The sequence below is a fragment of the Monomorium pharaonis genome, chromosome 2, assembly GCF_013373865.1.
Source record: "Monomorium pharaonis isolate MP-MQ-018 chromosome 2, ASM1337386v2, whole genome shotgun sequence".
Taxonomy (NCBI): Eukaryota; Metazoa; Arthropoda; class Insecta; order Hymenoptera; family Formicidae; genus Monomorium; species Monomorium pharaonis.
In genome coordinates, this window is record NC_050468.1 from 29,615,585 (window position 1) to 29,724,991 (window position 109,407).

At 35.9% G+C, this 109,407-nt stretch overlaps 4 protein-coding genes and 1 non-coding gene across 11 annotated transcripts; 4 read left to right on the plus strand and 1 right to left on the minus strand.

Annotated features, from left to right (window-relative positions):
• Positions 1 to 2,509: 2,509 nt before the first annotated feature.
• LOC105838506 (deubiquitinase OTUD6B) lies at positions 2,510 to 6,404 on the plus strand. The gene is made up of 4 exons (XM_012684119.3): positions 2,510 to 2,961; positions 3,098 to 3,506; positions 3,840 to 4,059; positions 4,345 to 6,404. Exons 1-4 carry the CDS (start codon positions 2,892 to 2,894, stop codon positions 4,528 to 4,530), a joined length of 885 nt encoding a protein of 294 aa, XP_012539573.1. The 5' UTR covers positions 2,510 to 2,891; the 3' UTR covers positions 4,531 to 6,404.
• Positions 6,405 to 6,456: 52 nt separating this feature from the next.
• Positions 6,457 to 10,265, minus strand: LOC105838505 (lysine--tRNA ligase). Of its 2 annotated transcripts, none has more exons than XM_012684118.3 (8): positions 10,137 to 10,265; positions 9,504 to 9,648; positions 8,792 to 9,241; positions 7,983 to 8,228; positions 7,468 to 7,890; positions 7,089 to 7,282; positions 6,812 to 6,974; positions 6,457 to 6,657 (listed from the first exon to the last, which is right to left on the minus strand). In XM_012684118.3, the coding sequence occupies exons 1-8, from the start codon at positions 10,169 to 10,171 to the stop codon at positions 6,559 to 6,561; spliced, it is 1,755 nt and encodes a 584-aa protein (XP_012539572.1). In that variant the 5' UTR covers positions 10,172 to 10,265; the 3' UTR covers positions 6,457 to 6,558. The 2 variants fall into 2 exon arrangements, with proteins under 2 accessions (XP_012539572.1, XP_012539571.1); XM_012684117.3 differs by lacking the exon at positions 10,137 to 10,265 and adding an exon at positions 9,723 to 10,087.
• A 3,108-nt stretch (positions 10,266 to 13,373) lies between these two features.
• Positions 13,374 to 40,203, plus strand: LOC105832671 (dynein assembly factor 6, axonemal). Of its 2 annotated transcripts, XM_036282989.1 has the most exons (6): positions 13,374 to 15,456; positions 16,863 to 17,068; positions 18,520 to 18,647; positions 18,854 to 19,052; positions 35,039 to 35,152; positions 39,242 to 40,203. In XM_036282989.1, exons 1-4 carry the CDS (start codon positions 15,159 to 15,161, stop codon positions 18,981 to 18,983), a joined length of 762 nt encoding a protein of 253 aa, XP_036138882.1. In that variant the 5' UTR covers positions 13,374 to 15,158; the 3' UTR covers positions 18,984 to 19,052; positions 35,039 to 35,152; positions 39,242 to 40,203. The 2 variants fall into 2 exon arrangements, with proteins under 2 accessions (XP_036138882.1, XP_012529273.2); XM_012673819.3 differs by lacking the exon at positions 39,242 to 40,203 and having other exon boundaries at positions 35,039 to 38,763.
• On the plus strand, positions 24,715 to 24,787 carry Trnat-ugu. The gene has a single exon. It is a non-coding gene; the product is annotated as a tRNA-Thr (tRNA).
• Positions 40,204 to 47,879: 7,676 nt separating the features above from the next.
• On the plus strand, positions 47,880 to 109,203 carry LOC105832672 (cysteine-rich secretory protein 1). Of its 5 annotated transcripts, none has more exons than XM_036282469.1 (7): positions 54,678 to 54,739; positions 55,752 to 56,506; positions 91,757 to 91,854; positions 93,503 to 93,639; positions 100,777 to 100,922; positions 101,466 to 101,672; positions 106,512 to 109,203. In XM_036282469.1, exons 3-7 carry the CDS (start codon positions 91,773 to 91,775, stop codon positions 106,768 to 106,770), a joined length of 831 nt encoding a protein of 276 aa, XP_036138362.1. In that variant the 5' UTR covers positions 54,678 to 54,739; positions 55,752 to 56,506; positions 91,757 to 91,772; the 3' UTR covers positions 106,771 to 109,203. The 5 variants fall into 5 exon arrangements, with proteins under 5 accessions (XP_012529279.1, XP_036138362.1, XP_012529276.1 ...); XM_012673822.3 differs by having other exon boundaries at positions 54,730 to 54,833; XM_012673821.3 differs by lacking the exon at positions 54,678 to 54,739 and adding an exon at positions 54,751 to 55,172.
• The last annotated feature ends 204 nt before the right edge of the window (positions 109,204 to 109,407 follow it).

Below are 109,407 nucleotides of genomic sequence, written 5' to 3' on the forward strand. Positions count from 1 at the left end.
TCAATAGTTAGGTGAGAAATATTGGAATTAAGTTTTAAATTTTATAAATGTATATATATATATATATATATATATATATTTAAAATGTTGTTTTGAAACTGACTTTTGTCGCTCTCGGGACACCCTGTAGAACGGAATCAAGCGCGACGAGGGTGACGGAGATTAATTTGTTGTCATCGTGTGTCTCTCGATGGTCCGTCGTATTAATCTCCCGATCCTGATACAAGGAAGCATTACGTATTGCTCAAACTGCTATACTAGCTGTGGTGCTTGCATTATGCAAGTTAACATTATCATTAATATTGACTGTTTGTATTGTTGTAATATGGCATGAGAATATAGTTCTATATATATATATATATATATTATACAGATGTCTATACATATATAAATATTAAATGAGAAAAAATATGTATACATATATACAAGTTGCAAACTTGAAGATATATATACATGAATGCATATATACATTTATGTACGTGTTTGCGTGTATGTGTACGTAATATGTATATATGCATTCCTGCGTGGTGTCCGCAAAGTCCTGCGTCGGGAAAGAGAAACTTTATTTCGATTCAGCTGTTGCGCTTTTCGGAAAAATTTGACATCGTTGACGTTAAAGAGATCTTCCGAAGTTCTGATCCCAAATTACATGAAATTACACCTGTTATCGTGGTCGACGACGAGAATCGCTCGGAAACGAAGAGGAAAGACATCGAAGTGAGATCAATTTAAAGATTGTTCGCGTCGTAGGTGTTTTTTTCTAATGTTACAACAATTGCGACTAACAATAAGATTGCTTACTGATAATCAAGATTAATTATTTTATTAATTAGAGCTATAAGAGATACTGAATAATTAGCTTGTAATCGAATCAATCGCTTAAGATTAAGGCTAACCGATTACAAATAGATGTGCTGTAAAGTTAACAATAAGATTTTTCATAATCATTAAAACTGGATGTATAAATTAAAAAAAAAACTAATCAGCCATGGTTAAGGATGATCTAGCAACGCGTAGTATAGTGTCTTTAATTATTATTGCTGGTTTTATGGACAAAGCGAACGTTTTTAGAATTTGGCGAAAGCAAGGATAAAGACTAATTGAATCGGTTATGCAAAGCTGAATTCTAAAAGCAGCCTCTGTGAGACGCACGATCTGGTGGACACTCCGTAGATACATAAGCGCGACTGGAAGAGATATTTTACTTATATACTATGAGATGGACGATCAACACATATTGTACTGAACGGTAATGTAATGAGAGTTATATTTTTATTAGTAAACATAACGTAAAGTGATGTATTGTAATAAACTAACTGAAGAAATCATTGTTTTGTATTACGCGCTCTCGCTCTAGTGTGTAACAATTGTTTTATATATTACATATATGTATATAATGTTGACTATCACGGTTCGACTCGGCTTCCTCCCTATCCCATCCCGAAGTCGAACCCGCCGCAGCGAGACACCCGATTCTTTTCCTAGTTAAGGAAGATAATGGAGATGACGCTTAGCGGACAAAACTGTATTCCACTTCCTTCATTGGACATTAATAAATGATAAAGCTATTATTCTCGTTCTCTCTTTTTTTTTTAATTATTGTTAACGCATCGCACGTAAACCTTGTAATTCTGCTTTTTTTCACAAATATATCATTATAATATGTTACAAAGTGTATTCAAAAGATTTTCGAAAATATTAAATTATTACACGTGTTTCAATGAAGAATTAAAAAAAATTAAATTTAAAAGATTTTGCAATGATATATGTTTATAAACCTGTTTATAATCGCGGCAATTCAATTTTTCGCTTTTCCAGAAATACACGGAAATGCTAGTATTCTTTTTGAAAGTATTATTTTTTATTTTTTTTACTTTTACTTTTTTAAAATATTTCTTTATTTACTATACTTTAATATTTTATTATTTAAAATAATTTAATTTTTAAAAAATACAGCATTCAAATTTAAGATTAATACTTTTCAAAATGCAAAACTTTTAAAACTTAATTTAATCTTAATATAACTTTTAACTAAGTTTCATATTTGTTTAGATGTTTCTATATATAATCATATGTAACTGAAAGTGTGATTACATACAGATAAAATATTATTTTCTCATTCAAATATTATTATATATGATCGTATAATATAACATATGATCATATTACATTTACTTATATATAATTACATATAATCATGTTATATATAATCATATTATGTTTAAATATACATGTTTTTTGTTTATAAAATTTAAAATAAATTAAATTTTACAAGTCATTAAAAAAAATTGTTTTAGTAAAATTAAAAAATTTTTTAATATAAATCTTAGAATTTTTCAGAATTTTATAATTTTTGAGAAAAAAAGTTTAAATTTTTTAAACGACTCTTATATAGAATATTGCAGAATTTACATAATGTACAAAATTCTGAAAGATGTAGATTTTTTCAGTATTTCTTTAACTCTAATAAAAATTATGAAAAAAATTTCAATTTTAACTTAATTTAGTTAAATATATAAATATATATACATATAAAGTTACCTAACTGCACAGATTGCATGATACACTTGCTGCGGATTCGCCAAATCCAATGCGTCATTCGTTAATGACGTCAGTCATCCCCTGCAGGATCGATGACGTATAACGGCAAACCATTGGTCAACACGCGTTGATTTTTATCACGTGGCACGTTCCCTCTTCGCTGCTGCTTGTCTCCTAGCAAATGACGAAGCGCGAAATCCAGCTTCCCTTTCCGTTTTCTGTAACATACGTATGTGCGGCTCGTGCTGGCTCGTGCGGGCGTGTTAAGTGTGCTTTGCTTTCGCGGGCAGAACTTTGCTGAACTTTGCTCACGATACACTAAGCTACGTAGAGGTTATATTTAAATTAGAATGGCAGAGGCGGCGTTAACGGAGGAAGAATTGACACAGAAGCACAAGAAGGAACGGAAGGAACTGCAAGGTATTTAGATTGGAAGCTGAACCTTTCTTCATCTTTGTTTATCAATTGACTTATTTTTGTAACTTTCTTCGATTTTTGAGGTTAAAGGTTATGTTTCGCGCAACGTGAGTACGTAATGTTCCTTCCTTGATTGTAGCGCAAATACAGACTCTGAAGAAGTCCATTTGCAAAGGTGACAAGAAGAAGAAGAAGGAGATTACAGAAGAGATAGGCCGCTTAGAGGAGAACTTGGAGAAACGCCAAGTGGAGGAATTGAATACATGGAGACTGGCTCATGTTACACTAAATGACAAGCAGACGGAGTCCGCGGAAGCGAGCGAAGAAATTGATAGAGACAACTGCTCGGAGCAATCGATGCACAGGGTTTCCAAAGCACAGAAGAGGCGGGAGAAGAAAGCAATCGCAGAGAAGGAGCGCAATCAGAGGATCATTGAACAGGAGGCCCTTAACGTCTTTGGCAAGAGGAATGTCGAGATAGAAGCCATAAAGAAGATACTTTCTGAGCGCGAGTTAATGATCTACGAAATTCCTAGCGATGGCCACTGGTAAAAATAATAAAATATATATTTATATTATTTATGATTTGAGAAATTGGTTTGTTCAAACATATTAACCATTTGTTATGATACCATAACTAAAAAATTGTTAATCTTTAAGTTATCTATCAAAAAGAAGAAAACTAATGAGAATTCAATTCACTGAATGAAGTTAACACTTTTATTTCATTCTACAATCAGTAGATAGAATCATTATATCAAAACTGCACTAAAAATAATGATATTACAAAATTTTAATGATTTAAAACATTTTAACTGGAGAATTTTGTTTATTATGTTGTAGCAAATGAGTGATATATGAGAGCTTAAATTTGTTTCTAGTTTATATAATGCCGTGGCACATCAGCTTAAGATAAACGGAGAGACGCCTCTTAGCCTGCATGATCTCAGAACAAAGACTGCTGACTATTTAAGAGAAAATATGAACGACTTCTTGCCGTTTCTCTCCAACCCTGATTCTGATGATTTATTGACCCCTGAGGAGTATGAAAAGTATTGCAATGACGTGGGTGAGACAAGTGCTTGGGGCGGCGCTGTTGAGGTAAATATATGCTGAAACTTCATAAATTACAATCTACAGTGACTATAGCAGAATGTGATTGATTTATAATCTTAAAATAATGTTTTGACTTTAATTGTCTTTAATGCACAATAACTATTTTGTGTCTCTTATACTAAAGAGCGACTGTTTTTTTACATAAAACTTGAAATAGTTATTGTGCATTACTAAAGACGAAACTTTAAAGCCTATAACATTGTAAGTCAGTTTATTATTTCCTCTGTGATCTATAAATTGTTAATACATAATTGTTTTTTTAAATTATAGCTGCAGGTACTATCACGTATACTGAAATGCCCAATCGAAGTTATACAAGCTGTAGGGGCTCCATATATCGTTGGAGACGAATACAGTAACGGCAAGAAGGTGACGCTTACTTATCATCGTCATATGTACGAGTTAGGCGCTCATTACAATTCTGTTACGAAGTATGTCCAGGATGAAGAAAGCTGATAAAGGTCTGCTTTAGGACTTTATTTTTATTTCGTTATAGCAGTCTTCAACTTTTATTATTGATCGATAAATTAATCAATTAATGTGATGAATTAAGCATGTTTTGATTTACGAAACATGTTTTTGCCCACTAAATAAAACTAATTTATTTTATGTGGAAAATTTAATATAAATTTTAATAGTATAAAATATTTTTATCAATAAATATACAGAAAAATATTGAAAAAGCTGCCAGCAGAATATTTAATCTTCCTATGAGAGAATTGCATTTCTAAACTTTACATTATTGTGATGATTATTAACGATAAAATGTTTATAAGTAAAATTCTTCAAATGTGTGTATAGTGACTGTTAAAGTACTAAATATAAAATGCATGTAATTAATTTTTCTATAAATTATGTATATTATATATTACAGTAATGTCTATTTACACCCATGTAGATTAATTTTGAGGTCAGCTTATTCTTTATCTTTCTAATTTTTAGAACTAAAAAAAGATAAAAAGCAAATTAAGCTGAGATCAAAGTTAATCTGCACATTGGTGAAAATAGATGAATGTGTAATGAAAATATAACAAAATATATTATTGGTCTGATGTAATCTTAATGGTCACACACATTTTAGGAATTCTTTTTTACAATCATTAGTTAGTTAAAAAAAAAAATACATATCAATGAACCATCAGTAAAACGTATTTGCCTGGTTATTTCAAATAGTTTACTGACTTACATTTTGACTGTGCATATTTAGAGCTAAACATGACTGAAAGTTCCATATAAATTCTACTGAATTAATAAATTTTCTGTAGATCCATAGAATACATTTTTATCGTATATTTAACAAATTACATCCTAAAAAGTTTTATATACTATCTTAGTATGTCTTATCATATCAGAACTTGAGATTTAACACTGAAACAGTTCTTAGCATATTATTGTGTGAGCTTATATTAAATGGGCTTCAAATAGTCATATTTAGCGCTAGACGTGCGATGGTAATGTGGGCCGTAGGGACGTTTAGAAATATTTACTAAAATATTTTACTGCAAACTATAAATATCTCGGCGAGTTAATGTGAGCTTATGATGAAGCTCTTGTGTTATTACGGAGAGAGATTAAATTTATATAGAATTATATTTATTTTCCAAATAGATATCAGACAATATAAACATGCTGCCAGCAAATATGCAAATACTTATTAAGATTCGATGTTCTTTGGCTTGTTCCAAAGATTGAAGTATATGTTACTCTCTTATTGCGCATACTATTTCGTGTTCATTAATAGTCACGTTTGGAAATATCAAGCGGCTATCAAATGTATATCTATAAGAAATGTTCGAGATTGCGTTTCAAAACTATACACGGAACAGTTTAATAAATTAGCGATGTGATTTGATTTGAAATGAGAAAGGATAAAACTGTAAAAGTGTAAAAGATAGACTGTTTTTATCATTTCATTCATTTCAACTCGTGAGAATCAACTTTAGTCCTTAATTTTTCAAACAGACTCTCGAATTATGTAGCTTAATACTTTGTATCTTGGAGCGACATTGAGTCAAGTATTTTGGAGTCTTTAAATACAGAATGTTCCTTACTTGCAAAAATTTATGTAGTCTTCTAACATTGTTTCTCGATTAACTTCACAGATTTTTTATGTAATTTTAATATTTTGAATTATTTATGATTTCGATCGTATAATAAAATGAGAAAGAATATAAATGATTTATAATTGTTATGTTAGAACACGTTAAGGGATACTATAATATATACAATGACATTGTTCCCATGTTTTTGCAATTTTTGTAAATGTATATATTTGGTCGTATATAATGGATGTGTTGTAGTTGGGTATTAAATAAATATGATACATATGAGAAACATCGTTTATATAATTTAATTTAGTTTTAATTTAATATAATAAAAAAACTTTTTTTACAAGATATTAATTATTCAAAGTAATCTTTATACTTTAAAAATTTTGAAATGTTTTCCAAATTATCAGTTTTATAAATTTTTGTTTAAATAACTTCATTTTTCTGCACTATCGTTTGACGCTTTGTCATCTTCAGTCATTTCCCTGTTTTTATTTGGATCATCCGGCTTCATTTGAGGGAAGAACAATACTTCCTATAAAAATAAAAAAACATTTTCTTAAAAATATTTCTAACCTTACATATTTTTTCATATATTTAATTATGAAATTAATGTAAATTAACTTTATAGAATTTTAATTTTGTCTTTCAAATACTTTAGAAAATAAGTATTTGATTTATATACTCACTTTAATATTATTAGAATCGGTGAGGAACATTGTTAATCGGTCAATACCCATTCCCCACCCGGCTGTTGGCGGTAAACCGTACTCCAAAGCTGTGCAGAAGTTCTCATCAACTAATTGTGCTTCCTCATCACCGGCTGCTTTATCCTTTGCTTGTTGTTCGAATCTATGTGGATTTTTTAAATGTTAAAATTTGTAAAATGTAAAATTGAATAAGTCAATAGATGATCTTAATCTCACAAAGCGTATTATAATATTAAAGACCCAAACTTTTATGTACCTTTCTCTTTGAACGACCGGATCGTTCAGTTCAGTGTAGGCATTACAAATTTCCTTTTTCATAACGAATAACTCGAATCGTTCAGTAAGGCCTTTCTGGGATCGGTGCCATTTCGCTAATGGAGACATTACTTGTGGATGATCAATGATGTAGGTGGGATTAATACATGTCTCCTCGATGAACTCTCCAACGAGCTATTCCGCAAAATATATTCTGATTTAGAGTAGTTGATATATAATTAAATTTAAACATTTTATATATATTTCAATATATTTTTCTTTTTCTTTTATTATATACGTACAGAATGTTAAAATCATTCGACTTAAAAATGTCAAGTTCACGAAGTCGTTAGTGTTTTTAAGTTTGATTTACATCTTACCTTGTCCAGCAATCTCGCCGATGTTCTTGGAGGAGGACACTCGATCTCGTGCTTCTCACAAAGATCGCTAAGGAACTTATTTGCCGTTGCCGTGTTGAGCTGATCGGCATCAGGCAGTTTGACTTGCAAAACCTCCTCCAACGTTTTTATCATCGATATACGCTTGAAAGGCGGCGTGAAATCGATTTCATATGCCTTGCCCTCTGGTCCATCCGGATGATACTGTATCTTGTAAGTCCCGTATATGGTTTTTACCATGCCGGACACCATAGTCTCCGTGAGTTCCATTAGGTCATTGTAATCAGCATATGCCATGTAGAATTCACAAGTAGTAAACTCAGGATTATGAGTCATGTCGATGCCCTCGTTCCTGAACTGCCTGCCAATTTCATATACTCTATCGATGCCACCAACGACCAACATCTATTAAATAATTACATTACCGTTATGCTTCATTTTATTTCTTCTATTCTAGAAATATATTTATTTTATATACTTGAAAAATAATCTGATACCTTATGATACAATTCCGGAGCAATTCTCATGTACAAGTCCATGTCGAGTTCATTGTGGTGTGTAATGAAAGGTTTGGCGATCGCACCTCCAGCGATCATATTCATCATAGGAGTCTCGACTTCCAGGAAGCCCATATCATCAAGGAACTTGCGCATGTAAGCGATTATCTTCGCGCGTATTTGAAAAATTTGTCGAACCTTATCGTTTAATATGAGATCCAGATACCGCTGACGGAATCTCGTTTCCTGATTGTGTAATAAAGCGTAACTTGCATATATATATTTGTGTAATATTTTCATAATATTGCATGTTGTATTAAATTTTGGAATTATAGAAAGAGCAAGAAATCGAACTAGTAAAATATCTCGAAAACAAGACACTTGAAAAAAGATTTATACAAAAGTTGTATGGTCTGGAAAGAGCCAAATAATGGTAAAATTAATTTTCGAAAAAAAAAATCGATTTTTTAATGTTACATGAAAATTATCGCCATTTGTTCCATCCAAAAAATAAAATATTTTTTATATAATAATTTCTGCATATAAAAGTATTGAGACCGAGTTGAAAAATCAATTTAGTATGTTTATGAAATATTTTATTTATTCTTTATTCTGGCACATTTCAATATTATATTCACTATTAATATTTTAACAACTCTATTCTAATACTTTTGTATTGAGAAAAATTAAAAGATTCGTAATGTCTTATTTTCGAAATTTTATTGATCCAATACTTTTTGCTCATCTTGTATAAATGATTCTAACATCCTTTTGATCAAGAATCTCATTTTTGTATGTCTATTTCTTACCTTGTCTTTCAGACCAAAGTAGAGATGTGGCAGCATGTGCAAACATGGGCTCAGAAGGGAAACAGAGCGTGGTATGATCGAGAATTCGCCCTTTTTACTTTTCGCAGGTTTGCCGATAACGCCTATGATGTCGCCTCTCTTAATTTTTGTGGTATCCTCCACAAATTTTTCCTCACTCTCGTACAATCTCGCGTTGGCCATCACTTGTATCTTGACACCTTCCCCCCGAAGATCATAGAAGATCAGTTTAGCACCAGATTCTCGGATAGAGTGGACACGTCCAGCGACACTGTGCGTCTCATTCTCAAGCGTTTCACCATCTTTCACGATATCTCTAAATCTCTCGATGAAGTCCTCAAGGGAGATTGATACATGAAACTTGTGTGGGTAAGGATTGTCATTGATAGCCTTCTGCTGACTAACCCAATTCGACCGAATCTTATAATATTCCTGTAAATACATGTAATAAATTTCATGATATATCTTCCTGAAATTGGTTAAGAGATTTAAAAGATTAATTCTATATTAGATAATAAATTGTATTCAAAAGAATATTAAGGTATTATTGAAAACTGAGCTGTCGAATTGTATAAAATGGAAAAAAAGTAATTGATTGTCCATGAAATCAAAGAATTCTCATTTCTTGCAAAACAAATTCATCTTAATATGTACTCCATACACATTTTTTAATTTACTACACTCCGAAATTTACATTTGGACTAATTTCTTCCTCCTTGACATTCTTCTTCTCAGAAGCCTTCGGTTGAGCCGCCGCTGCCGCCGCGAGCGTCCTGGCCTCCTCCTTCTCGGCCTTCTCCCTGGCCTTTTGCTCGGCCTTGAGACGCCTCTTCAGCTCACTGCAATCAGGATATCGTCTCAGCTCGTGTCTCAGGCGCGAGCGCTATTGTCATTGAATGGTCCATCTACGCACTTCGTGGCAAACCGACGCGGAGGTGTCTGACGCAACTTCGTCCCGTCGCTCGCCAGCCAGGTTCGCACTACCGGTCGCGCGATAATCGCGCGGGCACCGGTTAACGTACCGAGCATGATCGGCCGCGCCAAATTTATGACCTTCTCGAGATTAGACTTTACCCATGTGACGCGCTCGGCGCTTAGATCTATGAGATATCGCTATCTACAATGAAGTGTGGGACATTTAAGAGCGCGTGGCGCCGGACCGCACATCGAACCTTTCCCCCTTCTAGGTTATGTTATCATCCACGAGGGGGAAAAATCGCGCGCCGCGAGCGACCGGGACGACTGAGCGAAAAGCGTCACGACGAACCGGACGAGTGGACGTTCCGCGGATACGATCGTCTCGTCCGATGTCACGCGCTTTACTTACTTTTTCGACAGCTTCTCGCTCACCACGTCCACCATGTTGGCTAATCGTCGCCAAAGAGAGAACCGGAGCACACGGTTGCCAATTTAGAGTCGCAACAACCATCCCCTCCACAGCAAGATTCCTCTCTCCGCCCTCTCCGGGGGGGGATCAGAGTTCTTAATTCTTGGTAGAGGGGATTTTGCTAGGAAAGGGGGGTGGTTGCTGTAGTCTGTGATGCGATTTCAAGCCCGGGCACGCTCACGCACACATCGCACTCCCCCTATCTGTGAGGCACGCGCGCTCGGCTGCGATCGGCGTGAGCTGTCGCGCACTCGGCTACGTTCGCGGCTGAGTTCGTCCCTTTCTCCTCTGCCTCTTCCCCCATCTAACGTTTTCTGACTTCGAGCTCCGAGGCGATCGCCGGCGTCTAATGCTTTTTCAGAATATGTTTATCGCGCGGGCGCCGCCGGCTCTCGTGATTATTATGATCGGCGCATAATTGTAAAAATAAATATGTACAATTTAATCAATATTTCCTTGTTATTTCATGTAAATTGAATTTATAAATAAAATGTTATTAAATATATCTTATGGTTAATTAAATTAATTATTTAATTATTTAATTAAGTAACGTGCGAAGATTTAAAAAACCTTTTTCTTCGGTAATTTTACAAACTTCGATAACTTCACAAAATTAATATTGGATAAGTTAATATATTTTTTTAACTAAATCAAGTTAAAGCTAATAGCATATAAAATTAATTTTTTTAAATTAAAAGTTGCGAAATAAACGAAAAACTGACTTAGTTGAAAGTTAAGTTAAATCAACTCAAGTTAAATTTAAACTTAATTTTGCAAAACGTTATTTATATTTATTTTAAATTAGAAAGTCATAGTTTGTTTAAACTAGATTATCAAAACGATTATAATTAGATTAGATCATAAAATATATTCAACAGTCAATATTACAAAGTAAGCGAAAAAAAGAATCAATTAACACCGTGAAAAATAAGTAACAATAAGCAATAGGACATAACAAACAATAAGCAATAGGAAATTCATTCTTTGCCAGAGACGTGGATAGAATCGAGGCTTATAAATATCAATTTTATTTCTAAAAGTAGTAGCTCTTAAATTTTTTAAAATAAGAAAAAATATGTATGAAATAAATGTGTACAAAAAAGCTGTGTTGTGTTTCTATAGACATTTTTTATATAAACACATAACTAAATGTGACAGAGACCCATTTCTGATATCACTAAAATAAAGCAAGTAATAAGTAAAGAAAAGACTTTTGCTCGAACAATTCGAATATGATAAAAAACTTGACAATCGCGCATGCATTAATAATTATAATTTTTATAATTTCTAGTTTGCTTTTTTGTGCGACGCTTAATAATAATAAAATACGTTTTAAATCATGTTCCTTTAGTTTTTTGTCAATGTCCTTTTTCTTATAAAATGTAGAAAATTGTTAAATAGTTATATTTTATAAATATTTTACTAAATAGTAAAAGTTAATAATAAAGTTAAAAAGCTAATGACTTTTAACTTTATTAATTGTAAATTTTAATTTTTAATTTTAACTAAATATTTTTGAAATACATAAACTTGTTAATTTTTTCCCAAGTTTTAAAAATTTATTTATGTAAAAGAAAAAATTATGAGAGAAAAAATACTTTAACTTAATTCAGTTAAAAAAATATATTAACTTACCTAATATTAATTTTGTGAACCCAGGAAAAAATGTTTCATATAAAAACATATAAATATATATAAAATATGTCCATATATATTTATATTAGCTTCCTTTCTTTTGTAAAATTTCTGTTTGATATAAAAAAATAATAGTCATACTGAAAAGATAGAAACTAATTAAAAAATAATTTTCGCATTGCTTCTTCTAAGAAAGTTAAGTATAAAAAATTTCCGAAATATATATGATTATATATAGACAATTTTTTATACATAGCTTTTTTAAAAGAAGCAATGCAAAAATTATTTTTTTAATTAGTTTCTATCTTTTCAGTATGACTATTATCTTTTTATACCAAACAGAAATTTTACAAAAGAAAGGAAACTGATATAAACATATATAGACATCTTTTATATAAGTACATATATTTATATATGTTTTTATATGAAACATTTTTTCCCGAGAAGTTATCGAAGTTTGTAAAATTACCGAAAAAAAAGGTTTTTTAAATCTTCGCACGTTACTTAATTAAATAATTAAATAATTAATTTAATTAACCATAAGATATATTTAACATTTTATTTGTAAATTCAATTTACATGGAATAACAAGGAAATATTGATTAAATTGTTCATATTTATTTTACAATTATGTGCCGATCATAATAATCGCGAGAGCCGGCGGCGCCCGCGCGATAAACATATTCTGAAAAAGCATTAGACGCCGGCGATCGCCTCGGAGCTCGAAGTCAGAAAACGTTAGATGGGGGAAGAGGCAGAGGAGAAAGGGACGAACTTAGCCGCGAACGTAGCCGAGTGCGCGACGGCTCACGCCGATCGCAGCCGAGCGCGCGTGCCTCACGGATAGGGGGAGTGCGATGTGTGCGTGAGCGTGCCCGGGCTTGAAATCGCATCACAGGCTGTAGTCTCCAATTGGCAACTTTGCTCGTTTGAGAACGGACGTTCCGAGACTTTTGCGAGTTTTTTTTTTTCGCGGTACTATCGCAATTCCGAAAACACTATCGCCATCCATATTTGCATATAGAACTATGAGCTACGTAATCTGTTTTACGATACTGCTGATAAAATCGTGTTTCGCAAAATGGATGTGGTTTGCGTCTGTACTAAGAACCGAGCATTTATGCGTAAAATATGATAATTTACATCAAGCATGTACAATGTAAACATTGTAAACTAAGCAAACTATGATTTACGTTTCATTTGTGTAAGCAATAATAAATGAATCATAGAAGATTCAAATTTCATCAGAAATAATGCAAATTATATTATTTTTATTTTTTAATCTTAAATTTGTTATATATATTTTTATTTAATCATTATACTCTTTGAAGTCAGATATATCAATGATTTTATAACTTAATTACTTTTTCTGTATTGTGTTATACAATATCCTCTTAAAAATTTAAAAGATATTTTTTGTTTATGTGGAGGAAGGGGAAGCTTTAATTTCTTTATATTAAACTTTTATTTAGCTTTATCAATTATTAATTCTTTTAATTCGTTGTGTTATATTAATTTTTTATAATTAATATTTTTATTTTTTAGTTTACTTATTTTTATAGAAATTTAAATTGTAATTAACATATAAAATTTTATTTTTTATAAAAGTTTTCAAAGAAAACCTACGTTTTACGTTTCTTATGTATCATAAAGTTTTAATATTGCCAATGATTATCGTAATGCAGCCTAAAATATGTCAAGATATTTTCCACTAGAGATGTGCGAATTAAGGTTTTCTAATTCGAATCGAATCGAATCGAATTTGCAAAAAAAATTCGAATCGAATTGAATCGAATTAACAAAAATATCGTCGAATCGAATCGAATCGAATCACCCATATTTCGAATTCGAATCGAATCAACGCATAGGAATCCTGCAAGCCAGGAATGTGACATAAGCATTTGAAACATCGAATAGGTGAATCAAAATTAACGAAGTCTGAAATCTCGTAACGACGCAAAGGCGCTGGATGCACGATAGAATTTAACGGGTTTTAAGTCTTCTTACGCGGTTTTTTTATTCGAATTCGAATTGCAGTAATTCGACGTTATCGAATCTTTCGAATTCGAACTATGTTGATTTGGATTCGAATCGAATCGAATATCGTCAGATTGGATTCGATTTGATTCGAATTCGAATAATTTGCACATTTCTATTTTCCACGTATTATAAAATATAAAAATAAAACATAATGCACGTAGTTTTCAATCTGGCATATCAATTACTGTCTGCATAATATTTGTATACTGAAGAGATGCGCGAATCTATAATATAAAGATAGTAGAAAATTAAAGTAATGATAAAAGTAACATTTGAATTCGTTATCATTACTGTAAAAATGATGTTACCATTATCGTTAGAGACAGAAAAAAAATAACGATAATGGTAACGGTAACGTTACAAATAACGCGTTACTTCCAAATCCTACTGGAATATCACAATATGTGCGGTGCGGGATTGTATTCAGAAACAAGAGAGATATCATTTTATCTTTGTTTTTCATCGAATGTTAAACAAGAATAAAACGATAGCACTCAGATGATGTTTCTGAAAATACGGACTAGCGGTATACGTGTACGTTCAGCGGGCAGCTAATTTTGCGATTACAGGAAAGAGGCCGGGATGATCGTTATCAGGATTTCTCTCTGCTACCAGAAAGGATAGTCGCCGATATCGTTTGATTGGTCAGACTACACGTGACTGCACGCGAGACAATTTCGGATTCCTCGATTGTGTGTCCCGTGAAGTCCCGTTGCCAGCGATCAAGCGCTGGATCGGAACGGAATTTCCGCAGGAAGTTGCATTTTTCGAATTGCCGTCACGCGTGCGATCGACGCAGACAGATCTTTAAACGAGATTAAAGACGAATTAAAAGCCGATCGATATATATATAAAGAATATATATTTTATAAATACAAGATCGTGACTATATATTTTGTATATAATATATTATATATAGTCACAACTTGTATTTATCACACAACTTGTATATAAAATCGTTTCAAATTTGATTTCTATCAACAGCTGATAAAAATAACGTCCCATCAAAATCGTACTCTTCAAATGATTTTAAATATAATTGATCGAATGCCGTTTTAAAGAAGATGTTGTTTCTCACATTGGAAATAGATTCTTACATGCAATAAAAATTATTAAATTGAATAGAAAAAATCATCAACGTACAGCCGCGGTAACGTTCGACAATTTTTATTTCCGTCTCCTATACTGACAACGCAATCGAAATTGTTCTCCGTTCGAGGGGAAACGCCTAGCTGTTGCACAATATTCAATATAACAGATAAATAATAGTTTCGCGCCGCGCGCGCTATGTCAAGCATCGAATTTTTCTCGACCGAAGTTAATTTCGAATCGGGCCGCCTTATCGAACGGATTCGAAGCCGCGAGTTCGTCGTCATAGCGACGTCAATTTGTTGTTGCGGAACAGTGCGTTTGCAGCGAGATGATATCGGGGCTGCTGTCTCTCTCTCTCACGAGTGTATTATATTCGCGATGGACGGCCACTTCCATCCGGGGGATTTGGAGGCGCTGCAAAAATTAATCTGCCCGCCGAAGGACGACTCCGACGTCGAGGATGATCTACCGCAGGCGGGCGCGAGGAAGTTGGGTGAGTCTGCGCTTACGACTGATTAATTATGGATACACGCCCGTACGTACACACGCCGGCAAATTTGTTGCTGTTAGAACAAATTCGGCGCCGGTTCTCTTCCGCCCCCTTACCCTCCCGCGCGCCAACTAATTTTCCCCGTGTAATTTCGAGCCCGGCGATACCGCGAAAATTGAAAATCTCTCGTCGTATCGGTATACGTTTAATTCGGCTATGTTTAATTGTACTATGCGGGATATTATTTGGCCGCAGAACGCAATTAATTGGAAAAACAAAACCAATAGCTTCGTACGCGCAAGCGCGCGGATTATTTTGTATTATTATTATTATTATTCTTATTATATTCCTTTTATTCGCGTTTACGAATGTCTGAAACTCGTGGCGGAGGAGTTAAGGAGGTATGTACGTGTCAAAGGACTAGATAAAAATATAAACATTTTATACACCTCTGTTATTACGTTTGCGTATCCGTGTAAAATTTGAGAACAATTCTTTGATCGGTTTATTTAATTTTTCGTTTGCCCTCTTATGTAAAATCGCGTTTAGTATTGATTTGCAAATTTGATAAGAAGTATTACAAATTAAATTAAGTTTTCCACATATCCTAATAAAATTCTAATAAATATTGCGAAAGGTTACTTGAATTTACTTACTCGTTTGAAAGTTATTTACCTAAAACTGGAAAAAGTATAATCATTCTTTGCCAAATTATTCATTGTTTTCCTCTTTGTAATTGATTTCAGAGTCAAAATTTAAACATTCCTAGGCAACATTTTTTAAATCGTTGATCAGAGGGAAAAAGAATAAATCTAAAAAACTCGAAAACTTTTCGCTTTATTAGGCCGAAAAGATTCTTAAAAGGAGAACGAAACAACGATAAAGAGAACAAAAGTTTTTTTTCCATCGTTCCCATCTCGAGTAGACATTTTATGCAGATAGCGCAGGATTGCATCCTCTTCTCCTCTCGTTGAATCGTTGTAGTAAATTGTGAACTGGACGTAACATACGCGATGAGTTTTATATATGCATATTTCGATTTTCCCTTCGCAAACCGGTATAATATTATCGACGTAACGCTTTATAAACGATTCGACGCAACGGCGAGCGAAGCAACCCGCTGCAAGTTATATTCGCATTGTCAATCATTAATTCTAATAGGAATCTCGCGTAATCCTCAGTTCGCAGTCGTAACGCGCAACGTGCGTTAATTATAAATCATCGTTACACATCCGTTTTTAAATTACCGTTAATCAGCTTTACGCGCGGCCTCCGGGTGGTGCTCGATGTTATCACGCGTCTATTCTCGGGACAACGTAACGTTATTAGTCATTAGTCGGGCGGGGGAGGAGGGAGGGGAGGGGTGTAGGACAAATTGACAGATCGCAAATAAAATATTTGCCATGAAGGACCGGGTGACATCGGCGCGTCGAGCGAACCCTCGTCCCAGGATCGCGTGGGACCACATGCGCCCCTCCAGGGCGCGGGTGATGATATTTGGCATCCTTCGGAGGCGGTCGACACCCGGGGCTCGCAGGATCACGACCCCAGAAAGATGCCCGAATACGAGATGAAGTTCAAGCAGGCAGTGACGGCGGAGGACGTTTACTTGGGAGTAAGTTTCTTTTCCTTTTGCAACGAAGGGATTTGGTACACGATATCGAGCGTTTCGTACACGGCGTAGTTCGTAAAATATTCTTATCCTAGATTTAATACGGTAAATCATCACAGATTTTATAAATTCTAGACACATACATGAATATCAGTCTCGTGCTAAGAAAAGCGATTAATCAATTTCTGATTTTCTTCTTGTAACTAACATTTTCTCTGCAGAGAATATTTTCTTTATAATAGTCTTAAAATATACTCATTATTCATGTAAAATAAGTAACGCTTATTTAAAGACGTTTTGGTTCTGCAATATCAGAGGTTATCGAAATTAAAAAACTTTTAGCTCCTTAGGTTTATATTTTCTTTGACAAAAAAAAGGACAAAAAATGTTGATTGTAAATATCCGAATTTTAAAACTAGCTAAAAAAGAAAAAAAAACAATGAAAAATGTGGTATATAATGGCTTATGCAGCAAAAATGACCCTGCAATTTTAGATAAATAGCTTTCAACCGAGTAAGTGGATCTAAATGAACTTTTGCATGAATATATTAGATTTTTATTACTATATGAAAAAATTTGATTTAATTCGTAATGCTACTTTGTCATAAAATATTTAAACAAATACAGCCCAATTTTATAGATACATTAGGAGTAAAAAAATTAAATTTAAAACATTTTAAAAATTAATTTAAAAAATTTAATTAATAAAAAAGTTATATTCAAATTTTCCTTAATTATTTTTGTAAATATGTTGTAAATTTTGAAACAATTATAAAAAATTTTTAATTAAAAAAATTAAATATATTTAATATTTAGATAATTAAAAAATAACAAAGAATTAATTAAAATTTTTAATTAATAAAAGAATTATACTCAAATTTTATATAATTATTCTTGTGAGTATATCTTGACAATTATTGAGAAAATATTCTTTGTTAAAGATATTTATTAGTTACTCACTAGAAGAAAAAAAAGTGAATTAATAATCGTTTTTGGCAGCATTTTTTGTAAAATTCGAGATTATTTAATACATAAAAATAAGTTGAATAAAATAAATAGATTTGTACTTTTTTTTGGAGAGATACAAAGATCGTATTTTAATTCGTATTCGAAATCCACGACTATATAAAGGAACGTAAAGAATTTAAAAAAAAAAAAAAAAGATGTTAATTTAATTGAAGAGAAGTGAAAGTAGGTTTCCGAACTGCGCTTTAAAGATGAAAATGTATGCAACTTTCCGAGAAAAGTAGAATCGCCATCGGGAAAAAAATATCGCGCCGTAAAGCACAACGGGGCACGAGATAACGCGAATCGCGTTCGCCGCGTTCGGAGAATCTCTCGATTCTTCACCCCCGGGCGACCTCGGCGCGGAAACGCCGCGAAAGAATTCATTTTCGCTCGACGCGCCACGTGAATGAATCGCGGCCTTGAAGAACGGACGAATTGTTATTTAGATTGGCTTTAAGACGCCGTGCACGGCGTCCTGCGAGTGGCTGTCGCTGCTGGTGAAATTGCCCGGGGAAACGCGGGAGGAAGTGGAACTCTCCGTGGAATCCGAGGCGATCGACGTGCGCAGCCCAAGGTGAGGCGACCCATGACCGGGAATTTATCGGTGTGACCCGCGTGACAGAAGGAGAGCGAAGCTTGCCTGCCCAACACACCGTCGGAGTCCCGCGTGTGCGCTTGACTCCGTGCGGCGGCCGAGCGGGCGCGCGTTCTCCTCTCTTTGACAATTTTACGAGGCCGTAAATCTGCCCGACGCGTAAAACCAGTTGCGATTCCGCCCAGATATCGGCTACACCTACCGACGCCGCACCCGGTGGATCCCAACGCGTCCTCCGCCAAGTGGCACGGCGACACCGCCACCCTCGAGGTCACCCTGAGACTCGCGCGCGAGCTGGATAACGTAAACTTCTGAGCTTCCGGATCGATGTGTGATCGTCGCTTTGCGAATCGCCGGTACCCGACCCTATCGAGGCAACCCATGGTAAGTGTTTCAGCGAGCTTTCATGGCTCTCAATGCCGTCCGATTGGGGACAACATCTCTTCTTTTATGTCGCGATGATGGATTCTGCTTTAACGAGCCCGGTATGAAGATATAAATCTCCTTAATTGTGTGGATTGGCAGGTAATTTCTCCCGCAATCTTTAAGGTTCCCTAACAATAAGTGCAAATATGTATTGCAATTGATTCTGAAATTAAACTGTCATAAATAAATCAAATTAAATTTGTCTCGATTTTCGACGAAGATCACGTGTTAAATTCACTTTTACTTGTTGACATTTTAATTTAATTTTAATTCTGCAAGAGATCTTTATTTTCAATTGTCTCCGATTTATTAATCAGATCGATCAGTTTTGTTATATTATAATTAAAAGCTATTTATGTCACAACTGAGAAATATTTATCCGAGAAATGTTTATACAAAATAATCTGTTATTAAAACGCGTCAAAATAAGGACATCTTATATATAACTTCCATGGATCGCAACAAAGTATTTTTAATAAAGTTGATATGACATTTACCTGGCAGTGTTCCACTGCGATCGCATTTACGATTCATAATAAATAGTTAAATACGCGATTTAAAGAACGAGCATGTGGTCTGTAAATAATTCTCGAAATACCTTATATTTAGGTTTTGATATATTTGTCTGAGAAATATTGCTCTGATTATTCTAAACATAAAAATAATATGAGATATTTTATACGAAAAGATTTGTTATTAAAACGCGTTAGAATGACATGAGATATTTTTTTTATTATGTATAGATGTCCTATTTTGTTTTTAACATTCAAATAGATCGAAAAATGTGAAATAAAAAGACAAAGTTGTCTGAAGGAAAACAAATGATGATAGTGAAGACAAATGGTGATAAAATTAATTTAAAAAAATTATATTTTTCATATAAAGGTCATCGACATTTCTTAAAATGGAATTACATGATTTTTCTTATTCGACATGATTACTCTGATTATTCTGAACATAAAAATAATACGAGATATTTTATACTTTATTCTGATACATTTAAATATAAGATTTAAAATAACTTCATAAACTTTTTATTTTATGCAATTGTGCCTTAATATTTTTCTTAAGATAGAATTGTATGATTTTTTTGGCATAATGTGATTTCTCTTATTCTTGATATAAAAGCATAAAAATAAACTCGTCGAAAAATAAAGAGTTTATGAGGTGTTTTATGTTTTATTCTGACATATTTCAAGTATAAACTATTTATTCTTTTTGCAATTGTACTTTAATACTTTTATGTACAGAATAATGAGATGTATCTATTAATGTAAAGGAAATATTTGCTTTTCAGGAAAATTATACCATCTGCAATATACAATTATGTATCTTTTTTTAAACATTAATTTTAATATTTGATTTGTTCCTTTTTAGAGAGACCGTACAAATTTTTTCTGAAACATTTTTTCGTATCTTCCATATTTTTCGATATATTTAAAATAAAATGAGACTTTATAATTTTCATGCATTTTAATTAACGATATTTATATATATCTGAATCATTTTAAATAACGATATTTTATATATCTGCATCTATCTCGTATTTTTCGATAGTTGTATCTTATACCTAATACTTTTATATCCATACCAGAATAGTCAGAGGAATATTGAATAAAAAATCATATAATTTAATTTTAAGAAATGATGACGTCCTCTATTTTAACATATCTGAGAGATCGCATGCGCCTCCGACTTGCAATGATTTTTGAGATACGTAATCGCCCCTCGCACGAGCACGTTTCATAACGCGACGGAGGACGAGACATTCCATCCGTCCGTCCGTCCGTCCTATTATCAAAGACGTTTATCATACCCCGTTACATCCTGATAGATTTTTTTTTCGCCGACCTCGCGTGTCGCGCGCGGTGGCGAGTAATGTATCGACAACAAAATCGTATTTGCATTTTGTGTGCAAATGCCACGTCCTTGATTGCCCCACGCTCGTTGCGCCCGTTACGCGATGCTAATTTCCCTGCAAGTAGTAAATTGCAATCTTTGTAATCGCCTTCGGATCGTTCTCCGCGGGTCTCGCGCCGCGCGCGATTATAAACATTGATTACGCCGTGTGTTTGTAACCTCGAACCGTTCGTCGTGCGAGAAGGCGACATTTAATATCGACGATAATTGATTAATAATGTTAAGGCGCGCAGGATGGGACGTTCCGACAGGATTGTACCGTAAGACAATCGTCGTTTTTATGGACGAGAAGATTCCTTCCTGGATTTTGATAGAAGCAGACGCTCCAGCAGGATGCAGGGGAATGCGCTCGCAACTCCTAGTTCGGGAGAATAAAAAAGTTGGACCGTAAAAAGTTAATTCCTCACTCTTCCTTTTCCACATGATCCCAAATTGCTCTCTTGCAGATTAAAAGACCTTGCTTGAATTAGCATCAAATGTGATGTAGGTGCTGCTAATTAATTAATTAATTAATTAATGATATACCATAATGTATCATATATTAATAAATTAATTAACTACTTAATTAATTAATATATGGCATATTAATATATTAATATATAACAATAAAGTTAATAAAAACGAACAAAAAATATTAAAAATATGAATATTTTCTTTGCGCTTATCCGACATTTATTTATATTTCTAACGGCAATTACGAAATATTATCATAAGGAAAATATTAATACGAAGTAAATTTCAATAAGACAAATTTGCATATACCCCAAGATTATTTGTTTCTGTCAGTAAGAAGTTGTAATAACGTTGAAGATGAATGATGTACGTACGCATACCGTATTCGATACACGAGGAAAGTAAATACCTCGATATTAAATTGAGTGGTTTTCTGCTGTACTTCGAATACACGTCTCTCTCTCTCTCTCTCTCTCTCTCTCTCTCTCTCTCTCTCTCTCTCTATTCGTCTTTTGCAATATGCGCGGCTCGCAATCTCGTAATTATATATTACGGGTTCGAAGATCAATTGCCGCGATAAATATGTTAACGATAACCAGATTACGTTAGCCTCCCAGAGGAAGAAACATGACAGCGACGACAAAAGACGCCTGGCGGACTCTCGTGGAACGTTGCACGGAAAGGCGTGGAAGCAATTGCTTCTGCAGCAAAAACGGAGGATTACTCAAACGGAAACGTACGACGTGCTTTATAACGCGGGGCAAACAAATGTTTCCGCCTCCACCCTCCCTCCCGCGGAGCTAAGAGCATTCGTTTCGCCTCTTATTTATTTTCCTCCGTGGAAAACGCGGACGCATAAACCCGAAACGATCGCGCTTTTTTTTACTCGCGCTGACGTGACGCCCCCGTCTTTAATCTCTTAATCGAATCAGCACGAATTCTGTCGCCATTGGCGCGAACCACTCCTAATTAGTCCTGTCGGAACTTAATCAGTCCTCGAACGTAGGTCGTTAGTTTTTCCGCCTCCCGCCCGCCCGCCTTAATTTCCGGGCGGCTAAAGTTTTTAATTCCGAAACACGGCTAACTTATAGCCGTTATTATCGAATAATTTTCTATTTCGCATCCTTTTTTTTCACCCCCCCCCCCCTCGCAGAGAGGATGCCCCGAGTTCGATCGTTCCAGCGCTGCTAGTAGTAGAAAGTTACAGTGTCGTAAAAAAATTACGTTGCAAAACTGTGAGCAGTTTTCCTTTTTCTTTCTTTCTTTCCTAAAGACTAAACGCCACAGACGCGCGCTTCGCGCGCTTTATTTGACTTTTTCTCGCAACACGAAGTAAGCGCAGCGAGAGAACCAATCAACATCGCGGAAAAGAGGCAACGATTAATTCGAGATATGGAATTATCGATATAATGCACTTTTTAGAAAAGGGAGACACTCCTCTTCCGCGAGAGGACGATTTGAAAGACGTATCGGCGTATTTTTACAATATGTTTCGCAACAGAGTTGAGTTTTGCGAAAATCAGCGTTTAATTCGTAATAATAACAGCGGCGGCGAAGCTGGCCTTAGTACGAGCCGAACTTTCGCGTACGAGCCAGCGTAAAATTTCGCTACAGCCTGATTTCACCCTTAAAAGTTACGGACGTCGCGAAGTCGCGTAAGCTCAAGAGACAGGCGACGCGACGTAGCGGATTTTACGACAAGCCCGCGCTCGCGCGCGGACTTGTGTTGCCGCCCGGCGAGAACGTACTCAAGGATGCACTCCCCGAGGTATGCGGGAATAGGTACAGTGGCTGCGCTTACATAGAACACCCGGCTGTGCATTACGACGGGCTGTCCTTCATCGACTTCCTCCGCCGCATTTCGTGGCTTATTTGGCGGAAGACGAGTGACGGAAGGCGCCTTTTCGCGTGCCTTTTACCATCGCGGCTTGTTTGTCATCATCAGCGTTGACGTAAAACGCTCATTTCTTTTTCTCTTTTGCGTTTACTAATGAGGTAAATATAGTGCTTTCACATTTAATATGTGTATCTTGACTGTAGAGAGAATGTTTCCTATAAAATGTTTTCTCCATCGTTTATGTGATATTTTTTATCTTTGGTATTTTTTTATATTATTAAAAGCGACAGATATACTTTGTTTTTTTATGATACGAAAAAATACCAAAGCGCAAAGTTGTTCGTTTCGAAGGGGCAATTAAATATTACGTTAACCAACATTTTTTAAAACTTATTATTCGGTTTCAAGAGCAAAAATCATTTTTAAATGTAATGTTTTCATGTTTAAAATCATCTTAAACATATCTTAAATGCATTTCGTTAATTTGTTTTTAAAATAAAAATATATCATCTCATTAAAAAAATGTTGACCTCTAAATAATCGAGTTATATAAAACACCTTATACATATTGTAATATTTAAACATTGTAATGCTTATTAGTTTCTCTTACAGCATTAAATTTATTATATTAATGTATAATTAAAAGATAAACATTTAATAAATTAAAAAATTTAGAAATAATGTAAGTAAATGTGTGCATAGTTTCAGTAAAATATGCCATCTCAGTGAATTCGCTGAAAATTCGAGTTTCTAGGTACAGAATAAAATACGGAACGTCAACACGCAAATTTATGGTGATGGTATATGTGCAAGCATTTTTCTTATAAATATGCAGTATTAAAATAAATATTTAATATTTAGCTGAAAGAAGAGGTTCAAAGGAACTGAGAAATATATTAGCGGAGTCTTTTGACTTGGAAAAACTGAAGTAGCACTACTATATTGTAAAGTAAAAATTCTACGTGATATAATTTTTCTAAATGAACAATTTTCCGTTGAGACGCAGGCAATCTGGTATTTTACTTTTTTCTTTTGTTCGTTGAATTCCTAGAATTTCTTTTGAAATAAACTTATTAACGCAATTAAAAAAAAAAAGACTATCAAATTTAATTTGATACAATACTTTGCACACCTTTGTTTAGTAACAGAAATATAAAAAAGTAAAAAATTCGCGTTTAATATAATATTATATAAATATTTGTATTTATATTTAAAAACATAATCTTGTTCTAAATGATTTTTCGTTTTTTTAATGAATCTTTTATATATTTTTAAAATTAACAATATTATTTCTTTAAAATAAAAAAAGAAAGAATCACCTTATAATTAAAATAATATTTTTATTTTATGTATTAAATATGACTTAAATACTACGACTTTTTAGCGTATTGAAAGAGGAGTCGATCGAAAGCCTCCATAGCTCAGGGGTTAGAGCACTGGTCTTGTAAACCAGGGGTCGAGAGTTCAAATCTCTCTGGGGGCAAATTTTTTTTTTACAATTTTTCTGCGTAATATATCGATAAAATATTTATAACATTATTAATTTTTATATTACGTACGTATAAAAGTGCACATATATAAAATATACGTTACTTTTTCATCTTGTTACATATTCATGTATATATAGATATGTATAGATATAATTCTACAATATGTGTGGAACACTTTAAACATAATCACGTGTTTTATTTAAAAAAGTTAAGAAGAAATTGCAAGCACGTGTCCGAAAATGTTCGTTTAAAAAGATAGTATAATATTAATGACAGTACACTAATAATAAGTTGATATAATCCGGTGATGACTCATTCGATTATTCATTTTTGTATATACGAGGAAAAGAGTTTTATTGATCATATAAGAACTCATACATATATTTTATGATTAATTATATATATATATATATATATATATATATATATTTCATATTAATAATGTATACATTTTTAAATACTAGATTTGTTCATACATTGATTGACGTCGAAAATGTAATATTTTAATAAAGCTTTCTATTTTTCGGTTTCTGTAAAGAAAAACACGACGTTTCTTCTTTTAGTTTTAAAATTGCTAATAATATAAAATTTAAAATTCTTTAACATAACTAGAATTTATTTTTAAACGCGATTAACTTATTTCTGTAAAGCTTGATTAAAGGGGAGTTTGTTTCTAATCCGTTAGTCAGTTCATAAAAGCGGGTTTCTGTATCGACTAAGGAATTGCCACGCGGTGTCGACGTCAATGTTTATTAAGAAACTTTGCCCCTCCCCGTATTCTTCCCAACAACGTTCGCGTTAGTGTTTTAGTATACATAATATACAGAGTGTACTAAAGATTGTACGCCTCTTTTTCAGTTACAAATTTCTCTATACAAGTTCTTTGTTCAATATAAGGTTTATTATTCTGTAGTGAAAATATTATGGAACTTCTGATTTTATAGTTAATTAATAATAAAACTAATAAAACTGAAATAATAAAAACTAATGAGCCGATTAAACTTTAAATAATGCGCAAATAAATGATAGAATGTTAGTTTTTACATTAATTTTAATTCTAAGCGAGCTTTAATAGAGTCTTAATTGAACCCTTTAACACTACGATATTTCACATCAAAAAGTTACGATTAATGTGATGATTGGCTAATCAAAGTATCTTGTTAAGAAAAATCGCAAAAGAACTTTTTTTACAGTTACAAATTTCTCTACGTAAATTTTTTGATCAACTAGAAATGTATTATTTTTTAATGAAAATATTACATAAAACTGTCGCGATTGCACTTTTGTAAAATAAGAAATCATAAACCAATTAGATTTCAGATGAGGTGCAAACAGATGACAGAATGTTATTTTTCAAGTTAATTTTAATGGAATCTTAATTGGAATTTTAAATACCACAAACATCGGGAAGTTGCGATTAATAATAACTGACTGAACAAGTCACTTTGCTCAGAAAAACCGCAACTGCGAGTTTTCCAATTTATTTATAATCTAAAGGAAATACACGAGTTTGGTACATGCTAGACGTAACGAGAATTATTGTTGACTGGCCCTGTATAGTATATGGAATATTAAACTTTCCGGAACTTTCTCAATTTAGCATTGAGCCATTGTGGCTACCAAGCGCCTTGAGTGCCTTCCGGTCAAGACTCAATAAACGGTAATACAACGTGATATTGTTTCGGATCCTGAAATTTACGTGAGATCGTCGCGGCAAAAGCCTTTCTCACGCGAACGTTGCAGTTCGTAGATGAAAAACCATTTTTCCATATTCGACAGATATTGTTTTCAATAATAATCAGTTTTTATGTCACACAGAATAAAATATCGTAAATTGTAAAAAATGTATTTAATTTTATACGGAGAGAATTTTCTCTTAAAACCCACACAGCAAAATTGATCCCGGGATCATCTCGATTTTATCCCATTTTTGTCCTGGCAAGATAAAACGTCTTATGGTTGTCCATAGGAGCTCTCAGTAAGAGCTCTCGTCCTGCTCAAGATCAATGCGGGACGGTTTAAAGATATCCCGTTGTAACAGCAAATAGACGAGCAAAGCGTACTCTCCAGAGGACATCCATAAGAGCTCTCAATAAGATCTCGTTCTGCTCAAGATCAATGCGGGACGGTTTAAAGATATCCCGTTGTAACAACGAATAGACGAGCAAAGCGTACTCTCCAGAGGATATCCATAAGAGCTCTCAATGAGATCTCGTCCTATTCAAGATCAATGCGGGACGGTTTAAAGATATCCCGTTGTAACAGCAAATAGACGAGCAAAGCGTACTCTCCAGAGGACATCCATAAGAGCTCTCAATAAGATCTCGTTCTGCTCAAGATCAATGCGGGACGGTTTAAAGATATCCCGTTGTAACAACGAATAGACGAGCAAAGCGTACTCTCCAGAGGACATCCATAAGAGCTCTCAGTAAAATCTCGTCCTATTCAAGATCAATGCGGAATGGTTTAAAGATATCCCGTTGTAACAACGAATAGACGAGCAAAGCGTACTCTCCAGAGGACATCCATAAGAGCTCTCAATAAGATCTCGTTCTGCTCAAGATCAATGCGGAATGGTTTAAAGATATCCCGTTGTAACAACGAATAAACGAGCAAAGCGTACTCTCCAGAGGACATCCATAAGAGCTCTCAGTAAAATCTCGTCCTACGCAAGATCAATGCGGGACGGTTTAAAGATATCCCGTTGTAACAGCGAATAGACGAGCAAAGCGTACTCTCCAGAGGACATCCATAAGAGCTCTCAGTAAAATCTCGTCCTACGCAAAATCAATGCGGGACGGTTTAAAGATATCCCGTTGTAACAGCGAAAGATGAGCAAAGCGTACTCTCCAGAGCACATCCATAGGAGCTCTTAATAAGATCTCGTCCTACTCAATGCGGGATGGTTTAAAGATATCCCGTTGTAACAGGGAATAGACGAGCAAAGCGTACTCTCCAGAGGACATCCGTAGGAGCTCTCAGTAAAATCTCGTCCTACTCAAGCTCAATGCGGGACGATTAAAAGATATCCCATTGTAACAGGGAATAGAGCAAAGCGTACTCTCCAGAGGACATCCGTAGGAGTTCTCAGTAAGATCTCGTCCTACTCAAGCTCAATGCGGGACGGTTTAAAAATATCCCGTTGTAACAGCAAATAGACGAGCAAAGCGTACTCTCCAGAGGACGTCCATAGGAGCTCTCAGGAACATAAAAATGTGACAATTACGACAATATTACACTTATTGAAACAATATATTAACAATATTAAAAATTATAAAAAATGACATCTAGTTCTTATTTTTTTTATTTTATTTTACCCAAACAGAGCAAACACAGATCTTTTTATAAGTTTTCATCATATTTCACATCTTATTTCGCATACGTAAAATTAATAAAAAACTGTAAAACTTTATATTTATTTATAAAAAAAAAATTGTAAGTTAACTATACATGTTTCATCCTTCTTACAACATCTATTAAAATGATTTATAAAAAATAATATGTAATGATAAACATGAAGTATTCATGGATCATCACGAAGCGTTAGATGCGTACGATCTTCAAAGTCAAGCAACGTCGGCGATGGTTCGCACTTGGATGGGTGACCGTTTTTTCCGGATGCAGAATTAAGCAAGATCTCCATAAGACATCGAGAGGACATTGAAATTTACATCTATAGTACATCCTTGGGACATCATGCTAGTTATCCCGCGATTGTCACGAGATCGTCTCATGGGATGCCTATAGGATCATAAATGTCCGCTTTTTTTTATCGCAGTAGGCCGATCTTGTTGACGTCCTAAAAACGTCAGCAAGATCGTCCTACTGCGGTAAAGGCAGTGGACATTTTTTATCGTATGGGCATCCCATGAGACGATCTCGTTACAATCGCGGGATAACTAGCGTGATGTCCCAAGGATGTACTATGGATGTAAATTTCAATATCCTCTTGATGTCTTATGGAGATCTTGGGCTATCGTAGGGACGTCTTTAGGACGTCAGCAAGATCGTCCTACTGCGGTAAAGACAGTAGACATTTTTTATCCTATGGGCATCCCATGAGACAATCTCGTTATAATCGCGGGATAACTAGCGCGATGTCTCAAGGACGTACTATGGATGTAAATTTGTTGTCTGGGAATGTACCCTCAAAATTTGGTAATTGTGGGATAATGTGTGACTTCGAAGAATTTTACTACACTTTTTAGTAAAATTTACTAAAAGTATAGTAAAATTTACCATACTTCTAGTAGAATTTACTAAAAGTATAGTAAATTTTACTAAAAAGTATAATAAAATTCCCTGAGATAACACATTATTCCACATTTACCCTCAAAATTGTAGGATAATGTGTGACTCGAGGAATTTTACTACACTTTTTAGTAAAATTTACTAAAAGTATAAAATTTACCATACTTTTAGTAGAATTTACTAAAAGTATATTATATAAAAGTATAGTAAATTTTAAAAAGTATAATAAAATTCCTCGAGGTCACACATTATCCCACAATTACCAAATTTTGAGGGTAAATTTTAAGAGAAAATTTTCTCCATACTATATATTAAAGGTGTATATTTTATACACGTATATAGACCGTAAAAATATGTGTGATATTATCATTATGTAATATAATATTATAAAAATTTGTACATTTATATAAAAAAACACTAAATGACATTATTGTAATTTTCTATTTAATAAAGATATATTTGTACAATTAAACTCACAAAACTTTATACATTTCCATTACATTATATAATTTTTACACCCAGCGTATATATAATTTCACATACTTTTCAGTGTAAAAATGACGCAAGCTATTTTTTGTAATTAATTGCCGAAATATATCAATTATTTAATCTGGCAATAATACTAGCAACTGAAAAGATTCTGTTCCACCCGGCCGGGCGAAACCCGGCAACTTTTACATACGGCGGAGCTGACCGCAAATAAACTAAAGGCGGAATAAACTGCACGAGCGGTGCAGTGTGGTTCTCTCCCGGTCTCCGTGTGATATATTCCCGAAATGCGTCCGGACTGGCGTATGCATCCGGCCAATTATTTTTCCATTTCTCGCGGATAGCGTTAGCCATCCTCTCGCGCCATTGCGCTTTCGTCCGGGGTATCATTCAAGAAATGGGAAAGCCATAATGGCCTCCGAAACGCCGTCTCGGAAAAATTTCAACGGGCGCGCATGTAGTGAAAAGAGAGAGATAGAGAGAGAGAGAGAGCTTCCGCAATAGCTATCGCTCGCCGCCGTATGGAACGCACTCGGCGAGGAACGAAATTGAAAAGCCCATAAGCCTGCCAAGTGTGTACCGGGTGAGCCGAGTGATGCGATACCGGATATCCGCCGCGCCGCGTATCGGCGGCACAATTTATTCGCCATAAGACGAAACGGAAACGTTCCGCGATGAGCTATATCCTGTTTCCTTTTTTTGCGAGAAAATGTGCGATAAAAAATTTTGGCAGTTTTTTTCCTAAATTTCGCTCTCAGAGCACTTCGTGAATTTCGGAGGATATGACTCTAATATTTTTAGAATCGTATAAAAAAACTCGCACTTCATATCCCTGTTTTATACTTTCTAATGAACAATAAAGACAGAAATGACAAATAAAACGCGCTACAGCTTTATAAATACATTCTGAACACGCACCTGTTTCTTTCGCGTTCCGAAAGTATAACTTTTTTTTTTTTAAAGAATTTATACCGTTTGAGCAAATGAGAAATGAGAAATTGAAACGAATGCCTGAAGATACATTTTTAAATGTAGATCACGAAATATTCGCGGCCTTCTTTGCTACAGCAATATTGAACGTCGGAATCGAGAAATTACACACGAACCTTTTTCTTATACACACCACATATTGAAATAAATTATCTTGTTTCATACGCCGCAGCTACATTCGTGCTCGATCGAATAGATTGGTAAAATATATCGAAGTTCCGTCTATGATTCCCTTTCGGTAAATGAATGGCCGTATAATTTAATCTACATGTGTTCCATGAGTTCGTATACGTGCGTTTCTACGTGAAAACGGACCTCCTGACAGCTGATTAAGATTTATAGCTATCTATTAATGTTCATGCGGATCGAAAAGAGAGAGTGCATACGCCGAATATGAGCGTTGCATGCAAAAATGGTATTTATTTCGACGAAAATACTGCAAGAAAATAAATCACGTTATGCTTCTGACATCGTAAACCGATGTGGTTGCAGTGATGAATCCGGAGGCTAAGTATTAAATATAGATAATATTTTTCAAAAATTCACATTTTATTAATTTTAAACAGACGATAGAAAATGCGTTAAAATAATTACGAGTTATGAGTTAAAATAATGAAAATTTGCTTCAAATATTAAAGTATAAACGTAATATGATGAGATTTAAATTCGATAATATTTTGCCTGATTTGCGAAAAAAGCTTCGAGCATTTAAGTTATGTTCCTGTTAACATTTAATTAGCGCAAAGTACGCAGTTGGTGTTCCACTTTAATTTCAAATACGAAGTTGCAGAATATCTTAATGTAAATAAGCATTTGCAGGATGCAAATCAAGGATAAAGAGAAGAAGTGTTAGACAAAGATAACTGCAGCAACAATTTCGATCTTTTTCTCTGTCCCAGAGTAGATTGAATAATATTCTGCACAATACCTCTGAAATGAGTCGTCAGATTTGTCACGCCCGAAAATATTAACATTTTAATTCTTCGAATAAAATATCTGAAATTATTACATTTTTACTGTAAATTAAATACGTAAAATTACATTTGTATTTAATTATAATTATGCAATTATATTTTTTAGTGCAAAGTATAAAATAATTTAATATTAAAATGAAATGTAATAAATGTCAAATTAATGAGGAGAAAAATAACAAGGAGAAAAGAAGAGAGAAAGATAGACAGAGAGAGGAGAGGTTAATAAAATTTCAATTTGAAATATATATTTTTATCTTTTGCTCTTTTAAATTAAGTTATATTATATTAATCTTCTTTGCAATAAAAAATCTGCTTTTAAAATAAGCTTTAAAATAAGCTCAAAATTTATGTTTTTTGATATTTGACATTTGTTTTACAATTTTATAAATAACATTGCGTTTTATGATATTTTGTGATGTTAAACTTTGCCAGTTGCTGACAATCAATTCGCTATATTCTTACAATCTTGATATCGGCCTTGCTCTCTAATTTCTTTATCATATTTTAGATCGAAGTCAACTGCAAGTAAAGATCTCGTTCTAGTTAATGCTGCATGGAAAATTTAGGCCTCGCTGTCCAGTTCATGCCTCACTTCTATTCTTCATACCAAAGATTTTATCGTAAAGATGACATACAGATCTGATTTGAGCAGAGGAGAGAAAATATTTAACTTTTTATATTAAAAAAGTTTTGTTCTCCTCCCTCTTTTTCTTCACCCTATTTGAAGAATCGATCCTAAACTCGCACGAGAATTCGTAATGGAAAATGCGTACTCGATAGCTATGCATTTTGCAAGGCGGGTTCACGTTACTAAATCCCGCGGCCTGGATCTCTCGAAACACAGAACTTCGCAAAATCCCGCGAACCGATGAAAGCGGCCGAGTTTTTTCCGCACACAGCTTTCCCGGGGGTTTGTTTTTCGGGCGCGCGAAACAGAGGATCCAAAATCCCCTGGATCGTGATCGAGAGCCCCCGCGCGCGTGCGGAACGATTTTCATTCCGGGCGGTGCATTAGGAACCGAACGAGAGGGGCGTTTGTTGATTTTCCTCGTCAAAAGCGACGACGATTTGTCCGCAAACATTTGGTTTCCCGAGGCCCTACATATCTCGACTGCCCGCATTTTTCCGCTTCCGTCCGTCGACATCCGTTCCGTTCTCGCCGCTACATTTCTCGGTCGTCAAATAATTCTGCCAACAGTATATGTACATGCGCATGCGCGTAATTAAATATGAGAAAAGCGGGTAGGAAAGCTTTCGCACATATACGCGCATACGCTAAGCAATTTTTTGCATCCTTCTCCGAGTAAAATAAACTAAGAATGTAAGAGTACTTTAGTATATACTTAACTGTATTTTATTTTCGAAATTGCAATTTATACTGTTTATCAAATGAAAAATTTAAAGTATAATACCTTGGCAAACATATTATGTATTAACATAATGATTTAATATTGACAAAATAGAAACGGAGATTTTTGTAAAAATTTAATTACGTTTTCAACAATTTTGTGATGAGAATTTTATTTTAGATCCTATTTTTCTTTTATATTTTTAATAATATATGTAAATTTTTTATAGCATTGTTAAAGTTACGCTATATTTATTAAATATAATACATTTACATTCATATAATATATTTTGTAAGAATTAAAAAATAATGAAATTCAGAAATTAATATTAATTTAACGTTTTGTTTAAAAAAGACAAATGAAGGAAATAAACGACGAAGTACATAGATACATTTTTTATTATTTTAGGTACTTATTGATATACATTTTATAATAACGTTCGCTTAAAAAAAAAAAGAGATGAGAAAAATAAATTCTATTGTAAAAAAAATTTTCTTTTCAAGTTCTTGGGATAAATTTCGCTTATTTTCAGTTTATACCACTTGGGACATTTTATATTGTCAAAGGAATACCGAATTGGGGAAACAAAGTTCTATTCTATAGGTTACTTTGTCACGAGGTAACGTAATGTGGACTTGCGCGAGGATGCGTTTGCCTTCTTGGCCCAGTTTGCCGACGAAATATAAAGGCTGCGTTGTTACTGATATGCGGCAGGAAATTGCAGCGAGTTTCGATATATGCGATATCGTTTATAACCGAGGTGGGGAATAAGCGTCAAAGGGAGCCTCATTCCTGTGACAGTTAACTCGTCGCGACATGGTTTAACGATCGAGGCTGCAGCGTACTTCATTTCCGCGCTCCAATTTGTCTTGGATTCGAGAACGTAACGTACGAGATATTAGGCCAAATTGTATTCCATTAATGTCGTTGAAAACTCGAAGGCGGAACAAGTCTACTTTTATTAATTTGGAATAAATAATGTTTTCTCTTTTACAAAATGATCAAAAAAGAATATTAAAGTGTGGAACGGAAAAATTTGAAATTTTTGAATTCTTGAAGATACAGTTACAATGTTTGTAATAATGTATAATACAAAACGAACAAACAGGAAGAAGATATCTATTATTTACTTTATTAATTTTCATTTCGGAAGTACAGCTTTTCTGTATTATCGAATTTTCAGTTCAATATTTATGCGATGAAGATTGCAGAATAATAGCTTTGTCATTTCTGATTAAATACGATTCGACGATACTTTGAAAGGATCAGTTTGGGAATTTATTATATTTGTCTGGGCTAAATGTAAATCTTTCTCTCGCGTAATTTCCACACACTCGGGTGATTTGGACCATTGTTCCCCTCTCATGCAGCCCGTAGGATTAATGAAAACTAGCGTTTCTATAATTTGTGGTATTCGGATGCCCTACATAATTTGAAGCCACATATTTACCGAATATTTTCCTGTGCAGCATTTATTATTCCTTTCGTACACGATATTTTAATATTGCGATATATCATCTTTCTGACGACAAAACTTTTTCATCCCCCTCTTCCCTGCCGCACTTTTTCGCGCCCTTGCAATACCGTTGACGTTAATTCCGCGAGTTACTTGACCCTTGGAAAAACATTTTGACAAAATTTTCACGAAGCTGAGTACTTTGCGAGTTTCACGAACTTTTTGTCGAACTATCTGAGTCCATTTTGTTAAATTCTAATTAATGGTAATTTTATTTCCTCGCTGAATTTGCACAAAGCAAAATAGATCAGCATGGCATTATATCGTACGAGATTATATTTGTAATCACACGAAGTAAGCTGATCTACTTTGCTTCGCTTCGTGCACGTTCAGCGATCCCAAGAAAAAAAAAACTGCAACCGGGATTCGACAAAATGGACTCGAGCAGTTCGACAGGAAGTTCGTGAAACTCGCGAAATAGTACTCAACTTCAAGACTTTCTCGTGAAATTTTTGTCAATAAGGCGAACGTTCCTCCAAGGGTTAAGTAACTCGCGGAATTAACGTCGTCGGCATTGCGTGGGTGTGAAAAAAGCGCGGCAAGCAGGCAAGAAGGGGGATGAAAAAGTTTTGCCACCCCCCAGAGAGATTTGCGGTCTGCGGCCCTCGGTTTACAACACCACTGCTTTAACCCCTGAGCTATGGATTCATTTGATATTTTTTTTTTCTTTTGCAGGATTGCGCTTCCATAGGGTACCCCACGGACCAAGTGTTTATTGAAGAAATCGCGGAGTAAAAATTTTTCACCGAGATGTAGAAATATCTCGCGCGCAAGTTGCTTTTCAAAAATGTACGAGTACTAAATAGTAAAATAATCCTTTTCTACTTCCTCATACTTATTTTTCGGCCTTTTTCTTAAATACTTGCTGCTGCCAAGTGCATTTCAAGTTTCTAAATCCCATTTTTGATTAATGACAGTATCATTAAGAATTTTAATTATTATTGTAAATTAATAAAGACGTTGCCTCGAGAATAATGAAGGAGAACGTTATTGTAACCACTGATCGCCGCATCTTGGTTGCGTTTGAAATTTTCTCGATGGCGAAAACGCGTCCTCACGGCGCACCCAATTTACTTCTAACCCTCTCGATTAAACGGCGCATAAAAAACTCGCGGAGGGATCCTTGAAGAACTGCCGGTCTCAATGGGCCATTGTGGAGTACCCCCTCGCTTTTAGAAACAAGCACGTCGGGACACCGAGTTATCCTTTTTTTTCCCTTCTTCCCAGGGATAGAATAACAACTACGCGGTGGATACCGGTTAACTTTTATCTTCCAGCGTAGAGCTAGCTACACAACAAGTTTTCCTCCTTACCTTTTTTTTTCGCGGTTCTTTCCCTCTCAGTCCTTTTGCATCCGTTCTGTGTAATCCGATACTCGCGCGCACGTTGACGCTACCTCCCGTCTTTTCAAAACTTTTTGTACGGAAGCACACGGAAGCTTCCATAATAGTCGCGGCATTGATTGCTTCGCAGTATCGATCCGCATTATTCCAACACGCGATAATTTTTTGAGCCTTTTTTCCCCGTTCGCTGAAATCTCGCTTAAATAAGGTTTTTTTTTTTCTCTTGTTTTCGTAGTAGATACTCCCTCGAAATTCGACCGGGTTTTCTTTTTCTGTAGAAACTCTTGATGTATATTTTTTGCTTCCTTTGCTGTGAATTGCTTACCAAAGAATGCGAGGGATAGCAGCGCACGAAACGGAAACCTGGCGGTCCCGTCGCCCATGTTGGGCAGGCGGTGCCAGCCTTAAAAGTTAATTGCGACGGTGGTCAGGCAAAGCAGCGGCAGATGTGGCGGATGTGAAATTTTCCTTGCCGAGGTCGGTCGGAGAGGACGTGGAACTTGTGCAGTTTCAGCAGGAATGATGGGAGTTGGGTGAAGTCCTAATGCCCGCCGGACTCTGTCCCGTAGCGGCGGCGGCGTGGAAGCTGAAGAAGGAAAAGGATAACGTCGGTATCCCCGAAAGGGCGAGCCGATAATCGTTTCGAAAGTGGGTTCGTAAATAACGACACGGACGAGCTTCTTCTATGGAGAAGAAGTTTAAGGAGATGGGGAAACGCGAGCTTGCATTTAGGATATTGATGCACTTTACATTATTCAGTTTTATTATTCCAGCTGATGGAATGAAGTTGTCTTGATTCAAGAATTAACGCGAGATAATTACACTGAGAAAAAAATATATTATACGTGACATTTGTAGTTGCATTAAATAATTATAGTCAGCAATATTATTTTTATAATAATTATTATTATAATATTGGTAATAATAATTATATGCTTATAGTGATTTTATAGTACAACTTATTGATATTAAAATCTCTATTCTGATTATGACAATCCTATCATAGGTTGCATAGATCAATATTATAAGAATTTTAATGCAATTAAAAAATATAATTTATATTGTTGAATAACTGTAAAAATATGATTGAATTAAAAAATGATTGTAAATTATAGTAATAATGATCGAAATTGTATTAAACATGAATCGGCGTTGAATTGGGTGAAAATTCGACCACAATAGCACTCCAGGGTGAAATTACATACGCGTACATTAATCAAAACTTGCTTTTTTTTTAATATAATCAATATGGAATCAAATATATATGCCCTGGTTTCAAGATAACCTTTTGTAATATTTCTCTACTCAATTAACGGTCCAAATTTTAGAACCAGTTATTTCAACATAGCGATTACTCGAACCGATTTTGCATACTGACTTTGAAATTCAATATTTTGTTTAGTTTTACCGTGCAAAGTTAATAAGAAATATATCGATAATACAGCAGAGTACCGCATTTGAATAACATTTTTCGAAAGTGCATCACTTCAAAACCCGATTGTAACTAGAATATTAAAATCTTGGATACTGATTCTTAGTATAAGAAGTTTCTGCTTGAGAATTCGCTCCGAGAAGAAGATATGAAAGAAAATTTAGAGAAACAATATTCAACAACCTACGAGAAAGATGAAAACTATGTTAGGAGAATTTTGTTCTACTCTCGCAACACAATATTTTTACGGAAAGTTTTTACTTCGGCTACTCCAGTTGAGTTCTTTAGATTTCTTTTCCATGTCTTTTACTCTCAAGTTATTCATCTCTCTTTATTATTCATTAGCTGAGCGTAGATTTAATTTTCGTACTGTGTCTTCCAGAAGAAAACGGATCTCTATCCAATGATCTCGATCGAGATCACTATCAATTTCCTGTCAACTTTTTTAATAATTGAATCTATCGGAACAGAGGAGAGAGAGAGAGAGAATCCGAGGGGAGGACTTACCATAAAACTGAAATTTAAATCGTCGGCCAAACTGGGTCGTCAAATATGTTTCTCGCTTTAAGGACGCTTCTTTCCTTACTTTCGAAAATTGCGAACCTTCCCATTACACGGAAGATCGCATTCTTGCCGTTCTTCAGAATTTTACTTTGAATGGTTATCTTTACTCGGCGAGAGAGACCTTCAATTTGTCATACGAGATCCGCAGGCGGCGTGGCGCGTCTCTCTCCCGTCTCATCGAAATACTTCGCTGCTCCATCATCAATGGAACTGGGTTAGGAATTCACGGAATACCTCGGAAGAATACTACTACGAGGGTGCTCGATACATAGACCCCTCCTCCCCCTCGTCCATTGGCCGCGCGGCGCGGCGGCCAGAGGGTCAACAGCTAAGATAGGCGAAGTCGATTATCGCCGACACTCTCCTGGCACGTGGGAAATCGATACCTAATTATCGTTCGGTATTCTACGCGCGAGCTGTCGCGGGAATTTCCTTCGCTGTAGTAAACTCGACCTGTCCTGCGCCGCCACCGCCGCCGCCGCTTCTGTGCGCTCCCGGGGGATTACAGGGGCGAACTGGTTCACGAAGTTAAGCACAAAGTAAAGGATACGTGGCGCACGGTATTTACGTAAGCAACGAAATTTACGGATCGAGGAGAGAGAGAGAGAGAGAGAGAGAAAGAGCGAGTCTCGCAGAGAGGGAGCATTGTGTATCTGAAGGATTTACTCTCGCACGCATTTGCACTCAAATCTCGAGTAACAATTTAAGAAGATACATACGCGAGGGCGAAAGAAAGTGATTCTCCCGCGGGCGCACCTCTCGATTCCCGTTCCTTTAAAATCGCACTTTTACTTTATATGCGAACAGCTAACAGTTTTTATGTGTGCCTATATTTGTTTTCTTTCGACGCTGCGAAAAGAGTAGGAAATTATTTTTTACACTTTACATTTTAGATATTTCAGATTCCATGAATTATTCATAAATGTTAATGAATATTATTGAATCAAAAGCGAATAACTTTACGCAACTTTTGCTAGGAGATGTTTTCCGATTCTGCTTGCAACAATTTATTTGACATAGATACAAAATTATTCGCGTGTTTATCCTATGAAAAAAAAAAATCTCGCTACCTTATATTCTTCTCTGTACCGGAAAAAAAACAAGTTGCAGTAACCATAATATTATTATAATATAAAATTATAGTTATTTATAGACCCAACTATATTTTTGTAGTTATTCAACAGTGTAAATTATAGTTTGTTTAAACTATGTATATTAAAGTTCTCATAATTATATAATATTGGTCCATGCAACTTACGATATTATTATCATAAGCGGAATGGAGATTATAATATAGTAAGTTGTATACTGTAAAACAAGCACTATAAGCATTAATATAAACATATAGTTATTATTATCAATATTATAGTAACAATTAATCAAAATATAATATCAAAACGAAAATGCTAACCTTTTCTCTGACCTACTATACTATTCCGCTTCCCATTTTTCCTTCACGTAGAGAATAGATCATGAGTTAAAAATAACTCTGTCCACAAGACATTTTGAAATTTCTAAGCTTAATATTTTCTGCTTTAGAGAAGGACGGGGGGAAGGTAAACGGTGGACACCGATGGATTATACATATAGTGACGTCGACTTCGCGAAGTGAAATGCCCTGTATCTTGGCCTGGGAGGGTGCTGTATGAACAGGACAGGCGTTCTAGATCAGACCTCGCGGTGCACGGAGGAAGAAGCCATCCGTTAAAGTTTATATTCCACACTCGACGCTTCCTACGGTACCGGAACTGCGGTGTTCTTGACGATATACGTACGGTCGCCATAAGTCACGTACCGTACGAGTACCGAAGTATTTCCCTTTCTTCTCCTACCTCTTGCGTATTTCAGAACTCGCTCGCCCCCTTTTTTCCAGGTATAGATAAAGCGATTGGGGATGGAACGTTGATATTTGACAAAATTTCCACCGCCAAATATACAATCATAATAATTTGGAATATCTTCCTTTGCATGGGAAACTAAGAATATATAAAATTTGTAACATAATGGTTATGTGTGGTTGATTAATTATGTAGAACGATATATGTGAAGAAGCGTATGTGGACGTAGTAATAAATTAAAAAAGTATTTTAATTAAATGATTCTGCTAATAATAATTAAAAGCATAATGATAAAATAGATAAGTAACCTTTTAAAATTTAAATATTTGTTTACTGTGCAAATGCCGTGGATTTGCCTGATTCATTCAATTATTCAAGATTTGGATCGTTAATTGTTTAAACTAATTGATAATCCCGTAAGCAAACGTATTAGTAATTCTATTAATATTAATGATTAATTACGTACTAACCAATAATAAATATGATTGCGTACTTACCATATATCACATAAGATTCATAAATATTAATAAGATAATGCAAACGTTAAATAATTAATTCTGATAATCGCAGATATAATCGACTAAAATTCTACAAAATCCTTAATTTTTTTATGCCGGGTCACGTATCAATAACTTTTTAAATGAAAAAATGTATATATTTGAATTTGTCGATTTTTTATCGGAAACAAAATCCAACTTTTCCTTTCCCGAGCGTTCTAACGAATCCGCAGAGGACAATGAAACGTAAACCTCCACTTCCTCGTCCAATCAAGCAAACGAGCTCCGATTATACAATATTTGGTCACGCGTTTCCCGAAAGTCGGAGATGAAATCGCCGAGAGAGCAGGGAAGCGATTTAATTAAAATTGTTCTTTTACCGCGGAAAGCGAAAAAGTCGCGCGATGGTGGTTTCTTTTGCCATAACGGAAAAGTGCTGAACAAGGGAGATAGATAACTGAATGTAGAAGGCAATTAGTGTTCGTTCGATCTCTTTGTGCGTCTGACAGTATCCGTTGCTCTGCAATGCGCAGGTAATTCATGTATCGACAAAGAAATCTTCCCGCCATCGAGCCGAGCCTTCCGCATAGGGGAAAACGAAATTTCTTCATTATCATCAATTTTAAAAAGTCGCGCTGGAATAAAATTTTCAAGTGCTCCTGAAAATTATGAAATTTTTAGGATGGAATTATCAAAAGTCATAACAAAAGTAAGTTCGCAGATATCTTTGGTAAAAAAGTTTCGCGAGAAATTCATTGTACCCAGCAAACACTAACTGAAAGTTATATAACTATCAGTTACAATTTCCTACTCGACAATATAATTGTTACATAACTTATATTATTTTGTTAAGTGGGAAATTATAACCAACACTTATATAACAGTTATACAACTTTTAATTGGTGTTTGCTGGGATATTATAATGGTCCGTGTTAAAAATCGTTGTATTTGAGTAAGACTGCAGAATCTGTGAAACTACCATGCTAACATGCGCTGTACAGTTCGTTGTGAAACCCTCCCGAAGGATTCAGCACGGTTGTTCCTGTGAGCGCAATGCAAGCAACGAGTGTGCGCTAATGAAGAGAAGGATGATATAATTGTGCATTTGGTCGTGTGGCGAGTGCATAAATCTCGGGCGCAAGCAGTTCCGAAGGAGTATCGTGAGAGGGAAAAGGGGGGGGGGGGTTGGGGCGAGGGGGCAGGATAGCCGCCGTAAACCTCTTATCTGGAGCAAGGATACCGAGGAAGGAGCAGACTCCAAATTATCTCGTATACAAGCTTTATACACATATGCATATACACATGTATGTATCACATGCACGCCGGAATACCTTTCTTATTCTCTTCCCGTCTTTCTCGGGAATATTTTCAGTCATTTGATATTTTCATCACGAACATCGTCGCGATATATATACGTTATTATCAGCTAATCTTAACGTAATTGCAAGAGGTAGCGGATACCGACTTTTTGCCAGTTTGTTTTGATCTTCGTTGAGATTATCCGTTTTCTTGAACATTCAATAGTGTGAATAAGAGTAAATGACAGAGCAATAATAATGGTAACTTGCAGTGAATGTCTATCATCAAAGGTTGAACAAATATTTATGAAAGCTGCATTACAGAAGATAATTTTTTAATAAACATTATAATTATAATAGAATATTTTCTTCCTTTAATAAAGTCTATACTTTTATTGCATACAATTTATATTCCTAATTCAAACAAGAGAGTTGCTACTATTTTTCCTGTTATATTCTTCAAGTACCTTGCAGTTGTATCTGTGTGTTGAACAATTTAACACCGGCTTTGCTTTAGCAAAGACAATGGGATATCAATTGATTTCACAGATCCTTGATTCCACAAGATCCCTAATTTCACAGATCCTTGCGCCTACGTCCATCACGTTGCCTACAAATCCCTGATTTATTATTCATGAATATACAGTCCCCCGTGGGGTCGTTTTAATGCGGCACAGCGCAAATTCCTCCCTCATAAATAATATACCTCGCATTTATCGCGGTGACAAAATTTTGCGGCGAAAATACTGATTTTTATTACCTTTTTACCGTACGCCGTGCAAGTACGGTATAGTTAAGAGGAATATTTCCTATAACTCTCCGCGCGGTTAAAAGGAATATTTCTATTCTCAGGCTGCTATTCGTTTCGCACATGAGTTATGTATCGTTTCGCATTTCTCTTCGTCCCGTTTCTCCCTGGATTTTTCGTTTTACCGTTTTCTGTCCCTTATACAGGGTGTCCCGGCAGCAACCGCGGTTTCTCTTCATCGTAGAAGCTAAATGAGTCTTTAAGAACAATCGCGCTTTAAAAACAAGCCTCATACATCTCTATTATCTTTTAAACGGAACCGTTATTGAGATTAACGGCACGTGGGAATCCCGCGGAAGCAAAATTGCATTTTCGAATGCGCGAAAATGGCGTATTCGATCGGCCACAGATTTAACTCTTTTTATTAAGAACCACCTTAACTTGGTATCTTCTCGAACGCGATACCCTTTAATTGTTTCCGCGGTAGTTCTCATCGAAATGAAGTGCGGTTGCGTTAGGGAACGCTCTACGTATAATATCGACGCGTAAGTAATGTAATGTAATACATTTACATACATCACGTATCACGTTCCAGCCTCCACGGTGGAAGTAACACTTACGTTGCCAATTTACATGGCCCGTCTTGGTTGCTTGTGAGTGTACTTCGTCTACTTATGTACGTGATTTCACTCTTCCCCCCAGTAAAGACTTACCTTCGTCACTTATACGAGCAAAGTGTCAAAGAAGCTGCGCTCTGCCTCGTCACGAGTCAGCGGGGGATCATGATGTCTGAGGTATTACGAAAATTATCAAAGTCAAGAACCAAATTTTCTTCCGGCAAAATTGCCGCCACGAGCAACCGAGCTTCTTCTTTGCATATACTTTCAATTAGACTCATTAATTACCAATGTCAAATATCTCCCGCTGATATTGTTGACTTTTTTGCAGGATTTATAGAAATGAACTAATGTACAGAATATTCCGCGTGAATTTAAAGATTTGTAAATTAATCAGAAGTACCAAAGCTTTAGAATATTCAATTTAAAGTACACTAAGGAAAATGGTTTAATTATGAACAAGACATACATGAGTGAGTGCGTTTTGATCAAATCAAGCAAAATTTCTAATTATTATAATAGAATATTATTTCCGAGATTGTCTATTTAAAACGTTTAATTGATATTACTTTAATTCAATCATTCGTACAAAATTTCTGATTCGTTCGTTTTAAACATACTACATATTGAATATCTACTAGATTTTCAATTAATGCAATAAAACTTTTTGCAGTGTAGATATATTAATATTTCACGAGATTATGAGATAATTTAGTTCTGATAAATTTAATATATAATCAAGAGACATAGTAGTGGCTCGCGCCAAGTGAAAGCGTAGTTCTTTTACGCGAGTACGCGACTTGCGAGCATCCGAGATTATCGGATCTTAGAAACGGCTAAACAGATCGAGTTCTAACTAGGCTCAATTGAAAGCTTGGGGTCGATTTATATCATAACAGTCAGAAAACTGTTTTTGTTTTTCCTCTACGTACCCTATGAGAAGAGATATCACGACGCAAAGTCCAAATGATGTTATACATTATAAAATATCTTTATAATTCTAAAGTACAACTTATAACATAATTAAATAAATTAAAATTAATTATAAATTGATCAATAAAAATGAGAAATATAGAGCTACGTTAGAATCTTGAGATATTTTTTCCAATAAAATCTTTACAATTTTAAGATGTTTGTTAACATCGAGGTATTATTAATTGCAATTTAATCTGTAATATCATATATTTTAGTTCAAGTTTTAGGATTGTGTTTCAAAATTGGCAAATAATCGGCGTGTAATAACAAAATATTTTATACATTATTTCTTCATTTTCATTACTGAAAATTGTGTTCACGCAAAATTAAGCGTCAAGATCCTCTTTGATCGATGTGGACTTTGTTTATGTTTGACATTTTCATAAGTTTATAATTAATATTGTTTGTTATATCACGTAAAATTATTAGACACAAAAACCCATTTCAAAAATAGCTCTTTTATGTTTAAATAACTCAATAAAGTCTAAATCAAATGGTTTCTTTCTTTTGCTTCTGTATTAAAGAGTATTAACTTATTATTTATCAATAATTTGATAAAAATAAATAAATAAATATATATATATATATACTTATTGATTTTTATTACAAAAATTAGTGCTTTTACAAATAATTTTATGAAATGTTGACTTTTAGGTTTTTAGAACGTTTTAAAGATTAAATATCTTTGAAATAAATAGATAATAATTGTGTTCAATTTTACACCAAAATTGAAATATAATAATACATAGAATAATCTATGAAATTTCTACTTGTGACGCATACTTAATATTACAAAGACGTGACACCTACTTAATATTACAAAATCATGTTTTATTTCCGTAGATATATTTAAAAAATGTCTAAGTTTATATACCTTCGGATTTTTCTTTATAGGCCCTTGATTGTATGGCGCGAGCATTCGCACAAATTCTTGTTTTTCTCAGTAATTAATGACGACAATTATAAATATAAAATTTTGTAAAATTTTCGTTTTAATCCTTCGTTTCGTAAAGTATTACTTCAGCAAATTACTGATTGTGCAAAGTGGTGTAAAAAAAAAAAACCGAAAAAATATTATAGCGGTCACTGAACGGGGGCGAAGTTTTGGTCCGACTCTCCCGGTAGTCGCTATCCTTAACTAATCTTAACTTCGGCGGGAATTTCGTGACCAATCCCATAGGAACTGTCGAACCTTAGTCCACCGTGCGCCGACACGAAAATCGTTTCAAACCGACACGGGACTTCTGGCTCAATCAGGTAATCTAACTACCCGACAAAATACAATAATCTACAAAGTGATAAAACGAATAAAGTGAATCAATCGAAAGCTCTTCTCGGTCAAAATTTAGTAGTTGCAATCAAAACTTGTGGAGATTTGAGTTGAAAGCTGTTACTTTTGGTAATATCGTTAGCTAGTTAATCTTAACTTGGATGAGACTCACAGGGAATCGAAGAATACGTTCTGATGTTCTAACATATAAATCAATCAACAACATAGCCTTATTTAGTAACTTAATAGAAACTGAACCTTATTATGAGATAGAAAAATTGTGTCTTACGTAACTAAACTATCTAGTAACACTCACTTTTTCTAGTAACTATATGATTTATTTATATCACTTTCTTATTGTATTTTCTGTTATTTATTCTATGCACAAGAATCGTGTTTCAATATATATACGGAGAAAATTTTATAGCAAAAATTAGTAATGTAATTGTAAGCGCAAACCAAGGAACCAATTGTGAAAATTTTTATTATGTTTTTTTATCAAATGACCATAGTATTTTCACTATTTATGGTATAATTCTCTAAAATTTTTTTCTTATGATCCGTAGCTACTGATGATCGTATATAGTAATCGTACATAGTAATTTTTACTATAAAATTTTCTTTGTGTACTGTTACTAAAAAACTATAGTTCCATTATGTGTATTATAAATTTTCACCAGTCACTGAATAGAATCTTTTATGAGTAAGATAATCTCAATCTCAATCTGCTGACCAATCCAAAACTGCTGGTGTCTAGTCAGATTATGTATTCTTGAAAAAAACAGCGCTATCTGATAAAATTTTTCAGTAACTAGATAACAATTACCAAAATTGATTATGAATATGCAGTCAGTGATTCATCGGAGATGAATTAGAAAACAGTGTAATCATTACTAACCAGCCATTAGATTCTGAATCAGATCGATTAGATTTATTTCTACTCGGTTACGAAGGAAATATTCAATAGTTCTCGTCTCGCTGAAATTACACAGAAAATTATGGCTTATATTATACATTCATGAACAATACGTTCGAAGAAGTGAGCTTTATGTATCACTTATTTCCATAAATTTTTCTTACGTCTCCAAACGAGAAAAGCAGCTTACAGTTATTGCTTTAGTCAATGGATTGAATATTTTCCTACATTTTACGCCTCATGACAGTATCGACATAATCCATCCATGTTCTATTTCAGTATAATAAAATTTTTAATAGTGATATATATAATCTTTATGTTGCAATCTTAAATATTGATCAGTTTATTGTACGTAAATGCGAAACTCGCGAAAACCTTCACCGAACCGTCGTTGATCGATCGCAAAAACGCAAATGACATTGCACATCGATGGGTGACGTAATAAATTACATATCGCGAAACGAGCCATATCTCGATTACATATTTCGTAAATTGAACGGGAGCGTAACGAAATTTTTAACGAATTAAGCGCATCACCGTAACGCAGCACGACTCGTTTTAACAATTGGCGGGAAGGAGGGGGGGGGGGAGGGGGAAATGGCGTTTAAATGTCCATTTAATTCCGGAATCTCGAAAAGGGATAGGACAGGGATTTTCCGGGTCAAAGGATATTCATAAGCCGTAGGTGAAGCGCGAGTCGAACAGACGGCGTTGCAATGTTCGTTTTACACCGGTAATTAACGTTTTATTACCTACACTAGCGCGCGATACTTTAATGCGAGCGCGTTTAACACGCGAGATACTCGAGTAATACTCGAATAACACACGCTTGTTGCACACGCACAGCGGCCCGTAATAAAATTTATATCGCACCGACGTTTCTCTAGCGTAACTTTTTTTTTTTTTTGTAAAATGGAAATTATTATTTCTCTGCATAAAACGTTCGCGGAATCGCTCGCGCGCTCGGATGACGCAAATAAATAAACACACCGACGAAAAAACGAGCTGCAATTTATACCAGCTAATTGATGCACATGAAACATATAATATCGATATTTTTAACTTAAGAACTTTCTGGTGGCCTGAGGTATCCACGCACGTAATACAGATAAAAAGGAAATTTACATTTTTACAACGACCCTATCTACGCGGAAAGAACAATTTTACTGCGGCAAAAAGACAATAATAAAAATTTAATTAAATACAGATTAGAAATTAATTTTATATATAACTATCAAAATGATTTTATTTGCAATTGTGCATTATTAACATTCTAGCAACTAATTTGAATGTTTAATATAATTTGTTTAATAGTTCAACATAATTATATTTTTAGATCTGTATTTTAGCAAACTCATTCTTTCCGCGTGTACCTTACGACTGTGTACTTTTCGGTGTATGTACGTGTATTTCCGTGTAAATATTTTAATTCCTAATAGATCGATTTTGCTCCAAGCAAAGCACTCCTCAGTTTCTAATAAGAAAAAGGACGGACCTTAATTTTTACTGTAGAATTAATGATAAAGACGAGGTGAGGCAAAAGGAGGCAAAAGAAAACGGCGAAACAACCTGTGCAATTATTTGTTATTATACAACGTACGCAAAGGAGGAAGAGGCAAAAATGTAAGACGATTTATTATTCTCCGGCCTGTAGCATAAGTTCAAGCATAACTTCATATACACACACCGCACAACTTCGCGTTGCATAATAATATTTAATCATATTTAATCACGCTCGCGCGACAATCCCGCGGCGTAACGTTGCGTGTATCGTCATGCGGAATTGTTTGCGCTCAATCAAGCTCGCCGCTTCTTCTTGTCTCCGCTCCGCGCGCGCATTTTCATTTTCCTGCCCGGCCGAGAGCCGCGGGATGACTCAAACGGGCTTTTAACGAAGACATTATTACCGCGAGCCTTCGAGACTGATTACTCTTCATCAATAGGAGGGCTTCCGCACGGCGCGCTCCTAAAGACTATAAAAGACAAGCCGGTTGCGGATCGATCGCCAGTACAACGCCGCGGCTTTTTATTGTCGCGGTGCCGAGCGGCAAGTAAGTACGTGCGGTTCGCGTGTTGTAGCGCAAAAACATTGGCGCCAGCTTCTGGTCGCACGCGGGGGTATTGAAGAGCAGCGGCGTTTAAGGGGTGAGTGTGGTTTCTTAGTTTTGCGGAAACGGAGCATTGCGTTGCACCCTTTTAATGCCGCGTCATTGAAATGGGGACAATATGGAATTGATGAGTTCGTCAACAGGCGACGCGCAAAACACAAACACATACACACACACACACACACACGCGCGCACACAATAGGAATATTATTCTGCAATATTTATGATTTTCCCATTTTTCTCTCGCAACTGTTTATTATACCCGACTTGTATTTTAATAGATCGGTGCGCATTGAAACCGGCGAGTTCTCAATCTGGCAATATTATTCCACGAGTGATTCGTACTTCCCCGTCGTTCCGCGTTTATACGCACGTTTATATTATAATGGAGCGATATTGAAAGGCCGAGATATTTAATTCGGGAAATGTTATTCTGCAACGTCTGACGCGCTCTTTAATCCCCGGGCGAGCGAGAAAATTTAGATTACGATTCTGATGATGGATCTTTATTCAAATGTAAAACGGCTCTACGACCGTATTTTACGTTTAAAGTCCCTTGAATTATCGCTGAGGCAACATTCAAAGCGCGAATATACGAATTGACGAAAATATAACGAATTAACGTGCAACAAATACAAATACGAGAATTGAGGATTTAAATATATAAATTGGTAAACAAACTATGTCAACATGTATGAGAATGCATAAATTAATAGCACGCATGTATATTATAAATAAATAAATGAATAAATTAACAACCACAGCCGATGAAAATTAATTTTCGTAAATATGTATGTAAAACTGTATCTGATGTGTGTGTGTGTGTGTGTGTGTGTGTGTGTGTGTGTGTGAGACAAGAGCAAATAAAGAAATGCCGACTGATTGCGATGCAACGAATATTTCTCCTAACTATCGAGATTAATAACGTTCTCCGTGCAACAAATCTTTCCATCGGAATTGATAAAAAAAAAAAAGAATGCTAAAAATTGGGAAACGTAAATTGCCGATTCCGGCTAAAACGGGGAACGAGGCAGTGAATGGACGGACGAGTGCCATACGAAAGCCTGGAAACGGCTTTAACGAGGTTCGAGTGCGGGAGAGCGGCGCGACACAAGGACACGTAAGGGGTGCGGAGGCACCCCGGAAAACTTCCTCCGTGTACGCGTATAACGGTATACGAAACTGTTTCGTGCAACGGCGAGCGCCGCGGATGAAAATCATGGGGTCTCCGGCGCGGCGGCGAAACCCGTTTGATGAAGTCCCCAGCAAAACTCCGATGAGGCAAACTGTCCCGTGGAAAACGCGGGTGCCCGTGGCCCATTCTAATTAGAGCATTCACCGCCGGCATTTAATTAACCCTCCGCAAGTCTCGCACACATCTCTCACGAGCAGCGGCGGCGCGTGATTTTTCTCCCTCGACCTTTATTATGGTAAAATTAACTTGTCCCGATGGAAAGCTCGTTTACGCATTTGCAATTTAGCGGCGCCTTACGATCGCGTGGCACTATAGTATTATAAAACGCCCGGGGATTATATATCCTGCCATTCATCATTTGACGACAATATTTACATGGCGGAAGAATGTGATTAAATTTTATTAATTATGCGCATTAATGCGCGCATGATTTATTAGCTGATTATCATGAGAAAACGACGCTCGTACGCGGCGGCATAAGATCTTAATATTGTATCTAATAACTGTAGATATTTACGGAAAACCCGTTATGTGAATTCAAGATGATCATTAGCGATCATTTTTTAATCAGACTTAATTGCAATTTGATTATTGTGACTACACCACTGCGTACATATACGCGCGAATAATAACTGTGATGTTACGTTGAGTAACAGCGTAGCGCATATTTTTCCGACGCTTCCTACCATGGAGGCGGAAATAAGCAAGTTAAAAAAAAATGTATATATTCTTACGCGCAACAGTATAAATGGCATTTATGCTGTAATATATAAAGGGGACAATTTTTAATAAATTCTCGATGCTCCAATTATTTCGCAACAAGCTGTCGCAATTGCGAAACTCTGTATCTTTCACGAGAACGATTTCGGCGATGCGATTTTCGAAATTCTCGTCTTTGTGCGATTGAACAATTGGAATGTGTAATTCGTGCGTAACATATCGGGACGAATTTAGAATTAAATGAAATTCATATTTAAATGCAAAATTCGTATCTTATTTATCTTGATTTTGTATTGCTGTTGCGGAAACAATTACGCGTATATTGTCAAATAGTGAAATAATTATGGTATAGATCCTTTGAGGCAATTGCTTTTCCTTTTAAAAGTACATTTCCTGATGAACTTAGAATCGATTTCTTTTTAGCGAAAATTCTGCCTTCTCTTTCGTTTATAGTTTATACTTTCCTCCCGCTTCGAACTTTGTCACGGTCGTTTGTTGTTGCTGCAATCATTATTTTTCATAATAGCTCATTTTTTAAGTTCAAGTAAAACATGCACTTACATTGATAGAATAATTAACTAATTATCAAGACGTGTAACATAAAAAAAAAATATTTGGAAATGTAAATCATCGTTGCTAAATAAAAATTCATTTTTAGTTCGCTAATGAATAGCTCATAGAAAAAATGCGTCACACAAACTGCGAGTGAGTCACCGAAAACAGAATACTTAAATACCTACATTTTTCGTGTCTCTTTGAATTTGAAAATAATAAAAAAACACGTAATTTGTGCATTCAATAAAAAAATTTCTGTCAAAGATAAATTTTCATTTCAATATCGTTAAAATTATTCAATGTTTCTTTTTTGAAATAGACTCGCGTATTTTTTTTTTTTTGCATCTTGATATTCGGCTGATATTGCGATTATATAATATCATCTAGAGTAGGTTTAAACTTTGAACTCTTGAACTCTCAGAACTTTGTAATCAAGCGAGGAAATCTTTTTGAAGTGTAAAATCGTTTTTCTGAAATTTAACGACAGCGAAAAAAATGTTTAAAGGCCATCCGAATAGCGCGTTTCGCGCATTTTCTCGTATTTTTCAAATCCAGAGGATATATTTAAATATCCTGCTCGTTTCTTCTGGTGGCTGCCTGGCAGCCTGGTTTCCGCGACGACAATATTACACCTGTAAATCCTGTGCGCGACTTTGCAGACACTACGTACGTTCCAACGCCCGTCGCTCTATGCGCACCGGGAAAACGTATTTAGCCGGTAATGAGCGGCTGCAAGTTTTTGTTATAATTAGGTTGGTACCTCGCTTCCGGTATCCCGGGTGCGCGAGCTCTCGCGGAACTGAGATTTCTTTATCAACCCCCCCCCTCTCTCTCTCTCTCTCGTAGCGTCCTAAAAAAAAATGTATCACGCGCGTACATCGTGCACATTGTACACGGGAATAAAGATGCGCAAGGCGCACGCCGGGTGATGCATATGCACGAGCGCGTTTTGCAAAAAGAGAGGGAGAAAGAGGGCGCGCGGGGGAGAAAGAGGGAATACTTGATTAGCCCTTTTTCTGACACGCGTTCCGGAAATGTTGCCTTTATTAACCAAGATGAAGAGGAAACTCCGGTGCAACGGGACTTTTCCTTTGTCACAGCGAACAAATTTAGCTTTTCGCTGCGTTGAATCCCCCAGATTCCCTTAGTTATTTATTTACTCCATTTGTTCTTTATTTTCGCAATACTTGTCATCGGGACGGATTTGTGTCGAGAATTAAGGGGATGCAAACTTGATCGATAATGTGGAGTCATTCGTGCACATTATTAACAAAATTTCATATGTTTCTTTTATAGATTTTGAAATTCTTCTCCAGAATTAAAGTATTAATATCAGTTTATAAATTGGACTTTATATCAAATAAGAAAAAATTTTCAGACTGCTCTTTTTATCATTCTGTATCTGGATTTGCAATTACAAAAATTTGAAGAACTCAGCTAGTCTTTTTTTCTAGGCTTATCTTAGTTTGAATTGCAAAGTTGATATTGTATATGTTGTCCCTAGAGGAATACGGTTTCATTTTGTACATATATATCGCGGATTTTGTATGTTAAGTAAATATTTTTATAAAGTGACAGTTTTACGTACCAAAAATAAACTTCTTTTCACTTTTGATAAGCACTCGACCGTCATCCTCTAGATTTTTGTGCGTACTAATTCTGTAGAAGACTTTTGCAATTCTATAAAGTCAATTAAAAATTAGTTGATTTAAAAAACGTCGGTCTAACAGATCGGCTTTAGGATCCCCTTTAACGCGTGGCTGATTTCGAGGCGGATCAGGCATTACTTGAAGAAAATTACAAATAGTACTAAAGGAATCCTTGTTTCGGACTTTCGACAACGTGAGCACGAATTTACCGAGAGATACTACTGTCGCAGAACTGTGCTACTGTCTCACAGGCCACTCCGCAAGTAGGTAAGGTATAGATTGCATCGTATGTGTGCTTAAGGAAACTTCTCTCTCGCCCCTGTGCCCCCTCGCCCCCGGATAAACAAACTTATCTGTCTGATCTGTTCGAGAGTGAAAGAACGTTCTCCCTCCATCGGCGTTCTCTTTACACTGGGGTATCGATCGATTCGGTAGATGCAGGACAAATGCGGGGTTTATGCGGACGCATATCACGGAATTGGCATTCGCGCGCGCTTAATGCATTCGCGCATCATAAACATTTTCCTTTCGGTTGTGCGCGACTCGCGTAAATAAAGTCTGACAACGGCATTAGTCGCAGTCACAGGATATCGACGTCTGCAGGATATCTCCTCATCGCATCGATGTTCCTCTCGTTTTCAGCTGTGAGCTGTAAAACTATATATACACTTGGCCAGGACTATAAAAATTGTAAATTGCGATCTAAAATTTGCGAATAAACCTACAGTCGGTAGACTCTTTTTATTATTAAAGCACTTTCTATTATTAAAGCACATTTGCGTTCTCTAGATTTTGTTTTATAAATTATAGTGAGTTATGTAAAAAATTTTCGATAACAAAGAGAGTGCAATGAATTTTCAATATTTTAATACTAATGTGTTCACGATGTTCTAAAATTGTGAAGTGGTACAGATTAGTTCTAAAATTTGTTTCTCAATTTAGTGCTCTAATTTTTTAAATTAGTCTTCGATTTAGTTAAAATTAAGTTTTATTTTTAAAAGTCTTTACATTATTGTCACCTGTATTTACTGTTTTAATAATCATCAAATCCTATATGTTGATCGTTTCGAGAAAGATAAAATAACGTAAAATGATTGAAATCATCACCTTTATATTTTCATTCATCATAAAACATATGCTTTTTCGATTTGATTACGTAGTTCAGTTTATGACAGAGATAAAATGTAAAAACATTGCACTTTATTTTATCAGTGGCCAAACCATTATTTTATTTTTTCATACTTTTATAAATTATTATTAATTTTTAATATTTCAATATTGACTTTATGTCAGAAAATATCAATAATGTATTTCGAATTGTTGTGCAAATTTCAGATGCAAAACATTTTTTTATTGTTACTGACTAATATGTAAAAAGTATCTTTGTCAATTTGTACTATGTTCATTATACCACATTTCTGCTTTATAGAATAATTTACAAATTTAAAAATTTACAAAATTTTTCCCTTTTTTCTCTCTTCGAGAATATCTGTTAGATATCATTGGATGTCCGCATTGGATGTGCATGGGATGTCGCATGTATGCAACCAGATTCTAGTAGAATGTACCAGATTTCCAATTAATTCAACAAGATTTTTTTCAGTGCAGAATTTTTTAGTTTAAAATGACCAATTCAATATAGTGGACCAATTAAAAATATTTTTATTTTAATGAAAATCAATATATGAGGTTTTTCTGAATAGCTCAATTTGAATCTAAAGCTCAAATTTTGAACGTCAAAAATCCAAGAGGGTAAAACTATTAATAGATATATTTAATTACATACCTATATTTTTTCTTATTTTTTCAAAACTTAACGTTTTGTAAAAGAAATAATGCAAAATTATCCTTTTACTTATTTTTTGTCTTCTTATTATTACTATTATTTTTTTTACATCAAACAGATTCCATAAAAGAAAGAAATTAATATAAATATATATTGACGTATTTCGTTGTATATAATTGTATACATATAAATATGTAAATATGTATAATAATTTATATAACTTACTTATATAACTTATACCTATAATCATAAGCGATTATTATTTACTGCCTTTCAGTGATTTCGATTAAAACGGGGATAACTGATTGAAATCAGCACATTATTATTGAAAGACAGTGCATCACCGATAGTTGTTGGACGCAATAGTTAAAAGTATCACTGAAATTAAACAATGCCACTGCCTTTCAATGAACAATACGTCGATTCCGATTTAGGGAGATAGGGAACCTTTGCTCGAGGGTACCGCGTTCGCGCGCGTCATTAATAATTTAGCCAACGCACCGTTGCGCATTACTCGCGGGAGTAGCTGGTTAATATCCGGTGGCACGCTGGAGCACCGGCTGCTGCTGCTGCTGCAATATCGCGGAATCAGCGCACGCCGAATTTTCGGTCATCGGTTCAACCTTCGCGCGCTGCCGCGGGATCCGCGTGGCCCTTTCCGCGCGGATCGTACGCGGGGAGCTTCCTCCTCCGGGTTCCACCGCGCCGCGCCGTCGCTCCGGACGGACGGACGGACGCGTCCCGTCCCGTCCCCACGGCTTCGGAAGAGCTTGCGCCAGTTAGCACGCAGAGAGCCGCGCGCCGCGGCACGGAACAGGTTTCCCCAGCGCGGTGGTTGCAACGCGCCGCCGGCCGCAGTACCGTCGTACGGTTTGCGCAAGAACCGTCCTCCTCCGCTCGCACCTCATCGGCATGACACTCGGCTCACCTGTCGTCGTCGTCGTCGCCGTCGTGCCGTCGTAAACTCCGAATCCTTCCCTTCGGCTCGCCGCGATCGATTTCTCGCTACCCCCCCCCCCCCCCCCCCCGGCTTTCTACCCCCTTTTTTTTTGTCCTTTCTTTTCGACCGAGATCCCGCGATCGAGTCATCGAGCTCGTGTGAACAGTGAAATAATGTCGATAGATTGACCGTCGCCGGTGAACGAGGTGAGCGTCCCCCGGCGCTGCTCGACGATCGAGGGGAGTCGATCGAAAACGTGATCTCTTGATGATCGACCCCGAAGAATGGACACGAACGCGACGACGCTCGGCGGGGGCAGGAGCGCGAAGGGTTCCGACGCTGGTTTCACCCTCTGACGGTACCGACCTCGGGACGCCTTTCAAAACGCGGCTCGGTGATTGAGAATCGATACGCGCGCTGCGGCAGAATTATGTGACGATCGTGCTGGTCTCCTTGGAATTTTCGAACGTTTCCCCCTTGGAAAAAAAGACAAATCTCTTCCTGCGCGGAGGGACTCTCGAGGAGAATATCCTGAATATCCTGGTTATCCTCGTGTCAATTGCCGCGAGATTGTCAATGCGCGCGAAAATTGCCTTTTAGTTTGTTTTTAATTCCGTTTAGTTTGGTCCTCGGTTTGTGACACTTCCTCCGCGTTTCATCTTGTTTCGGTTCGCGTCAAGTGCAACATTTAAAGGACACCCAAAAAACGAACACGCAGGATACACGCGATCGCATTTGTTTCCGCATCGATTGGTTTATTCATTGCCCCGCTGACCGCTACGTCAGATTTATTTTCGCGATAATTATTCGACCCGTTAAGCGACATTTATTATCGGGTTTTGCTTTCTCATTAGTTATTCAAAAATCCCAGCTAATTAATTGTATATACCCGATATTGGATTTTTTTACTAATTAATTCGATAATTGTTTCATTCAGAGCTTGATTCTCGAGTCGTTCAATTTTTTCGAAACTTGAACAATTGCCGAGGGATAACGACCGCGACTTAGGGCTCGAAAGGGCCGGGAGAGACACGACTGACCTACATTGACAATACTGAGAGTACAGAAAGTTCAGCGATCGCGTAACTTCGTCGAATGCGCTTCCGCGAGGACAATCTCGTGAGTGCGAGGCAAACGGTGGAACTCACAAACGTGATTTACTTTTCGTCGTGAAAATAAAAATATCGCGGAGGTGAGAGAGAGAGAGAGAGAGGAACTATGCTGCGACGCGCCGTTTGTTGCTTCATTTGATACGAAATATCAACGGAGGCGACGGAAGCACGGCAATACAATCAAACAAGCTCCAACGGCAAATAACAGCGGCGTTAATCAACGGCGTTCCGGTTGTGACGATCCGCTTATATAAACAATAAACTATGATATAAAAGCCTGAGATAGGCGGCCCCGTGAATTACCCCGCTGCCGCGTGTCAGGTGTTAAATTAACTGTGGACAAGGGACTTGATCTCTTCTGTGCTCCTGTGTGCCTGTGTGTGTGTCTCGCGTGTGCTGCGGTTCACTTTGTACACGGCGGAACGTTCGCAATGAGATCGGACGAGCCAACGGGGTTAAGCGTCGCTAATTATCTTAGAGCCGCCGTATAATTACCGTTAATTAATCAGCGCGACTCTTCACGCTTCCAGTCGGATTCGAGCCGCGCGAGCTGTTGCCACACGCTTCCTGCCGTCGCGAGGTGAGTGAGTCGTGCTGCTGCGCAAATTTATTATTCTTCGACGACGATGCTGATAGAGCTGTTTCGGACACACGTTTTCCACTTGCCTGTATGCGAGTGGGACTCGCGAAGAAGATCCCCGATAAGCACATTCGAAATCATTTCTATCCGAGCTTGCGAACTCCGCTCTCGCGAACTATCTACGTACGTTGATTGTAACTGAGGCTGCAACACCTCGTGTGTAATTCAATTTTCATAATTAGGAACCGCCTGCGATAAAGATTGGAGACAATGATATAAAACGCAAAAATAACGAAGACCAGAAAATGCGACGTATATTTTTTATATTAATCTTCTTCTTAGAACTATAAACGTGGGCGTTCTATTAATAGAAAGTCTTTACATTTTTGAATATATATCCAATTATGAAAGAAACAAGTATCTTAAGAATGTGTTACATTTCAAAATTTTGTCAAAATTTTACTGATTGCTCTATTATTACGTTTGAATATCTGAAAATTTGAACATAATTTTCTTATTAGTTCAAAAGTTATTTAATTTTTTGCCCTTGAGATTGCTTTATAGTACTTGTTTGCAAATTTGATAAAGCATTACAAGTTTAATTAAATTTTGTACATATATTAATAAAACTCCAATAATTATTCGTGCAAAACAGTTCATTTGGATTCACTTACTCGTTTAATAGTATTTATCTAAAACTGCAGCAAAATAAAGCCATTTTTGCTGCGTAAGCCATTATAGGTTTATGAGCCATTATAAATCAAATTTTTATTTGTTTTTTCTTTTTTGCATTTCAAAGTCAAAATTCAGATATTCGATCACGATCAAAATTTTTGTCGTTGATTCAAGAAAAAAACCAAAGAACTCAGCAGTTTTTACATTTTTGTAAATTTTATAAATATATCTTTAAGCAGGTACAAAAATTTTTATTTTAACGTATCTTCAATTTTGACGATACACCCTTAAGAGTGTAGAGACTCATAATTTTATATATAAAAAAATTTTCATTTTTATTTTATCTATACATACTTTAGTAGTTGTATTTTCCTGTATTTTTCACTATTAATTCCTACAAGTTGCCATTGCTTCTACTCAATATTTGATTAATTTAATTAAAACAATGAGATATAATTAACGACGTATTGAATAAGACCTACTAATATTTAAAAAGTATTTTTAATTACAATATTTGATTGTCGTTGATTTAGCAAATTCAATCTTCATATTCTTGTCAAAATTAATGACGTATATTGATTATAGGAGCAATGGCGATTTATAGAACAGTTAAAAATTATTCAAGTTGAGTATAATTTGACACTTAACAATGTGACAGAATTCAATAGTACGTGTTCAGTGCACAGAATCAAGTTTCATTTGGCTTTCTAGAATAGAAGAGAACATAATAAATCAACGACGTCAAAATTACGAAACAAGTAGTTGGAATCCCATTAACATCATATTCACAGTTAGATCTAAGTATACCGATACTGCATTTCCGCGTAATCGGTTCTGCGAATCTTCCTTCTCTTGATTTCTTGACTCTTCCCGACCTCGCTCGAAAGAATTGCGGCGAATTTCTTCGGGTTAGCTGTGACATTAACGCGCTGCATCTGCCGCGCGCCGCGTATCTCGCAGCCCGACCTCGCCGATTCTTTACGCCCGCATTTACGTTTACGAGCGTGGTTAAGGCACAAAGATAAGTTTGAGTCGTTGCGGCAAGTTCCTGCGGTGGGCAGGGCGTTTGCATGAAATTTACCGTTGCATTGTGCGTCTCTTATCGGTCGTAACAGTTTTGGACTCTGGTCTGTCCCTAGTCAATGAAGCGCGGAGTCCGAGAAACTTTGCCTCTCGTGCAATTTCTCATCTGCGATTATTCACCGCGCATATAAAGCGCGAGCTCCCGTACCTGCCCTAATATTTGGCAAGAGGAAAAAGAAAGGGGGAGAGAGAGAGATAGAGAGAGAGAGAGAGAGAGAGAGAGAGAGAGAGAGAGAGAGAGAGAGAGAGAGAGAGAGAGAGAGAGAGAGAGAGAGAGAGAGAGAGAGAGAGAGAGAGAGAGCAAAAAAAGAGAGAAAAAGTTACTGAAAATAGAGCTTTACTAAAAATAATAATATAACATTAATAATACCTAACACGAACGACGTTAATAATAACTCAAATATATTTTCATTCTGGTTATTCTTCATGCCTGTATCATTGAATAAATTACACGGTAGGTTTTTTAAAACTTTCATAATTATACTCATAAAAAGATAAAAGCTATGAAAATATATTTTATATGATTATAAATTATTTTAAAAGATATATTCTCGTCTCAAACAAGAGAGGATTAAATATATCACAATTTGCATATAATTCTTGTTACCTCTTTCACATATTCACCTTTCCTAGCGTGCCGGATGGAAACATTAATCGTGATAGAGAGATTTCTGCTTCTGCACTCATTTCAATATTACGAATATTTTCGAAATATTTTAAAATATTTTTTTCATATATTCGCGGCTTTCATCTTTCACGAGGCGAAGCTCCGAGGAATAATATTTTCAAGAATCTCCGGAAAGCCTTTGAAATCCTCAAAATACCGCGCGACTCGGAAAAGCAGAAACATTTTCATCCCGCAATACGGCATAAAAACTGCCGATTCAGCAGCTGGTGTTTTATTTGCCCGTTGTTTCTCAGGAAAATGCGATATCGTCGCGGTAGGAAAGTTTAAACGGGGTAGAATGCAATTTGTTTACCTATACGCGTTAGAATAGAGGGAAATATTTCTGGTTTAGTAGCCGCGTTTATCTGCCACTTCCTCCCCCCTCCCCTCTGTTTGCCTACTTCGTTTGCATAAAGATCAAGTGTTGGAATTAATAAATCCATTACGCGCAATTACATGTCACAGAAAAGCACCTCTTGATTATAAAGCGTAATTCTCTTTCCCCGATTGTAAATAGGAAATTTAACTATGCGAACGTTATTCGAGAATTATTTTTAAGTGAGTTGTAACAATAATTTCATAATTTACTGCGACACATTATATACATATATATATTTAATTCTAATTAATCAATTTTGATATTTTGCTTGCATTTGAATAATTTTATAATGATCTAGTATTACTATTATGCAATATTTGCATAATAGATTAATAATAATAAAAAATAAATCACTCTACCTGTATAATGATCTTTTGATATCTTTCGATACTTTCAAGATTTTATTGAAAACTGGACACTAAAAAAAAAAGAGTCGAATGCATTTTTATTTATTATATAAAAATTATATTGAAAAAAGTGGACATGTATTCATTTCAATCAAGTAGAATGTCTGGCTATTATAATAGCACTCAAGATTTCATGATAAAAATATTTGATAAACTTTGCAATAATCCGATAATTCTTACAAGATTTTTTATTCGTCTGTTTTTGATCAGACATACTGGTTGAACTTACCTACCAAACTTCCAATTAATGCAACAAGACTTGTTTTTTAGTGTTATAAAATATTTTATTAAGTATTTAAAATTTTAATAAATAACTGTTTCTCTCTCTCTCTCTCTCTCTCTCTCTCTGTCTCTCTCTCTCTCTCTCTCAGTAAAGCGATTAATATATGAAAATGCGGTTAGCCGTGTCGCCGAAATGTGATAAATTAATGTTTGCTAAGCTTCGTTGCTAGGAAACGACGTCAATTTATAACAAGAAATTTTGCAAGCTCATGTAAAATTTTCAATTGCATACGCGTAAGCACCGTTATACCGATTGTTATTTCGTTGTCATAAACGTATTTGCGCGTTGGCGGTTTTTAGATATGTAGGGAATTTTACGCGGATTATTACGTTTATTTATTCGGTGGAGCTAGGTAGCTAACCTGCTGTGAAGTATTATTTATTTTGCATTACATGCAATGCGCTTTCCAACAATTTTTATAGCGTGCTCTGCATATATAAATCTATCGTACACAAAAGATCTAACGTAAAAGAAACGCACGTACGCATTACAATTATTCTATTGTAACAGAAAAATAAACTGAATTTTACATTGCAATTCAGAAATACAATCGCGACGCACACTCAAAAAATTAGTAATTACATCGTTTACTTTATTATAGTGTGTTTACGGCACGAACAGTACGAATAATGATAAACAGAGGGTCTTTTAATCATTACGTGACATTACGTAAAGTTTTTAATTATTCAGATATCATTAAATTTGTTATTGTTTAAAAACATTTATTAAAGTACATATAATTATTTCAGAAATATGATGACATTTTAACGCATTGCATATAATAATTACGTATGACATTTGTTCTACAAAAATTACTCACTCTATAAGCGGTGATTTTTACACATGTACGTCTAACGAGCTAACATAAGATATGAATGTTTGAAAATTTGAGTTTAAATGTTCCAATTAACTTCATGTAAAAGAATGTGCAACAAAACTGCCTTCGTACGGAGTTGTCGATTTCTTTCTCGCAAACCGAGAATTATTTCGCGAGTAATTTATCAGCAAAATATCTCGCATTTCATCGGCGGAAAAGCTACAATTCGTTCTGTTGCCCGTCGCCATATTACGCACTCGTCAAGGCTCGCGAAGCCTTGTGTTTTACCGGAATGATAACCGGAGTTTATTTCACGCCCTCTCATCCTGCCAAAATGAGGCACGCCGCGGAAATTAAACTCGAGAATAATGAGTTAATTTGAGCCCACGATTACTCCACTTCTACCCCAATGTTAACGTCCGACTAGTTTCGCACACGGAATTGCATTAAATTTTTCAACTGCACAAACAGCAAAATTTAAACAAACGCAATGTAATGATAAAGAGTATAATTGTTTGAACTTTATTTCAATTACACTGATTTCCACGGTTCCACTGCAAATGATTTGTTTATTAGCATACACGTTGAAATTTTTGAAAACCAATTTTGGAAATTTAAATATCTTATAATTACAAATCTTTTTAGATTTATATATAAAAATTATTCCTTCTAAAAATCAAGTGAAATGTGATTACAAAATATTAGAATATAAAGAAAAATTAATTAAAATAGTTTTCTTTTAATTTTCTATAGATTTGGTCGTAATAATTATTAAGAAATACAATGTACAATTTAAGCATAGATTGTATCATTATACTAGTCAAATAACTTGAAATTATTTAATATAGATTGCTGAATTTCTGATCACATCTCGACATTTCGCAAGGATCTTTCCAAAAGTTTATATTAAGGCAGCGAGGTATCTTCCATGCTGCCGAGCTGAACCCAACCCCACATGCGTAGAATACTTGGGCGCTACCTTCATTATTCTACGCCTGCTTACGTCAGTTACAAGAATGTGAAATCTTCGTCGAAGAAGCCGCGTGATTCGGGAAACTTGTCGACAAAGTACATTCCGAAAATTCCACCTCGTGAAATTTCGTTTCGCGTGGGCCTCCTTTTGTGCTCAGTTGCGATCAGGAGTTTGAGAGGGGTTCGGGCGAGGGCAACCACCGTTACGGCGCACGCAAGGAGTTAATTAGGTCCTGAAGTAATCCTTTGTTCCATTTTAGTTAATGGTACTACGGCTGTAACGGAGCCTGATAAACAAAGGCGTCCATTATATTAACATGAAACTAATCGCGAAATATCGTGCCTTTGTCGAGATGAAATCAAGCTGTGTTATTGTTGTTGTAATTGTTATTATATAGTAGTCTGGAATATAATTCTCGCGAAAATTCATTAATAAATGAATTATCAATAATAGTTACAATTGTGTCCTATATATACAAAATACATTAGATCTAAAAATATTTTCGAACCAGATTCTCTAGCGACTTTTCCGCAAATGTGTTTGTGATTTTTTTTTCTTGTATTATTTCTAACTATATTCTCTTGTATTTCTTCAATGTATTTCAAATAAAATTTCTATAATTGAAATAGACAAAAATAAATTAAAGCAAATTGAAATTTTTGCGAAGAAATGAAGAAATAAATTAATGTATCAAATAAAAAAAAATGTCTTCATAAAAATTTCTGAAACTATTACAAGAAGATATATTCTAATGGGATAAAACACAGAGACTTATAAATCCCTCGGGCGTTTGCAGAATCTAAAAATCTTAAAATCTAATAAAGCTGAAGTATTAATTTCGAACTATTGAGAGTTAAGAAACACGGGAGATTAATTAAAAGAATTGCGAGAGAAATATTAAAGGAACATAAAAGACGATGAAGCTATCAAAGAAAGCTCTCAGCGGTCTTCACTTTTGAATAAAATTTTATACAAAAAGATCACTTTACGGGAGAGAGAAAATATCCCTTGAGAAATAGCCATAAAAACATTTTATGATAATATGTGAGATGCAGGATATTTTTGCATATCTGATATCGAATTGCGAATGAGCAAGAGATAAAGAGGCTGCGTAAATCTCGGTAAAGTCATAACATTCGTTACGCGAAAGATCGCAGTTTTCTTGTTGAAAAATGCGATAATCACATCGGCGTTAACCTTACGTCCCAATCTACGATTTATGATTTGTAAAATTGTTCTTCTACAAATACTACGTGCAATAAGTGCTATAAAGTTATGTAATTGCCCGTTAAAAACTCTATTCTATAATCAAGAATTTAACATCGCATTTACAACTCTCCATTGTTATAGCTTGGCCTTTGAGAAAATAATCCTCTCGTTATGTATGTACGAGGTGCAGATTACCGTACCTTCTATCGTACATTTAACGTTCAACGGTGGTACTTCCGGGGTCTCGTGAAAAAAAAAAAACTCGGGAAGCGATTTTTCGCCGAGCCTCGCGGCGGTGGCGGCCGTCGATACTCGTTAATCACCCTCTTCTTCCACGTGAGTCGAACAAATTCACATAACGTCGGGCGCCGATAATTAAAACCGCGGCAGATAAATGTTAAGGGACCGTAAAGGGCACTTCACGATCCTCGAAATGGTGGGCTCTTCAGCTGGCCGTGTACACGCGCCTTTAATTAAAGCTATCCACTTCGTTTCGTAGCGTTGATAAATAATTGTTTGCGAAAGCAGTAGACGGGCCGTGTTACACTTACTCGCGTTCCTTTTAATTTGCCGCTGTTTCATTACTTTCAATTCGTTCGTGTGCAACATCGAATACGTCGACGACGACGACGGCGGCGGCGGATATATCGCGGGAAGGAAGAAGGCGAAACAGATGGGACGCGAGGTTGAAACAGGGAGGGGAGGAAAGGGGGAACGGAAAATGAGAGAACTAATTCTACTTTTAATTTCTTGAGATTTCAACTCCGCCGAGAGGCGGCGGCTGCGGAATCGATAGCACCCTGCCATTTTTGCTTCGTATCGGATTGGTCGTAATTAAAAGAGATGGTCTAGCCACCCCTCGCCACCCCCCCCCGCCCCCACCCTTCCTCTCTCCCAATGTTTTTCTGAAATAAAATTGCAGCTGGTATCCCGTTACACATTTGTCCGTTTAACTTGTTCTTACGTACCGGCAATCCCGCAAGAAGTGCCGCTTTCCCATTTATAATGGATTTAAACTTAGCAAATACTTTCTGATTTATGCCCAATTTAATCTTCACGCGCGGGCTTATAGTTTAATTGAAATTTAATACAAACTTTCGCGAAAAATTTATATCCCGGGGATAATCTCCATGAGAAATTTATGAAATTTATTTATATGATTTTGGAAGAGTCATCCACGACGAACGAATGAGATTTATATCGAATTTAATAATAAATGAACAATCGTAAATTGATTTTACGAACATATACGGTTCATTTGTAATTAAATAATCATTCATAAGTAAGGGTTTAATTATGTTTCCATAAAATAACAATTGCCCGCAGAAAAGCAAAATTATCCCCGTTATACGCCGTCGAATGATACGCCGCTGGAATAACGAATCGCAATCAAATTAATCAAAGGATTCGGACACGCTGCAGGGGGGGGTGGGGGGCGTCTGCTGGTAACACGTCTGGCTCACGGTATCACGCGCGGCATGTCCAAGGAAACGAATAAACACGGTGTAAAGCGATATTCCAGCTTCCTCTCGTCTCCTCGGAGATTTAAGACTACACCATTCCGCGGAACGTTCTCGCATCTTTCTGAAGAAAATACGAGAAATGCGCGCAAGTGTGTACCACCAGTTGTATTTCCAGCGTGAGCACTAGTTGTGCAAGTAATCTCGAGATTTGCATGAATCCTATGCTTTCGCGGCGTCGACACGTGTTACGGATATGCGACAAGAACGCAAAGGATATTACATCCCGTTGCGCGGGAACACAACGGGAATAGTTTCGCAGCTAGTTTGCGCAAGCGAATTGTTCTTACGCTTATCTTTCAGCGGTCCTCACCCTCCGCTGAGAAATACCGCGTGACGATGAAACGCATACGTTAATTGCACGTACATTATAAGTCTGGGGTGGGAAGTAACGCCGTTATTGTTGCTCTTTTTTGCAACAATCGTTACTTCTTTTTCCTGTCTGTGACAGTAACAGTAACTTACATTATTTTTACAGTAACGGTAGGTGAATTTTATACGACATATATGGTGTAAACCATATTGCGATTAACTAAAACTACTACAGATTTTGTATTGAACTGGTAAAATCGCGACATAGATAATTGGATGCCACTTTAAAGGAAAAGTAACTAAAATCGTTGAATTTTGTGAAAAAGTAACGAATGTTGCGGAATAGTATAAGGTATTTGCATAATCGACAAGAAATATTTTACACAAAAAAGAAAGACTTCTAAAAATTCTTATATACATTAACTCGTAAATATTTTATACATATTTATATTGAAGGAAAAGAAAGGTAATTTACTATGCCCAATTTTGGGATTCAATTCCTCAGACATTTATTTTTCGTAATGCTAATACAAAAACAATTAATTATTACAAAGTGTAAAACAACATTATAAAAAAACTGTTATATTATTTGAAGTCGCTTTCCAGTTTAAATTCATGTTTCCAAAGTTATATTTTTACCTCTTGTTAAAAAAATACTACCCCAAAACAAAGTGGTACGCCAGTATTGTGTGCGTGATTTTCCTCCATTTTTTTTATAAAGCACAACATTCTTTATTTTGAATACAAATATAAATATACAATATGTAATATATAATACAACATAAATATAACTTATAGTGAAACACGTTTTACGTAATTCACATTCCTGATTTCTCTGGCATAAATTTAATTCCCCGTCTCGTCGCGCAACTCGGAGACACGCCCCTCAGAGCAAGATACTTTTCCCCCATCTCACGGTTTATTCCTGCAAATTAGCCGATTTTGCAAATCCACTGGGACGCTAGCAGCAGCCGCTGCCAGCTCGATCGTACCTTTCGGTATCTCACGTCTCGGCGCTTGGAGTTAAGTTTCCCGGAGTCGACCATTCAAATGAACAAACAGACACACAAATCGAAATCAATATATCATTCCCCCATGGCTTTCGTTTGCGCTGCAACGCTACGCGCCTCACTACACGTGTTTTCCCGTTTGCATCTACGTAGATCTCGCCCCCGTGCGAAGTGCCGTTCGCTCAGGCTTAATTAGAAGCATTAATATGGATAAACCGAAAACCCTTCCACCATCGAAATCCCTCGCCCCCCCCCCCCACCCCATTTTCCCTCTCCGGCCGTTCTGAAGGATTTGCATGTTGGCCGTGTGCCGACGAACGAAGACGCCCGCGTCTTCGCTCCTCCTTCTTCGTTCCCGTCGTCGGATTTCCACCTTTTCGACAAGACTCGGATTTAGTTTAAGACCCCACTGTAGATTACACCGTCGAGACCTTGGTGCTTCGGACGTCCATATTGCGCCCAATGCGAAGAAGTTAACGGGGGACCACGTTACGGCGTTATCATGTTATCGCGCGACGTTACGACGGCAATTACGTCAGCGAGAAAATAATTTATAGTATCCTTTCAACGTAGTTCCTTAGATAGCTGCGGGGGAAAAAAGAGTCACGTATACGCGAGCGTCTTTAGTGGACCATAGAAGATTTCGAGGACCGGAAATCTTTTTTTTCCTCTTCACCGATTTTTTTCTTTCGTACAGAGGCAACGAATCAAATTACAAATTTACGTTTCCTCGTCGCGGTGTATCTGCCAAGCGCTCGCACCGATCGTCGAAAAAGCGACGTAACACGTCACAGTTAATGGAAACCTGGGACGCGCGCCAAACCGCGACGCCGCGAAACGCGCGCCTTAAACAGACGGATCAATCCGTCGAAACGGCGAGGCATGCAACGTCTAATTGATCTTCCGGGAGAACAATCGGGTTGTCGCCGCGGACGTATCTGCGCCGCGCATACGCGCCTACGGGCTAATTAATCGAGTCAGTGCGCGACGCCGTAAATACGCGCAAATGGACCGTCGCAATTGCGTGGACACCGCACACACACACACACGCATACACATACGTCAAACGCAAAATTACCCACGATTGTCACGATCCAGCCGTCGCGGCGTCGCGCTATCCGCGATTAGAGGGCGATCCATTAATGTCAATACGGGGGATCGATGTCTCCTGCGAGAGAGCGACGAAACGTGGCGTTTATCGGCGAGGGCCCCCCCGTTATATCGTAATAATCGCCAGCGATATATCGCTCCCGCGGATGTAACTACGGCAATATCTTCCGAGATTTATGATGTGCGGGTCGTTTATGATGCCTTGGGACTGATGATGGCAGCTCAGAGATAATCCGTGGCCGAGGAGAATGGAGGCGCAATGAGACAATACACGTACGTGTCATTATCAAGCTGATCTTTCATTCTCCTCGATTAATTTGACATCTCCGTGATAGGAATATCGACCGTACGCCAATTCCTTAATTGGCGATCGTGCGAGTATAAGGAGCTCTTTTGAAGATTATCTTTAAATGTTTAGAAATGTAAAATGGAAATATTTTTAAATACATGTATACCGATAGAAAAATATGTGAAGTTTGCAACCATAATGGCAAAGTAAAATAATTATGGTCAGAAATGTTATTTTTATAATAATTATTACAATATTAATATAATAATATAATAATAACTATATACTTATAGTGATGCCAAGTATTTAAAAAAGTTGTAATAATTACTATAAAAGTGATATTCCCGACTATAATTATTTTACTAACATAATTATAATACAAAATTCTATATTAATAATAATTTCTGTGGATTTTACAATATCTTGCGTGAATTGTACTCTTCATTTTTCTTTTGTAAATTTCTTTTGTAATTGATCTTTAATAGAAACTTTTTACCTCTTCGTTTCATTGAAACCAAGTAATTAAATTGAAAATTGTCTTAATAAAACTCTCAGTAAAAGTTCTATTAATTTTTTCAACTAAAAAAAAGCTTTGAAAGATGCTCTTGTTTAATCTACACTTAGAAAAAAGTTATTAATTAACTAAATTTTTCAAATTTGATTAAATTTGTTCAGTTCAAGCATTTATTTATTTCAGCGAAGCATATAAATATTTGTATTAAAGCCCATCATTTTATGTATTTAAGTTGAATGCATAAATACTTGAATTGAAAAAATTCAATCAAATTAAAAAATTTTGTTAAATTATCAATTTTCTTCTCAATGTATGTATGTAAGGATATAAAACCATATGGGCGATCAGATAACTTTACAGTAGAACTTTTTTTTATTTCTTTCTATCGTTCTCCGATTCTATTCGCGCGTAGTTCTAAAAAACACTGCAGTATTGCTGACCCAATGAGAAATATTGTTTTCATGTAAAAAAAAAAAGAATAGGAGAGGGAGGAAAAACGCAATGACCGTCGCCTAAAATCACTCTCGGTGTATCCAATGGCCCGCCCAGCGTAACGATAACGACGAATCGACGAGAATAGAGATAACAACAATCCGACGGGACTTCACGGATACGCTTAATGATTGGCTGCACTTATCTGACCTGATTTCTCAGGCCGAGAGCACTCAAGCCAATTGTATTCTTCGATAGCGGGAGACGGCGCTCGAGCACTACTGCAATCGTGGCAATCAATCTGATTACTTCTTTTCTTCGTCGTACCAGCGTAATCGCAACGGATTCCGCAATCCTAAGACGCTGCTTATGAATTGCCCCTGCGTGAGTGAACCTGCTAACCGGCCACTCTCGCATATGCCATTTGAATTATAGTATATTTTTAGATCCTTCTTTCAAAGATTTCTCCCTAAAAATGTTTGCGACTTTACAATACCGCACAACTAAAAGTTATCGTTATTATATTTTAATTTGAAAATTGCTGACTTGGATTTCTTAGATTTTCATTCTTCTTTTTCCGAATTAACGATAAACAATTTTGATTGTAAATATCCGAGTTTTGATTCTAAACTTAGCTGTTAAAAAAAAAAAAACGAAAATTTTGACTTATGCAACAAAATGACTCTATTTACAGTTTTCAGTAAATGTTTTAATTGTAATTTTATGAAAGTTATATTCAAATTGTATAAAGTTCTTTAAATGTAATAGAACAATCTGTAAAAATTTAAAATTTTTGGTCATACTTTGAAATGTGATATATGCACCCTTATATATTAATAATATCGAACATAGATGCAGTATACGCAGTATGCAATTAATTTAGTTTCATATTTGCATCACAGTACATTAATTTTGCCATTATACACTACCAACAGAAAGTTTAGACCTAAAAATCTATATTTTACTATTTACAAACTGGATTAATATTGTTTAAAATGATTAAGTTTTGTTAATTTTATTTTGACATAGTTGAATAATATCAATAATCAATATAAAATCTAATAAGCAAAACCTAATTTAGATAATATTAATCCAGTTTAAAAATAGTAGCATATAGATACTTATTTCTAAAAAAAAAAATCAAACATTTATGCACAAAGTGTCAACTTCGGGTTTTTTATATAAAAATTTATAAAAAATAAAAAATGACACTTTTTACTTTGTGTCAAATATTATCGGAAATAATTTTATTTTTTTAGGTTAAAATTATTATTTGGCCTTTATAAATCTATCTTCTTCTGGCACTGAAAGAATTTACATTGACGTTGATTTTCATTGTTTCATACACTTATTGATTCTCTGTCATTCACGTATACCACGTCTACTAAAAATAACATTTTCAACGCGTACTCAATACCCAATTTTTTTTATCCGCAGCTAATTATCAAATAAAGTTATCCATCTCAAGATGCGCATCGCGCCATGTAGAATAATCTAATACTCAAGAAATCGACGAGAAACGATTTAGTTCTCGCGAAAACTACATTTAACGCGTACGTGATCGGAATTATCGGCGTTCGGCCACCCGAAACTCGGGGAGTATATCTTTTCTGTTAATATTAGAACTTTTCTATTTAAATGAAACCAAGTGATGAATATTCCGTGCACCGGAGTAATTCGTTTGGTCTACCGCGCACCGAGACAGTTAATGAGCTTAGCGACAGCTCGTCTGAGACTTTCCGCGGGAAGGCGAAACGGGAGCGAAACACGCCGTATCGCGCAACGGAGGACGGTTGTCGCATTGTGTTTTTGGAATAAATCGGGAAGGAGGCTCCCGAGAGCCGCCACAATCGTGGCAATCAATCGCGTTCCTTTTTCGCCGCCTCTTTGTGCAATCAGAGCGCGCTTCATGGCCCGCATCCCCGGATACGGTTTCTTCCGCCAACGTGTCTCGCGGCTCTCGCGGCACTGTCGAAGAGCCGGATCGGGATTTCTCGGTCTTGGTTGGTTGCCTCTGGCTGGACCAGAGCGTCGCGGCCGACCGACGTGCTGAAACTGCGAATCGGTGGTCCTTCGATCCGCCCGGAAGACCGTCGCGGTCTGCCGAGAAAGATAGAACGAAAGAGAGAGAGAGAGAGAGAGAGAGAGAGAGGGGGGGGGGGAGGGAAGGGATCGAAGGAACGGAAAGTTTCATCTCGAGAGAAGATGGTCATTCGATGAAAACTAATCTGCTCCTGCTTTGACAAGGTGGCAAGTTACGGAGTGGCAAGTAGGATTTCGCTTGTCAGAGAGAAGAATCGTGATGCTTCCATCTAGGGAGCATTTGGATGGATAGATTCATCTCCTCTGGAGAGGAAGAAGCGCTCCCGAACTTTCCGACTTCACCTCCGTGACGACGACGTCTCAAAAATTTTCTTACGCCTCGCCGGGCTCTTTGATAAAAATTCGATGTGGACTCTCCGGATGATATTTTTAGGCTAATTGCGAACAGACTTTATCCCAAGAAACTTTCCATTCGACGTTTTTGATTCAAGATATCTGAAAATCCTAAGGTCGTAAGATATGTGCAGCGAGATGAAGGATGCAAGACTTTTGCCAAGAGGGATCCAGATTGGTCGAAGAATTTCGAGATAACGTATGATCGCTGCACTTGGTTGCGGCTCCCATTCACTTCTCCATTGTATTCTAATGCTTCTTCTTGGTTTGTGTTTACGTAGTCGGATAACCGCAAACGCCGGCGTTAATTTACCAAATTCAGGCTAGACAATGGGCAGCTCGTTTAGGATCATGCGGGAAGAACAATAGCACTTAGTCGACGATGGGGCGGGAAGCAGCTTGTCTGTTTAACCCTCCAGTTATACTGCATGTACTATACATGCATATATAAGCTCTGGAACAAGAGTGCCCGTGCCCTCGTAAAGTAATTACGAGCGTATATTACTATCCGTCAAATATTATCTATTAATGAAGCACGATTGAGTACGCGAGCGATCGAAGAAGAGCTTGATGCTATCAGAAATGTGTTACATAGTTTTTATAACTGCTTCTTGTAAGAAACAATTTCTGCTCATCAATTATTTTCCTCTTTCTTCTTTTTTTTTTTCTTTATATTGATCAGCTTGAGTACGCAGAGTATTTAGATTAGATAAATTAATAATTCGAATATAATTTAAACAAGCAATAGAATTTAATTTTGAACTTTGCCAACACATCAACGTCATATTAGAAAATATGCGTCTCTTTTAAGATAAACGAAAACGTTTATCTCTCATAAAAGACAACAAGAGTTGCACGTTCGATATGGACGCGCTTTAATTTGCGTGTACATACGTGCAGCGCTCGAATGCGACAAAAGGGAGATATCCGTATATTTTGACTTTCATTCGCGTTTTTCAAACGTTTAACTTCCCAATTTTCTGCGACAATAAAACTCGCGTTATCTTCACCCGCGTGAAAATAATCACCGCGCGACACCGCCTCCCTGCAGGCTGCCTTTTATTATTTGTCCGAGGACTGTATGAAGCAGGGAGGAGGAGGGGAGGGGAGGAGGGGAAGGAGGCACGGGGGCATTGTGTACTGATAAGTTTGCATAAATGCGACACTTTGAATATGTCGCGAGCCGCGAGCTCCATTGTAATCTCGTTGTCGGTCGCAGCGTCGCATTCAAAACTTCCGGACATTCCCGTTCGGTCTCTCGCCGCGCTGAAATGCACTTTTGATAAGAGTTCAAAGCTCGCCCCATCTCGCCGCCCCGCCATTCTCGTGAGAGGTAGACGTCGCCCCGATCCAAAGAAGTCCCGGTTCGCCCGCGCGAGCTGAATGGAAAGCCGACTGGGTGCTATCACTCGCAACGATTGTGAGGCACTTTGAAGTGCGTTCGATTTTTCACGATTTTTCATCTCTCGATTTCTCTCGCATCTCGCCGGTGAGTTACGCCGTAATCCGAACGGACAATTAAGAACGTTATATATTTATCCAATTATCATTAGAGGAGAAAAACGCGCGCGCGCGCGGAAGGAGAAATTTTTATTTTTCGCGATTCGTCGAATAGCTGAAGAGGAAATCTCTCTCTTTATATTTGAATAAATTTCTAGATTTCCTCCGTTCGCGGAATCTCTGTGTACGTAATAAAAAAAATCTACGGGAGGGGGGGAGGGAAAGGGTATTGATTTGTGGGAACCAAGAATAATTTACGAAATCAAGGTACCGTGGAATTAAGGATTCCTGAAACACGGTATATCCCCGATGCAGGATTTATGAAAGCGACGGAACCTGGAAGGCCCCGCAGAACGAAGGAACTGCGAAACCAAGGATTTATAGTGCCGCCTGTGTACTTTACGCAGGCGGTAAATTTTTCTCGTTTTGCGCGAATGTGATTTACCCGGCTCGGTTTGCGGGAAGTCATTAGGCCGTACAACGAACGGGCGAATCGCCTACGCGGAACGAAACGGAGAAGGCGAAGAGCGGAAACCTCCCCCTCCCCCCCCTCCTCCCCCCGCGTAAGAAATGTGTACGTTTCCGCCCCAGAAACTTTATAAACAGTGCGCGAAATTTAATTATTGCCGATCAAAATCCCCGAGGGGAAACAATTAATTCCGCGATCAGCGACACGGCGCTTCTATTTACGGGAGCTGCGTGATTTTCCTCTTAAAGAGGCCATAATTAGAATCGTTCGCGTTTGTAGCGACAGTTTATTCTTGCCGCCGTCTCGCGAAGCTGTTATGCGCGTAAAAATAGAAGCAATTACTTTACATTGAAACTAAACTGTACAATTCTGTTAATGCTTTTAACGAAAGCTAAATTAATTCAAAGGGAACTGTATCACTTTATAATTTGTCGCACAAAGCTTTTGCAGTTCCACTGTCAAGAAAGCGATTATTCAATTTACTTTTTTGTCTAATAAGTAACGCTTATCTTCAACACAAGAAATATTTTTTTTTATATAACAAGAGTCTTAAAACATACTGTCACAAATTTTGAAAAAATTATTATTATATAAATTAAAAAACGAATTTATACTCTTTTGAAGAATATGATAAAATTGAACCGAATTTTTATTTTAATTAAATATTCTCGATTGAAATATTAATTGGTGTAAATTACTAAGGAATGTATTTTAAATAAATTTGTTGCTTACGATAGATTTGGATATAAACTTGTAAATTAATAGAAATAAGTGATTCGTGTACATAAAGGTTTATTTCAAATAAATGACAAATGTGTTTTAAGACTATTCATCAGGAGGATATTCTTTGCAAAGATAACAGTTGCTTAAATGAAGGAAACCAAAGAAATGAGTAACTGCTTTTCTTAGGATAGGAATAATATTTTTCTATACGTGCGCTCTTGTTTTCAATAGACGCGCAGGTAAGAACAAAACAAAAGATTCGATAAGTGTGTGCCTCCACCGGTGAAAAAGCGAGTTTACGTAAGCGTACGTGCTAAATCATATTTCTCCTGATCTACATCCTTCCGATCTAATCTTCGCTTACAGCCCCCGCGCGCTCTCTTCCGTCGCGTTTCTGCAGAAAACGACGGGGGATGTTATTAAAATTTTCTCACTATCGATGGAATTTCAATAACGACTGTCAAAGCAGCTGTCGCCGGGTGCATTAATTCCGTGACGACGACGACGGCGACGACGAAAGTTGCGCGCACCGAATCGCAGTAATCCGTGAACGGTCGCGTCGCAAAAAATCACGTCGCGTCGTTCCGATGAAACGAAGCTACTCCGAAACGTGCTTCCCACCGTGGTCTTCCCGCCGAAGAGAGGCGCGCGGCTTCTCTAAGCGCTATCGCAAACGAAAGATAGCGCGGCCGGGCTAAGCGAATACCAATGAATACCCGAAGGCAAAATCTGTGAGACAAGGCACGGTCGAGCGTTATTAAACACGGAGCCCGTTGTCACGAAGATAATACCGGTAGACGTAGTCGTAGTTCGCGTTACTTTATCATTTCACGCGGTATGGTATTTGTATGTGTGTTATTAAGTGCAGTTCTTTTTTAACGGTGCACACTGAAAAAAAGACTTGATTATAATAATCCAGCCTTGGTCCAAATTGCCCAAAGCCTTAGTGAAATAGTTTCAACTGGAACGTAAGGTAATTACAACAAAATAATGTACTTATAATGAAATGTGTATAATTATCACCAAACGTTTTGTTATTGTTACTACATTTGTTTGTGACAACCAAATATTTCAACAATATCGTTACTAAATGCATTTCACAGGTTTACCAAGAATGTTTTTTTTCGGGGTAGCGTTTTAAGGAGAGACGTGCAGAGTTAGATGATGATGATAATAATAATAATCGTTATATACGCAGGAAAGTGATATAATTTTTCCTGCCCGTTTCGCGGTTACGTTTATCCGCGGGTTAAAGAACGACGCAAAGGTAGTGGACAAAGGGGTGCGTAGCTGGGTCGAGCGACAAGCACGGCCGGGCGGTGTGAATGCAAATTATCATTTCAATGCAAATGCCAGAGGCCGATATTATTATAATGAGCTCTCGAACGACGGCGGTTCCGCCGCGCGCACCTTGCTCGAAAACTCGCCGAGCAAATAATAATGGAAATAAAGCATGCCTCGGGGCAGTAATAACTCTCGTAGTCCGCCGTAGTGAGATACCCCGCGAGAACCGAGGGGTTGCGCGCGTTATAGGCGGCCGAGCGTCGTTGAGGAAAAATGGAAAATCCTGTTGGATTTAAAATAAAATAATGGCGCCTCGCCGCTTCCGACTTTTCGCGTGCTGCTTCGGGAGAGGGAGATGAGAGGAGCGTATATCGGAATAGAAATGTGCCTTTTAATGCCCGCGGCACGGGCGCGGGTAGTGGTTTTTTAATTAAAAGAAAAGGCATTCGCGGAAGAATTGAGTTTACGGCGCGCGGTTGAGGGAGCAATTTCTGGATAAGCCACCGTGTTCGCCGACTTACGCTGCGACGGACGTGACGCAGCGCCTAATTGCGCGTTAATTAGGGCAAATTAAAAACAGGAGAACACCGGAGTGAGAGAGAGAGAGAGAGAGAGAGAGCGGGAAAAGGGGTGACGCGAGGTTGGCGAATCTCTGTGCAGCATCGCCGCGTACTCTTTTTCTCGTTCCCCTCCCTCTCTTTTTTTTTTTTCGCGACGATATCGATCATATAGAATTCTCGCGTACTTTTCCCCTCTCCTACCCTCAGAATGGTTTTATTTAATTACGAAAGAATGCCGCCGCGCCGCGACAGCATGCAAATGCGGCGGATAGTTTCGCCCTTCATTCGCGGAATTATGAAACACTGCGAAACTCTCCATTTGTCGCGTCGAATTTTCCCGTAGAGTCATTGTCTGCAACTTTCTGCGTTACGCGGGGACTTCTAAATTCACCTCTCTGTGTGTCGCGGATTTTTAGCGAGAATGGCGGCAAAACAAACTCGATTGCGCGCCGTCATTTCCGACACGCCTGCGATTTTTTCGCGTTATCAGCGCAACGAAGATTTAAGTTAAACAGAAGGACGGCCGAAGTTATGCACGGGTTAGTTCTATTTAGAATCGAGAGAGAACGTAGAAAAAACGCGCGTTGAAAAAAAAAATTAACGCATAAATCTTAAGCGAATAGAAAAAAAACCTCCCTCAAGCTACATAAAATAAAGCGGGAACAAAACCTCCGTGTGCAGCGTGCGCTACAAAAATGGCTAACTCGTGTATACCGCGATAGTGCAGCGTATAATATTGTCCCTTTGTGTCCATCCAAGCAACCCTTGGGCGCAACTGCCGTTTTGCAAATAAATCAGAATCTACAGAATCTAGCTGCGTTTATGACAAACGGGAAACCAACGATTTCCCTACGTGCACCTACATCACACGGTACTCTTACTCCCGAAAGTACGTGCTACGTTGATCCGCGTTACGATTACATCGCCGTGAGACACGCACATTCATGTGTTAACTTCACATTAAATATTATAAAAGATAAAAAAAAGCTATTATATAGCAGGAACATTACGGACAAATTACTAGAAGTTTATGGGGGGGGTTTGCTCTCTTTTTTGATATCGGGGAAAAAAGTAAAAAAAAAAAAGAAAACAAACGAACTTTTAAATTAGAAATTCGCTTAATTATTAATCTAATTATTTGAAAAATACCAGCTACGTGTTTTTAGGTACATATTTATCCTAGACAGCTGTGTAATAAACTTCTTTATTACGTATACTTGCGCGTATATAAAATGTGCGTCATAGTAAAATACGTTTAATAGCGGCAAAACTATAAAACGTGTTATATTATTAAAACTGGCAAGAACGCTTTTCATAACTATATAAAACGGCGCTATATAAAAGCAGATGAAAAGTATGGCTGGGATAAAAAACAGATTGTAATTCAGTCTCGTAGAACTTTTGTGAATGACAAAGGTTTTCCGGCTATAAAGATCCGACCTAGAGGGAGATTTTCTCTCGTTACAAGACCTACCTATTTTAACATTTAATGCAAATGTAGCTTGGCAAAAATACGTATCAGACTGCAGCGCAACTTTCGTTCGCCGTATAAAATTCGCCAGATGACTTTCACCCGTGAGGAAAAAGTCAAATCTGGAAAGAAAGTTTTTGTCAAAATGGACTGTTAAAATATTTAATGCAAATGCTCAATTAAAATTCCATCTGGAACGAACAAATTTTCTGTGTGTGTGTGTGTGTGTGTAGGGAAATTCATTAGATAACTTGTACGCGTATTATAAAAGATTCAGTTTCGAAAAATGCGTAGTTTAAAGTAGGCCATTCTGACATCTGATGTAAAAGCTCTATTAAAATTTCAATCTGTCCGAAATAATTTTTTTCCCCACGCGATGAAAAAATCGATCAGCTTAGTTTTGATCAGCGAGATGCTGGACGCGACGTGAAGCTCCCTAATTAATCTTTATCATCATAATCTTTATTATCATAGAAAATCAACGTGGCAAAAAAAAAAAAAAATTTGGAAATTGCGAAAAAACCCTTGACTCGTCTACGTCAAACGTCCTGTTGTTTAATTTAGATTGACCGAACTGAAAAATGTCGGTCCCATATGCAGCTGAAAAGCTTTTTCCACGCAATGATAAAATTTCCAAGTAATTACTTCTTGTTAGAAGAAATCGCCGAATGTGGAGAGGGATGAAGTAAAATTGACGTCGCAGGCGGCGTGAGCGGCGGCGTTGATGTACGCGCGCATGAGGGAAAGCTCGCCAGACAAATTTTGCCATAAAAATTTCGAAATACATTTCTGCCGAGAGCTCAAATCATTCCGTCGTATAGTCATGGTTTTCTGAGGTGAATTTGCGATTCGCATTACACGGGTCATAAATCACAACGGTGCTGGCGCGGACGGAAGGTAGCGGCGCTAACATTCGAAACGCGGGGTGCATTCGCGGCGTTCGTTCCGGCATCCGCAGCAGCCTCCGCGCCCGGCCCGTAGTTTCCGACCGGAGTAATACATCGCAATTTTAATCTCTTGGGTGCAATACGGGCGCGCGATATTGACGAATAAATACCGGAATAAACGGTGGCTCGCGCCCAACGCTCGATTAAGGGACGAAATTGGAAAATTCGGCCTGCGGCCGCCTCGTGAAGAAAATCACGGGATACTGTTTCGCCGCACGCGATTGGTTTACCAGGATTTTTTTAAAATTTATATTGCACGCTATCATTTTATTTCCCTATTCGCATTTATAACGTATATATACGCGTCCCGGATATTGCGCTTTCTTTAAGCATCACATGAACCGACAGCTGTTTCAATATCGAAGTATCAATATTAATTTAATGCACAGTCGGTGATGTTAATGATTATTTCCTATTATATGTTTGTTTGATTTGGTGTCAAATGCAATTCTAAATGCTGAATTAGATTCAAATGGTCTGCCAGACATTAAAGGTAAAGTCAATTAGCAACATTTTTATTAGAAAATATCTTTAAATTGACTTTACAGTATTCTAAAAATTCTTATATAGTTAAAGTACCTATAAAAATGAAGATAGCAAAAGACAATTTCGTGTCAATAATAGATTTAAAAAAAATTTTTTAATGTTCAATTTTTTTTTGTTATTATTAAAATAAAATTGCCTTTTGTTCTTTTCATTTTTGTGCCAATTTAATTTGTATAAAAAATTTTTCAATTTTGTAGAGCCGATTCAAAGATATTTTATAAAAGAATATTTTAAAATTTTGCTCTAATTATTTTACGGGCTTTTAATCTTGATAATGTTGTGCTAAAAATCATTTTTGTTTTTTGTATAAACTTGATCAATCTCTCCTATATTTCTATGCGTACTTTAATTTTATAAAAGGCTTTTACAATTCTATAAAGTTAAAAGATTAGTTAAAGACAAGGAATGTCGGGGCCTATTTTTGAGAATCTTTTTAAATTCTTTCTTCTATATTTCAACACATCTACTTATATGTACATTATAAAGATTTATAATGTTTTGGCTAAATGTAAAGATTTATAAGTATGGCTAAATGTTTAGCCTAGTTTTTATGTTACGTAAATCTAAAACAAATTTTTCAAGTTGGCTGATACGATTTCTCAGAAACTACTGAAGCTATTGATTTCAACTTTAGCATACATACATGTAAAATGCATGTCTATTTATCACCTAAACTAGAATTATTGCGATATCTACAAATTAAATATTTTTTCATACATGTTTATTAAAAAAAAAAATTGATATTTGTTTTTTAAAAGCGCGCCATTTTAATAACTGCAATATTTTTTATTAATCCTTTGGCTATATCAGAATTTATAGATATTTACTAAATACACAAATAGATGTGTAAAAGCATAGAAAAATATGTATAGCAGTTTAAAAAAAAAATTACAAAATAGGTAAAAACTTTTTCGCGCTCTAAACTTGAATATTCTCTTTAGAGCTGTAGCTATATTTTGCACTAGAGAAAGTTCTCTCTTCTCCTTTTGATCCTGTGATCGTATTAGAGAGAACGGAGACTTTCGATGCTCCCGGAAGTCGTCGAGCTAATTCGATAGCCTACTGTTGTTGCGAGCGATCTCGATAAATCGTGGACGGACTTGAGTTTACGAAAACGTTTCGAGGTGAATTTATCCGGCCGTTGCTGGTGACAGTATCGATTGCAAAACTTCGGAAACTACTTAAAACTTTGTCCGCTATTTTTCCTTCTCCTACAAACTCTTCTCCCCCCCTCCTCCCTATCCCTTCCTCCTAGCATTCGCTCAATTCAACTCATTTACAGTTACGAGGGCTGTTCCTAACCCAATAGATATCTATTGAAGCAACTTGCATTACACGCCCGAAACTCGAAACTTCATCTCTGGCGTTCTTACATGATGTTATTTTTTGCTGGTTTGAGTATTTCGCTATTACTCCTATATACGTGCTTTTTTCGACGATTCGAAAACTATGTTCTGGATTTAGGATTAAGGTCAACTTGTATGGAGTCTGTTCGGTGAAATTATTGAAAAAGAGATACAGGGTATGAAGGATTTTACGATTCGCAGCACTTTGCCTGGAAATTGGAAATAAGAGACCGATCGATTCGATATGATATCAATCACCCGACCTTATATCCTTAGAGAAACATAATTATATTGAAAAAGTATCCAATGTAAAATTGATAAAATCAACATCTTTTAAATGCAATATTTTACTGTTAAAAACAAGGAAAAGAAGACATTTTGCTTTTCTTTTTCATAATTTTTACATAATTAACCGTTATGTTATAGATACGTTGAATTTCTATTTTAAGATTTATTAAATTTCGTATTTATACAATTTCGTATTTATGACAATATTTAAATATTTTTCAATACAATATAATGCAATATATCTACAATATAAGTATTTTTCACTTTAAATTTCTATCACGATGTAGCGTAACTTGTTTTAATAATTTTTATACAAAAGATGTTTATATATACATATATAATAAAAAGCAATAATAAAAAATATAATTTACCAAGTTTATCATACATGTACAATATAGCGTAATATAGCACATTTATCATTTTGATACTAAGAAAATTTCACTAGTTTTCTAGCTTTGTTCTCTTTTCATGCCAAATGATCTTATTCTCTCCTCTGTCGTTCTAATCTTACATAGAGAAAAAAAAAAACTTAGTTACCCTATCCTAAGATCCTAGATTTCGAACTTGGATATTCCAAGATCTCAAAAACCGGGAATCTCTTTCAGGAAAGTCCAAGGAACTTCAGATCTACATGTAAAATGCAAAAATTCCGGAGTCCTTGATACCCATCTTAGACATTATACCGAGTATATCCGAGAGGGCAACGCTCAGCATATCGGGCGGAAACTCGATTCCACGCGAACGGTCTCGAGTTACCCAATTACGCGGACGGATTGTTGACTCCTTTCCACTCGTTCTACGATCTGGCGGCCATTAAGCTCGCGGGACGAGCGGCACGAGAGCGCTCGCTTGCGAGAACGACGGCGACGGCTTTCGGGATGTTGTTGCCGATCGCATCCTGATGGAATTGCACACGTCGCCAATTCTGGGGATGCAGGTGCAGTCGCACACGTACTCGGGGGCCGAACTATTTGGCAAACATGGATTCTATGGGTTGAATGGCAAATTGCGCCGGTGCACGCTACAATGCCTGCGCGGTTGCGTTTTGCGAGGGAAACGCTAGTTTCTTGTCGGGAAACGTGACTTCTCGTCCTTCGAGGAGCGAACCTAGCTAAGGGACCTACTGATGCGTCAACAGACAGGTGTTCCGCTCGCGCGTGACGTATCGAGGAGAATACCGACGAAAATTTTGGCTCTATGTTCTAAGGGAGGAAGGGGGAGGGGGATTTACGATAAGCATACATTTCGCGAACGACATCCCCCCGTTGTAAATGCGATATAATTCCCGTCTTACCAGCCGGAATCCCGCTCGAACATCTTGACATTGCGTACACGTTTCGCTCTCTATTAGTGCTCTCTCTCTCTCTCTCTCTCCCCCTCCCTCTCTCACTCTCTCTATCCTTCCCCGATTGCAGTTCAGGGGCGGATTGCCCCCAGTCCATTTACCGCGCTGCTGTGGTGAACCCTGGGGGATTCGAGATTGTATATGGGGCTTATGGGGTATCCGCACAACAGCGGTTCTGCGTGCACGGCCAGCGAAACGCACCATTCAACGCTTCGGCATCGTCAGCTGGCGCGTATATTTCTCTCGCGTCTTTAACACCTCGCTCGTGCAGGTTTGTTTGCGCCGCGCGTTGCTCGAAATTAATGTGCCGAATATATTACGTACGAATTTGCAGTTGATTTTAACAAAAAGTGGGTCAAGCGTCAATTTCTTTTTTTTTTTTTTACGGTTTCATATGTTTCATATTCAGACGTCTCAGTAATTAAGCCAAAATTCTGTCACAATAAAGTCTTACGGTCATACTAAATTAAAATATATTAATCATAATATTGATAATAAAACGCGTATTATTATTTTGTTACATTTTTAAAATTATTTCCTAAAAGGATGCATTTGTTGCACTCTTTTTAATCGCTTTAGTGTAAAAACATATATTTCAACATTTAATCCTTATAGGTGCACTGACCTGTATATAGACCACTTACTTTGCCGCAGTTTTACTATTGTTGCTTTTACAATTTTGCAATAATCGTACCATTTTATTTTAAATAGTTGTCCTTCAAGTTTTATTAATATTTTTATTTATTATAATAATATTAATAATTATAATAAAGAAATAAAGTTAAAAAGCAGCGCTTTTTCTCATCTTAATTCAGAAATGTGAAAGTTTTAAAGGTCTGATATCAAATTCGCAATCAGTGACCTAAAAAAATATATAAATAATAAGATTGTGGCAAAAAATTCATTTATCAAAATTTTTTTATTGATACGGCAGTTATCTTGATTCGGTCATATTGAATTTTTCAAATCTGACTTCAGCGACCAGAAAAACCAGAAAAACATATTTTTATAAAAATCCCCCTGAGCCGTCTGACCGTGTCCCTAAAAGGATTAAATGGCATTATTTTAGAAAGCCGTATAAAAAAATATTTGCGGTGTTTTTTTTTTTTAACGATAATCGTATTTCTCTGAAAATCCCGAGGATACTCGCGATTGTGTGCACTTGCACGCTGTAAAGGATAAGCGGATGGTCGCAATCACGAAGCAAATTGTCCTCCTCTCGCACGGCCACCGATCGTTCCCGATTTCACCCTCCAGTGAGGTGGCGAGAATTTTTCGCTGTAGAAAGGGTTGTGGAAGTCTACGGGCTGTCGAGCGACAGACAGACAGACAGCGAAGGGCTGGCAGCGGCGCTCGAGAGGGAGCAACCGTTGATGGCCACCTCCTTTTTGTCGTAGCGGAAAAACGCCGCCGTTAAACTTTTTCCGATGCGCCAGAGCACGAGTAAAATATCGAGTAAATGCGCCCGCTGTAGCGAGCGCCCATTAATTCGACGGAGACGCGAGAGAAGTGCTGGGGAAAAGCTTAAACCCGCGGACCCTTCCCTCCACCCCTAGAAAGTTCGCGTACATATTTACTGGCATCGGCGCGTCTTTATCCCCAGGTTGAGAAAGCTGAGTTTTCATTTGCCTCGTGATTGCAAAGGCGGAAAATAAAAGCAGACTGGCGCAACGAAAACTGCAGGTTTCCTCCGGTCGGTTGGCGCAAGGATTTTATTATTTCTTAGCTTTCTCCCTCGCGGAGATGTTAATTTCTGGATGATTATTTCGCCTCATAATTTTTGCCCGAAGTATTGTGGGTGTGTTACTCCAGAAAGTAGAGGACGTTCAGCGTGTTAAAAGTTGGAAACGTCGAAACGCTTCCGATCGCGTTACTTTATTCATTTCTTGCCTATTAAGATTGGAAATTACTAAGATTTACGTGAATCGACGATGTCTGTGCAAACGGATACAAAACCGTCAACCTTGAGCAACATGTGTGCCGTCATAACGCACGTCCGTTTGCTTGCTCTTGCTTGATGTCGGAGGATCGGCTGTTACAATTTGGACAGCCAGTTGACATTGATATTGACAGCCAAATGAACATCGAACCGCAATGCATATACATAAGCCGGGAGATGTGTCTCTCTATCGCCACTTCCGCCCGTATCCACTTTATGCGACGGCAAAATTCGGTTGCACCTGAGGGTGCAAGGCAGGGCAAGGGTGCATTGTGCCGTGTGGCGCTCGTGCAAAAATCATTACCCGACATGTATACATTCGGCACGTATTCGTGTCGCATTCAAGGAAAACGAAATGTTGCACATTTACGTCGTTCAGAAAAAGAGAAAAACCACGTTATGCGTCGCCACCATGGCCAATCTGATATTCATTTTGTTTTTTATGCCTGACTCCTGTGACTCATTTCTAAAATAACGTCCACAATTTTACAGAAAATCGCGACAACTGGCAAAAACTTGTAAAAACATGAGTTTATCCGAGCATTTATTTCTGCAATTCTATTTTCTTGTCTGAACTTTAGCCTTTCAATTTGTGCTGTCTTCAAATTTCTGCGTCAATCGTGATTGAATATCAATACTTCAGGAGTTCAGAAATACTTAAGAGATTTACGTCTATTAATGTATTCTCTAAATCGGAATCAGTGTATTATTCAGTGTATTATCCAGTGTATTATTCAGTGACTGATGGATAACCTGATTTTAGTGCTATACTTGTAACTATATCAGTACAACTTTTCAAACATAATGTACTGATTCGAACCAATAGGAGTATCTCATTTTTAATTTGAAAAATAATAAATAGTTAATTAATAATAACAATTCTAAGTATATATATATATATATATATATATATATATATATATATATATATATATATATAGAACACTGAAGAAATCAGTAAAATTTCGCTGATTCAGATTTAGAGAATAAATTCAATTTTGATTTACTTTATTCTTAACCTTTTCTAATTTTTAAAGCTAAGAAAAAGATGAAAAGTATGTTAGATCAAAGTTTCGTAATTTAATTTACATTGGTGAAAATGGATACATAAGTTCATTTGCAACATATACAACTTTGTAACGTTTAGTGAACAATATATGCGACATCATGCTGTACAAATTATTGAATCTAGTCTACTTTACACGATATATTTATAGGATTTAATTTGCTCACAATCAATCTAATTTGTTACATTCAATTTCCATTAGCCTGTGCTTAGTTTGTTTTATCCGTCTTTGTATCGGCTACCTCGCATAGCCAACGTTTTCGCGTTGGAAATTAGCCTCCATATTGTGCCGTGGTGTCTATTGGCAATCGATCGAGTGTTCAGCCAACCACCATGAATATGCACGAGAGAGTACTTCTAGAAAACGTTCCCTGCGAGCGCTCCCGTGTGTCGAATGCGCACCATCGGCTGTTTGATCACCGAGTTCCGAGACACAATGGAAATTTGCAATTTACTTCGTTGGGTTCCAAGTCGAAAATCGTTGAAAAATATGCGCGAGTATAACGCCATATGAAATGCCATACGTTCGAACGGAGGATGTGATCACAGTAGCGTAACTGTACTCTTAAAAGAATTTTGAACTCTTTTCGAAGATTTAAACCTCAGGCTTTATTCATGATGTATAAATTAAGAACCTTTTAATTTAAAGATTAACTGAATTGTAGATGTATTATAAAACTGCAAATAATAATCTGGTAACTCGTTATACCGAAAACATACGAGAAAAAAAGAGGATAAATTATTGCTCGTAAAAGAAGTTAAATGTCATATGTTTAAACACACGTAAACATACGTATATTACGAAGAATATTATATGACCCATATTTTTCATACATTATGTTTTAAAACTTTTATTGTAATTTCAATTTAATACTTTCACGATATTTTCCAAATAGGCAACACTTTTACAATAAATCGTTTTTGTTCGAACTTTCGACAAAAAAAAAATGTAATCCCCGATATGAAAAATGATTCTGAAATTTCGATATTCACCATTGGAATGATATTTCAATATATGCCACATGATACTTTGTAATCGGTGGCTCTTTGTAGCTTTGCTACCTCAAATTGCAGGCCGGATTGCGCGAGTTGTTATTCCCATGGTTTTTTTCATTAAAAAAAAAAAAAATAATGTGCGTGCGCCGCGTAATAACGGTCGATTTATGCCTTCGTTCGTTAGTAGCGGCGGCAGTGTGGTGACGATTCATTCGGAGTTTAACGCACAAAAGCCCGGGTGTACCCATTAGTGAGATACTTCGGAATTCAGTTGAATGCGAAAGCCGCGTTTAATGGCCGGGAATGCGAAACTATCGATAAAGTTTCCCGTTACCGACCACGACGAAAAGTCAAAGAGGTCGTCCGCGGTCTTGTAATTCGACTTTTGTGCTGCTGCAATGAAGGAAGCAAACGACATAATCGTATTATATCAACATTTAGATAATCTTCCATAAATTCTAACGTTACACGATAACGGCATTAGGTAACGGCACTAAAACAAACTGCCACTTTATCATATCTCAAAAATATTGGGGAGCTTACCAAATGTGTGCGTATTATTTCAGTTGTTTTTTTATTATATTTCCTTCTTGATATTTTGAGATGTATAAACTGACGCGAATAAACGCTCGAAATTATAGCTTGAGGTTTCAAATAGCTATTACTACAATATGTTTAATACCTTTCACAAATAACGCATTAATTTATTATAACCATTTTAGCAACCTTTATGTTGTAACCGATCGCCTAAATCGTATTTTAAATGTCCTAAATTATATTGACGTTTAATACTTATTTTATTAATAATTTATTTTTAAAAAGGATAAAATATTTAATAATTAACAAATAACAATAATGAAAAGGTGATAGGTCAAAATACAATAAAACTAGCTTGATTTTATTTTTTGCAGTTAACTTTTTTTATTCCTATCAATTATTTATTTTACTATTATCAGTTATTAATTATACGTTAATGTCATTTATTGTAACAAAATTCCTGTGGTAATACAATAGAAACCTTGATAAATTTTGATAAAAACATTTATTTAATCTTTATAATTGCAATTATAAAGATATGTAATCTTTATAATCTTTATAATTGTAATATGTACATTGTAATTGCATACATACACGCTTAATATAAAATAGTTTATAATAAATTAGCTTTTACGAAAATATAAAATTGCATAATTATTATAAGCTATATAATTTGATCAAAAATTAACATTAGTTCTACCTGATTTTCTAAAGTATTTTCAATACGCACAAAACAAAATATAAATTGTTAAATGTTTATCTATATTTTCTAATTTCTCATTTATTTCGTATTAAAAATATTAAAAATATTAAAAACGTTAAATTTAATATTGATGATTAGTACGCATTCAACATTTTCTTCTAATTGTAAAAAGGAAGAAGATAATTGCTTATTCACAGTTTGACGAACTGCAGGCATAATTATTTTAATAAATTAAAAAAAATTTTTTTAATTATAATTTTTTAATTATAATTTTATTTGCGTAGAAAAAATGCTGTAATTTATTTTAAAATTAATATTTTAATTACTCTTCCATTTTTTAATTAATTATTCCTACAACACTAAAACATGTTTGCCTTTAAGTTTTCAAATGTATTAATTAATTCAAATCAAAGTTTGTATATTAAAATTTTCCGTATTCATGTTAATTAATAAATGTGAAAATATAAATAATTGATACATCGTCATCGATTGTGTGTCAAGTTATGTTTTTTCGTGTCACATTGATAGGTCTTTTTGCAACAAACTTCGAATATTGTCGCATTGCGCATATAATAAATCATTGCACGGTCTTAAATCCAGAGCCGCGCTGCCCCAACAAGAAGTTACATCATCTCGCAGTCGACTGGCCACTTCGCAATTACGATTTTAATTATGAACACGCGTTACCGAGGGGTTTGACGGAGCAGTTGTTATCCGCGCGACGCACTCTTGATTCACGAAATTAAGTGAAAATATTTATGAGCAATTTACACACGGCCGATATTACGCGCTGCATGTTTCACACGGTAACGCGCGTAACATCGTCGTCTCACGGTGCTTCGCCGACCACGGACTTTGTCGCAAATTAAATGCGGTCGCCGTCGGGCTTATCCTCGCTTAGAAATTTACTCTGAATTATTGACGAACTGCCGCTTTTGGCTTTTGATGAAAGGAGCATCAACTCCTTTATTCCCCACGTAACGTCGACTGTAATGAATCTAGCAATAATCAACTTATCAGATGAAAAAGCATGCCTTGTGACATTCAATCAAATTTTCCATCATCTATTAGTACGAATCGTACTCGAAAAGATTCGAAGATATTCATTTTAATTCAGAGAAACATTATTTTTAATACTTTAATATATCAACCTCTGATATTACGTGCGATCCTTTCGCTAATTATTATATTGTACGTCTTTATCTTTATTATACTATAATTTAAATTAGTGCTGTCCAAGATTTGTCATTTTGAGCTGGAAATTGAAATGTATTAGCATTTATGCATATTGTTAGTCCTACTTTTCAGACCACACAAAGCTCGATCTCAAGAATAAAATTGAGATTGTTAAGAATTTTTAATATGTGTCATTTATAATCTTTAATAGATAATGCTGGGAATTAAATTAGGTATAATTAATACTATTAATTATATCTATATTCTTTTGTTGAATTATAATTATTATATATTTTACTACATATTATTACATACTCGTGTATTTTTTATAAATATGTATATTAAGAACAATATAATACCTTATAATAATAATAATATTATAAAGTTTTAAGTGATAAATGATATACGTCAAAAACTTTTAACAATCTCAGACTAGTCTCGTTTTTGAGAACAAATGTCGCGTTACAGGAAAACAGCTATGAAATTAAAAGCAGAAACGGTAATAAACGTGAATACGGATATATTTTAATTTCCAGTCCAAAACTACAAATTTGGACTGGTTCAAACTATAAAAAATTTAAATGGTCCCTAAAATGGGCAATAGAAGGAAAATAAAAAGAAAAAAAAGCCGAATATTTATAGATTAAGCAATAACAGATTTTTAGTGAAATGCTTCAGTGAAAACGACGGTTGTGGTCAGACGCGGCTGACCTCACCTCGCTTCTACTACTAGCGCTGCGCTATAAAGGGGCGTACCGCACACTCGCATTAGAATAAACCATATCTATCTGCAGTATGATGCACATCAAACGTGCAATAAATGCGGAACGTGTGGTAGTACTACGGCACCATCGTATCCCTTTTAACCCTCGGGGGGCGAGCCGCGAGCACCACACGTGCGCTTCGACAAAGGAGTGGTTTTGCGCTCTGTCACATATACGATTTTGAAATAATACCAAGACGCAGATAAGTCTTACATTTCGAAGTAAGTTTTACGCAAGACAATATGTAGCTGCACTATTATTTGTACAATGTCGCGCTACATCCCTTTGCGCGCAGACTTGTGTTAACTGCCAGTTAAAAAATTAAGTAATTTTAATTCTTAAAGCTCGTATATACGTGTTTGCATTTTTATGGCATCTTCAGCTTATTTAACCTTTATTTCGTACTTTTGCATGCAAAATACATACTTTCAACCGAGGCATAAAAACGACAGATCGTAAAAAAGTTGCCTGATAAGAATTCTTTTCTTTTGTATACTGCCTATCTAGAAGATATAATCTTCGTAATAACGTAAATAGAGAGAGATGCCTGAGATTCTTAGCGAAACTTATTAAGTCGCGAAAAATTGTGTTATAAACAAAAGAATTTCCCCAAAAAAGCAGAAGAGGTAAAACTTCATAAGGTGGCAGTAAGCTCGTAAGTTACACTGAGAGAAAAGTGTCTAGTATTTGCAACTATAATTGCATAGTAAAATAATCATAGTTGCAAATATCATTTTTATATAGTTATTATTGCTATAATGTTAGTGTAAATAACCATATATGTATAGTTGTGCCAAACAGGGTAAAAATTTTACTATAAACTAAAAAGTTTACTATAATTTATAATAATTTCTACCATACATATTCTACCATACAAATATTCTACATGAATCACAATTATGGCACGTTTAACCATACATATGGTTGTATAAACGAATGCTATAGCTACTTTAACAATAATATAGTGTTAAGTTAACTATAATTTATATTTATATTATAATTTAACTAAAAGTAAAAATATTGTTACGGCCAAAAATAACTATAAATTATGGTTAATGCAACTATTTTTTTCTCTCAGTGTAATAGGTAACTGCGACAAAAGTTATTATAAACGACGGGATCGTTTACTCTCGAGAAATCATTGAGATTCTGCTATCACTTGCTTTGTTTTGCTGTTGCTCAAATACGTGCGCATCTAGGATCCGCCAACTGGACTAACAAAGTGCGAATAGTTATTACGACTCGGACATCCGTACGCTATGCGCTTATAGTATGTCGAAGCAAATAGCAACAGTCTGTATGAAATTCCGAATGTTTGGTTGAGCTCGCATTAACGTTTCCCGAGGTTCCGAGAAACCACAAGTACTTTCCGAGAACTTCAGATATTAATGCCCTGGATATTCATAGAGTCCGTCGTTATTCAGCCAAATTCAGCGATATACGAATTACATGTATGAAAGATAGAGTTGCACTTTTATGTATTTTGTGTACAATAAATCTTTTAATATAATATTGATAAAGTGATACAATATATACGAAAAGTAAATTGATATAATTTCGTGATTTCATTTAAAATCAAACTAAATTGTTAAAATTGATTAAATATTAAAGACACATGATACGTATAATATTATGTAACAAAACATTAAAATATTTAATCAAAGAAGATTTGGGAGTTTTGTGTGTTGTTAATTTCCGCTTCAAGTCAAATTGAACGAGCGAATGATTTACATTTTCCCATGCCGATTTCGGGATTGAGTGATCAAAATCTAATCAACGCGAGAAGCGTGCCAAGAGAGGCATCCATATGTATCATCTGTCTTAAACTATTTTGCATACGCCCTGGCTATACGTGAGAGAGAGAGAGAGAGAGAGAGAGAGAGAGAGAGAGAGAGAGAGAGAGAGAGAGAGAGAAAATGGGCGCTGGAAGGCGGAGAATCGGAATATCTCTCGTCTGGAAGACGGAGAATATTCTAAAAGGGAAAATGAAAAGTGGCGGACATAAGAATGTGCGCAGAACTGAGGAAACAAAATGTGCCTTTGATGTCGTTCAGCTTGGTCGAACCTTTTTGCATTCCTTTGATACTTCGAAGTCCTCAAAGTCTTCGCAGCAGATAGCACAGACGAAGAAGATGAGCTTTGGTCTCGTCGTCTAAAGAGGCTCGTATTAAAGAGAAGGTACTCGAGAGAACATAATATTGTCCGAATATGCAGATATGTAATATATCTTTCTGATTTTTACTGATTGTATGATATACGCATTAAAAATTTGAAAACAGTAATTCAATATTAATGTAATTTACTGTAAGTAAGAAGATTTAATATACATTCAAAAATATTAAATTGCTCAAAATTATACGATGTCGGTTATTCAGTTTTTAAGTAGATCAGCTCAATTATAGAATGCGGATAGCTGCTATTTAATACCGTCTATCGATTTTAACTAGTACGTAATATGAGCCAACTGAATAAAAATTAATTAAACAATGTATTTTCGGGAATATCAATCCAACGTATCAGATGTAAAAATAAACAAATTTTTACCTTCCAAATTTCTCGGTTTAATCGGGGCGGGAATTGGAAACACTATTGGATCTCATTGAGAGTATTTTATTGTTGCGCCTAGTGAACCGATTCGAAAAAAAAAAAAAAATCAAGGGATTTTGTTCGGTTTGGCGTGCTATTGCGTGAACGCGAATAACGTTCAACGTAATCTGTCTTCGTACGTGCCATTTGCCTTTGACGTTTACCACCGCGAAGGGCGCTGTGCTATTGATGATAGCGGCGGCGTTGTCAGGGTTGATAGCGGGGTTGATAACGCTACGCCCATGGACACACAGTTTCGCGGGCGAGAAATAATGAAATTTGCCGTTGACGAGGCGAATGGTGATTAATGAGCCGCACACAGGTGCGAATGTCGTGTCGCTCGTGTGACTGAGGCTGCGCACATGTGCAATGGGCGCGTTGCGCTGGAAAAGTTCGACGACCGAATGACTAACAAGAACCCCGGAGGGAAAAAGATTGATCGAAATACAATCGTATGTACGAAGGCAAAAAGCTACGTACGAACTTCCGTAGTTTCGCGGTTTTTCTTTCGTTCGACTCGATTTTCCTTCAACGAGGAATTAGGTGGAGCTCATTCGCTTGTATTTTTTTTTAATCTTCAACTTTGATTATCTTAGGGACGAAGTGTCGCGTTAAAAGTTGTTCCAGCAAAGTTAAAAAAACAAATAGGTAAGGGCAAAAAAAACGAGTCAATTCGCGAGAGGTCAATCGCATAATGCCAATTGCTCGTAATGTAATGCATTGCGAAAAAAGATGTCACGCAGTTCTAAGGAAACTTTCCGCTCACTTCTGAATATTCAATACGATCGCAAAGTTCGTAATTTGTCAGCGTCTTGCATATTAATGGAATGGAACTTGACAACAAGTACACACTTGGAGTAACGTAATCGGTTTCATTTTATGTTTCAGCTCATACACGGAGACAATGAGGTGGCTTTGGATAATTGTCCTGGTGGCTCTGGCGCTGCCGGCCGCTGTCCCACGAAAAATTCACAGGAGTAAACCCAGTGAGTAAAACGTCTTTCAATAAGTAGTTTTCCCCCACGAGCAGTTATTGTTCTCGGAAGTATTGTTATAAAAAATTATTTAAAAAAATTCATACGAAAATAACTTCCTTTCCACATATGTAAATTATTCTTTTATTCATTATCGATTAGCCGTTGTTGCGCATCCCCAGTGTTCTGAGAAGCGAAGGTTCGTGGGATTTTGCGATAAGCTTTACGAGAATATCAAAGAACGTATCGTGTAACGATCCAGAAAGATATTCGATCAAAACGCTCCTATCGGTTTCTACCGTTATCCTATCACGGACATTCCGGTATGGTAGTTCCCGAAAGCATTGGAAAGCTATTCGAGAATACATCGCGAGCAGGCGGAAAGTCGATTTTGATCGGGACGAGGAGAATCACTTCATCTCGTGATTGAAGAAAACCGCCGTTGCTTGTTTCTCCGAGTAACGGTAAGCCGATAGCTCGAAAGATATTGATGATTGGTCAAAAATACACACGATATTGCCACGCGAAATTGTTTTACGATATATTTGCAACTTTTCCGACAATTTGGACGATAAAAATATTCTATTTTTCTCAAGCGATGATATGTATGAAAACAAATAAAGTATATTTAAATGTCCTTTTTCCAAACAATAACTAAAATGATATCAGTTTTTCTCACAATCTAGACGATAAAAACAAAAACATTCTGCTTCTCTCAAGCAAAGTAAAAACACTGAAATATTTAAATGTGCTTAAAATAGTAATTGAAAAAGATATCAGAAATAGCATCCGTTTGAAAAATTTCCATTTTTCAGTCAAACATTCGAGTAATTTCAAAAATTCGAGCAAATTATGACAAACGTGAATAAACGGGAAGTTAAAAACACATCATGAAACAAACACGAGCTTTCGCAACCTAGTTACATTTGTAGAGGAATCCTGTAGAGGAGAGGCTCGTACTATGGTTCTTGTAGATGTAACGGCTACTCATAATATCTCTTTTATTTATTTAGTAGTCTGTTGTTATACAGTGGCGTTAATATGCCGATAATCTAACTGTAATCTATATGAGGAAAAAGTTATGTATATTACATACATTTGCGTATATTCTGTAGCATATTTTATAGTAACTTTTAAATAACACATATGTTTTCTAACAAATACTGTGTTTAAAAAAACAAGTTAAAAAATCAATTTTTACCGGCGGAGGAGAATACATTACCATCCCTGTTTCTCTACAATCCATCATGTAATATCGTTATATATTTTTTTTTGATATATGTATTTGTCATATCTTTTCACACTAAAGTTTTAATCTAGGATTGAATAACGCATTGACAAATGTAACCGCGTTAGTTTTCTATTTAAAATATTAAGAAAGATATTATACAAAATGTAAATTACGAGAGCCATAATATGTAGATTTTTCTGTACCCTTTTTTCCTTCTTTATTTTCATATTTCTTTATATCCTAATATTCTGCTGAAGCAAAATGCGCTCCGTTGTTCGCGGCAAGATCTGGTCAAGATCTGTTCCTGAAATTTTCCATTTGTTCTCCGCAAAGGGGAAATGAGTAGTCGCAGAGCCACGAGCCGGACTCGGGCCTGCGTCGGCGACAGATGTCGGTTATTGGAAGGAGATATCTCCTTTTTGTTTTCAGCGCCACGACTGTACGGCGACAGAGTCCCTGTCAGTTTAATAAGGACCACTAGCAGCAAGGTACGGCAAAAGATCGTGGACACCCACAATTACTTTCGCACGCAGGTCAAGCCATCTGCCGCCAACATGCTCGTCATGGTAAGAATTTCATTTTTATTCCCCGTCTAATAAGACAAAAATCCCATTTGGTGTAGTTCAATAAACTTCCAGCGTTTTCGCGATATTGATAATTATCATATTTCCATGTTGAAAATTTGATTCCGTATTCGACGAAGGCTATAATTAAAATTAGCGTTGGGTTATACATCGCGTTCATGGTACATTTACTTTGAAAATATGTAATTGTGCAATAATAACAAATAACTTTTAAGTTACACCGCGCTTTTCTGATTACATAACTGTTTTTTTGTGTTTAATGTCCGAGTTTATTCCACACGTATAAATTTATATGGAGTGAGAGAAATCGTTTGTCAGAAATGTATAATAGATCCATGAAGATGTCATTTGTTTGTGAGTTGCTGCAGGAGATAAACGATCTATGAAAGAAAACCTTACGTGGATGTCTTCCGCGACGGTAGATGTACCATACAAATGCAAGCATTCCAGCAAGACACGAAATCGATATATCCTATTTCCATTGATCGACGCCTGTCGGCGTGACTCGAACTTCAAAGTACAATTGGTTTTGCCGAGCGGAAGTAGACTTTACGTGCTTCATCGGGACGTTTACGGGAACTTTCGCCCGCGCGCGCAATCACGATAACCACCTTTCTATAAATTTCATCGGCAGTTCATCACGGTATTTCACAAACTCGACGCTCAACAAACGCTTGCTTTTTGTCCGTCGTTCTCGCGTTACAGCGACCGATAGCCGATACTGGAAGCTTTGATATACTTGTAATTGTGTTGCATGTTATTCGTGACAGTATATTTTTGTTATTCCCCGAACGATGAAACACACTTGAGAATTTCATCAAAGTAATATAAGATATAATTTCGCGTTCTCTCTGCCAATGCGCTAAATGCATTAAATTCTTTATCACGCCTCGAAAAACGAATTTATAATGTTTAACTGACGTATTGAGAAAAAAAGATAGTTGTAGTAACCATAATATCACTATAATTTATAGTCATTTTTGAACTCAATATATTTTATTGTTGTTCAATTCATAAACTATATGTATAATATGTTTAAACTATATCAGAGTTCTCATAATTATAATATTGATTTATATAACTTATGATATGGCAACTAAAATGGAGATTTTATTGTAGTGCGTTGCATTATGAAACAATCACCATAAGTATGGTTATTGTTAATATTATAATATTATACTAATTACTAAAAAATAATATTTCTGATTATAATTATTTTACTATGCAATTGTAGTCGCAAATATCACACATTGTTTTCTTAGTATGATTACGTGAAAAGTCACCTAAATTAAAAAAAAAACGCATAATACAAATGCTAGTCCTGTAGGTATGACCATCTTTTAAGTTGTTGTAAAAAGTTTGTTGTATTAATTAAAAAGTAAAGTTTAAGTAAAATCGAAGCCTAAGAACCAATATTAAACTTCAGTATACGTTGATTTTGAAAAAAAAATTTTACTTTTCTTTTCAAAGATATCTGTAGTCTTTTAAATTCAGAGTTGGAAAGTAGCATTACCGTTACAGTTAAATTTTTATTAAGAAATGGGTAACAACGTTACATTTTTTTGTTTGTAACGTCAATGGTAAATGCAATTACATTTTGTCGGTAAGCTAACAATGTGTAACAATTTAGATAGTTATTTTTATTGTTATTCTGTGCGATTTCTAGCATTGCATAGATTAAGACCGATTGCCAAAAATACGACGTGTTCTTAACGCTTATTTTATAATATTTTATATTATAAATTGAATGTACAGAGAAATGTTTCAAATGTTTGATCAAGTCATCTTCACCTAATAAAAATATTAGTAACACAAACAAAATAATGTGTTAATATAGTCAATAAATAAGAGTGATGCGTGAAAACGGTTTAATCTCGTAATTAACGCTCGGGGTTCGATCCTGACTCTCGCCCTACATATTTTCTGAGACTGTGTCAAAACCTAGAGAGCTAAAGCTCGGATTAATCCCAAAGACGTAAGCTTAATAGAAATCTGTAAAAGTGCAATTAAATTAATTTTACAGTGGTTACGTATAAAAAAGTCAAACTAATTACATTCGAAATGGATGTGAGATTATATGTGCATAATCATATATAAATATAAATCTAAATATTATATAAGTACGGATATTTTTCAATTAATTCAATTAAATACTGGTTCCGTTATTATTCTCAAAGGAGTGGATCAATATTTAATTGAATTAGTTGAGAAATGTTTTCATTTATACAATAAAAACAATTCCATTATAAAGATAGTATAAAATTGTAAAATTCATGATGCAGCATATTGCAGAATTGTTAAATGCAACAGGTATGTAGGTATTTTGTTACGCTAATTTCGTTATAATCAGATTATTATTATTAAATTTAAAATTTCGAGAACCTAGATTTTTGGATATCAACTTCACTGAAATTCTACGATATCTTTGTGCAGAATTCGTGAATAATGGGAGCGAGCAGTTTCGCAGTCTGTTCGAATAATAGTAGGGATTCTTGCTTTGAAATTCTATCGATTTCCCAGGTTCTCATCTTTCGGCGTGCCTCCAACAATGCGTTGTTACTTTTCAAAATGGAATCTTCTTAAACTCTTTGGTTTGCGTATCTCTCTTCTTTTGGAGAAATAGAAATAGCCTTTCGTACTATTGTTTTGATATATTCGATATCAAAACGAATATTGATAAATTATTTTATTTAAGTTTAATTGATTATGATACATTTTATGATTTAATTATTTAATATATTAAAACATCTCTTAACTTAGAATAATTTAATAATTAAAAAATTTATAAGATATAAAATATTGTGGACTCCTTTTTTCTCTTTTTTTCTTTTCCTTTTAACTATCATCAAATGTCTATGTATCATTTAAGAGATAAGTTATTGTACTATTAATTATTAAGTTACTGTTATTAAAGTATTAGAAATGCATTATTATTTCACTGCATATCATGTGTGTTTGGGAAAAATATATAGTAACAAATAAATATAATAAATAAATATAACAACAAACATTTAATGCTTCTAATTAATTTAAGAGATAATAGCAATTAAAATTTATTTTTATAAGAGCTGTCTGTAAACTTAAATTGTATATTGTATTGATAATTCTTTAAAAATTTGAATTCATATAATTTAATAATACATAACACGTTAAAATATAAATTAAACACATATTTATGCCCATTTCCATTAATATAGATTAACATTAATCTCTGTTTATATAATTTATCTTTATCTTCTTCTAATTTTTAAAACTAGAAAAAAAATGAAAATAAACTAAACTGAGATTAAAGTAATCTACATTGGTATTAGCCAATTTATCGTTCGTAAAATACGCATGAATAACATTCGAAGAAATAATAAACGGTACACAAATACACAAAGAAGAAGGCACTCTTCTGGAAACATAACAGAAGTGATACAATAAATACAGCGGTAACGTAATTCAACTTTCGTGCACAATGCGCATTTAATTTGAATTTTTGGCAACTCTACAGTAGATAACATGCCGTTAATTGGACTGATTAAAATTAAGCGGCGAAAGCGCTCGTTATCCGCTCGTTTCGCGATTTTCCGTATTTCTTTGGAAAATTATCAGAATTGCTGAATGTAAATCCTATAGCAATTATCGTTTGCAACACGTGCCTTTCTTCTATTTGGATAATAAAGCATAATAACAAGATATGCGCTGATATTTTAGACATAATGGATAATTAAATACCGATAATAGATTATTTATAATAATTGTAAACAATTTCGATTGTGAATAAAATATAAGTTCCAAATAATATAAATCATTAAAAAGTAAATAAAAATAATTAATTAAAATATATATTAATTAAAAATATACTTAGTTATGGTAAACAATTATTTTACTTAATTATACAATTATAATTACTTTATATACAATATCCAAAAATTTTGAAAATCATTCAGATTATTTTCATGAAACTGTGTACATTTGAAGAACATAAAAATAACTCGAATAGTTTTCGAAATTTTGTGAAAAAACAAAATTTTTCATTTCGACGCTCTATATGTTTGAAAGTAAGCCGTTTCGGATATATTTAGCATACAAGGTTTTCGGCTTATTAGTGTGAGAAATTATCCTTTAAAATCTTTTAGAGTACTTTATGATTACTCTTTATACGTGTACTCACACATACATACATACACACACACACACACACACCACACACACAATGTTTTATCTAATGTAATAAATAACTGTAAATTTATTCTTACAAATATATTTCTATCACTTAATAAATGCTCGGTATTAAGATATTATACGCACTGTGCATACCAAATAGCAGGTTTTATCAGAAATTTACCTTACGAAGCGGTTTACTTGATCAGAAAACTGAATTTTCGAGGTTCGCCGTCGAGTACGGTGCAAGATTTCAATTTCCGCCTGTATCGACGTTATTATCCGATCTATATATAAACATGTATGTTGTACTATATATCACTCACTTTCCGTTGTTTCTCACGGCGATGCAGCGCAGGAGATATTTCAGAAAGAAAGGCGATATCTACCGCGGTTGGTAGTTTAAGCCAAACAAATCGAAATGTAGATTAATTCAATCGTCTTTTCTTATAAAAGAAAAATAAAGCAGATATAAGAATAAAATCTAGATTATGGAAAAAGGAAATTTGAATAAAATGATTCGATTACTAATGCAGTTTTTTTGAAACACCCTACGACAGTAATACGATATACAGTCGGCATTCCTTATCCGCAATTGACATATCTATAACAACATTTCTTTATTTGCGATTACTATTTCAATATATAAATAATCGCGTACATGTACGCGATTGTATTTTTGGTGATCATTGCCGCTGTAATTTTTCTTCGAATATATTCGACACATTGCCATACATTTTCGAATACGTAACCACGCGGATAAGAATGCACATACAAATATTAAAATATTAATTATAATATTAATAATTTTTTTATAATATTAAATTTTCTTTTCGTTGTAATTGACACAAGTTTTCGAGTATTTGAAATTATCTCTCATACCTGATGAAATATCTTTCCGGAAAATCCGGTATATTTGTGGACGCAGCCAGGTGTCTACGTGGCCATGCCATCTCTGGATTTCCTCGCCGCGTTTACTCGTCGTTTCCTTCGCGCCGCCAATCTCAAGCTTGGTTATAAGTTACACGACTTCCCACTTAAATTCTTTTCCCACGGAAACTACCAGCGACGTCACCGTAAAAGCTACTTTCGGCGGGAGTTACGTCGTAGATGCGACTGTTATCTGAGGTTTCCCGGTAAAACTCGAAGCTCGATGCAGCTTCTCGAGAAGAGAATGACCGGCATCGAGAATCTTATCGATTCAGAGTGACGATTGTAGGTAATATGGCAGATAGGGCCAATAAAATAATACATCTTTCATCTCCAACAAATTGTAAATTAACATTGGTGTCGCTATTGCAATTTAATGCAAAATTATGATAAATCAATTTTTTTAATATTTATGATTTTAATATTTCAACGTAAATTTGTAATAAAGAATAATCTTTCGCTTCTTCTAATTTTTCAATGTCCACGAACAATTTTCCATTCTGAGTGTTTTCATTCATAAAATATATTGTGCTTCATTGTAGATATAAATTATGAAAGAGAAAGACAGCAAAAGAGAGCTGACATAATAATGCATAAATTCATAAATATTTATTTATGAAATGTAATGTTAATTTACCGTGATATACTTGCTACGTAGCGAGTAATAATTAAAAATGCAATTTCAAAGCGTGTTATGCGCTACATGATATTGCACCTGGTACTTAGAATTCAGAGTCAACTGTATATAAACAAGAAAGCATAGCCTTACATAAGAAAGTAAGCAGTCGCCACGAGATGCATAAATCAAAGGAGCGCCTCTGATTAAGCAACCCTGCCTCCTAGGAAAGCCTTATCAGACTTTCTTAAGGTTAACGTAGGCGCGTAGAATGCAATATCGGAGCATCGCTACGGATAACTTTTGACCAAGTTTTTTTTACAACCAAGTTACTTACCAAGTCAGTTATTGCAACTGCGAACGCGGTTCATTATAGAAAATTAACGTGCGGTGTAATTTGGTATCGAGCTCGGGAAATAAAGTGAAATGTGAGAAATAGCAAAGGAAAGAAAAAAAAAAAGAGAGGAAGCGCGGCATCTTCCTTCGAGAAACTGCTGAGAAACGTGAAGGAACGCGGGGCGAACATTATGGCTTTGAAAGCCCGACATTTGCATATAACGACCAATTAAGGAGCCACAGAAAAGTCAAGAAACTTTTGCCGCGAGTTTACGTATGCACGCAGACGAAACTTTTTGCACTCGTTGGTTGTATTATACGTATCTAATTAAACATTAAGCTTTCTTGAAATATAACGTGCAGAGCATCCTTTCAATTAGGATTCCTTTGATCGAGGGAGACATCTTCCTTTAATCGAAAAGATTATGCGTATTTTTCCATTTCGTTAACATTCAGCTTTAAATTTACTTTACTTCTCTGAATTCTAAGTTATCTATTTCGTTCTCTAGAGTTTGACATCGACAGAAAAACGTGTGATATTTGTAACTATAATTGCATAGTAAAATAATTATAGTTAATAGTATAATTTTTACAATAATTATTACTATGACATTGGTAATAATAACTATATAGTAATGCTTATAGTGATTGTTTTATAATATGACTTACTATATCAAAATCTCCATTTTGATTATGATAATCATATCATAAGTTGCATAGACCAATATTATGATTTAAAAAATTTCAATATAGTTAAACAAACTATAATTTATATTGTTTTGAACAATTATAAAAATATGGTTGAGTCCAAAACTATAAATTGTAGTGATATTATGAATACTATAAATTGTAGTAATATTGTGGATATTACTGCAACTATTTTTTGTGTATGTATTTGATTTCTTGAAGCTTAGTTTGCAAAAAAAACTAAGTTTTCAACACAATCTAAAAACCATTAACATTTGGGAATATTTCTTTTTCCATTTCAGTCCTTAACATCTGTAGCTTGCAATTTCGCAAAAAAAACCATTCTGCCTGTGGTAAAGCAGCTCCGGTCTGGTAATTTCGAATGTCTTTCTTTGTTTTAGAAATGGCATTCGGGTCTGGCAAAGGCAGCACAAAGGTGGGCAGATCGCTGCCTCGGTTTGGTGCACGACAATGCGACCGGCCTTTACCTGGACGGCTTTGGGCAGAGTGGACAAAACATATTCATCAGTACGGGTCGTACACTCTGGTGAGATATTAAACCTTGTTTACTTCTAGTTAGCGAGTTCGCGTTGCAGTCACACGGTATATTCGTACGGATGTACGCCATGCACGCGCGTACGTAGACCTTATCGAAATACGCGTCTGCCATAGACACACCGTGATTATTTACATATCAAAGATAACCCCTCGAAAAGATAGCCGGGATGATTACTAATCTTTCCCTTGGTGAATTTTACAGTTTTAATTACAAAACGAATTCCGATACGCAGTGCGGGATGATTTCAAAAGAGTCGATCATTTTATGAGAGACAAATCAGAAATTATTTTGCCTTGCGCTTTTGAAAGAGAATACCAATGATAGTAATTAATTCTTCCGTCAACAAAGCCGGAATTAGATTGCGTAGACAAACAGTCCACACGCTGGACCGCAGCGTGGATTCCTATAGCTCAGACAGACCCCCGGGTAGCTTCATCACAAACATTGCCGGACGCGTTACGCGCGGACAATTCGCCGCCGCGCAAATCGAGATTCGCTCGCCGTCGAATCATTCCGCCGGAATGTCCGCAGGAACTTTCCCATCAGAATGTGGTACATGGAGTACAAGGACTTCAAGTACGGGCCCAATACGACGAATGAGATCCTCGAGATCGGCCATTACACGCAGGTGGTGTGGGCGACGACACATCTGGTCGGATGCGGGGTGAGCCATTGCACCGGCGGCACGGGTCCGCTCGGCAAGGATTTCTACATGTACGTTTGCAACTACGCTCCGAGGTAAGTATAATATTGAACAATCGAGGAGCCGCCTCAATAGCGAGCTCTCTACTTAAACGGATTGAGTTCCACCGTCTTGCGTCTCTCATGCAAGAGAACCTTCAGACTGCATCTGTGTATATCGAACGCGTTCCTCGACTGAAAGTGAAAAACGCGTTTCCGAATATGTATTCCGGATACGTTTCTCTTCCTCTCGTCTCGAGAGAGATCTTGAATTTATCTTTCATATAAGTTATATTACTGCTATGTGTATTACGCGGCGTGACGCACCGTCTGTATCTGAATTTTTCATCAAAAAATTGCTTTGAAACACATCGAAGGGCACAGTTGTTTATTTCGCCGTTTTCATTTCTTTTTTTTGCCGTTATATTAAATGCAATAGAAATGTATATAATTGTATGCTGCACAAATACCACCGATTATATCGATAGGGTAGTAACTGCGGTGTAATTATTTTCGTCGGGGGTTGCGCGCTGTTCGCCGTGACTGTTATGATACACGGTTGTTTCTCCAACAGCAATTGCAATTGGGCCACGGACTAGAACTTAGTTCATTAGCATGGAATTGACGCAATAATTTGCTGGAGGGAAATGCGGATTGAAACGGTTAACCATAAACTTGACGAAAGTAGCGTGCGCGGCATCGTCAAAGCGGATCTTGGTTAAATCGACATTCGCTGAATGGAAAAAGGTCAAGGCAGATTGTTAAATCGTTAAAACGAGCAAACAAGGGGAAAGAGAGAGAGAGAGAGAGAGAGAGAGAAGGATTAACGAAAGGAGAGATGAGAGGCTCGATTAGATTTCACAAACACTTCGTTCTTTGCGAAGTGATAAATCACATTTAAACGCAGGGAACTTCGGTTTTCTTTCGTAGACAGATCTATCAGAAATATCTCTCTCAGAAACAAAAGAAATTATATCAATGAAAATTTGCAGATTGGTAGAATATCGAAAGAGAAGACTATAACGTGAACAAATCGATACGTAATAATGAAATAAGGCATATTTGTGGAACGGAAGGTACTTGTTAAAAGGTACTCGATAAAATTCCTCTCTTTTTCTTTTAGAACTAACTGTACATACTGCATAAGCAACTAAGAAGAATGTTGCTCGAGAAAAGCAATGGTGCTTTCCGAATGGAAAACGGTTAGCCACTCAGAATGCAGCAACCCCCAGCGTCACGAGTATATACCTCTTTCCGCGGTGCGATATTTTAGCGAGAATTCAATAATTCGAGGTTACATTCTTTTCATATGACTGCCAAAGACACAAACCCTCGTTTAAGCTCCACCCCATCCTCTGTACATAGGCTTGATCATAGCCTCTTCCACATGACAGACCAAAAAATAACTGATGCTGCATCCAAGCTCACGTGAGACTGGCACGTAAGCTTTCCCTAGACGCGCTGAAATATGTAAATCCTATATTTATACACTGTATGTAAGCGATGTAACCCGCTCGAGGGGGGTGAACAGGGGGTACCGAGGTAAGCAAGGAAAACAAGGAAAATGGTGACACCGGTGCGGAATATATGCAACGTCAGCGGGAGTTATAGCTCGTTCGTCTTTGTCATGCCCATTGTGGCACTTAGACGGCTCTCTTTGTCACCAGTATGGCACACTTTCTTGGTATACTTATGGTTTTCGTTGTACGCTACCACCGGATGAAATATATATACATGTACATACATATATGTATATACATATATGCGGAATGCTCAATGCAAAACATACGACGTGTGATTCGTGAATAAGAATTTTCTTGAAGCTCTCTGGTAGAGAAAAAACGATTGTTTGGTTTTTTGGGGATTTAATAATTGACGAGAAATATTAATGAGATGGAAATACAAGTTAGTTCAATAAGAAAAGTGTCAACATATATCTCGATTATAAAAAGTTGTTTACGTCAATATTAAAAGAAAGTACTAAAGAAAACATCAATAATTTTAAACGAGAAATTAATTTAAAATAGAAGTGAATGTTATCACAATTAATTGTTAAAAAGTTGCAACGGTTTCTTTCTTAAATGTTTTATAAAACTTAGCCCTGTTTATTGAACGTATAAATGGTCAGATCTATAAATAAGAACCAATCGCTCGTGATAAGCACGTTACGTTCCAAAATATCGAAAAACGTGTTAGTGCCTATCAATAACCGACACTGTACAAAAATGATTATATTAAAATAAAGTTAAAAATTTTGCGCTTTTTTATTTTACCTGTTAAAAAAGCTAAAACTGGTTGTGCAATTCTCTTTATTTTACGCTTTTATTCTTTAAATGGTAATTCTTTTTAGAAAGATATAACGGGAATAATTTGTTTTCATTTAATAATTCATATATTCCTTTGTATTATTTTAAATGACAATTTTTCTAAACATTTTGCGCAACATTGATTCACTGAAGTAGAAAGAGTTAGTTATATATCAGAAAGAGAAAGGGGGGGAGAGAGAGAGACAAAATCACACTGCTATCTTTGCATTCCCGAGTAAGCTGTCCAAGTGAGTGACAATAAATAAATGATTTTCCCTGGGACATTTCACGCGCGAGCGACTCACGCAATTAGAATTCGCGCCGGTCTTCGGGTCTTGCAATTTATCGCTGCTGCAATCCGTACAAAAATGCCGGCGACCCAATTCTGAACTAAGGATTCCTACAAATCGCGATACTGTATATTCCTCATATCGATCCACCTGGCAGTACGCGGACCCGATAAATTTTCCCTGAGAGATCCGTTCTAATGCTATCGGCGACGAGTTCACCGCAGCTTCATATATTCATGCAACAAGACGAGATACTAACAGGCAAGCGCATATGTGGCGGTCGTCATGTTAGCTTTTCTGTCGCAGAGAAACTCGGCAAATAAAACTTAATTCAGATTTACATTTTCGAAACAGATATAAAATCTTTCACAAAGTATTGTAAACTTTTCACAACTGTAGTATATATCTCGTATATCGAAGCATACTTTGTAATACTATGATAATAAGTAGTGAGTAATAAATTGACTTAGAATTGGCGTTCATTCATCAGCGAATTCGGAATTAATTCCGATTGGAAAGAACTCTTTGGCGTTTCGGATAAAGCGGCGTTCGAAGCGGCTTTTAAGATCATTTCATATGCCGGTTTCATATGTCGATCTGCACTTCTTGTTAAAGAACCGCGCACATTCTCCAGCAGTGTATTTGACGCCTGACCTATTTTATGCGAAAAGCGTAGCCGGCGCGGTTGCATGGCCGCCATCAGTGGCCCGAGTCCTGAATAAATAAACCGTGTCACGTGGTGGTGGGCCACCTTATCCTTCCTTTTATCTTGCTGTTCTTCCACACCGGCTCTATCTCGTAATTAATTTCGTGGATATACAGCACAGCCCCAACCTTTAGAGGCGGAAATTCCCGTGCGATCGCGTTTAAGACGCGCGATTCCATACGTACCGAAAAATACTTTGAATGTAAATTTGGTGGCCCATTTGCAAATTGCTCGACGATCCTTCTACGGCTTTTCGTTAATGCGCATGGCTAATGGATTTGGATTAGGATACTAGCTAAAGTATTTACACTGTTATGCAAAGTACCTCAGAAATATTTATTTTAGTCGCTATTTTAAAAAGAACGAGAACGATATCGATGTCAAGATGCCAATAAATTTTTAACTGCCAACGATCGAAAGTACTTTTGTAAAACTTTCCTAAATTAATTTGTTACCTATTCTTCAGTTAATTAGGAATAAATTATGAAACAAACGATGATATGATAAATTCAGAGCTTATCTCGAAACACAATTACCAAGGAGATACCTGTTCTTACGAAATAAGAAATTTAATCTGACAAAATTAGTGCTATAAAGTAAATTTGATTCAAACTCTCTGTGTATAATTGCTGTTTTAATCTTTACGAAGCAAATGCGCGCGTGTCAAAAATCTTCTCACCCTTATCTTCGAGAAAAGCTCACTCTTCTCTAATAATTTGTCGAGTTTGGACTTAATAAAAGCGTCAGTTTTAGATGTATGTACATTCTAAACGATTTTGATTTCATTTTTTACTTTCCCTCCTTTGTATAAGGAGCAGTCCTTAAGCAACATGTACTTATGATCATCAGCGTACCCAGGATTTTTTTCAGGGAGGATTTTTGTCAATTCTGCTAACACATACAGCAACAATCTTTTGTATTAATGCTTTGTTTTTTCATGTTTTAGAATTTAGAATATTTTCTCATTCTTAATTTTTAATGAGAAAAATATTAGATTTTGCCATAACTCAAAAATCATAACTTTTTTCCTAAAAAAATAATATTTTGCAAAATACAAAATGCTTTACTCATAGTTAAAAGTAAAATTGCATAAGTTAGAATCCAAGTGCGATAATAATATCTTGTGATAATCCAACATGCACCATAAATTATTTTAACGCAAAAAAAAAGAAAAAAAAATTTTATACGTGGAATTTTGTTTTATCTGAAACGCTGAAAAGTGTTTTTTTTTCATCGAAATACGTTCCGAATTGCACAATAAATGAACGTCACATGTCAATTCTATGTCAATTTTGAAACTTATTACTATTAACGTAATATTTTCTGCGTTACAAGTATCAAAATGAATGCTAAATTAATGTCGTCGATTTTACATTTATGTGTGCTCGTCGCATAATAAAATCTAAATTTGTCTTTCTTTCATTTATGTTAAACAGCAGCTGGAACGCTGAACGTGTTTCAACGATCTAACGATATTTAAATCGCGATAAAATTGTCGGGATCTACTTTTCACATTTCTTGCCTCGCATCGGATTGCCGCGATCATCCCTAAAATCGATACTGTCTAATAGCCGACGTGTTTTTGCCTCGTTAGCGGGAATTACAAGGGCCGCCTGGGCTTGCCCTACGTGGCCGGGGAGCCGTGCAGCATGTGCAAGGACCACTGCACGCGAGACATGCTCTGCACGAACGCCTGCTACCATACCGATCTGTGGTCGAATTGCGCCGAGCTGGTCAGGACGTTTGGCTCGTGGGTCTGCGAGACGGACACCAAGGAGGGCCACGAGCGCCGGAAGTTCTGCGGCGCCACGTGCAACTGCGAGGACAAGATCTACTACCATCACGAAGGGTAGGCGGGCTCCTTGACTTCCGCGTTTGGGTCCATCATGTTGCATGAATAATTTAACCGCCCTGCAAAACTAAACTCAGACCTGGTGGGTGTGACAACGGCTAAACGGATCGTTTAACGGGGGATTGTGTTGTTTTATTGATGAGCTCGTTTGTTTAGTGATGAGACCTGAAGGAACACTCGACGTTTCGAACTAAGGCAGAGAGAGAGAGAGAGAGAGAGAGCGAGAGCGAGAGAGAGAGAGAGAGAGAGAGAGAGAGAGAGAGAGAGAGAACGGACAGCGAGCAAACGGAATAATATGGAAATACGGTAGATGAAGTGATTGTGGAATTTGTGTGCTATCTGCGGATCTCCGGGGCCTAGATTTCGCGGATTCTACAGAGATTATCCAAAGTCTAATAGATCAATGAAATCTGTGCCGCAACGATCGAATAATTGCAAACTGCACGACGTAATCTTCCGATTTCCAGTTCCCAGAGATTCCAAAATATGTCTCTTGTTGTAACATAATCCTCGAATTTTAGGACGCTGAATTTTACAATTCTCGAATGTGTTCCGGACCATTTGAAACTTCATGAATCGATGTAAAATTCCGCGTCTATCTTTTATGATTTCAGTAAAGCCGCATTTTCCGCGGAAAAATTTTACGCGAAGTAACCGATATATTTACAAAAGTATCAACCGCATATAATTTTCAATCGCTTTAAATGTGCTGAAGCAAATTTAATTTAGTAATTAGCTCATTTATGATTTATTTGTTCTTTTTTACAGTAATATAAAAATTAAGAGAAACTTAAGAGAAATGGAATTGAATTTAATTTTTTAGATAAGCGCGTCGTCTTGACATCGAAACTAAATTATATTATATTTTACGTTCATACATCTCACGTGTTGAAATTTTCGTAATCAGTGCACACAGAAGAGAAAACAAAGTTCTCAGGACTGGGTTTGAAAAGTTTTTAATGTACTATTAGTTTTTCGACAGTAATTCTTTAATCTGATTGCTTTTTGTAAGGATAGAGCTTTTAGTTATGTATAGAATAATTCCGAGCTACTAGTCTTTTATATATCTACTGAATACTTACAAATGAATATAATTTCGGAAATTCATTAATTCATTTTCATGTTTTATCATTCGGAGTACAGTTCAATTTTTTGTATGCATTAAAAAAATAAAAGCTGACTCTACATTCTATTTTCGTTTGCAATATATTTTTTGTATTTTATATTTACACAAAGCACAATTTATTAGTTTGATGTGATTACTCGCAAAATATAACATTTTTGACTTTATAAATATGTACATTGCATAAATTATTCTATATCTAATTAATTATATCGGGGAAACACATTTAAGCAGATGAAATATTAAGCTGATTTGAATATATTTAATTTGTGTAATCGTGGACATACCTTGTCATATGTTCCTCTCTTTTTTTTTGCCTAAAGCGATAACATATTTGAAAAAAACATCGTAAAAATTGTAAATAAATCTGGTAAATAACATATCGGAACTGACAATTATTAGACGATAGACGTACTTTTAATTTTAACTACTGTTAAGAGGAACAATGTAAAAAAATTAAACTAAGCTTCGAAGAGACGGTGTGTCGATGTTTCTTGTCGTGATGTAACGATGGAACTTCCCTTTGTTAGCAGTTAACAATAACGATAACAGTTATTTTTATCTTAGATTTAACAGCAGCTCGTGCTCACGCGCAGCGCGATACCGGATGAAAGCAGGTCGGAATTGTAAAGTTAACTCTTTACCGCATAATTTCTCTTACAATGAAGAATATATTTTGGATGAGCAAAACGCGGTGCATTTAATCTAGAGACACAATTCTCTTTTTTCGCGCTGGGATATAAAGGTACATATCGCGCGCGACAAAAGTATTACATTATCAACATTATCTATGATAATGTAATACGTTTATTACGTAAAAGAGCCAAGTTACAAATAAAAATTTATAACAACAAAAATATAAAAAAAAAAAGTATTAGAAAAATGCGTTTTTCTAAAAATGTAATATTGCAAATATTATGTATATATATAAATGATATCTATTTGATTTCTGTAAAAAGTGATATGTTTAACATAGCGTCTCGTACGGTTTTGATGGAAAACCATTGTTGTTATTTTTATAGAAACTGACAAATTGATATTGTGAAATATATATCGCAACGATGCGGTAAAGAGTTAATTATAAGATAAGTAATCATAAGATACACAATCAATAATATGGGCCGAGCATACAGCACGTGTGACGAATGGCGAGCGTGATTGATGATAACGTTAGGTACTTGATTGTCGGTAATTAAGAAGTTCGCTAAAGAGATATAACAGTGAATGTAACGGTACAGATCCAAATAAAATGTTAAAACTGTAATACTTTTTTGTCCACTTGCATAATAAATATATCCTGTAAATATTACAGTTTCCTGGATTTCATTATCTCCTTAACCATATTCATAACTTCCCATATTTGTTTCATAAGCGTTTGAATAATTTACAGTTTAACATATTAAAATAATACAATTTATTAATATATAATAAATGCATGCGGGGAATTCTTGGCGCGTGTAATATCAAGAGTTTAAGTGCCTCTTTAATGCTCAATAAATGAATTTATATTGTTAA

Coding starts and splice junctions, on each gene's coding strand:
- LOC105838506 (XM_012684119.3), top strand. CDS start 2,892: ATGGCAGAGGCGGCGTTAACGGAGGAAGAATTGACACAGAAGCACAAG. Junction 3,507..3,839: donor ATTCCTAGCGATGGCCACTG/GTAAAAATAATA, acceptor ATTTGTTTCTAG/TTTATATAATGCCGTGGCAC. Junction 4,060..4,344: donor CTTGGGGCGGCGCTGTTGAG/GTAAATATATGC, acceptor TTTAAATTATAG/CTGCAGGTACTATCACGTAT.
- LOC105838505 (XM_012684117.3), bottom strand. CDS start 9,838: ATGCTCGGTACGTTAACCGGTGCCCGCGCGATTATCGCGCGACCGGTA. Junction 9,649..9,722: donor CCGCGTCGGTTTGCCACGAA/GTGCGTAGATGG, acceptor TCCTGATTGCAG/TGAGCTGAAGAGGCGTCTCA. Junction 7,891..7,982: donor CTCCGGAATTGTATCATAAG/GTATCAGATTAT, acceptor ATTATTTAATAG/ATGTTGGTCGTTGGTGGCAT.
- LOC105832671 (XM_036282989.1), top strand. CDS start 15,159: ATGTCAAGCATCGAATTTTTCTCGACCGAAGTTAATTTCGAATCGGGC. Junction 15,457..16,862: donor GGCGGGCGCGAGGAAGTTGG/GTGAGTCTGCGC, acceptor TTTGCCATGAAG/GACCGGGTGACATCGGCGCG. Junction 18,648..18,853: donor ATCGACGTGCGCAGCCCAAG/GTGAGGCGACCC, acceptor GATTCCGCCCAG/ATATCGGCTACACCTACCGA.
- LOC105832672 (XM_012673825.3), top strand. CDS start 91,773: ATGAGGTGGCTTTGGATAATTGTCCTGGTGGCTCTGGCGCTGCCGGCC. Junction 91,855..93,502: donor AATTCACAGGAGTAAACCCA/GTGAGTAAAACG, acceptor TTTTGTTTTCAG/CGCCACGACTGTACGGCGAC. Junction 101,673..106,511: donor GTTTGCAACTACGCTCCGAG/GTAAGTATAATA, acceptor TTGCCTCGTTAG/CGGGAATTACAAGGGCCGCC.